Source organism: Colossoma macropomum, unplaced genomic scaffold (genome assembly GCF_904425465.1).
Source record: "Colossoma macropomum unplaced genomic scaffold, Colossoma_macropomum, whole genome shotgun sequence".
NCBI lineage: Eukaryota > Metazoa > Chordata > Actinopteri > Characiformes > Serrasalmidae > Colossoma > Colossoma macropomum.
The window spans coordinates 24,927,690-25,071,868 of record NW_023494802.1 but is presented as its reverse complement, the minus strand read 5'-3'; the positions used below and the strand labels follow the sequence as shown (position 1 = coordinate 25,071,868).

Genomic DNA, 144,179 nt, shown 5'->3' with positions numbered 1-144,179 from the left:
CTTAAAATGCTAATGTTAGCACTTGAAAGATTTAAGGTGGAACTGAAAATTCAGCCTACTGGTTCCTGTGTTGAGAGATGTGAAAGTGTGCTAAAAGTCGGGTGGTGGTGGGGGGTGTCCAGTAAAAAGCCTGAGGGTCTGACAGGTCACATGACCCCATTAAAACAGCCTTTTCTAGGCAGGGATGAACACCCGCTGCTCCCAACACAGCCTCCTGAGCGGGACAAAACAGCTTTTGTGCTTAAACCTTCCACAGTGAAGTGAGAAACTGCTCCTTATTTAAACCCACCAGCTCAACCTCCTGGTAGGAGTTCAGCCTGGAGGTGTCAATTAGCTCAGCACTGTCTTCTGACAATGAAGTGGACGATGGGTGATGAATTGCACATTTTTCACAGATAACTTAGTCTTAGTTAACTTAGTCTGATCTCCATTTCAGAGCATTAGGCTTCTTTAAACTCAAGACTCAGAGATGACACTTAGAAAATTGTTATTTTGCTGTAATATTTAAATGTAGAAGTTACATCCAAGAATACGCTATATTTACACTATACTAACATTAGACTAGCATATACGAGAGATGTTACAGGTTGAGATTGAGCCTCTGAGGTGTGAGTCCAAGTCGAGTCTCTGAGGTGCGAGTTTGAGTCGAGACGAATCAAGTCTCTGAAGTGTGAGTCTGAGTGGAGTCTCGAATCTCTGAGGTACGAGTCAGAGTCAAGTCTCAAGCCTCTGAGGTGGAAGTCCGAGTCGAGTCTCTAAGGTGTGAATCTGAGTTGAGTCTCTGGGGTGCAAGTCTGAGTCGAGTCTTGAGTCTCTGAGGTGTGAGTCTGAATCTAGTCTCTGAGGTGTGAGTCTGAGTTAAGTCTCAAGTCTCTGAGGTGTGAGTCTGAGTTGAGTCTCTAAGGTGTGAGTCTGAGCTGAGTCTGAGGTGTGAGTCTGAGTCGAGTCCCGAGTCCCTATGGTGTGAGTCTGAGTTGAGTCTCTGGGGTGTGAGCCTGAGTCAAGTCATGAGCCTCTGAGGTGCGAGTCTGAGTCGAGTCTCAAGTGTCTGAGGTGTGATTCTGAGTCAATTCTCTGAGGTGTCAGTCTTTGAGGTGTCAAGTCTCAATCCTCTGAGGTCTCAGTCAAGTCTCGAATCTCTGAGGTGCGAGTCTGAGTCGAGTCTTAAGTCTCTAAAGTGAGAGTCTGAGTTGAGTCTTGAGTCTCTGAGATGTGAGTCTGAGTCGAATCTCTGAAGTGTGAGTCCAAGTTGAGTCTTGAGTCTCTGAGATGTGAGTCTGAGTCAAGTCTCTGAGGTGCAAGTCTGAGTCGAGTCTCTAAAGTGCAAGCCTGAGTTGAGTCTGTGAGTCGAGTCTCTAGTCCCTGAGGCACGAGTCTGAATTAACAATTAAGAAATGAATTACAAAAATGTAAAGGATGCTTTCTTAATCGTACACACAACAATAACTTTTCATCAAACTCCAATCTTAATAAAACATTATGTTTTACTTATAAACAAAAGTGTTAAAGTGTTACAATCCACATGATTTCTCCACTTCCACTTATGTTGGGTTATTATGACATGAAACTGCATATAAAACTCTCAATTCACAATCAAATGCTGCTTCTTTTGAAGCAGTTCAATTGTAGTTTAGGTGCTTTTTAATTATAATTAACCAGCATATTTTTCTCTGTCTGGTGGTTTTGATGTAGTTTAACTACACTTAATGACTACTGCAATGTTTAAGTATCAGCTAGCAGTGCTAACAGGTTACAATTACAAAACCATCTAGCATAAAATGTTATTTCACACCTGAACTATTTTGTTCTGCTCTGAATTCAATTGCTGTAAATTCAGGTGCAGTATTGTGCTCTTCTGCCTCGGCACGTTTCAGAATGGGATTTGTCCTGCTATCATGCTGGATAAGGATCTAAAAGTGGATCTCTTGCAGAGCGTAATAGACCGTGTTCAGTCTTATCTACGCTGATGAATAATTGATCAGAACCCGTGTTACACAGCAGACGCCGTACAGTCTTTAGATCGAGGATAAGAGACGCGCTCTTAGCCCACTTTACTAACTAACTCTAAACATGAAGGTCAGAGGGTGAGCCTGCTTGTCTAGACTCAAATTCAAATGTGTGATAGTATCTATTTTAAGCTAATGCTAATGCATGGGTTTCATCAGTTTAGCTGAAGCATTTAGATTAAAACCACAAAAAAGTCACAGTTATGGTGTATATATAATAGGGATGCACAAAAATTTTCAGCCACCAATAAAATCCAGGTAGAAAGTGGTCAAAACTTTTATTTACAGAACTTGGAAAAAATTTACAAACTTTACATTTTTTTACAAAAATAACAAATATTATATAGACCTACAAAGAAGTGTCAGAATCTGACACTTTACAAATAATTTTAACGCTAATGAAAATGAGTAATTGATTAAAAAATGTGAAAATATCAGCCACGTGTAACTTTTTCACAGATTCTATGATGAACATTATACCCAAGATTTATATATCTCTGTTCATGTGGAGCATCAAGACATCCAAGAACTCTGGACTGCTATCACCTGAAAACATTATTTAATACACAGAATTCAGCAAAACAACATGTCCCTGCATGCTGACACCATCTTTACACTCACTCTATGAACTGATTTTTTACAAACCACAAAAAGCAAAGAATCACTAACAATAATGGAATCCACTGGAAATCAGTAATGGATGACCATGGATTCTCTGTTGTCAAGGATGCTGGATTTCATGACATATTTTGTAGCTACATACTGCAGTCATCTACCTATGTTTATTTTATGTAAACGTTTTGGTTTCAGCCTGAATTTTGTTTTCATTTTCAAGCCAGTAATTTTATTTCGGGAAATTATTAACAAATGTGTATATATATATATATATATATATATATATATATATATATATATATATATATATGAGACAAGTGGAGAAATTGTGTGGAATTTGCAGATTCTAGAAAAAGAGACAAACTAAAATGGAGAAAGGGAGAGAGAGAGAAAAGATTGAGAAAGAGAAAGAAAGATAGAAAAACAACAGAACAGAAAAAGAAAGATGGAAAGACAGAAAGAGAGACAATTACTCCTGAAAGGTTATGGGAAATGACCTGCCCGTGTGGGCGGAGTCTGACCTATTTTGCATAAATAGAAACCATCATTGTATTCTGTTGTCATGGCGAATCCAGCTCTGAGCTGTGTTTATTTATTTATGTATTTATTTATTTATTTATAGACTCGGGTCTAATTTTATTTCTGCTAAACTCACCACGCATTCCTTCCAGCGCTGGAGTTAATGTCACTGAATGAAAATGTAACAGACTGGCATTATTTGTGACAGAACGACACACCAGCCCTTATTTAGTGTAATGAAAGGACGCGGGGGTGATTAAGAGTGAAGCTGAGGGAGTGAACCGCTGCTTTATTTCTATCGATTACACCGTCTCAGATGTAATTAAACACAAACACTGATCAGTAACATTTGGTCTCGACTCTCACTGCATTTATTACTTCATCAGTGGCCACAACTGCCTCTACGTCAATTTATCTTCATCTCCACTCACTGTGTAGTAGTCTTTTGTCTTGCTTAAAGCAGCCATACCTTTGTGTGCTTTGCATAATCATGTTCTTACACTTAATAGTAGCCTAATATCTCTCAGCTAATGAGTTGCAGCATAAATGCTCCTATACACTAGAATAGGAGATAATAGTCCATATATAACCTTAATAAACATGCTTATACACTAAAATAGGAGATAATAGTCCATATATAACCTTAATAAACACGCTTATACACTAAAATAGGAGATAATAGTATATATATATATAACCTTAATAAACCCTCTTATACACTAGAATAGGAGGTGATAGTCCATGTATACCTCAATAAACACTCCTATACACTAAAATAGGAGATATTACTCCATAAATAACCTCAATAAACACTCATATATACTAGAATAAGAGATTTTAGTCCATAACTCAACCTCAATATGCTCCCATATGCTAGAACAGGAGATATTGATACCACAAATGATTTCAATTAATGCCCCTATACTCTAGAATAGGAGATATTGGTCCATAAACAACCTCAATAACTGCTCCCGTACACTAGGAGATATTCGTCCCTAAACAACCTCAAAAAACATTACCATATGCTAGAATAGGAGATATTAGCACATAAATGGCCTCAATGAATGCCCCTATGCACTAGAATAGGAGATATTATTCCATGAACAGCCTCAATAAACATTCCTATACACTAGGAGATATTAGCCCACAAATGATTTTTATAAACATTTCTCCACACTAGAGTAGGAAATATTAACTCATAAACACCCTCAATAAACACTCTTATGCACTAAAATATGTGATATTAGTGAATAAATGAATTCAGTAAATGCTCCTACACATTACAGTAGGAGATATGAGTCCATAAATAGTTTTAATAAATGCTCCTTTACACTAGAATACAAGATATAAGTCTATAAATGACTTAAATAAAGACTTCTCCACACTAGAGTAGAAAACATTAGTCTGTAATGACCTTAATAAACACCAGCATATGCTAGAATAGCAGATATTAGTCCATAAACAACCTCAATAACTAGTGTATAGGAGAGTTTGCTGAGGTGAATTATAGACTAATATCTCCTATTCTAAGATAGTAACATTAATAGAGCACAAAGGGGTTAAACAACCTTATAACAAGATCAGAATTAGATCTTAATTACAGATTAGAGCTTAATATAAGTTCTACCAGTCCATTAAAATACTGCTGGATGTTGCAGTCTTTCAGTGTAGATTCGTGCTCTGCCTAATATTAGATGCCCATCTGTAACAGAGCTATCAGCAACAGTCTGAGAAGAGTTTAAGTAGCTGCAGTGCTCAGCAGCCTTAGAACTGTAATGTTAGAACTGTAACAGTGAGTGGGATTAAAGGGAAATTGCAGTGTTTCTCTCTTTCTGCACTGCTCCTGCAGTGGTGATGGGGGGCGAGGGGGGGTCATCTCGCACTGCTGCTGCAGTCCTCAGGGGAGGGCCAATGGAGAAACCGCTCAAGCCGTAAATGAACTGAGCAGAAGAGCTTGTCAAACTGAGCTATACTACTGCAACACATGCACACGGCACCGTGACATTTCTCCACACTGCTGTTAAATGGCCAGAACGCACTGGAGCGTTTAGCAGCACTGTGTTATCTCTCTTTGAGTTAAAGGAGTAGTTCAGTGCTTAAAAAAAAACATTAACATTTTACTAAAAAACATTTTTATTCTAATGATTCTGATGAGGTTTTGTTGTTTCAAAGCTTTTTCAAGTTTTACACCAGAATTTTTTCAGAGTTGTACACAAAAAACTGTAGTGTATGTTGAGTTTTGTGTCAGTTTTGTGCAAATTATAAGCAAACTTAAACTCTCTGTTGTGTATTTGCACTTAAAAATGCTGACTTCAGATAGTCTGTGCATATTTAGTGCAAAACATATTTCAGTTTATCTTTTCATTTATTTAATCCCTTAAATAAAATTTCAGCCTTTACATATATTACATAGTAAAGCGTATTATTCAGTAACTGCAGGAACTTCAATGCAAACTGACTGAGCTATTCTTAGGTTATAGAAGTGTAAGAATAGTTTATTACTCTGGGCCTGCCGGTGCAGTGTTAAGTAAAGGGATTAAGTAAAGAAAAAATATTGGTCTGATAAAATTAAAGGTCAATTTAGTCATATGTACATTTACAGTAAATTACTGTTTATAGAGCAATACCTTTACAGCTGTTGTGTAGAAATACAAGAGATTAGAGTATTTTAATTACAGATTATTACTGTAAGTCTAGAGCAGAACAACAGCTACATCACAGTAATGTTGTGCAGGTGAGTGTGGAGTCACAGTATACAGCTGATATTTTACTGTTATTTACTGTCATTTTGCATTTTATTATTTTTATTGCAATCTCGTGGCTTACTGTATATCACAAGATAAAAATAAAACAAGATATAAATAAATCTTCAAACAAGTTCAGTCAAGCCAGAGTACAGCACGGTTATAGAAGTTTGGTGGATATAAAAACTGCCCAAAATGTGTTTTGGTCCACATGACTTTTGTTTACATGTCTTGGTTTGTTGTCAAATATCTCAGTATGAATGCTAAGCAAATCAGAACTGAGAACTGAACTACAGATACAAACGTACCCCCCATGCATTTCACCAGAATTCTCCTCTTTTGAAGTAAACTGTGTGGTAGAGTTCTGCGTGGGACTGTTTTTTCAGCTCCCGCAAGATTTCATGCCATTCCCACTTGCAGCCGAGACATTTTGTCCCGCTCCCGCCCACTCAGTTCCGTCAAGTCAAACTGACATCCAAAATTTGACATCACAAATACATCATCCTCTGCTGAAATAACATGGCAGTAAACACAAAGCAGGAATTAAACCACAGAGCGGTTATTTTTGTTTTTTTGCTGGGCAGCTGAGGCCATTGGACTGAAGGCTCTGCTGTCTCTGTGAGGTACGAGAATCTGCATGTTGTACAGATGATTGGCTGCTTTACAACTCTTTAAAATGACTTCATTTATTTTAATAGTTTTACTGTTATCATTTTGTATAGTTTATATTTTCGATTTAGTGATTGCTCTACTTTATTTAGGCTGGTTACGCGCCCACTTCCATGCACAACACTGAAAATTAGTCCCACACAGCAAGATATTGCAGTGGGTCTCGTAGGAATCCCGTAGCAGTGCAGACGTGTAGGGTAGTGCTTATGTAAGAAGTACCCCAGGCAATCATGAGGCTTATGTGGCTTGTCCCGCCCACACAGCCTTAACAAAACTACTTTCCCCTGTAGCCTGCCAGTGTTCGGGTTAGAGAAACATACAGAGTGAAAGCTAACCACCAAGTGAAAGCTAGCCTGGTTCTGTTCTGTTACACTGTAAAAAATGGCTCATCAGATTAACCTAAAAATTACTTCATGTAGTAACAAGTAAATTAACTAGTTTTGTTCAACCTAAATAAATACTTTGAACAATTCTATTCAATCAAAGTCATTTTTGGAGTTGAATAAAACTAGTTCAATTACTTGTTACCACATGAAGTAATTTTTTAAGTAGATCTGACGAGGCACTTTTTACAGTGTATGTTCAATTTTGCTTGGGAGTGTTGAACTGAGGGCTGTCAATCAAGCATGCTTATTAGAATATTAGACTACGCCCACATAGTTATCAGATAGGTCTAATAAGCATTAAAAACATAACACTCAATTTTACCATAAAAATGTATTTAATATTGTACTCTGTGTTCCCAGAGATTTTGGCAACTGGACACAGTTTGAGGTTCAATTTAGGGATGCAGTTAGCAGTATGCTAATTGTAAGGTATAAACTTAAATTACTTGTCAGCAACATTAGCTTTGTAGCACTAGTGCTACAAAGCTTTAATATAGTATAAAGACAACATATCAAATTAAAAATAGTATAAAATAGTATAAAGACAACATATCAAATGTTGAAACTGAGAAATTTTATATTTTATTAAAAAATATATGCCCAATTTGAATTTGATGCCAACAACACGTTCCAGAAAAGTTGGGACGGGGCAACAAAAGGCTGGTAAAGTTGTGCAATGCTAAAAAAACACCTGGTGGTTAATTGGCAACAGGTCAGTAACATGACTGGGTATAAAAAGAACATCTCAGAGAGGCTGAGTCTTTCAGAAGTAAAGATGAGGAGGGGTTCACCACTCTGTGAAGTGCAATAGTTCAAGAATAAAGCTTCTCAACGTAAAACAGCAAATAACTTTTGCTTTTCATCATCTATGGTACATAAAATCCTTAAAGGATTCAGAGAATCTGAAGAAATCTCTGTATGCAAGGGACAAGGCCAAAAACCAATATATGCTGGCTGTGATCTTTGGGCCCTCAGTGGGCACTGCATTAAAAACAGACACAATTCTGTAGTATAAATCACTGCATGGGCTCAGAAACACTTCTGAAAAACACTGTCTGTGAACACAGTTCGTCGCTGCATCCACAAATGCAAGTTAAAACTCTAAAATGCAAAGACGAAATCATATATAAACAGGATCTAGAAATGCTGCCACCTTCTCTGGGGCCAAGCTCATTTAAAACAGACTGAGGGGAAGTGAGAAAGTGTCCTGTAGTCTGACGATGTTTGAAATTTTTTTTTGGAAATGTCCTCTGGGCTAAAGACCACTCAGCTTATTATCAGTGCACAGTATTCATGATGGTATAGGGGTGCATTAGTGCACATGGCATGGGTGATCACTTCACATCTGTGAAGGCACCATTAATGCTGAATGAAATATACAGGGAAGGCCTTGCTTATTTCATCAAGACAATGCCAAACCACATTCTGCATGTATTACAACAGCATTGCTCCATATTAAAAGAGTCCAGGTACTAAACTGACCTGCCTGCAGTCCAGACTGTCACACACTGATAAAATGTGGTGCATTATAAAATGAAAAATACGACAAAGGAGACCTTGAACTGTTGAGCAGCTGAAATCCTATATCAAACAAGAATGGGAAACATTTCACTTTCAGAACTACAGCAGTTGGTCTCCTCAGTTCCCAAACACTTACAGAGTGTTGTTAAAAGAAGAGGTGATGAAACACTTTTTTGGAACATGTTGTTGGCATCAAATTCAAAATCAGCATACATTTTTCAAAAAACAATAAAATTTCTAAGTTTCAACATTTGATATATTGTCTTTCTAGAATTTTCCAAAAATATGGTTTACATGATTTGCACATCATTGCATCCTATTTTTATTTACATTCTGCATAGCGTCCCTTTTTTGTAAATGGGGTTGTAAAACTAAAGAAGCAAACTTCAGACACCAAACATGTCTTGGCTGATTTTTGCCAAAAAGTCCTTTAAAACATCCTTTAAACATCCATGCTGAGATGCTTGAGGATGGTGTGTGTTTTAGTTCAGCCAGAGAGGAGTGAGGCTTAGCATTAGTGTCTCTAGAGAAGCAGCTCATGTTGAGCTCACCACTACAGCGCTCTGCAACAGCTCCTTTTGAACCCAAAGCCCTCTGCCTCCAGCACTTTACTGAAAATCGGCTGCGATTTGGACTAGTGACCACCTGGAGCGATGACTCCTACAATCTCACCCACATTATCATCACTGGATCATATCCAAAGTTAAATATATATATATATATATATATATATGTCTGTAATATTCAACAGGCCTGTGTACACACTGAAGGAACTGTTGAAGTTATATACAGTTATATACATATATATGTCATAATAATTTAATGCATCTCTAACAAATGTAAACATGGCAATTTTCTGTCACATTTTAGCACAAAACATCTATTTAACATATTGGAAAACAAATAAAACATAACATAATAAATGTGCTATAGCATTTACAGTTTTATTTTCTGTCCAGTATGTTAAATTCAGCAAATGAGCATTAATTGTGCAGTAAATGTGCAGAAGTATGTTCTCTGTAGAGGATGTGTTAACCTATTCAAATCAACAACAACATGGAATTTAACCGAGGTGCCCAAACGTTTGCTTATGACTCGACTAGCGATGCACAGAAATGTCAGCTATTTTTGACCATTTTTTAGGATCTAGAGCACACTATATGGTGTATGAATGAATATAGCACATATGGTGTACTGTATGAATACAGTGGATTGTATATAGTGTACAAACATAGGACATAGTATGAAATATATAGAGAGTATAAATATAGTACATACAGCAGTATAGACATAATACATAATATTTAACATGTAAATAGAGACATAGGGAATGTTTTGTCTTAAATAACACCACAGGAGAATCATTAAAGGGTCCATATCATAGAAAACTGAATTAATTAAGTAATAAAGTAGTTTGATGTAGCTGTTAAAGATATCAAAATGACCATTCACCCTCTGGTCCATACAGTCCATATATGGAATCTAAGCTGCAAAAACAGCCTGTTTGGAAGTCACTGGTTTTGTGTCACCGCATATATGGCCTACAGCAGTTCACCCCCACCCACTCACACTGAAGTTATAAGGAGTGTTTCAGCCTGCTGCTTTCTGAATGAGGCGCAGCCAATCAGAACAGAGCTCTTTTGCATATTCTAGTCTTAAAGCCACAGTGTGTTTAATTGTAAGGAATAGAAAGAGGTCATGTAGACATAAATTTTGACAGTTTTTGGTTCATAAAAGTACACAGACATTACAAGTGGACCAAAAATAAACGAGAGAAATGTAGGATTTGGCCCTTTAAATCCAGCAGTATAATGTGTTATTTAGTTATGCAGGTCTACAGTACAGCCGTGTATGTGAATGCAATATGCATGCACACCCTCTCCGCTTTCCCTCTTCAACAATAGGGGTCGATAACATGTTATAGGATCCAGCCTAGACAGATACCACCCCCCCACCCCCTGCACCCCCCACAGAGATTCAGAGTGAGCAGCCTGGGGGCAGACGCTGTGTGAGTGATTCAGTCTGTCTGAGACAGTAAAGCTGACTTCCTGTACTGTCTATACTGCAGCTAATGTATAGAGAGCACAGACACAATTAGACGCACTTTATTTTAATGAATTAATCTTGGTGGGTGCTCACATGCACAACCTGTAACACACTGAACAGACCACACAACAACACACACTGTTAGCAGGGATTTAACTAAGGCACAAAAAAAATAAAATTAAAGAATAAGAAAGAATAATGTGAATGGAGCTAAAGACTAAGGTATTTATATGCACTCTACTCAACAATCTGATGGAAAATCTCAGTTTACATTCACACTACAAGTAATCCGATCCAAAATTACAAGCATACGTAGAGAACTGCTTAGTGTAGACGTTACCATGACAACCAGCATCACGTGAGTCCAGTCAGAATGAGATGAGCAGCAGTAAGCAGTGCTTGTGTTTTTAATTGCTTTAAAATGATATCAGACTCAGTAAAATCTACTTCACATGTTCTTATTAAAGAAGGGTGAGAGGAAGACGTCATGATCTGAAACACATAAGCTGGACATCCGTCTTTTAAAGATCAAAGCATAAACTTTGTCTACTCTGCAGACCAGTTTCTTCTCCCGCCATGTTGAACGTTATAAACTTTCATTATGACGCGACACACATGCAGAACATGCTTAAACTTTCCGTTTGGGAATGTAATCAGATACAGGCCTTTACATGGCTATTATTCTTCTAATTAACAGATTATTTACAGGATCACCCACCTCGTTCAATCAGATAGAAATTGTATTCGGAATAGCCTCAATCAGACTAGTGTATTCTGATTGAGGTGTACACATGGGCGTTTTCAATTCCGATTGAGCTTTAATCAGAATATTAACAGATTATTAAGATGCATATAAATGTGGCTAATGTTGAAAACATACATATTTCGCACCAGAGTGTAACTGCTGCACCATTTAAGGTGGAATGGAACAATGATCTGAAGCACACAAGCAAGTCCACCTCTGACTGGCTCAAAAGAAACAAAATGAAGGTTTTGGAGTGGCCGAGTCAGAATCCTGACTTGAATCCAATTGAGATGCTGTGACAAGACCTTAAACAGGCAGTTGATACTTGAAAACTCTCCAGTGTAGCCGAATTGCAACAATTTATTGCAAGTTGGTGCAAATGTTTGACAACCAGTTATTGGGTTTAGGGGGGCAGTTACTTCTTCACATGGGTGATACAGGTTTTGAATGAATCGTTATCATCAATAAATGTGATGATCATTTAAAATCTGCATTTTGTGTATATATATATATATATATATATATATATATATATATATATATATATATATATATACAACAACAAATGATATGGTCCCTTTAATTTTTACAGTGGTAGAGGCCGTGCTGGAGTTGGTAAACACATTTCTGCTTCACATTCTGGAGAAAATATCACGAAGCCATTACTGTAAATCGTGCATTTGACAAGCTGTCACATATTCTGGGAAAACAGCAGTTGCTTCATGACATTTTTGTGGTCATCTAGTGTTTTTCAGTGAGTGCTGTTAAGTTTTAGGCTGAGGAGAAGCTCCTCCGCCATCCCGAAATAGACTCCAGCCTGAGTGAGGGAGTGAGAGAGAGAGTGTCTTTCATGTGTGTTATCAGGGGTCCTCCACATCTCACCACTGAAACCTGACTGGGAACTGATGAAAAGCTTCAAACGGCCAGACTGAAGCCCAACACTGCTTAACGTCAGTTTTCAGAAAGCCGGAAGACGGAGGGATGATGATGATGAAATGACGCAGGATGAAAAATATGCTCGGTCGCACCATCATGAGCCATTAACCACATTTCACAGCACAGAACAGCCTTTATTCAGCATTAAATGCACTAAATCAGAGCCGCTCACGTGGAATTGCGCTCTAAATTATGAGGATGCATGTGTGTACAGTTGAAGATATTAAAGCGATAGTTCAGCACAAAATCAAATTTATACAAATCTCACATTTACCGCAAATGTAGTCGATCAGCTGACACGTGTTTGGTGTCTGAAGTTTGCTTCTTTAGTTTTAGCACTGGAGCTACAAAGCTAAGTAATAGAAGCTTATGTACACCATTTAGCATTATGCTAAGTCATCACCTTTGGTTTGATGACGGCTGATACTGTTTTTAGCTTTATGCTAATGTACTTTAATCCATGTTTATATATAACAGTGTGTCAAACAGTGTCAGAAACCACATAATCAAGACAATTCATGATTAGGGCCCAGATCATAAAAAACTGAATTTTCCTGACTTTTTCAATAAAAGTGCAAGGTACATGCTTAAAAAAGAGGGTTCTTCAAGGGTTCTTTAGTAAAGACAATGGTTTTATATAGAACCATGAACACTCAAGGACCTGTTTGCAGAAGTAAATGGTTCTCTGCCTGGTGAAAGGGTTCTATATAGCACCAAAAAGGGTTTGGCTATTGTTGTGATGTCAAGCTTATAATAATAGTGGAACCTTTTTTTGGTGCTATATAGAACCATTTTCAAACAGGTATGTAACCATATACAACACATTCTCCATTAGTCTGCAAAACCAGTTCACCATGTAAAGAACCCTTTAAGCATGCACATGGTTCTTTTAGTGTTCACGGTTCTATATAGAACCACTGTTTTTACTAAAGAACCCTTGAAGAACCATCATCATCATCCTAATGCAAAAGTTGTTAAAACAGTCCGTACAGCCCATAGATGAAGCCTACGCTGCAAAATCAGCCTTTTGAAAAAAAAAATAGTTTTTGTGATGTCACAAAAACAAACTAATTTAAACACTGCCTATTCAGCCTAGAGTTTAGCCCCACCCATTCACACTGAAGTGCTGAACAAGGCTGAACACATGGCAGCCAATCAGAACAGCTTGTTTAATTCTGAAAGATAAAGAGAGATTTTTGTTGCATAACAAAACATTGTTGTGACCGGACCATAAAAAATATACAGTTAGCATCATGCTAATTGGTGGGGCATACGCTTCCATTGATTGTTAACTACATTAGCCTTGTAGCTCCAGTGCTAAAACTAAAAAAGCAAACTTTAGACACCAAACACTGTCTGATTTGGACTAAATTTGGGGAGTGAAACAAAAGGAACATGATTTTTCGTCAGCCTATCGCTTTAAAGATGTTAAAATAAAGAGCTCTTGGTAACACTATATTTGAAGGCTACCTACATGAGGACATCATAACACATGTATAAGCATAAAATAATGTATTTACAAAGCAATACTTGAATATTTATGAACATCTTATGCCAGTAATTGCAAAATACCGTGAGCTGAAGTAAATGACACTGTATTAACACAAGTGTTTTGTACTTTAACTCATGTAAAACTACATAGAACTGATATACATTTCTTGGGAATAATGCTTTATAAAAGTGTTATAAGTGGAACAAACATACATCACCTGAGTTTAAGGTTCCTAATGTCAATGCAGTGTATTTTAGTTCATAGAACACCTTATGTCACTGTGCAGTTACTAGCATAAGCTGTGCATGAATGCTCAAATATTGGTTCATAAATATCTTATTAAGTGCTTATGCATGTGTTATGTAGTCCCTGTAACACTTCAAATAAAGTGATACTCAGCTGTTTAGTAAGACAGGAATCACGCTTCACTCTTAAACTCAGACAGTGACCGTGACTTTGTCCAGCCCAGCTTATTGTTTCAAGTCGTCCAGGCTGTTTTTGACAGGACTTCCTGCTGGAACATCCTCACAGCCTCGGCGAGAAGAAGCTGGAGGAAGATTTCAGCTCGTTTCCATGTCTAAAGACATTCACTGCCACTTCCTGTTTACTGGACTAAACCTGCTGCTCCTTCCTGACCAAAGAGGAAGACCAGAAGTAAGAAACAAAAAGGTCAAAGGCTGCACAGCGAGTGAAGGAGTGAATGATGAGTGGAGTTCTTCTGAAGTTGTTAGGAAGTGATATTTTACTGTGTCGTGGTAAACGTAAATGACCTTGTTTGTTACTTGTTTGTTTTGTGAGAGTGAAAATCTACTCCAGCTGCACTGTGTAATAACAAAACAAACCGCATCCAGCTCTTCTTTAAGCGGCGCTGACTTGTCGATATGGTCACGATTAGGACACAGTTTAACTCACTGTGAGTTATAAAAATGAACAAAACTTCACAAGTGCAGCTGAACACAACATCTCTATTGAAGATACACTGCATGGCCAAAACGTTTGTGGACCTGCCTGCTAATTACTGAGCTCAGGTGTTTCAGCCACACTTATTGTTAACAGGTGTACATAATTAAGCACATAGCCTTGCAGTCTCCATAGACAAACACTGGCAGTAGAATGGGTCGTACTTATGAGCTCAGTGACATTAACCTTCTGAGGTCATGAGTTCATTCTCATGATTTGTGCATATCTTCTTAAATGCTCCTTTAAAGGCTCTTCATATAACATGATACTCATATGTTTCATATCAAAATGCTCCGTTATCTTCATCACTACTTTCCAAAACCGCTGCAGCAGCTTCAGCAGCTGTAAACTCTCTGCATGCCATTTCACATGTGTCTCCTATGTGGACTGAATGAAGAATGAAGGGTTTCTGGTGTGATGGGTCCTTAGTGATCTCCTGAGTGTCCATTGGTCAGTTTAACACAGAATGTAAACGAACACACGAATCCACCAGTTCCACACGGTGGGAGGCAGATGACATGTATTTCAACCCCTCTTCACAGCTTCATAACTCCAGATGTGAGTCATGTATGACATGTAAGATCTGCATTTGCACTATTATTATTATTAAATTATTATTTAATAGTGATCCACTAAACATATTTTTATTTGTTCTATTTCCGGTTTTTTAAACCCATTTTGAAATACAAGACTTCAATGATCGTTCACTCTTCAGTCCATACAGTCAATATATATGCAAACTAAGCTGTTAAATGGTCAGTGTTTTTGTGATATCAATGTATTTAAATATAACCGCCTATTCAGCCCAGACTGATTTTTGAATGAGGCACAGCCAATCAGAACAGAGCTCATTTACATACATCAGTTTAAAAGCCTGGTTATTTCTGAGGGATAAAGAGAGGCTGGAAAATGCTCATGTACAAATGAATTATAACTGTTTTTGGTACATAAACCCACGTAAATATTATAAAGAAAAGATTATATAAGAAAATATTACCATGTTGTGAGATGTGAGCCATTTAACCATATGCTTGTAATGTTGCTCTGTTATGTACAGTATTAGGAGTGAGCTGCCTATAATGCATCAGGTATGGTAGATTTTTTGTATATGACAATAAACGTGAACTTGAACTCGCTGTCTGTTGCCATGGCAGAAGCAGATGAACAAGTGCTGCACTTAATTGACTCGATTCAAACCTGTACATCATTTCAACGTGAATTAAATGTATTACATCAATGCAGCCTCTCATTTTACTTACATTTGGCAGTAACTCTGATGATGTGCTATACTGTATTCATGTGGAAATGATGCACACATGTGAATCAAGTCAGTTGTGGTTTATATGCATGTCCAAATGTCTGCAGACTCCCGTGTTTCTTCTGAAATTAAGGTGTTAATAGTGAGTTTGTGCTGCAGTAACAGCCTCTACTCTTCTGGGAGGGCTTTGAGGTGTTGGAACATTCCTGTGAGAATTTGGTTGAGCATTAGTGAGGTCAGGAACTGATGTTGGATGGTCAGTTCTGGATCACTCCAACTCTTCCCAAAAGTATTGGATGGGGCTCCATTACTCCAGAGAACACAGTTCCACTGCTCCACAGCCCAATGGCCTCCCCCTCAAGCCCACGCTTAGCATTGGGCATGGTGACTTTAGGCACATGCGAGGCTGCTCCAGAGCGTCCCATTCTATCAGTCAGTGCTTTTCTATGGAGATAATACCAGCTTAAAGCAGCTGAATTCACTCTTTTGTGTTTATAGTATATGAGTGCAGTGTAACCAGCTCTGTTTGATATTCGTTCAGTGCCAATATCCTCAAAACCGCATACTACAGGAGTTACTAATACGTGAATGAATATTTGTTTTTCATTTATGACTCCACCTGTGTAAAGTCAAAGCTCCCAACACAGAGACAAATTCTGCCAGCGTCTCTTGAACTCCTGTTAATGCAAATACAGGATGCAAATGTCGTTTTACTCACAGGTGGAACTTTCAGTATGAACAGGCCAGACTTTCATAAGCTTCTAAAAAGCTGCTTAAGCTGAAAACATGAGCTGAGAATGTTCAATAATTGACCAACAGCGCCTTTCGACAATGACGGAAAAAAACGCAGAGAATATTGCAGCCTTGTGTGTTTTAAATATACGATGATGTTGACAATAAACAATCATCGACTAATGTTTCCGTTAACTTTTTTTTAAAGTGACGTCCAATCTAGAGCGGGTTCACGACTGAACCTGTGGAGGGCAGCGGGTCACTTATAGTGTTGCATCGTTGTGAGCAGATAGCGAAAGAAAAAGTACAATTTTCACTTTTTATCCAGCTGGATGTACTCGCTGCTGGGTTACGCTGCTGCCGCTAAAACAATAACAATGATCTCTGAGTAAAAGAATAAGGGCTTTTGCAGATTGCTGAAGCATTCAAGCTTGAGTAAAAACAACCTTAACTCATTTTCAATGGCTTCTCAACTGACAAGGAAGAGGAAAAATGTGGGTTTGTGTAATTTGGAGATGTCATCTGAAGGGCAAGAACGTTTGTGTCAGCATTTCACTAACTAAGGCAGTTTGTGCTTTAACCCTCTGAGGTGTAATGGCATTTTGTCGATTTGTGCACATCTACATGATACTCATATGTTTCATATCAAAATGCTCCTTTATCTTCATCACTATTTTCCAAAACTGCTGCAGCAACTTCAGCAGCTGTAAACTCTCTGCACACCATTTCACATGAGTCTCCGATGTGGACTGAATGAAGAATGAAGGGTTTCTGGTGTGATGATCAGTCCTTAGTGATTTCCTGAGTGTCCATTGGTCAGAATGTAGACAGAAACACAAATCCGTCAGTTCCACAAGGTGAGAGGCAGATGACGTGTATCTCAGCCCCTCTTCATAGCCTCATAACTCCGGATGTGAGTCATGTATGATCTCGTGATAAGATGGAATGAAAAGCATGACTCTACAGACTCAGGAAATGTTTGAACAGCATGTCTGTGCTGGATTATCACAAAGATACAGAAACAGATATAGAGACATCAAATTTGATGCACAGGTGAGTTTGTAGATCCCAGAGGATTAATAGGGAGTTGGTTTCACCTTTGCTGCAGTCTTTTCACTTTGTACTTATAAAGATGAACAAAAAAGTATGTATTTATAAGCACAAACAAAGACGAGTTTAAAAACAGAAAAGTAAAGAAGTCACAAATTAATGCCATTAGTACTGTGTTACAAAGCCACTGGCAATTACAGCTTTGAGACGTCTGTGTTAAGAAGTAATTTGACATGAGTTTTGTGGATTTCAGAGGGTTAAAGTTCCCAGCTGCTTTCAAAGGAACAGTTTCATTCCCCCTTGTGGAAGACATCTACAGTGGTGTTATAGACCATGATGATGCACTACAGCCTCCTGCTAGTGTGGGTACGTGTTTACTTAACAACTTGTTCATTGTTAGCGAGTTGTTTCAACATCTGCAGATAATGTGGCTAATCTAGCTTATTGGTTATAATTATTTTCACATACAATGGCCGTGTAGGAATCTTACCACAAAGCATTTGTATCCTCTATTTAGTTTGGACTTCCATCTTGTTGTGTGTTTGGTCCTCCAACAATTCTGGACATGAATTTCAATCTGGGCAACTAAGATAAACTGATGCACCTTTCCATGATGAGCTAAATTGATACGAATGCCAGTATTTCTGAGGTTAATCATCGTCCGCAAGGCAATAGCCAAATTTTGTTTACCCCCCATTTACATGCTTCCATTTTATGTGAAAAGGGTGTGTTGTGGCTAAAAGTTAAAAACAGAGTTAAGTCTGGGTGTATTTTCTTAAAATAATGGATTAAGTCGTCACATAACACACTCAGGAACTCCCCCTGAGGCTGTCAGTTATAAGTGAGTAGTCAGAATGAGCTAACGTCTCTACAGCTGTTACATTACTAACGTTATTCCCTGCACACTTAAAAAGATGGTTCTTCAAGGGATGTTTAGAAAAGGGAATAGTTAAATAATATTTAGAACCGTGATTTCTATATTGGAACCAGTCCTACGTTTTTGTTTGCAAGGTGAAATTGTTCTTTAGCTTGACGGAGAATGTGTTGTACATGGTTCTATACAGAACCTTTTTTGAATATGGTTCTCTAGGACCAAATATATAGGACCAAAAGGGGTTCTTCTATTGTTCCAAGTGTTACATCACTCTTAAAAAGTATAGCTCTTCAAGGATTCTTGGTTCTACTTAGAACCATGAGTTCTATATAGAACCATTTGCATGTTTAAAGGGTTCTTGATTCTTGATGGTGAAATGATTCTTCTAACTGATGTAGAATCTGTTGTACATGGTTCTAGGATTCTTCTATTATATACAAGCTTGACATTGTAACAATAGCAGAACTGTTTTTGGTGCTATACAGAATCATTTTCAAAAGGCTTCTATATAGAACCATATACAGCACATTCTCCATCAATCTGAAGAACCACTTCACCGTGCAGAACCATTAAAGAACCATTTAAGCATGCAAATGGCTCTATTTAGAACTCATGGTTCTAAATACAACAACTGCCTTTCCTAAAGAAAGTATGAAATAAGCCTGGGAATTTCAGGGTTAAATAACTTTATATTTGAGTTATAGATGCTTTCTAATTGTCAGGGACAGGAGGTGCTCTAGTTTTACAGGTTCTGCTTAATCTTAAATTAGTTAGATTCACTTGAATCCAACACTTACCCCTGTGTGGTGTACTGGCATCAATTAAAACACTCAACTATTTTAAATGGATTGTTTCATACAGTAATGAACTAACAGTTTAGATAAGAGTCACAGATTTCTGAGAACTTAAATGGCTTCATGCATCTTTGCCATTGAGTTCAAAACTGTTTGAGCGCCGATATTAAAATCTGATAACATTTATAGCTGGTAAATATGAACACAAAACACCATCATGGTCAAAAAAAAACAAAACATGTAAAATGAACCCAAACTCAACATTTTAGCACGATGAATATGTTATGACTTTGGACATTATATATCTCTACTCTTTACTATGCACTGCCACTTGTTTATACACCCATGCATATATAATTATTAACATATGTTATAGTTTACAGTGTTTAGTCACTCGGTTCTTTCACTGAACATGATATGCACCACTGCACTGTCACCTACATAATATTTATGCAATTTTACTTACTTATTCTCGTACTGTACATCATGTTTTATGGTTGTTTTAGTGTATTTTATTATATATCTTTACTTCTTCTTCTAATTATGCATCTGTATAATAGCTACTTTTGCTCTTGTTTTGCTCTTTACTGTAATTTGTACTGCTGTAATAGATGATTTTCCCTCTGGGATTAATAAACTGATCTATCTATCTATCTATTTACCTATCTATCTAAATATCTAAATATCTATGACTCACAAATGACATCATGTGAAGAGAATTTATGAATAATTAGAAAAACAAGAATTAATTAACATAAACCAACAAAACTGTTAAGAATCCCAGGATGCACTTTGGGGCTCTTCTGTAGGACTCCAAATTAACTCATCTTAACTAGATTTATGTCTGTAACTAAGATATTATACAAGAAATAAGCTTTACCTTAGTAAGTTTAACAGACGAGTAACTAAACAAAAACAAACAAAAGTTAGAGCAACTGTTATGTTTTACAGTGCACCCAATAATCAACTCAGAAAATATATGCCTTAGAAGACAATTAAACTCATTAATTGTATTATTTTATGTCGTTAGTTTGACTTACTTGCCTACATTAGACCCTAAAGAGAGATTTAGTTTCCATTAAGACAGCAGAGCACACAGTTACAGCTGTATGAGCGGACAAAATAAGCTTCGTCACACTGCGTTTATTAGTATGAACTTGGCTGGAATGTGAATTATGGATCTATAACAAAATAAAGAGTAAAGTTATGAACATTTTACTGTTCTGCTAAAGCAAATGAGGTGAGGGGCCTGTGCTTTTACTGTCTTTTTTTTTGAGGGAAGTTTGACTAAAGATGACAAACTGCATCATAGCAAGAACAGTATATCACAGCTGCTGATTGGACTGTTCAGTTTGGACTGTTATTGAATATGGGCAATTCCAGTAAATTACACATGAAATTCAGCGACAAAACAGCACCTCATGATGCATAAAATCTGACAACTAATCAAATCTATTACTAAAAAATGCAGGTTTGTGATCAATTACTGTTATTTTGTGCATGCGTATGCATACAACGATAAATAAGTTCCATTTCGTGCAAACATACTGTTGAATATGAGTGAAAATATGTACTAAATTATGTAATAAATGCAGAAACCACATACGCATGTGCATTAAGTGCAGCACTTAGTTATATTTCGGGCATATAAAATGATGTAAAAGAGCCTTTTTATGCATAAACGCATAAAAATATAGCTGAATATGGGCCTAAATATGTGCTCAATGACCATGCCATGCAAAATTAAACATTGCAATCCTTCATTAAGTAAGTAACATGAGTCAAAAAGGTAACTAGGTACAATACAATGTAAAATACTACATTTATATTATCCATTAAGTGTAAATCACTTACAAACCCACCTAATCCAGCATGCCAGTGTATGGCAGACCATTGACCTGTATAGCTACATGGCTAAGAATGGATTTCCAAGCCAAAAATTCTCTTTTTTCCCCCAGAAATAAACGTTTAGCTCAGCATCAGCCCTGAGAGGCAGTGCATACATGTATATATGTATGTATGTATATATGCATTCAGTTTGCATGTAGTGACTGAGGCTCGAGCGCTACCTGCACATGGATGTCATTCAGCAGGAGCTGTATAATGCGAGAGTGTTGAGTAAAAGCTCCAGACAATAGGAGGACTTCATTGGCTCTCCTGCAGCTCCATGCATTTGTGGGCTACCACATGCACTGTACTGAGTTTATTCGGATTGAAGTCTTTTATTGGTGAATAAAAGGTGAATAATGAAGGTTCCTACCTTTCAGAAGGGTGTGAGAGCTGGATTTAGCCTGGAAGCTGCTCGATTTGCTGCCCGCATCCTCCCTTCGCTTGGCGTTCAATAGGAGAAGCTGGAGCTCACCACGCCTTCGCCCGGTTTTTTCACACACCCGTTTTCCGGTAAGCCACGCCCACCATTGCTAGGATTGGCTAGTTTTTCATGCTCACAGGCGGTACGTGCTATGATTAGTGTGGGCTGCTAGCCAATCCCAGTGCAGCAGGAGGGAGGATACCGGCCAATCAAAGAGAGCGAGGGCGGGGTTTAGTGGAAAACGGGTGGGCAGTAAAATAGCGTGTTTCAGTGGTTACAAAGAGAGTCTGCAGTGCTGTTAGAGCTTTAATCACAGCAAATTAGAGCTCTTAGATCAAAATGAAGTTTGAAGAGTCTTGAAATGATGTTATTATTATATTTTATTATAATGATGGCAATGGGAATGATTACAATAATAATAATGATTAAAATAGTCATGATTGTTATTATGAAAATGATAATTTTGATGTTAACACTGATGATGATGATGGATTATGATGGTAAATATAATTATAATGTTCATAATGATTATATTATAGGATGATATTGTAATAATGTTGCTAACAGTTTTGTAATAATAATAATAATAATAATAATATGGTTTTAGCTGTTTATTTATTTATTTTAAAAATGCATGTCTAAGTCTTTTTTTCAGGGAGCTGCCCTGTTTGTGCTCCTGACTATAATTACACATACAGCTCATCAACAGCCTACTGCTAGAGAGAGAGAGAGAGAGAGAGAGAGAGATCCTATCATAGTGAATTAATCTCAGTGACAGTGATTCAGTGAAGCTGGCCGTACCGTGTGAAAAGCTGCAGCCTTTGGGTGAATTTTAAAGGGAATCAGGAAAAACATCGATATTAAATTAAAATGTGTAAATGGGGTTTTTAATAAAATACTGTGAGCTCATTACCGTCACTGTTTCACCTGAGTAATGATACACCTCAGGTAGCTCATGGCACGTTACATCACTGAATTACTCTGATAACATATATAGCATTCTACTGAACTGGTTCAGAGTCAGAGCTGAAACACATTTAGGATTTTTAACTGATCTTGGACTTTAGACTAAAATCCTTTGGCTTTTAGTGACTTTATACCTTAATTATGTTTATTTTATCAACACGAATCATTAAACATTCCATTTTAGCACTGACAAAACAATTATAACACTACCCAAACTTTACCAAATGTTTCAGTAGTGACTGTTTCGGTAGTATTTTAGCTCATTTTGAACTCGAAAACGGAGCCAGTACATGACTAACACAGCTTTGAACAGCTGTTCACACATAAAATCATCATATTTTTCATTAAAACACTAAAAGGTTGAAAATGTGTTCGGTAGAGACAATTCTTAATGTCTCACACTGATTCTTAGACTTTTAGACATTTACTCTTAGACACTCTGACTCTTAGACATTTACTTCAAAACAATGGGATCCAACAGGGACGTAGCCTCACTTCCTGCTCTAAAATGCAGGGGCGTGGCTAAATAAGGCCCTGCCTACAGACGAAAACTCTGTGTTTCCGTAGTGACATGAACATTTTTAAATGCATCCATCCATCCACCATCTAAACCGCTTATCCTTCTGGGTCGCGGTGGGGTGCTGGAGCCTATCCCAGCTGTCGTTGGGCGGAAGGCAGGATACACCCTGGACAGGTCGCCAGTCCATCGCAGGGCAGACAGACGGACATACACAATCACACACTCACTCACACCTAGGGGCAATTTATCATGTCCAGTTAGCTTAACTGCTATGTTTTTGGACTGTGGGAGGAAACCGGAGTACCCGGAGGAAACCCACGCAGACACGGGGAGGACATGCAAACTCCACACAGAAATGACCCGGGTCGCCCGGCCGGGAATCGAACCCAGGCCATTCTCGCCAAATAGATCAGAACATAATCCTTCTAAATAACTATTTTTTATTATTGTGTTTTTTTTACTGTGGGAGTGCAGTTTGAACTATTTCAGTAAAATGAAATGCATAGAGCGTCTTTATAGGCCCCATTTATAGTTTTTAATAGACTGTTTATTGCTTAGTTTCAGCTGAACTCCCAAAAATATCCTCTCGCCGAGGGCGAGCAGTGTTGCATCATCATGTGAGAGAGTGATAAAGCCTCCTGAACAAAAGCTGTGTTTGTTAGAGTCCTCAGCTCTTTACTCGGGGGATCCCCCCATCCTCCCCCTTTCTCCATCACCTGGCATGAATGAGTAGCTCATTAACCTCCAGCAGCCATCTGTCTGCTGAGTTAAGCTCCGCCCCCTCCGCTGGGCTCCACTTCAGTGGATTTAAACTCTGCTCAGTGAGTAACGTGAAGATGCCAGTCCGGGTGTGTGTGCCAGTCGCGCTGAGGAGCACCATCTGGGCCGAACGTCAGCGACTGTCTGAACCTGAGGTGTGAGCCAAGCCGTCTGATGGAGAACCGAGGCGTTCCCTCACTGCCCCGCGTCGGTTAATGATGATATAATCAGATACAGCACGCCTCGGGTAGTTGTGATTGGATTTGTTTGAATCTTTCTTTGATTGAATCAAACTCTGGCTGTGAATGTGTTTTTTGCTTGCTCATTATCAGGCCTTCGAGGAAATGAATCAGGTGAATCGCTGGACTGTGAGTTGTTCAGGCTGGTCAAAGCTGGAAGGGAAGAAATGGAAATGAGAGGATAAATACTTTTGTCATCATACAGATGTTTTAAGAAGTGAACAGAACAGCAAAAACAGCTGCAGAATCAGAGTCAGTGTCAGAGTCTAAATGAAAATCAAAATCACAGTCAGAGTCAGCATCAAATAAGAATCAATATCAGAATTAGTTTTAGAATCAAAATGAGAATGAGAATCAGTATCCGAATCAAAAAGAGAATCAGAATCAGTATCAGAATCAAAATGAGAATTAGAATCAGACTCAGAATCGAAATGAGAAAAAGAATCAGAATCAGTTTAGAATCAAAATGAGAAAATGAATCAGTCAGAATCAAAAAGATAATAAGAATCAGTTTTAGAATCAGAATGAGATTCAGAATTAGTTCCACAATCAAAATGAGAATCAAAATGAAAATCAGTATCAGATGATTCTGACTCTCATGTAAAAATTAGAGTCAGAATCAGAATCAGTATTAGAATCAGAACCACAATCTGATTGGTTATTAGAATCAGATCCAATATTATAATCAGAATTAGAATTATTCAGTATCAGATTCAAAATAAATGTAAGAATTAGAATCAGATTCACAGTCGGAATAGGAATCAAAATGAAAATTAAAATCAGCGTCAGTATTAGAGTAATAATCAGAATCAGAATCAATATCAGATACAGAATTGTGATCAGAATCAGAAACAGTGTCAGATTCAGAATCAGGACCAGAATTAACATCTTTATCAGTATTACATTCAGCATTTGTTTTAGAATCAGATCCATTATTAGGATCAGAATCATTGTCAGATTCAGAATCAGAACCAGATTCAGAATCAGAACCAGAATCAGCATCAGTGCCAGTATCAGAGTCAGCATTTATATCTGAATCAGATTTGTTATTAGAATCAGATCCGTTATCATTAGGATCAGAATCAGTGTCAGATTCAGAATCAGGACCAGAAATAGCATCTGTCTCAGTATCAGAGTCAGCATTTGTATTATGATACAGCTACAAAGTTAATCATAATCCTGTATGTAAACTACAATTTGCGACAGTGTGGTTTAGGCAAAATATGACTGTAACAGGTGCAAATATGTAAGGATTCTGAGAATAAATTAATGGATCATGCAGCTATGTTACATCAGAACACCAAAAATGTGCAAAATATGATTATATAATTAATGTAAATGTGTATAACCTCTGATCCTAATCCTGATTGGGATTTGACTGAAGTTTCGAATGATGTTGGTGACCTTCACTGATAGAGGGATAAATGAAAGACAGTGAAAGGACCAGTCTGGGTGGTGGATGCCCTCCAACCTGATTTGTCCTTCATTTGGATGTTTTATCTGATCAGTATTCAGGCCTGGATGGCGTCCAGACAGGCGTTCACACCCAGGTCACTTTACCTTTCATATCTACGGCCTGCTGGAGAAAACCGCACGTCCATTTAATCACATCTTTCAGTCTTATTAGCTCAAATCCACTGGATAGAAGATCTCAGATCATCTTTCTCTGTAATTATTCTCTGTATCAGATCACCCAGGCAACCTTATCCGCTTCTGAATGATAAATGCAACTCTTCCTGTTTCTCAGGCCCACACTGCTGTTTTTATTTTTCATTTCACAGCAGCTTTCGTCCATTTGATCACACAGAAGCTTGTTCTTCAAAGCGTGCTGCTGATGGCCTCCACATTAATGACATATTTAGTACATATGACTCTGAAAACGGGGTTCAAACTAACTGATGACTTTATACAGATCTAACAGGTGCAAACACTGTTCAATAATTATACTTTAATTCACAATAATCAGGATGTGAATGGAATAATGAACAATTTGAGTGCATTTTTGCCACCATGGAACAGTAAATGCTGAACTTATTGGGGTACTGAGTAATATAATGTACATATAACCACTGCATTACATGTACATTCTGATTAATGAACAGTACAGTGCTGTACTTATTTAGTTTAAGTGAAAATGGCCATAAAAGAGCCCATATGGTGCAGTTTTGGTGTACTTTATTATTTTCCCCTGATTGGTTGAATGGGTGAGGCTAAACTGCTGTAGGATGAATGGGCAGAGTTCAACTGCTGTAGACTGAATTGGTGGGGCTAAACTGCTATAGGCGGAATGGGTGGAGCTAAACTGCTGTAGGCTGAATGGGCAGGTATATGAAGGGTTGGTTTGTGTGACATCACAAAAACAATTAATTCAAAACAGGCTGAACTTGCATTGTAGTTTCCACATAGGGGCAGCATGTTTTTTGAGATGGGCCCTTTATGTAGAAGATATTCTTTTTTCCATTCCCTTTTTATCACACAAATCCTCAACAGCTCAATCTAATTACAGCTGTTTGAGTGTTCAGTGTGTCACTGTGTACCTTTATTACAGCTTCCATTCTTTTCAGGAGACTCACGTTCAGTTTCTCAAAGAAATCTGCAGACACACCTCCAAAGTTCAGTCTTAGAAGTTGGTTGATCATTTTCTGAAGTAATCAAACACATTCAGTGATGTTGAGGTCTGGACTCTGGAAATTACTGTAAATAGTAAAAGTAAATCTCTCGTTCTCTGTCCCCCCCCCCCACACTCCTCAGTCTGGTGTGAAGGTCTGCAGTGTTCTGTGATCTGTATGTGAGAATGTCAGGACAATTATCAGTTCACTGAAAAAAACATAAAACATTCACTCATCGACATGCACTGTATTTCACAAATTATTAAAAAAAATAAATGTGAAGAAAGTGGTATCTGGAAAAACTTATTTACGTATGTATTTTTGGTGATGCTGTTTGACTGTAAAGTGCAAACCTGATTGTATAATATGTATCATTATTACTAGTTATATTATTATTATTTATTCCTTTTTTTTAATTTAAAGCACAAATTATGCACAAACCACTTAAATACACACTGTAATTTATTTAAATAGTATTTATTTAATATGGCTTATTATTTACTTTCACTGTATACAGTTAATTCTTATTTATTGTATTTGTCTTAGCATTTGTAATTAATATGATTGCATTATTCATTTTTTTTCTTTCTGCCATTAAAATAACATGCTTGCACTGAGCTGGGGCTCCTAAATGTTCAGAAACTGTTTATATATTTGTATGTAAATGTGCTTATACTAAAAACAGGGCTTTTGCACACGTGCTCCTCAGACTAATAATTCAGGATCAGCAGATGAAGATAAACCTGCTAAGCTTGTAACAAGCAAATATTTATCAGGATCTTTCACATCCTCAAGGCGGAGACCAGCGCGCGTCTGTGCATTGATTTATACTGACACCTAGTGGCCGCTACGCGTCAACACTTAGAAACAGAACACGGACAAAACTGAAGGAAAAAGTGTAATACCTGAATAAACAGACTTACGGAGCCTGTAAGGTGTCAGGGTGATTATTTTTAAAAAGGCCACGAATTAATATACTGAGGCCACGAGTATAAATATTAATTTGTGGCCTCAATAAATTAATTTGTGGCATCAATGTAGTAATTCGTGGCCTCAATGTATTAATGTGTGGCCTCAATATAATAAATTGTGACCTCAATTTAGTAGCACATGGCCTTAATATATGAATATCTGGCCTCAATATAAAAATGTGTGGCCTCAATAAAACAGTTTGTGGACTTGTGTGGCCACAACATAGTAACTTGTGGCCTCAAAATATTAAATTGTGGCCTCAGTACATGAATTTGTGGCCTCAATAATGTGTGGCCTCAATAAAGTAACTAGTGGCCTTAATATAGTAATTTGTGCCCTCAGTCTATTAATTTATGGCCTCAGTAAAGTGACTCATGGCCTCAATATATTACTTTGTGACCTCAGTAACTTAGTTTATGGCCCCAAAAAAGTAATGTATGGCCTCAATATATATATTATAGAAAAAATATGTAATTTGTGGCCATGCTTTATTAAAAAATGAGCAGCATGTTACTTTAGGGACTCCATACAAACCAGTACCCACAAAAAACTATTCTGTTTTTAAACACGTTTAAACACGTTAAAATTTAAAAAGCTTCTTTAAAACTCCGCAGATTAATATTTTAACCCAAACACGAAACAAACGCTCAGTTTATGTGCAGTCTGTAAATGTGCAAATGGAGGCAGGCTGAATTCCCCTCTCTTGCGACGGCCAATAAAAAAAGATGCTGACACCGTCAGATACAACAACCCAGCCGGCGGTACATAATGGGAGTTGTAGTTTTTGAACGCGTGCGCCTCAGTCCGCTGCCGTTTCCGCTCGAGCCTCGGAGAACTACAGATGTGTGAACAGTGTGAGTGGAGCTCAGAGAGGAGTGGAGGGCTGACATCACAGCGGCTGGCACTCCGAGAGTCTGAGAGCAGGAGTTTAAATTGCCGTCTGGTCGCTTTTTATCGCGGTAAAAACAGCTGCGGGTGAAACATGCAGTCCGAATCTGGGATTGTGCCGGATTTTGAAGTTGGTGAGGACTTTCAGGAGGAGCCAAAGACCTACTACGAGCTGAAGAGCCAGCCTCTGAAATGCAGGTCAGTGAATCCCTCCTGATTCTTCTCCACTCTGTTTGACAGCAGACGCAGATCAGCGGTTCTGGACAGAATAGCGGAAAATCGCGATACCTCCGGTTCGGTACTAATCGGCGAGTTTCGCGATACTTGTGATGCCATTGCTGTCCTGCTTCTCCCATAGACAAATCTGATATATGGCCATGTATACACATATATCATAAAGGCTCAGGCATACATCAATTAATAAATAATAATAATAATTATAATAATAATACATGAAACATAGCGGTTTTCAAGAACCCAAAAGCGCTTCCAGTTGTACACAGACCACCAGAAGACAAACAGGAAAACATATAAGTAGACAACAGAGAAGAAGACAGGGTGAAGTTATAGTATATGTACAAATATGCCTTGTATGTAGATGCATGTATCACATAGTGGTCTTAAATGCAAAATATATTGATCATATGATATGATCAGTATATTTGATCCATATTTCTGATACATGGTTGAGTACATCCCAAATTGTTACTATGTTATCTGTTTGTTTTTAAATGTAAAGTGATTTTAATGTGTAAGGGAACAATATTTTCATTTACTTTATCTTTTAAAGCATGTTTTTAGAGTTTAGTTAAGTAGCTGTTGTAGTATTTTTCAGTTCATTAGGAAGTATGTGGAAGAAATAAGGAAGATGCTTCAAAAACCTTATATTGTATATAACAAAATAATTCTAAAACTTAAAACATTATAATATATTATAAAAACAATAATTATTATCATAATAATAATAATACATTTTATTATTTGTGTCAGTCATGATATTGGCAAAAAATATATAATGGCTTTGCCTCCAAAAAAAAAAAACAAAAACAAAATTATGCACATGCCAGTCAAACACACACTATTATTTATTTTAATATGTACTTTGTTATGTAATTTGCTTTATTATTAAGTTTTTTTGTACGTAGAGCGAGTAGTACTTTAAAGATTATATTTACACTGTATATAGTTTATTACTAACTCTTAAAACAGTGTTCTTTAATAAAGACAATAGTTCTATATAGAACCATGAACACTTAATGAACCATTTGTATGCTTAAATGGTCTTTGCTTGGTGAAATTGTTCTTCAGATTAAGGGAGAATGTGTTATTTATGGTTCTATATAGCACCTTTTTGAAAATGGTTCTATCTAGCACCAAAAAGGGTTTTGCTATTGTGATGCAACAGCAGAACCCTTTTTTTGGTGCTATACAGAACAATATACAACACATTCTCCATCAATCTGAAGAACCATTTAACATGAAGAGAACCATTTCAGTGTGCACATTGTTTTTTGTGTTTATGTTTCTATATAGAACTATTTTCTTTACTAAAGAACCCTTGAAGAACCTTATTTTTTAGAGTGTAGCTTTATTGTGTTTTCCTTGCCATTTCTAATTAAAATGACTGAGGTGCTCATTCTTCTTTATTATCTTTGGTAATATAAGTTATATAACGCCTGAGGGGGTGTCACCATGTCAATATTTAATATTTGCTCATATGTAGACTGTAAAAAGTTCTTTTTAAACATCTAATGTACAAACCAGCCAGGTGGAACGGCCTTGCCTGAGTCTTGCTTACGTGGAAAGTTTTATTGTTTTCAATTTTATGTTTATTATGATTGTTTACTAAGCCACCTTCATATACACACACATATAACGTTTGAAAACAGTGATGTAAATAAAAATAAAGTTTAAACCGGCCTGTTTTTGGACTGAACTGTTAATAATGCACACATCAAATTACAAAAGAAGCAAGAAAAATGTGTTTTCCATGATATAAGTCCTTTAAGTTGCCTGAATAAAAAAAGTTTTACATTTCATTTTCAAAAAACAGCACTCAGGACTAATAGCTGAGTCACTATGAAAAGACAAAGTGAAGGTTTTGTAAAGTGAAAATGTTTATTAGATGTAAATAAAATGCCAGAAAATCCCTGAAATCCCTTTAGGGCCTGCACATGTGTACTAATGTCACGGATGGTTAAAAACCGAGAACAGTCATGACTGAGAAAAGCATTAGTTCTGTTTTTCAGTTCCTCAATTTTGGAAAATAGTGTCGGCTTGCAGTGATAAACAGGAGTTAGATTGGACTTTGTGGCACATTCATGGCACGTGTGCTGGCATGACACACAAGGAATTAGTCTGGGCTTGTTTTGGTCTTGACCTTGACCTTTACTGGCCCCTGCCCACTCTCAGTGTCCATAATGAACCCCTTAAAGTCTCCTTAACTTCTACTTCACACCTACATTCTTGACTTTGTCACTTATGCCAGCATTTTATTTGTTAAGTCAATGTTATAAGAATCCAAATGGAAAACAGTTTGAAGGGGGCTTCCACTAAATTTTTTTAAATTTCAGCAAAAGTTCAATATTTTTTGTATAATTCAGTGATTGAGATGTAAACAGAGTGATTCAGAGTGTTTTGGTGTGAAATGGTTCATTGTAGAGACTAAGATTTCTTTACAGTGGTGGTTGTGGTGGCAGTATTTGTAATGTTATTACTTATAGTTTTTATGAGTAACAATGATGACGGGTCAAATAGAGATAAAAATCCAAAAATGTAGGGACTATTTTGCAAATGTTATGGCGACAATTACAGTATTTCCTCCTGCTGTGCAGTCAGCTAGAATCTAGGTTACCTTCAAGTATATATATATATATATATATATATATATACATATATATATATATATATATATATATATATATATATACACACACACTTAAAGGTAACTTATATATTTGTTACATATAGTTATATATAATTTTCACACAGAAGTTTTCCTGTATTTAGGTGTGTTAAATTATTTTCACTTAGAAAATCAGCAATTTGACCAGGGGTGTTCAAACTTTTGTGTATGACTATATACTACAGAAAGAGGCTGGTTTTATGTATGTATATATATATATATACACACATATACATGTGGTCTCACACTTTTGGACCCCACTGTATATACATATACTATCCAGCAAGTAAATTCCTTTCATTTAAGCTTGGTATGTTTTCTTTGTGAGGCAGGGCACTAATTTTACTATAAATATCAGACTTTATAGTCACCTATAAATTGATTAGGTAAGATACAGTTCAGTATCTGCAGGCACTGAGTATCAGGTTAGCCCTATCGGATAGGAAAGTGGTATCAGTTCACATTTGTGTCATATCTCCCAATTGTCCTCGGTCCAGAATGAATAACATGTCCTTGACCCCAGCATTAGCTAAACGTAGCAACACTACAGATGTTTACTCTGTTTGTTTCACTGACCACAACACTGGGCTCTGCCTGGCTATGCTGGATTATATGACAGACTGCACACTGTTTAGCTAACAGTTAGCCTGCCAGTGCATTAGACACGCGGCTGCTGTTTGGGTTTTTGGTAAACTGACTGGAACTGATTTCTGCCTTTTCTTTTCCTGTACAGTCCTGCTTCATAACCCAATTCATAATTCTAAACTAATTTCTTCATTACTGAGATTTCATTACATCGTTACTAATTCTGGGCGCTGCTGAATGATATTTTTGTGTGCTGCGTGGTTTTGAATCGCTGCCATGAATTCTGAGGCGGAAAATATGTAACTGGAAGCTAAAAGAAGAAAATAAACTGTGTACTTTCAGTTTCGCATTGGTGACTTGGAAGGCCACTGATAAACACTGACCTCACTGTCATGTTCATGAAACCAGTTTGAGACTTTTGCTTTGTGACATGGTGTATTATCATGCTGGAAGTAGTCACTAGAAAATGGTAAATTGTGGCCATGAAGGGATGAACATGGTCAGCAACAATCCTCAAATAGGCTGTGGCTTTCAAGCGATGACTGGTATTAAAACATTCCCCACCCCATTACACCACCTTCACTAGCCTGGACTGCTGACACAAGGCAGGCCGGGTCCATGGGTTCGAGGGATGCAATGGTGCACAGCAATGTTGTCAAACTGTTCGGTACCCCCACTATGGTTCAATATGTGCATGTGAACTGTGGTATTATGAAATGCCTATGATACTATGATAACAAGGCATTTCTGTCCACAGAACTGTAGGACTGTCCTGAATATCCCGACTGAGAAAATCATTCAGAGAATCTGGGTCCGACGTCTGTGTTGAAAGCACATCTGCAGCTTTATTTGAAATCCGAATCTCAAGGCTAGTTGCTGTCCTTGCAGTGTTCTGCGGCACTCACAGCGTGACTTCACTCCCTCTATCAGGCCTGCTAGCTGTTCTTAGTGGGCTAGGGGGTAACAGAGTTGACCAGCGCTTTACAGAGGTGGTCTAACTTGAGGTATGAAGGGCTGTTTGCAAGAAAAAAAGAAGAAAAAAGAAAAAAACTCTGAACTGATCTGAACTGAACTAAAATTTGCTGCTGCTTGGAATTAGTTCAGTTTTTTAAATAGAAAAAATGTTTACTTTGTACTGTTTTAGGTTCATTTCTACAAGGACTACAAGGACTTTTATTTTTTATGAATCACCTCAAGAACCCCAAACCTTACAGTGGTTTGCAGTTTGCCTTTATTTATCACCCACATTTAGCCAAAAAAAACCCAACATACTAAATCCCCAAATTAAAAAAACGAAAATCTACAAAACAAACGAATATCTGAATAGTCAAATATTTGGGTCCAGCCCAGCAGAACTGCCGTTCACTAGATGTTTTTTTTTTAATTGCTTCATTCTGAGTAACTCTAGAGATGCTGTGTATGAAAATCCCAGCAGATCATCAGTTATAGAAACACTCAAACCAGCCCGTCCGGCACCAACAATCACACCACGCTCAAATTCACAGAGATCACATTTTACTCCATTCTGATGGTTGATGTGAACATTACCTGCAGCTGCTGCCTGAATCTGCATGATTGTATACATTGCACTGCTGCCAAACGATTGGCTGATTAGAAAAACGCATGAATGCAGGTGTTCCTAATAAAGTGCCTAGTGAGTGTATACACTAATTGTGCAAGCACAGTCAGGTTCACTGCTATGTTTTTTTGCAGTTCGAAAAGTTTCAGTCTTATAAATAAACATGTAATGTGTCTGCTCCTCTCGTAGCCTGGTTTACAGGAGTAGAGAGAAGTGGCGCGTTGCTGGCAGACGTTAGCTGAGCTTTATTTAGCGTAGCCGGTCAGGGAGCTGTAGACACTACGAGGTGTAAATGAAGACTGTTGAGAAAGTTTAGAGCAGAAGCCTGAACTTCAGAGATGGAGAAAGAGCATGTTTGGGTTTGGTTGTGTGTGAAATAAATACATACTGCTCTTCAGAAGTTTTTTATCTTTACATTTTCTTTTTAATAATATCTATAATATTTATATAAAATATAATATTTCACTGTTGCTTGTCAGTGTGAAAGGCCTGTTTCATGATTGTGGTGCCTTTTAGCCCCTGTAATCCTTAGAAAATGACTTTTATTATTTCTATAATCATTTTTAAGCATTAGATTCAATGTGCTTTTAATCATGTAAGCAATGTACATATCTGAGGTTAAGTTGAAGCATGAAATTAGCAAATGCAAATAATAGTAATAATATTAATGAACTTATATAGTTTATATAGCACCTGCCGTACATAAAAATGCAGAAAATAAATAAAACATCAAAACCATGTAAATAAAACAATAAGGGCAAAAATGAAAACAAGTGCTTGTTTAATGAAAATTGTAATAATAACTAAATAAATAGAAATATAAACAGTTTAATATTTAAAATATGAAGAAAATAGCATAAAATAAACACAGAATGAGAATAACAACAACAACAGAAGGTCATGCTAACAATTTCCTTAAACTATATAATTAGTCATTTACCTAAGGCCTATAATTTGGACTTTTAAAGTGACCTCAAAATATCAAACTATAACTAAAAATAAAGAAAAACCAGTGAGAGAATAAGAGTATTTTCACCTCTCATGACCTTCAGGAAATTTGGGTGAAGCTAATTTGCTTTTTCAGTTGTTCACAAGATCTATACAGTGTTTTTTTAATATGTTCAGTTATTGATTGAGGCGTCCCCAAACTCTTGACAGGCAGTGTCCACTGAACTTCCTACAGTGTACATTGAACATCAGTACACACTAAACTAAAAGATAAGGTCTTCAAGCGTTCTTTAGCAAAGGGAGTGGTTCTATTTAGAACCATGAGTTCTGTATAGAACCATTTGCATGCTTAAATGGTTCTGTGCATGTAAATGGGTCATCAGATTCTGTATAGAAGGCTTTTGAAAAGCATTCTATATAGCACCAAACAGGGTTATTATATTGTGAAGGACTGCCTGGCTTGTAAAAATAGCAGAACCCTTTTTGGTGCTATTTAGAACTATAAGAACTGTAAACAACACATTCTCCATCAGTCTGAAGAACAGTTGTACCATGGGAAGATGGTATAAGCATAAAATGGCTCCATATAGAGCACATGCTTATAAATAGAGCCATTCCCTTGACTAAAGAATGCTTGAAGAACCATCTTTTTTGAGTGTAGAGTAAGCTTGTACTCAGCCGACACTATGACAGTCAGAGCCTGGTGAGCAATATTACATCACGTGTCCAACTTTGAGTTACAGTTCTGCATTTTTTGTTATCATTATTATTATTATTATTATTATTATTATTATGTGAATTAGATAAATAGGGTGAATATCAGTAATCAATGTGAACTTAGCCCCGATTAAAGTAAAGTAAGAGTTTTGCTGTAAGGGAGGAGCTCAGGTGTGGTCTTTCTCTTCATGTATTGCCTAATAGAGTTTAGAGAATTAAAGCGTCGTACTAAATTTTCTGAGTTGAGTAATTGAAATTTGCTTAATATATTAATATTCATAAAAGAGCTGGTCTTTAAAACTATTTTGTTGCTGGCCTGAAGTGCCAAACAAAGCCTCTGCTGAAATTAATTTAATGCACCAGTTACACACGTGGAGACATTGAACATGCAGTTTACTTTATATAATATGTACTACTCTATACACTATACACTATGCTCTGTGTAATGTGTAATACTTTATATACTACACTGCATACTCTCCTAAATACTATACGCTAGTCTCAATATAATATAATGTATACTACTCTATATACTATACACTATACTGTTTATACTAAACTACATATGACTGTGTATAATATACACCATACACTATATAAAATAATATGTACTATTTTACATACTTTATCCTATATTGGATATAATATAATGTATACTACTTCGTATACTTCACAATATATATATACAATATGCTGTATACTACTCTATATACTATACAACACACTATCTAAAATATAATGTATACTACTTTAAGTACTTTACATTATTCTGTAAATAAAATGTATACTACTCTATATACTATACACTATATTGTATATAATATAATGTGTCTACTCTATATACTTTACACTGTATATATTAAACTACATACTACTCTCTACTCCATATACTGCACACAGTAGTTTATATTGTACTATTTACTTGTGCAGTATAAAAAGAGGGAGCTTGTTATGTCAGTTCTGAAAAATAAATAAAAAGTAAAACAAAGAAGCCTTGAAAACTGCATCAAATGTGATTTACTTTCGCCAAATCCTTCCACCAAAAAGTAGTACCCTTTTGGGTTATGGTAAACTGTGTCAATCAGCTTGAGCTCAGCTTTTTTCTGTATTTTCTAGATGAAGCTGAATGTACCGAGCAGTTTTTAACCAATCAGATTGCGGTGTTGTAATTAACTATTCTATAGTTATTCTGTACTCTATTTACTATACGCTGGTCATATACACTCTACACACTGAGCTCTGTATACTACATTATACACTTTACTTTATATACTATATTATACGCTGCTGTACATGCTACACACAGTACTCTGTGGGTGAAAGGTTCAAAATCTCCCTCTTGTACAGTATTCAGGAAATACGCTGGAGAGCCAAGAGCTCAGGTCTTGCAGTTGATTGCAGCACTGTGGTCAAAGGCAAAAGCAAAACCGAGATTATGACACAATACTTCATCATTTTTGACGATAATATGTTACAAACGTCATTGTTATGTCAAACTAATGCCAGTGGCATTTTAATTCTTCATGGAAAATTCCACAGAGCAGTGAGCTGTCTGTTAAATGAGCTGATGCAATAATTTCTAGATATTTTCTCCTTATATTTTTCAGGAGTCAGGATATTACACTACCCAGCCACTTTATCAGAAACCCCTCCCTTGTAACTCCACCTTGCCGGTGTACAGTTAGAGACTGTAGATCATCTGCTGATACACAGTTAGTTAAAGCACAAGATGGGTGTTTCTATTAAAGTGGCCAGTTAGTTGAAGCACAAGATGGGTGTTTCTATTAAAGTGGCCAGTGAGTGGAAGTACAAGGTAGGTGTTTCTAATGAAGTGGCCAGATAGTGGAAGTATAAGGTACATGTTTCTATTAAAGTGGCCAGTGAGTGGAAGGGCAAGGTGGGTGTTTCTATTGAAGTGGCCAGTGGGTGGAAGCACAAGGTGGGTGTTTCTAATAATGTGGAGTGTTGTTTGTGGGTGTGCTACTTTTTGGCAGAGTTACCAGAGTGATCTGGACACTGCCTGAGAGTGAAGGGCAGCCACAGGTGTTTGTACTGGCTTATGCAACCGAAGTCCAGCATCCTCTGCTGTGCCATACAACACTGTTTACACCCGTGATTATCATGCCTCTGTTTTCTCATCTGTTTCATTCACTGCCTGCAGTTCATTTACCTCCCTGTAGACTCAGCATATAGAAAACAAAGTGTCCATTTTCATGTCCTCTGGTTGCACTGACATTAAGGAAATCTCTGACCTCACAGTGATTCAGTTCATTTACGATTCTGTGGGAAATGCAACCTGAAATGTGAGACCACCATAATATGTGTGTGTGTGTGTGTGTGTGTGTGTGTGTGTGTGTGTGTGTGTGTGTGTGTGTCTATACACTTATATTGGAATTGTGGACTAATGCTGAGACCTGATATTTTTCATGTACATTTCTGCCAATTCTGATATTGGGACAAGATCCACTGTGCACTAAAATTTGCCGAAAGAAGTCATATTAATGTCCTCTAGAGAGGATGTGTAACTTTTTTTTACATAGAAAATAAACAAAACATAGAATTCCACTCGGAGGTGTTCGGATATTTCCAAACGACTGTACGTGTATCCATGAGATGCTGCATTTTTGTGTTGTAGTCAGTTGAAAATCAGAAAGGATGCAAAATTGTGAATTCTGTGAAACTGACGAGTCTGAGGGATACAACACTGCACTACTGAGTATTATATAACACGATAAATAACGTATTAAAGGTTAGCTTAGGCTGAAGAACCTCTTTAATTGACATAATATGGAGTGTACATAAATATCAATACACTTGAGTATCACAATATTATGTTTTGCTTTAGCCACTGGACTCCTCTCCAATGTTAACAAGTAGCGTTAAGTAAAGTTAGTGTTTTTCCTTTGCTCAGATTTTATGCATATCTTCACTGTCCAAAGAAATATCTCCATTTTTGTTGATTTTTTGTTTTATTGCATCATTTAAACACATTGGCTGTCCTTTACGCTGTGTAAAAAATTTCATGATGAATGGACCAATAGTAATGCTCTAAAATTACTTGGAATAAAATATCTTCACATTGACTTGCATTAAAAGTAAAATGTTTTTGGTCTCTCCTGTAAAATTACTATTTTGAAGATACTTGTTTTTCTTTGGACAGCAACGATATGGTGGTGTGGTTTTTATACCATGACAATTTTCCTAAAATTAATGTGAAAATCTCAGTATATCGCCTGCTTACAGTATCACAATATATAGCAATATATTGAATCGTAACCCCTGTATCATGATATGTATTGTATCGCCAGGTTTGCCAATGCACAGCCCTAAACATACTAGACTTGGTCTGTACTGAGTCCTAGTCTGGGTGAATAGGTTAAAATCCTGCTCCTGTTCTCACTGCTCTAATCCAACGCGCTAAGATCATTTCTCATCGTTCCAAGTACAACAGAGAGCAGTGCATGCTGGGTACTGGTTTTCAGTAATCGCTTAGTAATCAGTAATCAGCGATGAGGTGTTGCAGTCATGAACTTTCTGCTCGTTAGGAAGACTGTGGTGAACAGGGTGATTTGTGCAAGCGACTCTGGCGTGGGGGGTGGTGGGGGTTGTATTTTTAGGCTTCCATCAGCATGTCTACTGAGTCACATTTCACTGTTCCTGTTTCCTTAAAGCAATAGTTCAGTTACAAAATCACTGATCAACTGTTCCCAACTTTAAATGATAGCGAGTTGTCACCAATATGAGCTGGGCAATATGACAGGCATGATCAATTCATAACGGTATTCTTTCCTGAGCTTTATCAGTATCTCTGCAACACTGAACAACTGCATGGACCATACAAAAGACAAACTTAGAGAACCTTTAAACAACAACAAACAGCGTAAGGCAACTGCAAAATATGTACAGTAACAAAGTAGCTGATTGGATGGCAGCCTGTCGTGACATCACCTTATTTTATTTATTTATTTATTTTTACCCCCATTCCTTCTTAAAAAGACTATCTTAACCAATATTCTTTTAAAAAATTGTTGTAGTCATAGTTTTCAGCCCTTTTAAAATGTGGCACTACATTTAAAGTGCTACAATTTCAGCGTTAGAAAGTAGAAACTAGAAAATGCTGGAAATCTTCTGGTGTGTTTACTGTGTTCACTTAGCCAGTATAGTTTATGACCAAAAAATGGCCAAGTTGAGGAAAATAAAGTGGAGGAAAAACAGTAAGGTGGAGTACAGTCAAGTAAAATAATGTGGAGAAGTAAAGTGGAGCAAAGTGAAGGAAAGTAAAGTAAAGTGGAGGAGAGTAAAGCAGAGGAAAGTAGAGTAGAGGAAAGTAAAGTAGAGCAAAGTAAAGTGGAGGAAAGTAAAGTAGAACAGAGGAAAGTAAAGTGGAGGAAAGAACAGAAACGTAGATCAAAGTGGAGGAAAATAAAGTGGAGAAAAGTGGAGGAAAGTAAAGTAGAGGAAAGTTGAGGAAAGTAAAGTGAAGGAAAGTAAAGTACAGTAAAGTAAAGTGGAGGAAAGTAAAGTACAGTGAAGTAAAGTAGAGGAAAGTAAAGTACAGTAAGGTAAAGTAAATGAAAGTAAAGTACAGTAAAGTGGATGAAAGTAAAGTACAGTAAGCTAGAGTAAAGTAGAGGAAAGTAAAGTTAAGTGGAGGAAAGTAAAAAAGAGTAAAGTGGGGGAAAGTAAAGTATGTCATTGATTGATTGATTGATCGATTGATTGATTGATCGATTGATTGGTTGATTGATTGATTGATTCATTCATTCATTCATTCATTCATTCATTCATTCATTCATTGTTTTCCAAAATGGTAACTTTACAGGACAAGAAAAAAATTCTTAACTTTAAACATAACAGGATTTTTTCGAAGCATCATGAAACGGAGAAAAAGGAGATGGAAAGTGTTTGAGTGACTGATTTTATATATAATAGCTACTGAAGGTGTGTGAGATTCACAGTTGAACATGTTCCTTATTGTCTCTGAAAGTGTTTGTGGTGTTTGGACACCATCAGTGTTCATAGGGCTCATTATTCCAGACTGTTATTTTCTTCTGTTAGATATGAGTCTTTGAAGAAAGAAAATAAAGTGATGTTTTAGTGACGCATTCTCACCGCGGCTGAATTTAGCGCTGTTATCTCACTCTGATCCACCTTTTCTTCTGCAAATGTACTAAAAAAGAAGTGCTGTAACTCGGAGGGAAAAAAGAGAAAAGCGAGTGACGTGCTTTCACACCCGAGCGTCTCTCCCAGCTGCCTCATTCAGAGAGATTCAGAGGGTTTGGTTTGTTCACAGCTGATAAGAACAGAGAGAGAGAGAGAGAGAGAGAGAGAGAGGAGGGAAAGAAAAGAGGCTGAGTCACAGCAGCATCACTCACGCCTTTAAAACGGCAATGTGGACTTGAACTTTAACACGTTACAGCAAATGACAAACGTGACGAGGTAAGAGTGTCTTCTGTTGTAGAACATGTTCTTATCCAGCTTTATTTGTATTTTTAACATATTAATCAGTCTAGTGTGTTGTAATTTAGTCTATTAAAGTACAGAAATACACTGACAATGCAGAGATATAATAAAAAAACTTAATAACATTGATAAAATGTCTTGTATTTCTCTATTTTCACTGTATTATCAATGTATTACTGGTTTGTCACTGCAGGATTATTAGAAATAGGTTGAAGTACAACACAAAAATGCATTTTGAGTGACATTTCTACTCTTTCTGTATTTTCAGTGTATGTTTATGCTGTATGTTTTCTAATTGCTGCTGTTATATGACTATATAATACTATTTTGCTTTTTTGTGTACTAATGCAGCACAAGGCAGAAACACATTGAAATAATAATAATAATAATACAAACATTTACTGTAACAGTGCTAATTTATTGTGCCTCTGTATTTCATCTATTTTCAGTGTATTATTGTGTTGTAATTTAGGCTAATTATTCTGTATCACTGTATTACAACACATAAATACATTCAATATGTAAGCACATTAAAAAAGGCGGTTCTTCAAGGGTTTTTTAGTAAAGGAAACCATGAATTCAATATAAAACAATTTCATTCTCCTTTACACAGAGAAAATGTTCTTCAGACTGACAGAGAATGTGTTGTTTATTGTTCTATGTGGAATTGTTTGGAAAATGGTTCTATGTAGCATCAAAAAGTGTTCTACTGTTAAAAGCATGATATTGTGATAATAGCAGGACTCTTTTTGGTGCTATACAGAACTATATACAGCACATTTTCCATCAATCTGATAAACCATTTCACCGTGCAGTGATCCATCTAAGCATGAAGTGGTTCTATATAGAATTCATGGTTCTAAATAGAACCATTGCTTTTACTAAAGAACCCTTGTAGAACCGTTGTACTTTTTGTTGTACTTTTAGTAAGTTGTTTTAAGCAGTTTTAAGTTGTGCTTCTAAATTTCTAGAATTTTATTTTATATCTCTATATTTTCATTATATTCATGTGCTTTTTAGCCATTATATGCTAACTGCAACATCACTGTTGGGGTAATATAATTCCTTGTATCTCTGTGCTGTCTGTTTATTACTGTGTATTGTATTGAGTGCTGAAATTTCGTGTCTTCCGCTGGTAATAATGCTCAGTATGTTAAGTATCTTTTGGCTGATCTAGACTGAGGATAATGTGTGGTCAGTTTAACATGCATTTGATTCATATCTGAATTGGATTATTGCTGTGAACCGGTGGAAATGGTCCAAACTTTACAGCGGCATGTGATAAAATAGGCTGCGCTATAGCAGTGTGGTCATTTTAGTGGCTTTTCTTATTTTGTCCAGTCCTGAAAAACAGTTCTAAAGGGAGTTCTGTCACAGCACACAGGCCAAGGGCAAATGAATAAAACCTAATTATAGAAATAGGAGACGACAAGTTCAAATTGAATGAGTAGCTCCTTCCCAGCCTCGCTGTACATACAATAACAAAGCACACTCACTGTTAGATTATTAGGACTCGACTCAGTAAAACTAGCCAATATTAAAGCTTTAGCATGGCTACAAATCAGATTTACATAGTTCCCCCCTTTTTTGCTCCATATGTTGTCTAGCAGCCAAGTCGTGTTTGGTGTCTGATGTTTGCTTCTTTAGCCTCAGTACTGGAGCTACGTGCGAATATAGCTAACAAGTAATAGAAGCTTATACTCCAGCAATTAATGGAAACACTTGCCTCAAGCTGTGTGGAGGTGTTCAGTATCTCTAATAGACTTGATTATGTGGTTTCTGACATTGTATGGCTCACCGTTATCTGTAAGCATGGACTACAGTATGTTAGCGTAAAGCTAAAAACAGTAGCAGTAGCGATGCTATTTTATTCTGATACTTTATGAATCTGCTTGTGTACAGATAGTATCACTGAGCTGTATAACGCAGTTAATCTAACAAAAAAGTCACATAAATTTCACGTGAAAAAAACATGGTTTCTGCACATTCACTTTAAACGTTATCACATGTAAAGAAAAAGTGTTCATGTGAGAAACAAGTTCAAATGTGAAAGAACATGATTACTTGTAACATGATACATGTGATGCTAATATAAGCTTTGATTACTGGCGACCTGTCCAGGTTGTTTCCTGCCTTCTGCCCAATGACCGCTGGGATAGGCTCCAGCTCCCCCACGACCCAGAGGGATAAGCGGCTTAGGAAATATGTGTGTGTACTTGTTAGCTAGCCTTGTAGCTTTGACGCTAAAAATGTGATCTCATGAAAACTAGTTCATGTGAAAAAGCATGTGATTATTTGTAAATGCATGTGATTTTTAAATGAAACTGCCATGATGTGAACAAGACAAATGTTGAGACAAAAGGCTACGCTAACCTGGTAGCTAACGTTAGCATATGTGTTTAGTGATTCTCTCTGCCCAATGAGGAGTCTGGCCTTGGAACCTTGACGGAGGTGATACCCAAAAATAGTACCAGGTACCAGATTTGGCCAAAACCAAAAAAGGCAGGTCGAGTGGAGTCAAACCATACCATGGAGTGGAAAAACGCCTTAATTGCTAATTTATTGTGTACAGTTTAAAATAAGCTCACTTGCTGAAACAAACACTTGAGTAAGTGCTTTTATTATCGATTGCAGAGTTTCTTCACTGTTCTTACTTGTCTAACACAGGGACAGGCCACTGCATAATGCGTTACCATGGAGACTGGGTGGGTGGGGCCTGTGGCACTGAGGTTTTCCATTGGTTGAATGGGCTGTGGGCTGGGCTTGGTGTGCGTTTCACGTCACGTTGATTCGTGCACATGCTTTAAAACATTATAAAACTGCTATATGCGAATTTCTCTGTAAAAACAATTGCCTAGGTTTCAAAATCTGAGCCGGAATGCCATTCCTTCATGACAAGAACACCTGGAAATGTCACTTGAACATGACATTTCCATCCCTGAATATACCTGAATAGAGGTAGAAGTATTAACATTCAAAAATGACTAAATTACTAAAAATAAAAGTACAGAATTGTACTAAAGTAAATGGAACTGAGTAAATGTGTTCACGTGGAGCGCTCGGCCGCTGTTTTGGGTGAACAGTGGCGAGTTTGGTTTGTTTTGTTTGTGTAAACTCTGGATCTCGTTGAGCTTCACTAATCTGCTGGTTTCTCTCAGGAGATATGATCTCAGCCTTGCCAAATGAGCGAGTGAGCTGTAGTGGTGAAAAGGTGAGAGAGGATCAGAGCGCTGTTCATCCTCTACAGTAATTAACACCACTGTTTACACAGAGAGAGAGAGAGAGAGAGAGAGAGGTTGAAGGAGGAGAGCTAGGGAACGACAGAGAGAGTAGAGAGTGTGAGAGATAGAAGGAGAGAGAGAGAAAGGACAGGGACAGATAGAAAGAGGAGAGAGAGAAAGAAAGAGAAGAATGAGAGAAAGAAGGAGAGAAAAAAGGAGGAGAGTGAGTGGGTGAAAAAAGAGAGTGCTAGAAAGAGGTGAGAGAGATAAAGAAAGAAGGAAGAGAGTGAGGATAGAGATAAGAGGTGAGAGAAGAGGGAAGAGAATCTAGAGAGCGACAAAAAGTGAGAGATAGTAAGGAGAGAAACAAAGAAGAGAGAGTGAGAGTGGTAGAAAGAGAAAAGAGAGGCAGTGAGAAAGAGAGTAGAGAGGGACAGAGATAGAGAAGGGAATGAGTGGGTGAGAGAGAGAGAGAGGGGGTAGAAAGAGATGAGAGAGAGAGAGAAAAGAGAGAGGGAGAGAGTATAGAGAATGCACACAGGGCTGAATTAGGCAGATTTCCAGCAAACAACACTCTTAAAAAGATGGTTCTTCAAGTTCTATATAGAACCATGAACACTCAAAGAACCCTTCTTTAGATTAATGGAGAATGTCCTGTAGATGGATCTATATAGAATGATTTTTAAAATGGTTCTATATAGCACCAGAAAAATATCTATTATTGTTACGATGTCAAGTCTGTGACAGTAGAAGAACCTTTTCAAAAAGGTTCTATATTTTCCATCAATCTGAAGAACGCTTTCATGATGTACAGAAACCTTTAATCATGCAAAGGGTTCTTTGAGTATTTTTTTTCTTACCAAAGAACCCTTGAAGAACCATCTTTTTTTTAGAGTGAAGCAGAGTGTTCCATTCTGGAGGCGGCTGCCCATAGTCACAGCCTTAAAAGGTTCCTCTCTTTTTGGGTAGCATTTTAACCAAAATAGAACCTGAGCAGGCATCACATTCAAGACACTCTCAGAATTAAGGTAGTAAACTGTCATTGTCATCACTCTTGTCACTGGGGTGGAACCCTCAAGGGTACTTCTCAGTACTTTAGTCAGGGAACATAATTGTACCATAATCCACTGAAATTATTTTTTCTAAGTTGTATTGACTCCACAGACCCCGTGTCATCTCCAAGATTTTATTGTATTGTTCTGTTTTAAAACATTAGGTTATGAAAAGGTACAAATACGTACTTTTCTCCTGGAAAAACTTATTTAAAGGGGAATTCCACTGACTTTTTGAAACTTTGACATAATTAAATGGTTTAGATGTAAATAGAGTCATTCAGAGTGGTTTGGTGTGAAATGCTCTGTTCTAGAGAAACTTACCGAGTCAGAATTGTTCACAGTGGTGGTGATAGGAACCAGACGTCCACCTCTAAAAGCTCCCTCACAGAAAGTTATTATACGAAGTGGTCATGAATACACTGCCTGTTATCTGATACGTTGTTTTATGATAGTTTTGTGAAAAAGTCTTGGCTTAAAATGTATTTGAATCAATTTATTTTAGTCCAGTCATAGTGGAGGGGTACATGCAGGGCATTGTGAGGCAAAATAGTCCCCAAAGAAAACATATTTTTTTCAGATTTCTGACCATTTTCCCATCATAAACATTCCATATAAAACTCAGAAGACAACTGTAGGTTCACTGGTGGTTTTGGATAGTAAATAAAATGTTGGTATTTGCATTTTAGACATGGTGACCCCTGGTTCCTATCACCACCACTGTAGCATTTCAAACGAAACCACTCTGAATGACTTTGTTAACATCTCTACAATCGAATATGCAGACAGTTTTTTTTTTTAATGGTGGAATTCCCTTTTAAGGTACGGAGTTGGGTCTTAAAGCCACTGTTATACCTGTGAGGGAACATTTACATTGTTTGTACCTTGATGAATGAAAATGTACCTACACACAACATTTATTTCTAACAGTGTTAAGAACCATCACAAGTTTTGCTGCGCTGTACTTTTATCTGTTTACTCTTGGTCACTCATTAGCTGTAAAGGTGGATTACAAAGAATATCGGTTAAGCTGTTAATATGCATTTTAATGCTCATCTAATTTATGAGCTCCTAGTCTGAAATTAAGCCTTCTACTGATCTGTGATAAGCACAGCAATACAAAACAAGCAGAGCAGCATTTTATTTATTATTTTTATTTATTTATTAAAAAAAACATTTTATTTCAGAATGTCTACATTATCCAATTAATTACCTTTGACTCATCAGTCCACAGAATATTATCCCAAAAGTCTTGGGGGTCATGTAGATGTTTTTATCCCATGCAAAATGAGCCTTTGTGTTCTTTTTGGTCAGCAGTGGTCTTTCGTATTGTGAAATCATGTACATTGACCTTAACTGAGGCAGATGAGGCCTGCAGTTCTTTAGATGTTCATTTGCGTTCTTTTGTGACTTCCTGGAAGAGTCGTCTATGCGCTGTGGGTGAAATTTTGGTAGGCTGGCCACTCCTTGGAAGGGTCACCACTGATCCAAGTTTTCTCTATTTGTGGATAACGGATCTCACTGGTTTGCTGGAGTCCCAGAGCCTCGGCAATGACTTCATAACCCTTTCCATACTAGAAGATTTCAATTACTTTGTTTCGCATCTGTATTTGAATCTCTTTAGAACGTGGCATCATGTGCTGCTTTTTGGGACCTTATATCCTGCTTCACATTGCCAGACAGGGTCTATCTAAGTGATGTTTAGATTCAGCAGGTCTGGCAGTGATCATGTCTGATTGTGGCAGTGAAATTCAACCCAGTAGTCAACTGAATTTGGTGAACTGGTTGATTTAGTAGCTAAGGGGGCAATTACTTTTTCACATAGGGCCAAGTAGGTTTGAACAGAATTTTTCCTTCAATAATTAACTTTTTTCTCTCTTGTTATATTCCACCTGCATTAAATAGATTCTGTCTTATTCTTTTTTTTACTTTTATATATTTATAGTTAGATAGATAGATAGATAGATAGATAGATAGATAGATCGTTGAACTTGAGAGGAGAGAGAGAGAGAGAGAAGTGCTCATCCTCCTCTGAGCTCCTGTAGTGACGTGGCTCTCTGAGAGGTGAGTTTGAAGGTGAGTGTGAAGGCTGGTGGGAAACAGCGCCCTCTAGTGTTGCTGCCTCATCTCTCCTCATAATACCCACACATGAAGTCTGCGTATCTTTACACAGGGACTAAACTACATTAGCATAACTAATAACAGCAACAGCGTCTTAAAGCCTGAATTTACTTTGTGTTTATATATAACAGCAAGATATTTGTCAAGTCAAAGTCAAAGTGAACTGTATTGACATTCAGACTTTAACATCATTTATGTATATTTTGCAGTGGATCTTTAGGTTTCCCAGCACACGCAAGTTCCTGATTCCATTATTTATATATATTTAAGCATTTTGTGGTTGTGTTTGTTTTAGCAGTGCATCATTTCTTAGTTGCTAATACAGCTTTTATTTACATTCAGCACTTACAGCCTGGATTTTCTCTCTGCAGGTTCAGTAATATGAAGTTTTGTTTCCTTTAACTCTTTAAACTGCAGCCGTATTATTCCATTATATTTAAATTTACTATTTAGTAATTATTATGAATTACACAGCATCTACCATGAATTTAATATGTAAGACGGTGAAGTTTATATTTGTTTTATTAGCTATAATACAGTTTGAGATGTATTACTTACAGTAGTTAATAAGTTATATTACAGTTTATATTAGTTATATTAGCTATAGTGCAGTTTGAGTTGTATTACATAAACTAATACATCTCAAATTACTTTAAGAAATAGTTGTAGTTTAGATTAGTTAAATTAGCTGTAGTACAGTTTGTAATAGTTATAATAATAGTTTAGATGAGTTATTGATTATATTACTCAGGGTTTCTCAGCCAATGGGCTCTTGTGGTCCTCGGGCTTTTACTTAGGAGCAGGTCGTCCTTAGTGAGCCAGTGAAGGATATTCTCATAAATATTCGTGAAAATAATTCACTTAATAATATTATGAACCTAATTTGCTCATATTTCATGTTCAAGGTTACACACGTTACACACGTTAAATGAACACGTATGTACCTTACTTTCATTTGCTTCTAAATCTCAGAATTAAGAGTTGAATTAAGACTAATTGCTTGGTCAGTATTGTGTTATCAGTAACATATATATTTAATTATAATGTATTATTATTATGATTATTATTCCCACAGGGCCTCATGTGTTCTAGTGATAAATAGGTGGGTTGAGAACATATAGTTTACATTAGTTATATTAAAATTTATTTTAGGTTTATTATGTTAGCTATATTAAAGTTTACATAAGGTGTTTCATATTAGCCGCATTACAGTTTATATCAGATATACCAAATAAATTAAATTAGAATTTATCTTGAGAATATTATGTACTGTGTTATGTATGGACTATTCTACCAAATTAGCTCAAACTGCACTCAAACAGCAAACAAAGCAAGTGTTCAGATCTTGGATATTTACAAGAAATATTTTCTGATCTGTGTAAACTCATTAATACATTAATAGAGATATACACAATATATATACATATATATACACAGTCATCATCATCTTTCTATTGGGAGTGTCTGTCCCAAACCCTAACCCCCAAATTTACACTTGGGAAATAAATACTTACATATTTTTGTATTTTTTCAATATTTTTCTTCTGAAAATGTAAGTAAATGAAAATTTGAAAGATTTAGTGTTTACGTGAGTTTAATTGTCACTACCAAAACACAATGAGTTTTTGTCTGTAGGCGGAGCTAATTTTTGCCTTGCCCCTGCATTTTAGAGCGGGAAGTGAGGCTGCATCCCTGTCTCTCATGGCCACGTGGTGAGCAGTTAGATCTTATTGTTTTGAAGTAAATGTGTCCCAAAGTCTGAAAATCAGTGTAAAACATCACGAATTGTCACTCCTGAAACACAGATTTTCTTTTTTTAATGTGTTTTAAATAAAACATGATGATTTTATCTGTGTACAGCTGTTCAAAGATGTGTTAGTCATGTACTGGCTGCATTTTTCAAAACAAGCTAAAATTGTCTCTACTGAAACAGACACTAATGAAACATTTGGTAAAGTGTCTGTAGTGTTTTGGTAGAGACAAAATGAAATGTTCTATCATTAGTTTTAATAAAATAAACATAATTAAGGTATAGGGTCACTCAAAGCTAAAGGATTTAGTCCAAAGTCCAAGATCAGTTAAAAGTCCCAAATGTGGTTCAGGGTTGCTGAATAAGTGTATTGATTAGTTACAGGTAATGATTAGTTACAGTGTCACTGCTGTGTTATTAGTTGTATCTGTTTCAGGGTGAGCTTGACTTTTCTTTGACCTGTCTGAAAAGGCGAGCAAAGCTGATCTCAGATCAGTAGCAGAAGCAGCAAGCCGGTCAGTAACCCGGCCTCCGTCTGATCCGGCCCACTCTGGATGCTCCTGATTGGCTGATGGGTGAGGGGGCGTGTCCGTGCAGGACTGTGCAGCTATTGTTTTTTCATGTCACACTCACAGAAGTGGAAAATTCCCCTCAGCAGAGCTCACAGTCCTTCACTCTGCTCAGAGCTCACAGAGGTGGAGCCCATTCATTCAGCAGACATGCTGTGGAGCTCAGGGTTAAACTAATTTGCCCAGTTTCCACCTCCTCATCCTAACTGGTCAAGTAGCCGGGACATGTTTGGTTCTAAAGTTTGCATCTTTGGTTTTAGTACTGCAGTTCTGAGGCTAATGTTGCTAATGAGTAATGAAAGACTATGTACACCAATTAGCATGGTGCCAACTAGGGCTGTACGATACTGACGAAAATGTTCAAATATCACAATGATGATATGAGAAGCTATAAATTATTGTATATTAAATACAAAATTATAAAAGCTCTGTTCACTATTATGTAAAATAAAAAAGGAATGAAATACAGCTGCTTGCATCAGAATTGTGAGCACATTTTTTGTGCACTGATAAGCTGAGAAAGTCAGCCTTACCTCAAAAGCTTAAGCTGTGTAGTTATTAAAGGAAACCCTGACTGTTAAGACTGCCTTAAAACAGTGTACATGTCTAGAGTTATTCAAGTCAAGTCAAAGTTTATTTATATAGCGCTTTTTACAACAGGTGTTGTCACAAAACAGCTTTACAGAAAAATCCGGGTCCAAGCCCCCATGAGCAAGCCAATGGCGACAGTGGCAAGGAAAAACTTCCTAAGAGCAAGAGGAAGAAACCTTGAGAGGAACCAAGACTCAAACGGGGAACCCATCCTCCTCTGGTCGACACCGGATGGCAAACACCATTAGTATAAAATATTAGAAGACAAAATGGGGAAAAACAGGTGAAGCAATGGTTAATTAGATAGTTTGAGTTTATGCAACAGCAGCAGCATCATCAAGAGGGTCAGTTCATGAGGGTGAGGTTTTCACAGCGTTATACAGCGTAAAGCTCAATTGTGCTCAAAACGGTCCAGAAGGCTGAAACGGTCCAGAAGGCTGGCAAGCAGTGGGCACCTGATCAAGGCAGAAGAAGCAACAGCATCAGACACACAGGATGGGGAGTTGTTCAACTCGGCAAAGAGAAGGAAAACACAGAGAGTTAGTTCTGTAAAAAGTGACTGATCACAGATTACAGTGTTAACAGAACAGCAGAGACTCCGGCAGGTCTAGTTATTACAGCCTAACTAAAAGGGAGAAACCGAAAAGGTAACAGAGCCATGAGGCTCCCTGAGATGTCAGCGCCCCTCCACAACAAACCTGAGTGAACGTGTGAGAGCAGCGGGACGACAGCACCAACACTCCCTGTTACCATAATACTCTATGACCATGAACCCCCAGATCTGCACCCTTTATATGACAGGGAAAACTAATTACCAAAGGCTCAACTAAACAAGTAAGTTTTTAGCCTAGACTTAAAGACTGAGGCTGTGTCTGAGTCCCGAACACTGACTGGAAGATTATTCCAAAGCTGGGGGGCTTTGTATGAGAGGGCTCTCCCCCCTGATGTAACTTTATTAATTCTACATACTAATAGTAAGCCAGCACCTTGTGATCTAAGTAGATGTAATGGTTCACTCAGATACTGAGGGGCGAGTCCGTTTAGAGCTTTATATGTCAATAAAAGAATTTGATATGGTCAAACTTTCTGGTTCTTGTGAGAACTCTGGCTGCAGCATTCTGGACTAACTGAAGCTTGTTAAGGCTTTTGCTGGAACATCCAGACAGCAGGGCATTACTGTAATCTAGCCTTGAGGTAATAAATGTATGAACTAGCTTTCCTGCATCCTGTAGAGACAATGCTTTTCTTAATTTAGCAATATTGCGGAGATGCAGGAAGACTATTCTAGTAATATTCGTTATACGTGTGTGTGTATTAAAATTAATGTATTAAAATATGATAACCAAACGTATTTTAAATATTTTGTTTATTATTAAGAAAACATGACAAATTGGCTAAATTCCTCTACTAGTAGGCCACCATTGTCACGTTGTGATGATGTCATATGGTTGCAGTGGAGTCAGTCCTACTGAAAAAAGCCAATCAGAAAACTTCTTTCTGAGTGATGTCACATTCATGTCACAAATAATACATTTAGCTCGCTGTTCCTCACTCACTGAGTGAGACATAGAGCAAACATTTGATGTGGCAACAAAATTGGCAGCCTACTAGTAAAATGATTTTGTCTGTTTGTAATAATAAATAAAGTATTTTGGTTGGTTTGTACAGTATATGTGAGTGGTATTAGAGATGTACACTATATTGGGACATATATGTCTTAACAGCCATTACTGTCTCACACACTTAACGCACATTACTGGACTGAGGATAATATAGGTGTTTGTGCTTGGTTGTTTAACCTAATGGTTAAGTCACTTGTCCCCTGTGTGGGAGATCAGGGTTCATTTCCTGTGCAGAGAGGAACTTATTAGGGCTCTAAAGGTTTGTGTTAGTAAAGTAAGTGTGTATGAGGTAATGTGGTCTGTTCTGTTGCTGCTCTAGACATTTATTGCAGAAACTCACCACAACGATAAAAATACGATTTATTGTACAGCCCTACATTCTTAAAAAAGACTGTTCTTCACATCATGATTAAAGGGTTCTTTGCATCATAAAAGTGTTCTTCAGACTGATGCAGACTGTGTTGTATATGGTTCTATATAGAACCTTTTTTGAAAAAAAGGGGGTTCTATACAGCACCAAATAAGATTTTTCTATTATAACAAGCTTGATGTCATAACAATAGAAGAACGCTTTGTGTGCTATATAGAACCCTTTTCAAAAAAGGTTCTATATAGAACCATATACAACATCCTCCCCATCAGAAAGGTTCTTTCATTGTTCATGGTTCTATATAGAATCATTATCTTTACTAAAGAACCCTTGAAGAACCATGTATTGTGTGTAATGTTTAGTCGACATGATGTCTTTTCATACCGAGTCAGTTTTCACAGATGAAATATGCAGAAGTGATTTGTAACACACAGAAACACTCACATCAAGTCCAATGTTTTTTTTTTTTTAACTAAACAAATACTTGTACTATTAAACAAACTCCTTGAATCTTTCTGGCTCTGAATGTGGGAGAAATTGATTATTTGAGATGTAACAGTGACAAAGTTATCATTTTTCTTTTAGCAAGTACAGTATGAGCAACCATGAGCTTTGATGTGTCATGTAGCACTGGTGTACATTTTCAAAACTTGACCTGATATTTTGGTGTATGTGTTTGATTTTTTTCTGTGTTTTGTTTGAAAATAGAAATATTTGTTGAAATTTTCCCAGGTTTTTTCCCCAGTTAGTATTGTTGAGATCATCACAACCAGCTTGATTCGCTCCATTGTACAGAAACTTACTGAGTCAGCACTGTTCACAGTGGTGATGATAGGAACCAGACGTCGACCTTTAAAAGCTTCCTACAGAAAGTTATTACGTGAAATGGTTATGGATACACGGCCTGATGTCTGAGACTGATTGATTTATGATTTTCATGGTTTTCATTAGATTTTGGCCTTAAAATCCATTCATGGTGGAGGGATACATAATATACAGGGTGTTGTCCCCAAAGAAAACTTATTATTTCAGGTTTTTCACTACTTTCCTATCATCAACATATATTCCATATTCCATATACAACTGAGAAGACACGTGTAGGTTCATTGGTGGTTTTGGATATTAATTATAATGTCTATATTTGTATTGTAGTCATGGCGACTCCTGGTTCCTATCACTACCACGGTAAAGAAATCTGAACTGTTTCACACCAAACCACTCTGAATCACCCTGCTTACATCTCACACATTGAATTTAAAAGAAACACTGAATTCATTTTTAAGTGTAGAAGATGGAGTAACTACAGATCTGGGATAAAGTTCCTTTTCATAAGGAGGTTGTGCTTGACCCCACATTTCAGTAGTTCTGACGTCCATCAGTAACGCTGCTGATGATTCAGAGGCGCCAGTTGTCAGCTTTTTAAAATGAGGAAGATGGCAATGTTATAACTGCCTTTACAAACTGGTGGAGTCATTTTGATGCAGCTTTAGATTCTTCCTAGAGGTGGACAAGTACATTCTCTGGCCACTTTATTAGAAACACCCACCTTGTGGTTTCACTCACTGGCCACTTTATTAGAAACACCCACCTTATGCTTATACTCTGTGGCCACTATATTAAAAACACCCATCTTGTGGTTTCACTCATTGGCCACTTTATTAGAAATATGTACTTTGTACTTCCACTAACTGGCCACTTTATTAGAAACACCCACCTTGTTGTTTCACTGACTGGCCACTTTATAAGAAACACCTACCTCGTACTTCCACTAGTCAGTGCTATTGTCTATTGTGTATTACCTTCTGACCTCATTTTTATGATGATTATGGTCTGGCGTGTAAATCAGTGTAATAGTAGTTGCTATAGCAGTGAGCCGCCGTTACTCTATCTCAGTACTGAGTGCAGCTCCAGTAGAGCTGCACTGATGCAGGCCGACTCCTCAGTATTTTAGACTGTAGTGGAGTTTAGTGCGGCATGCTGTAGACAGTGCGATGGTATTAGAAATGGCAGTGAGCTGGGAGAATGTGTAAACCCTCAGTGCTCAGAGGCTGCAGCCCTGTTAGCCTGTACTAGCCAGGCTAATTAGTGCGATTACTGCACAGCTGGATTGGCCGTCCATCCGGTGGGGGCTTCATCAAAAGGATCAGCGGTTTGGATAATGCTGAAGCACCACAGCTCCTCCGCCGGTGTTTGTCTGGACTCAGAAACTCACTAATTCAGCTGAAAGCGTGTAGAAGACACTGCACAGATTCCTGCTAGGGGTGTGAAAATTCATTATGAAGCATTGGTTTGAAGGTGGTGATGCTATTGCTTCAATTTTAATGTTTTGGAATTGATTAAAATCGATGAAGTAATGTGTGTGTGTGTGTGTGTGTGTGTGTGTGTGTGTGTGTGTGTGTGAATAAATATGTATCTAAGCACAGTCAATATGAATGTAAATATCTCCATAGACAAACACTAGCAGTAGAATGGGTTGTACTGATGAGCACAGTGACTTTAAACATGGCACTGTCATGGGATGCCACCTCTGCCACAATCCTGTTCAAATTCTGTCCTGCTAGATCTGCCCTATCAACTGTAAGTGCTATGTCTAGGAGCAAAAACAGCTCAGCCACAAAGGAGTAGACCACACAAACTCATAGAGTGGGGCTGAATATTGTTTGTAGCATGTAAAAATGGCCTATCCTCTGCTGCATTACTCACTACAAAGTTCCATTCTGCGCCGGGAAGCAACATCAGTTCAAGTGTTTCTAATAAAATGGCCAGGTAGTGGAAGTACAAGGTAGGTGTTTCTAATAAAGTGGCCAGTGAGTGAAAGTACAAGATAAGCGTTTCTAATAAAGTTGCCAGTTCGGAAGCACAAGGTGGGTGTTTCTAATAAAATGGCCAATTAAGAAGCACAAGGTAGGTGTTTCTAATAAAGTGGGCCGTTAGTAGAAGCATAAGGTGGGTGTTTATAATAAAGTGGCCTGTTAGGGAGCACAAGGTAGGTGTTTCTAATAAAGTGGCCAGTGGGTAGAAGCACATGGTAGAGTGTTTCTAATAAAGTAGACATGAAGTTTAGCTTTCCCAATAGTTTCTTTTGTTTATTTTTTTGTCATTCAATATTGTAATACTTTCTTAGAATCATTTTACCTTTATTTGTGTAAAATCACTGGACTCAGCTGTACTTACTGTACTGAGCTTGAGGGTCTGAGTTTCCTCTAAACTCTGCTGCAGCTCAGTGTGGCCCTGATCATTAGCCTCTAATTAGAGCTCCAGCTCGACATAATTCAATTATCCAGCTAACACACAGAGAACTTACTCTCTCTCTTTCTCTCTCTCTCTCTCTCTCAGCAGTAACCCCTCTGATCAGCATGGCTCCTGTAGGCCTCCTCTGGGTTCGAGGACGTTGCTGAGGCAGCAGCTGATGCGGGAGCAGTTGGAGGAGGAGGAGCGAAGGGAGGAGCAACAGCGCCGCCGCCAGGCCCCGCCTTACACAAACCAAACGACCACCCACAGCCCCGCCATCAACGTCAACACGCACTCCGCCATGCCCGCCGCCACGCATGTGCCCATGGAGGTGCTGAGGGTAAGAGTCGGCTTCCTTTATTACAACACATCGGCCCTCTTTCATCACAGTCGCGTATACAGGAGTGCAGTTTTACCGTCTTTTAATGATGTACAGACTGGTCTGAGTCTGATTCAAGAAACTTTTGTACGATGTGGAAACAAATGGAGATTTGAGCACAACCAGCTTTAGTTCGTTTAATCAAGCGCCAGCCCTCATTTACATATCATATACGTAAAGCATGCCCTAGTTAATGAGGATGTTTCTGTATGGAGCCAGTGACTCGTGTGCCAATGGCTGTGCTGGTAGGCGGAGTTTGAAGTGTACTGCTCCCCCTACTGACCAGACTTTATAGTGTTAAAATTACGACCACTGAAGAAAATAAAATTGTAGTAAACAAAACATCTTAGTTTTTAAGACGTTAAAATGATGTGATTTAGTGTAAAATATCATAATTAAACACTATTTTGTTGCAGTTTGTGACACTAGCTATGCTTTGTATTGTTTATTTTGTGGGCAGTGTAAAATGTCTTTAAATGGAATGTGGAATAGTTTTAGCATTTGTTAATATCAGTGTGCGTATATGATAATTACATCCACTTTTCTACTGCATGCGTTATTAATATTATTGTTCTTTCCTGTTTTTCATTCTTATTATATTATTATAGGTGGTATTCATAAAAGTCTTGGTCATTTAACTGCAAATCAAGCATTTTTTTCAGGTTGTTAAACGGTTATGCTCAAATTTACTCATACTTGAGTTTGTTCAGATATACCAAAGATGAAACTATCAATAAATATCAATAAATCTCTTTGAGAAAACCTTCTTTAGTTTTAATGTAAGTTGATGTAAAGAGATTTTAGTGGTTTTGTAGCATTTCTGTTGGTCCAGTCATCATAAACTTTTTACTTTTTTTAAAAATGGAGATACTTGGGTAAGTCAACACATTTACATGCATACATATATCAATATTGCCTACAGCAGTTTAGCTCCGCCCACTCGCGCTGTATTTAAGGTTTAATCAGAACAGCTCATTTACATATATCAGTCTTAAAGACACATTAACAAAAACAGCCTGTTTAATACTGACAGATAAAAAAGGCTGAAAAAAATGATCATGTAGAAGTGAATTATGACTGAGGAGAAAAAAAAATGAGAGAGAGAAAAAAAGAGAGGAGAGAGATTGAAGGAGAGAGAAAATAGAGAGAGGGAGAGAGAGGGAGAAGGAGACAAAGAGAGAGAGAGGAAAAAGAGAAAGAATAAAGATAGAGAATAAAGAGAGAAGGGGAGAGAGAAGAGAGAGAGAGCAAGAGAAAGAGAAAGGGAGAAAATAGAAAGAGAGAGGGAGAAGAGAAATAGAGAAGGACAATGCAGAGAGGAGAAACAGGGAGAGAAGAAAGAGGAGAGAAAGAGAAAATAGAGAGAAAAAAGAGAGGAACAAGAATAAGGGAGAAAACGGAGTGAGGTGAGAAATAGATGAGAAAAAGGAGAAAGAGAGAGGGAGAGAAGAAGGAGGAAAGAGGAGAAAGAGAAAATAGAGAGAACAAAGAGGAGAGAGAGAAAATAAAGAGAAAAAAGAGAAGAGAGAGAGAAAATAGAGAGAGAGAGAAAAAGGAGTGAGAGAGAAAGAGAAAATATAGAGAAAGAAGAGATAGAATAAAGAGAGAGGGAAGAGAGAGAACAAAATGGAACAAGAGGGAGAGGGAGAGAGAAGAAAGAGAGAGAGAGAGAGAAAATAGAGAGAAAGAGAAGAGAGAATTAAAAAGAGAAGAGAAAGAACAAAGAGAGGGAATAAAAAGAAAGAGAAAATAAAGCGAGAGAGAGAGAAAGAGAATAAAGAGAGAGAGAGAAAGAAAATAGAGAAAGAAAGAGAAGAGAGAATAAAAACAGAGATAGAATAAAAAGAGAGAGAAACAGAGAGGGAGAGAGAAGAAAGAGAGAGAGAGAAAATAAAGAGAGAGAAAATAAAGCAAGAGAGAATAAAGAGAGAGAGAGAGAGAAAGAATAAAGAGAGACAGAGAAGGAGAGAGAGAAAGAATAAAGAGAGAGAGATAGAGCGAGAGAGAGAGAGAGGTGGGCTGGAGAGAGTGAAGTGTGTTAAACGAGTGTTGGGGGGGGATTATGTTTGCTGAGAGAATTTCTCTTTAAATCATGCTGTGTTTCCAGCCTCGTGGATTTATCCGTATTTAATCCTATTTGCTCAACGTTCCCATCTCGGAGCTTTGATTCCTCGTTAGTGCGGAGCTGCAGACACTGTTTCTGATTTTCTGTCCTGTTCAGACTGTGATAATTACTACAGCATCCACTCAACAGGCTGGAATATTGCAAACGGATCACGCAGCCCGGTAAGAAAGAGCCTCGTTGGGGGTCAGTTTGATTATTTAGAAGTTTACTGACGGGAACTGAGGGCCATGTTGCAGTTGCCTTCATGTGAATATTGAGCAGTATTTTCATTTTTGCAGTTATTTAGTATTAATTTGCTCACATGCTGTGGTTACGTTTATATTTTCAGTACGACTGCAGCTGCTTTAATCACCCAACTTGCTTATGGGACATAATATTATATTTTGCTTTTATTTTAGGCATCTAACTCAAACTCAACAAGATTTTACATTTAATAATGATACATTTAATCACGTTTGATAATAATCAGATTTAATCACAAAAAGAGGTTTCCTGTTGTTATTATAACACACTTTGCATGAAGCAATGAACTGCAAATCAACTGGAAAACCAAATAACTAAAATTGGAGCTTATGATTTTGCCAAAATAATATGTATTTTTAAAATTATTATTAAGCAGTTATAAATGACAGAGAAATTTAGAAAGAGGGCTAGAATGAATAATAAGTGACTTGGTGAGAAAATGATCTTTAATGTCTCATTGTTTCAGTACTGAAGTCACAAAAACTGACATTGTAAACTTATTTTAGTCCTTTTGATCACTTTATTATTTCATTAACATTATTTTCTCAGCCTTCTTTTTTTAAGTACGCTTGAAATGTTTAATATCTGCTGTACTACACGCATGCACGTGCACCTGTCACGGTAAAGTTTTAATCACATTGCATGCAGTCCTCTTTTATTAAATGTAAATTTAATTAAGTTTTTCAGATTTATATGTTGTGGTTATGGTTTAATGGATGTCATTCAGTTGATTTAAGAAGTTTATAGGTATCTGAGAGGAAATATGGGAATGACTTAATTGGTAAGTTGTTGTATTTGGTGAATTTGGAAATCTGTACTTTTGAAAACTGCATTAGGGAAATTTGGAAATGTCTTTAGGAAATGTGTTATTGAGTGGAATTTGGGATTTTAGATTTGAGAATTCTGATGTTGAGTGAAATTTGGAAATTTGTATTGGAGAAATTTGATATTAAGTGAAATTTTAAGTTTAATATTTTTAAAATTATTTATTGATGACATTTGCAATTTTAATATTTAAAATTTACATTTGAAATCTGCAGTTGTTTACTATGTGAAATTTGGTAATTTGTATTTGAGAAATCTGATATTGATTGAAATTTAGAATTTTATATTTCTAAAATATGTATTTCTAATATTTGGGAATTTATTTCTGAATAAAACTTGGTAATTTTATATAGTTGAAATTTGTATTGAGGAATTTGTTATTTGTCGTTGAATGAAATTTGGAATTTTGTAGTGTGAAAAATAGAAAACTTGAATTTGTATAATCTGGTAAATTTTTCGCTGCAGATATGGTTTTAGTCGTGTCTCATAGTGACTGTATGATTGAAGTTCTGACCAGCGCAGTGTAGTATTTATGTTCAGTCAGTCGTTACTCATGCCCAGCTGATGATGGTGCGGTCATTCAGCCACTGGACACCTGTCAGCACTGACCGGTCAACCGCACGATAGCCAAATCCTAAAATTCACACTTTTGGCTTTGGTTTCACTCCTTCACTTCTGTGTTGATCTTCAGTCCGTACTGTACGCACAGAAATGAACAGAGCGAATGTCTTATTTATGTTGTGCACAGTTGAAAACTCCTTAAATGACCAGAACCCACCTTAACTTTTGTTATACCCTTCAATAACTTAACACTTAAATTTAAATCAGTTTGCATTGCAGTGCATGCAGTCATGGAATAACAAGCATTAGGATGTAATATGTCTGGGATTTTATGTTAAATCTGTTATTTTTGAAATTGGATATTAATGAAGCAGGATTGATTTCTTTTTGCTTGCAGTCTTTTGTGTAATCTGCTCATTATGTTAGTTTCTTATTTTGGAAATGTGTGAAAACTGCTGAAATAACTCGACTTTGCCACTTTGTAGGTTAAACAGGCAAAGGTATGTAAATGCATTGTTTTTTGTGACATCATAGAACCAACAAATTCAAAATGGACTTTTTTTTTACAGTTTAGTTTCCATATAGGGGCTGTATGGACTGATACATTCTGAAAACTTTAAGTGTTCACATACTACATCAAACTCTTTTATTTAAAAAAAAACTTGGTTTTCACTGATATGAGTTCCTTAAATAAGGAGGAGGTTTCTCTAAGTATAAAGTATGAAGGGTGGTTGATATGGTAACCATATAACATCACAATACTTGACATGATACACCACATTTCATGATATTTATTTTCTCTGGTATCTAACAAGTTACAGAGATGAAGCCACATTTAAAAAGAACCATTAAAAACCATTAATACAATGTTTTTTAATTTACATTTTACTCACTGTGGTGCACTAAATCCACCTAAACAGGACTAATTACACTCTCTTAACAATATGCAGTTGTTCTTTAAGCACTGACCACAACTGTGATACACTTAGAAAAACATATTATAACAGATATCACAATAATGATAAATATCCTCACATTACCCACCTCTCCTATATATATATATATTACCAAATATATTGTAAATATTGTTTTTTTCGTCCTGTTATATTAAAGGGCCTATATCCTGGAAAACTTAATTTCATCACTTTTTGTTTTAAATAAAGGAGTCTGATGTAGTATGAAAACATAAAATATAAAAATTTACCAGCCTATAAAGTCCATAAATAGAAACTAAGCTGCAAAAACAGCCTGTTTTGTGATTTCATGACAGCCAACACATGTGCACATATTGACCTATTTAGCTTTCATCAGTTTAGCTCCGCCCAGTTACACAGGGGCAACCAGTCAGAACCGAGCTCATTTACATTCAAACCCACCTGAGAGTCTGAACATGAGCTTCACTCAAGGAGATCAGAATAAAAACACTGAGCTTTTAGTACAGACGCTCAACATGATCAACTCCACACATTCACTTCAGTCTGAACAGAGAGACAGAAAAAGAGCAGAATTTAGAATATTTTTTCTCCATTTTAATTTGTCATAACTTTTCTTTCTTTCTAAACCTGAAAGATTCTAAAACTTTCTCTTTATTTCCAGGTTTAAATGAAAAAAATACCAGATTTTAAATGTGGTCTCAGACTTTTAGGTTCTGTAAATATAACTAAATACAACCCCATTTCCAAACAAGTTGGGATGCTGTGCAAAATGTGAATAAAAACAAAATACAATGATGTGCAGATCATTTAAACTCTATATTTCATTGAAAATAGTACAAAGACAACATATCGAATGCTAAAACTGAGAAATGTTATTGTTTATTAAAAAATATTTGCCCATTTTGAATTTGATGCCAACAACACGTTCCAAAAAAGTTGGGATGGGGTCACCAAAAGGCCGGTAAAATTGTATAATGCTAAAAAAACACCTGATGATTGATTGGAAACAGGTCAGTAACATGATTGGGTATAAAAGAGCATCCCAGAAAGGCTGAGTCTTTCAGAAGTAAAGATGAGGATGGGTTCACCACTCTGTGAAAGACTGCACAAGCAAATAGTGCAACAATTCAAGAACAACATTTTTAAACGTAAAACGGCAAAGAACTTTTGCTTTTTATCATCTACGGTACAAAGTAACCTTAAAAGATAAAAGAAATCTCTGGATTTAAGGGACAAGGCTTCAAGTGGCACTGCATTAAAAACAGACATGATTCTTTAGTGGAAATCACTGCATCAGAAACACTTCTGAAAAACACTGTCTGTGAAAACAGTTTGTCGCTGCATCCACAAATACAAGTCAAAACTCTAAAACGCAAAGAAGAAACCATATATAAACAGGATCCAGAAATGCTGCCACTTTCTCTGGGCCCAAGCTCATTTGAAATGGACTGAGGGAAAGTGAAAAAGTGTTCTGTGATCCGACAAATCAACATTTGAAATTCTTTTTGGAAATCATGGACACTGTGTCCTCTGGACTAAAGACCACACAGTTCTAAAGCCAGTATTCATGATGGTATAGGGGTGCAATAGTGCACATGGTATGGGTGACGTGCACATCTGTGAAGGCACCATTAATGCTGAACAAAATATACATGATTTGGCAACATATGCTGCCATCCAGATGATGTCTTTTTCAAAGAAGGCCTTGATTATTTCAGCAAGACAATGCCACATTCTGCATGTATTAGAGCAGCACTGCTCCGTATTAAAGAGTCCGGGTGCTAAACTGGCCTGTCTGCAGTCCAGACCTGTCACCCATTGACAACATTTGAAGAGTTATGAAATGAAAAATATGACGAATAAGCCCCCAAAGTGTTGAGCAGCTGAAATCCTATATCAAACAAGAATGGGAAAACATTTCAGTTTCAAAACTACAGTAACTGGTCTCCTCAGTTCAGACACTTACAGAGTGTTGTTAAAAGAAGAGGTGATGAAACACAATGGTAAACATGCCCCCATCCTAAATTTTTGGAAGGTGTTGTTGGCATCAAAATGTGCATACATTTTTCAAAAAACAATCAAATGTTCTTAGTTTCAACATTTATATGTTGTCTTTGTAGTATTTTTCTTCAAAAATATGATTTACATGATTTGCACATTATTGCATTCTGTTTTTATTTACGTTCTGCACAGCATCCCAACTTTTTTTTGGAAATGGGGTTGTACAGCTAAATATATTGTAAACATTGTTTTAATCAGCCAGTGATATTAAAGAGTATTGTGGAAAACTGAATTTCCTTGCTTTTTTAAATGTGGAGAAAAATATTGGGACACACTTCTTAATCACTGAATTCAGATATTTCATTCAGTCTCATTGCCTCGGGTGTATAAAATCAAGCACCTAGCCATGCAGTCTTTACACACATTTGTAAAAGAATGGGTCGTTCTAAAGAGCTCACTGAACTGGAGCATGGTACTGTAAGAGGATGCCACCTCTGCAAGTCAGTTCGCAAAATTTCCTCCCTCTATTTTCCATATTATATGATCAACTAAGAGTGGTCTTATTGGAAAGTGGGAGCATTTAGGAACCACAGTAACTCAGCCACGAAGTGTCAGACCATGTAGTTACAGAGCGGGTTGCTGAGTGTTGAGGTGCATAGCGCATAAAAGTCACCATCGCTTTGCTGACCAATAACTGCAGAGTTCAAACCTCCTCTGGCATCAACATCAGCACAAAAACTGAGCGCCGAGAGCTTCATGGCATGGGTTTCTATGGCTGAGCAGCTGCATGCAAGCCTTACATCACCAAGCACAATACCAAGAGTTGGATGGAGTGGTGTAAAGCTGCCACCACTGGACTCGAGCAGTGGAAACGTGTTCTGTGGAGTGATGAATCACCCATCTCTATCTGACAGTCTGATGGACGAGTCTGTGTTTGGTGAATGCCAGGAGAACATTACCTGCCTGACTGCTTTGTGCCAACTGTAAAGTGGAGGAGGGATAATGCTGGACAAAATTCCCTACAGACACTCTCTAAAATCTTGTAGAAAGCTTCTCAGAAGAGTGGAAGCTGTTATAGTTGCAAAGGGGGACCAACTCCATGTCAATGCCTATGGATTTAGAATGGGATTCATAAAAGCTCATGTAGGTGTAATGTGTAGGTGTCCCAATACTTTTGTGCATGTATTGTATTTATATACAGCCTGTTTTATTGTAAGGGATGAAGAGAGGTTGTAAAATGATCATGTAGAAATTAATTATGACTGTTTTTGGTAGATAAAACCACACAAATGTTATAAGTGGACCTCAGAGAGGAAAAATAAAATAAAAAACTGTAGCATATGGGCCCTTTAAACTTAAAAATGTTACACATGAAGAAGTTAGAGGGGAACTCCACCGATTTTCCAAAATTCCCTCATAATTCAGAGGGTTATGTAAACAGGGTGATTCAGAATGGTTTGGTGTGAAATCGTTCAGATTTCTTTACAGTGGTGGTGATATGAATCAGGAGTCACCATGACTACAACACTAAAATATAGACATTTTATTTACTATCCAAAACCACCAATGAACCTACACGTGTCTTCTGAGTTTTCTATGGAATATTGATGATGGTAAAATAGTGGAAAATCTGAAATAATCAGGCATATTCATCAGGCAGTGTATTCATAACCATTTCATGTAAAAACTTTCAGTGAGGAAGCTTTTAGAGGTGGACGTCTGGTTCCTATCACCACCACTGAGAACAATTCTGACTCGTTAAGTTTCTCTAGAACAGAGCATTTCACACCAAACCACTATGAATGACTCTGTTTACATCTTATGCAGAAATTTTGAGAAATCAGTGGAAGTCCCCTTTAAAAGGGGGTGAAATAAGTAAATTAGTCAGACCACTGCAGGCTAATATCTGTACAGTCGCTGCTTTGAAGCGTTTTATAGTTGCGCTGCGTTATGACTTTGTGAAATGTCAGTCATGAAAAATCGAATATGACAAGCTTGAGAAATTCCTCTTACACAACAGCAGATGAAGGAGTTTTTTTCTTCCTGAAGAGACGAGTAAAAAGCTCCAGCGATTAGCTTAGCGTACCCCTCCCCTCACAGCCAGGCTAAATTAGCTCTGGGGTACCAGCCAGAGCCGCTGGACCTTAAAAGTGAAAACATTAAGCTCAGATGGGTTCGGCTGAAGGCCGATTGGCCCCTTAATTAGCCAAGTGACCTTTGATCCGTCCAAGAATAAGCACTGGATCGGTTTAAGCGCTGAGACAAAGGCAAGAACAGTCTTAGCGCACACACCCTGGGCTAATTCAGTGAAGAATGCCCGTAATTAGCCGCGCCGCTTTCATTCCACGGCGTATTTAGCGTTGGAAAAGGAAACACACTGCTTTGAAATGAGTGGAGGAATCATATCCTACCAGACTGACACTATTACAGGCTCTAATGAGGGGTTCCAACAAATTACTGCTAACATACTGTAGCGTCGGCGCAGAAGAATTGCAGAAACAATTGTGCAAATGGGGGCAAATGCTCTTTTATTTAGCAGGCATTTCAACAGCAACCCTCTCAGGACACAATTCAGAAGCACCTACATTAACAACAAGAGCAACAGCTACAACAACAACAACAGCAATGTATTTGGGGCATGCAGAGTCCTGGCCTGTCCATTGTCCCAGCTAGCGCAAGTGCTGCAGGGTGCCTGCTGGGGAGGCACACTCTCTCAAGGCCGTGTCCTTGGCGTGTCCTTTCCCCACTTCACTCTTGGCTGGCTGGACCTGTACCCCCTTCCTCTGGGCTATGTCTTCTTTGCCGTCCACTTTTGAGTTTGTTGATGTGCTGCTTGATTTTTTCAAACTCAGCGACAGCATCCCATTTCTGACACCAGTGTACTGTTGGAGCAGAAGAAAAACCAGAGAACCATGCATGCAAGGGCAAATGCCCTTTTATCAAACAGGCACTTCAACAAAGAGTCTTTACAAAGACTTAAAAATGCCCAACCCAGCGCTACCCCAACATGAAACACAGGAAGGAGGTAACAAGGGGGGGACCTGACACACAAGGTGTGTCATAGGACATAATTCAATAAGCATACACCTACACTAACAACAACACCAGTGACTGCAACAACAACAACAATGGCAATTGCTACAACAGATTTCCTTTTTATGCGTGAGTGTGGTGTGCATGTTAGAGCTACTGCATGGCTACACTCTTCAGATCCCCACACAGCACTGAGCCTGCGGACTTGAAGCATGACTACAGGGAAAACAAATTCTGAAGAAAGGATGAATATCGAGCCAGGCTACTGCTGAGTGATATCAATAAAAGTCCATATCACAATATTTCCAAATATATTACAGATGATATTTTAGTTAGCATTAATAAATGTTAAAGAACACATATTTGTAATAAAATAAAATATTAGCATTAGTAAAGTTAATGAGTTAGCGTTAGTATCTTAGCATTCATAAAGGTAATGACGAAGTGGCTTTATAGAACCATTCATTTTCCATTAATAAGTTAGCATTAATAAGTTAGCATTAAAAAACTTAATGAACCCATGCATTAATAAAAGTAATATGGGAGTGTTAATAAAGCTAATGAGTTAGCATTAATGAAGGTAATATGTTAACATTTATAGGGTTAAGAAGTTAGGATTAATAAAGCTAATGAGTTAGCATTAATAAATAATGACAGCATTAATAAAGGTAATAATCTAGCATTATGTTAATTAGCATTATGTTTGAAATTACCTTTTTGGTTTGTATCTTTTTGCACTTTGTTTGGTTGTGAACATTTTTTAGCTGGAAACTATAGAACCCTGTCCACCCACTAAACCTATGAGCTGAATCAGGTGTGTTTGAGCAGGAAAATCACCAAACTGTTCTGGACTGAAGTTCTTCAGGAGAGAAAAAAGGTAAAAGGGTTCACTGATCTTTTGAAGATCCAGATAACGTTCTCGTTCTTTCAATGCGAGCTGTGGATACACAGCTTATCATAGCTTAATTAGCTTACATTTCTCTTTGGGGGAGGCGAGGAACATTAACAGAACTCAGCTCAAGAACACAGAGCAGAAGAAAAGAAATCTTTGTTTGTTGGCTTTTGAGTCCTGGAGAAGTTTGCAGTTGTGAGGGATATTCCTGACGATTTTTCTGGTGAGGAACCTTCTGTTCCCCGTGGCTGTAGAACACTGAGCTGCTTTGTGGAGAAAGCTGGAGGATTTCTTGTTCCTTTCTTCTGAACTGATTCCCTTTAAGTGGAGCTTGTATCTGTCTGGGGTGTCACTGATGTTCTTAGCCAACGGGTTTTAGTGTTGCATTGCTAGCAGCACAAATCACAGACCGTGAGCGTGTACCCCAACTCTGATCCTCCCATGTGGCTGATCTGATGTCTGTTCCACACATTATGCATCTGGTAATTCAGCTGTGTGTGTGTATCACAGAATAACAGTTTCTAACTTCATAATCTTATCATTAACTCCAGATAAGAAAACAGTATTACACAAACATCCTAACTAGACTAAATCTCATAAATACTGTTCTAACTTCAGGATAAACCCCAACAGTGTCCTAACTTCTGTTTAAGTGTCCGTTTCTATAGTTTTTAGGCAGCTGTGTCAGGCAGCATAGTTCACTACTAGCATAATGACGCTACATTTATTTATACTGTAAAACGCTGCTTTCACTGTGAGATGTTTTTCTTTTCAAACTCCGCATTTTAAAAATCTCAGACTCTGCAGACACGATCTCCACCGTCCCTCTTACTACCTTTGTGTGTTAATGTTGATTATGAAATATTACAGTGATGGTGGTGAGTAACGAGGAGACAGAGCTGAACGTGTGTCTATTAGGAGGAATAATGTTAACATGCTCAGCTAAAGCGTTTGGGAAATGGAGACTGAAACTGGGGAGCGGCGATGCTCTGATTAACAGCAGGGGGAGCTCTCACATTATTTACAACTTACAGTTTATCACACTTTAGATTTGTTTAACCTTTTTTACATCAGTAACAGCAGCTGTCTGGCTAACTAGATTAGTTTGATGACGTGTTTACATTTCAGTTGTGTGTTTATGGTCAGTTGCTAGGAAACAGACATGACAGCTGATTGTCGACTTTGATCGAGTAAGTTAAGATTCCCTAACTGGGGATAAGATGCTGTAAGATTCCGAAATTAAGATCAGATTTGCTTCCGTAATACAGACCTCTGCAAAATGAATGGTCTACAGTCGCTGTCTGTTTACTCTTTAATATTTCCCTGAAAAACCAAATACACAGCTTTTTAAATGCTGGTTTCTCGCTGACCGACACAACAGCAGCCTCAGTTTAGCTGTTTGTGCAGCTGCTGAGTCTTACTGAGCTGGAGCTGTGGGTGTTTAGCTTCATGCTCGGAGTTTAAACCAGGCTGATGATCAGAGCTGTGAGGAAAATCAGAGTGTACAGCGTTTAGAGTTTTTAGCTTAAGTCATGTTTTGGTCTTTTTGTGTTTTCTATGTGGTTTCTGATGGTGTCCCTAAAACTTACACCTGTTCAGGGGGGTGTAAATGTTTAGTAGCTACTGTGTTCAACGTTAAAAGTAGTTTTTGGTGCAACTTATTTCAATACTGTAATACATAAACCTGAATTTAGTAAACACTTACGTTACAACTAGCCTACGTTTGAACTTACACACAGCTGGTGCAACCGGCCATGATGGTTTGAGATGATCACAATTATTTAATCTGACTTGTGTTTCTTATAGCTTATGTGACAATTAGTCATCAGTTAAATATTTATGATTGTGACAGAAAAAGTCTGTGTGGTTGGAGGTGTTGGTCTGTACCAAATCTAGAAGTTATATTTGTGGCCTGATTATGTGTTATTGCTTATATATTATATGGCTTCCACTGTGCATAGTACAGACTTAACTTGCATTTGTGGATGTGTTTTCTATAGCGATGGACATTTATTAACCCCTTAAAATCTCAGTTTTTTCACATACTAAGGCTTAATTTTCAGTAACTACAGGGATGTCAATGCAAACTTGCTGAGGTATTCTTACACTGTAAAAAGTGGCTCGTCAGATCTACCTAAAAAATTTATTTCATGTGGTAACAAGTAAATTAACTAGTTTTATTCAACCTAAATAAATACTTTGAATGAATGATTCTTTCAATCAAATACATTTTTTAAGTATATTATTATGTAAAAAATAAAAATAAAAAGTAAAACTAGTTCAATTGTTTGTTACCACATGAAGTAATTTTTTTAAGTGGATCTGATGACCCACTTTTTACAGTGTAGGTTATAGAAGTTTGTAATAGAACTTGCACTGGATTCCCTGAATCTTTTGGTGTTATTACACTGTAAAAAGTGGTTCGTCAGTTTAAACTAGAGAAATGACTTCATGTAGTAACAAGCAATTGAACTAGTTTTATTCAACTCAAAAAACTACATTGATTGAAAGAATCGTTCATTCAAAGTATTTATTTAGGTTGAATAAAACTTTTTAACAACAAGTTATTTCACTTGTTACCACATGAAGTAATTTTTTAGGTTGAACTGACGAGCCATTTTTTACAGTGTATATACACTCATAAACACTCAAAGAACCCTTTGCATGATTAAAGGATTCTTTGCATCATGAAAGGGTTCTTTGGATTGATGGAAAATGTTCATGAATATGCTTTAGATGGTTCTATATAGAACCTTTTTGAAAAGGGTTCTATATAGCACTCAAAAGGGGTCTTCTATTGTTACAAGCTTGACATCGCAACAATGGAAGAACCTTTTGGGTGCTATATAGAACCCTTTTCAAAAAGGTTCTTTATAGAACCATCTACAGCATATTTTCCATCAATCTGAAATACCAATTGATGATGCAAAGAACCTGTACACTGTAAAAAGTGGCTCGTCAGATCTGCTTAAAAAAATTACCTAATGTGGTAACAAGCAAATCAACTAGTTTTATTCAACCTAAATAAATACTTTGATGGAACGATTCTTTCAATCAAAGTATATTTTTGAGTTGAATAAAACTAGTTGAATTGCTTGTTACCACATGAAGTGATTTTTTTAAGTAGATCTGATGAGCCACTTTTTACAGTGTAGTCTTGCAAGTGGTTCTTTGAGTGTCCATGGTTAGATATAGAACCATTTAATTTACTAAAGAACCCTTGAAGAACCTTTTTAGAAGTGTACCCAAGCATGATTGGAATGTGTTGCAACTTCAGAATGAGTGTAAATTTTACACTCAAAACATTAAAACAGTGATGTTGATGAGATAAAACACTACATATCTTGTATTTGAACTGTTTTTGTTGAAATACAGGTCAGAGTGGATTAATAAATCACTGCTTTCTGTTTTTATCTGCATTTTGCCTGCTGTCCCAACTTCTTTTGAAGCTGGGTTTGTACCTTGAAAAGTGGCAGGTCAAATGCCCACTGGCCCCTGTGGTTCCATGCGTTCTTCATTTGTACACAAGCTGCATTCCAAAGCCTAGGCTGCAGCCGAGGTAGGTAGGACTGTCCTATGAAGACTCCTCTTTAGTAGCCTATTTGTCACACAAATGGAACAGTTTTAACGAGGCTGCCTGGTGACATCATCAGAAAGGTCCTGCCTCTTGCAATTGGGGCACATAACTTGTAGGGGAACTGGTGAGAGAAAATGGAGCCTACTGCATGGAGTTTGTTGCTTTTTCATTTCTTCACGGAAATGGAGGAGATGTTATGTTGTACAATAAACTACACATAAATACTTTGTCATAAAATACGATATATGGACGAATGCATTAATTAATGAATCACTTTACACTTTATAAAGTAATGAAGATGAAATCAAGGACATGAAAAGACGTGAACTCTGCTCCAATGGCTTTGTTCTCTGCCATTGTCATCGTGCTGTTCTTTTTTTCCTTTGCATCGTTTGTGTGCAGAGAACTGTGGGTAACTGAAGGCCAGGAATGATGTATCTGTTGCATCCTCAAAATCACTAGGCTGCATTTCTAGGCTGTATATGAAGTGTACTTCACTTTGGAAGGGCCTTCTATGATGTAGTGGCCAAGAAATGCAGCATACCTCTGCTACAGCCTAGACTTTGGAACGCAGCTACTGTTTAGTGTTTTTGGCCCTCAACCCACTACAGAACTTGTGCTTTGGCCCCCCAAAAGGCAAAAAGTTTGGGCACTGCTAATCAAGACACAACACAAAGCTTGGAGAACACTTGGATGAAATTGACAAGAATAAAAGTGTAGATGTTGTTGAGCTACAATTAAGGGGAAGTTTGAACACTCCACTTGCACTCAGGTCCACACTTATGTGGCCTGCCAAAAACCCTGAGTCTCAATCCGCTTGCACATAAACCCGGTTCAGTTCACTGCTGGTGGAAACACATTTTTACATTGATCCGCACAAAATGAGGGAGTTCACAAAAGCGCATACTTTCTTCCTTTTGTAGCCTTAGTTTTAGCATTCAACTCCTCACTGATGCTCATATTGTTCTTGCAGTGTGAGCTGCTGCTAATAACAGCGAACTAGCTATAAAATGCAAAACTAAAATGAGGAACACGCTAACACGAGGGACTGCAGGTTCTAAAGTGGACAGTTGTACAATTTTTTCACGGTTTCATTACAACTTTTGTGTGGTTGAAATGGACTATCTAAAATTTTTCAGACCCTAATTCTCAGGTTTTCATTATCCGCACTTAATAAAAGAAAAATAACATTTTATTCAAAACAGTTCTGAAGTCTTGTGGGCTGCTGTGCTTTCACATTATAAACAGGTGAGCCTTGAGGTGGAAAAGGCTGAGAACCCCTGATGATGAAGTTGATCAACTGGTGGCTCAGAAACTCTAAAACAGTCAGACTGTGTACTGTCTACAGGATAATGTTAGCTTTTTACGAGGGTCTGCACGAGTGTGTTGGCTTTGTTGCATCTAGGTGAAATTTTTACAGCTCACTGATCTAACTGAGTCTGAAGTTGAGGAGTTCTATTTTAAACGCTGTTTATTCTCTCGTGCCAGCCCTACGTAATAGACCTGTTCCACGTTCACTGTGTCGTCACATCTGGCTGTAAATAATAGCGTTATCACACCTGCACCGTTCAACAGTGCGTCGCTGAAATTTAGTCTCCCTAAAAATTCTTCGGTAATAGGAGACCTGTTGGCATGTCTGATAATTCCTCCAATATGGACAGAAAGGCTAGCTGTGGCTAAAGTATGTCGCGCAAAACTTAAAAACATCTGAACACTGTGACACTGCGCGTCTGCTGCTGTGGACTCCTGTGTCCGAAAGCGCATCTCTGTGTCAAAGCAGCTGTGTTCAGACAGTGGAACGTCGCAAAAAATCTGTGTCTGGACAAGTTTTGCAAAGTGGAGAAGGAGTGGAGCGGATCTTTATGTTTAACACCACGTTGCACCTCCCTAAACAGATCTGCACTCATTGTGCTTCCTTTTGGAGGAGAAAAAGTCCACCAGGTTTATATTAATTCTTCCTACTCAGCCCATGTAAACATTAGCAACATTAGCGAGTGCCCTGAACACAACACAGTGTTATATTTCTACATTACAGTAGACTAATCACTGAGCTACAGTGATGAGTTTGTTTTTCAAGGTTTTTAATCAAACCTCTGTAACGACAATCTGCAGGATCGTAAATACGCCAGCAAATAAATATTTCTCTCCACTCTCCACTTCGGTTTTACTCTTTTTTGATTGGTTACCTCGTTAAAAGTGACACATGACGAGTGGAGCTTTTCACCTGAAGTTGAACATTTTTAAACTTGTTAGAGTGAAAACTCAGGTGAGGCTGTTTGGTTGAATTATTGGTGCATTTAGGAACACAGCAATGATTTTGGGCAGTATCAGCCATTGTTTACAGTGCGACCGGAAGCCAACACTACTGTTCACTCTTCTGCATTAACAAACACGGAAGTGTGAAAATGGTCCATTACTCTGATCTTAAAATAGCCCACTGCTAGTAAAATGGCTGTAGTATCTGTTTGTAGATGATGCTGACTTGTAAATATTATTTTCAAATTCACTGAAGTAGATTTCAATATGAAGTAGCATATTTGATCAGTCAGGGACGCAAATGATTTCAGATCTTTGGTTCACGTGCATCATTCTCATCATTTAGCTACATTCATAACTTTCATTATAAGCTGTTGACAAGTTCTAAAGTTTCAAAACTCCAGGTGCTTTTTTTGATTTGTAATTTAAAATCTATTTCAAATCTGTTTCAAATTCTCTAACCATAATAATTTAAAATTAGTTTAGATATTGCTCTGCTTTGGTGCAGGCATTTAGTTTATTTATTTATTCATTTTTATTTTAAACTGATTCGTATTTAGCAAATGTGGATGCTGCAGATTTATTTCTGTTATATTTTAATATATGAAGCCCGAACAAAAAAATCTATTAAAAATTTTATTCTCAGTTCATCATAATATATTGAATCAGTTCAGTCACCACAATGTTGACTCTAACAGGCTAAGTTTACTTTTTAAAAAAAGTAAATGAACCTGTTCATTTCAACTCAAGTCTACAAATGTAATGAATTTTCAGTGGCTGTGTTTATATGCAATTGAAATCTGATTAAATATATTCTGATTATAGATTAAGACTGAGGTGTTTGTATCTCACTCTACTCAACAATCTGATGAAAATCTCTGTTTCCATGCACACTCTACATGCGTAGAGAACCACTTAGTGTAGACGTTACCATGACAATGAGCATCACCTGAGTCCAGTCAGAGTGAGACGAGCAGCAGTGAGCAGCGTTTGTGTTTTTAATTACTTTAAAATGATGTCAGACTCAGGAAAACGTGCTTCACATGTACTTATTAAAGAAGGCCGAGAGGAAGACATCGTGTTCTGAGACACATACGCTGGACGCCCGTCTCATCGCCGTCTTTTAAATCTCAAAGCATAAACTTTGTCGCCTCTGCAGACCAGTTAAATATGCTGTGATGCAAATGCACAGAATGTACTTAAACTCTCTGAATGGCAATGTGATCAGATACAGGCATTAACACAGCTATTATTCTTTTATTTAACTGATTATTTACAGGGTCTCCCACCTCATTCAATCAGATAGAAATTGTATTACGATTGAGGTGTTTACATGGACATATTTTATTCAGAATGGCTAGTAGTCTGATTATTAGGCTGCATGTAAACGTGGCTGTTCATTTGGAAGTTGAAAATGTAAAATTTCTAAGTAATATTTGCCTTTTTCTTGAACTTTAGTTTGATTTCCTCTGAAAACTTTAAGTAAAATTTAATTTTGTTAAAAATTAAGTAAACTTGCTTAAAACTCTGTAGTGTATTATTACCATTCACACTGCATAATCAGAAATGGAATTTTATTTCATTTATTTTCTTTCAGTTAGTTTTAAGTTAGTTTAGAACTTTGTTCTCAGAAAAAGCTAATATTTGCATGAAATCAGTAAATAAACAATAATTCATCAAGCAAGTCAGGACTTGTCAGAAATAAAATGGCAAATTCTGTTCATAGAGTCGTATACAAAAGTTTGTGCACCCCTGGTCAAATTCCACATTATTGTTGATTTTCTAAGTGTAAATAAGTGAAAACATCCTCTTTAGAGAGCACACTTCTGCACATTTTAATACACAATTACTGTTAATTTACTGAATTTAACATATTGGGGGAAAAAATAAAAGACAAATTGTGGCATGTGCAAAAGTCATGTTACATATTATAACAAACTGGACATAAAAAATGTATAAATGTGCCTTAACTTTTGCACAAGCTACATTATGTTTTATTTTTCCAATATGTTAAATTGAGTGAATAAACAGTAATTTTGCATTAATATTGGCAGAAAAATTGCATATTTAGGTTTGCTGGAGGTTGTAGAGGACGTGTTAACTTATTTTAACTTATACATGGAATCTGACCAGGAGTACACAAACTTCTGCTCTTGACCGTACAGTTCTGTGTATGTGTTTTGGTATCTCCATTCATCTTCTCATGTAGCGATGCTAATCCTAATTTTACACCAAGTCCTGACCTCCATGAGCACAACCTCTCCACTGTGAATGGCATGGAACTGCAGATTAGCTGGCGAGCTCAGAGGAGGTGTGCGTGTAGAGATGGGGGTGGTCCGACTGCAAAAAAGATCTCATTGTATTAACCTGATTCTGACGTCAAACAGCCTCTACAAAGGCATAAATACACCACAAGTGCTAAAAATGTTTTGTTGTGACTTGTGCTAATAGCTCTACATGCGTGACAGATTGGCTTCTCGCTGTTTATAAAGTCAGTCAGTCAGTCAGTCCGGCTCTGTGTAGCTGTGTTTTGGTTAGCAGCTCTCAGAGCTGCATCAGTTCTCATTGGCTGCTGTTTGGAAAGAGTTTAGTACAAATAACTAGCAAAATTTTGAAATATGCTGGAAATGATTGAGTATCGTCATCATTACCAGGTGAGTTTTTGCTAACATAAAAAAAAATATTGTTTCACCTTCAGTAAGATTTAATATGGTTGAAAATGGTTCACTGTGGTGGAATATGGTTCAGTATGGTTAAATATGAGTCAGTATGGATGAATATTGTTCAGTCCAGTGGAATATGGTTCAGTATGGATGAAAATGGTTCTGTATGGTTGAATATGGTTCAGTATTTTTGAATATAGTTTAGTATGGCTGACTGTAGCTCAGTATGGATGAATATGGTACAGTGTGATTGAATATGTTTCAGTATAGATAAATATGGTTCAGTATGGTTGAATATGGTTCATTATGGTGAAATATTGTTCAGTATGACTGGATATGGTTTAGTATTGTTAAATATAGCCTAGTATAGCTGAATATGGCTCAGTGTGGTTGAATATGGTACAGTGTAATTGAATATGTTTCGGTATAGATGCATATGTTGTAAACTGATTTGAGATGTGGTGACTTTGAAAGCCATATAATATGATTTATTATATTAAATCATTATTTTCATTATTTTCAAACTCATTAAAGCATTCAGTGTCCACTCATTGTAGAAAATTGTTTAAGCAAAACAAAAAAACTTTTACTTGAACCTTATTAATAAATTAAAATGCATGTATTGGGTTGCAAGCTGTGACCTCATCATCTCAGCTTGTTTCGATGAGATGTAACTAATAGCAAAATCTCTCTCTTTCTCTTTGTCTTTCTCTTTCTCTCTCTTTCTAGGTAAAAACCCATCTAGAGAACCCGACAAAGTATCATATCCAGCAGGCTCAGAGGCAGCAGGTGAAGGCGTATCTGTCCACCACGCTGGGCGGAGGAGTGGGGTCACAGGCGGTCAGCTTGCCGTGCCCCAGCCAGGCCCCTGACCACGGGGGAATGCCTCCGGGGCCGGGCAGCAGCGCCCCCAACAGCCCGATGGCCTTACTGACCCTCAACTCCAATTGCGAGAAAGAGGTACTCACTTTCAGGCTTTCAGCTTAAACTTCAACACAACCAGCTCCACTAAACAGCTTTTTTTAAAAGTCTAAAAGAATGAAAGTACAATTCATTACATTTGGTTATTCCACTAGTTAGCAAGATTAGCAGCTGCTACGTGTGCAGTTCTGTGCAAAAGTCTCAGAAAGGCTAGAAAATGGTTTAAACTGGCTAGTTTATCTGGACAGTAAATGTTTTGCCAATAAAAGAAGTTCAGAAGAATACAAACAGGACTGGGTCCTCTCTGCCTCAGTACAGCTACAGCCATGGATTTATTAAATTCTACCAGATTAACCTGATTTATTCTTCATGAAGTATAATTTAACTGATTTAACAAAGGTAACTTAATGAAAATGTAACTACTTTAACTTTATTTAGCATTGAATAATTTATCTTAATGAAGAATTGGTTAAACTGATTTAACCTAACGATATCTTTAACTTTGTGTAGGAATAATTAACCAGATTTAACTTTATTCATCATTGATTAACCTGATGTACAATAATGCAGGACTGATTATTCTAATTTAACTTGGCACAGTGGGTAGCGCTGTTGCCTCACAGCGAGAATGGCCTGGGTTCGATTCCCGGCCGGGCGACCGGGGTCATTTCTGTGTGGAGTTTGCCTGTTCTCCCCGTGTCTGCGTGGGTTTCCTCCGGGTACTCCGGTTTCCTCCCACAGTCCAAAAACATGCAGTTAAGCTAATTGGACTTGCTAAAATTGCCCCTAGGTGTGAGTGAGTGTGTGAATGTATATGTCTGTCTGTCTGCCCTGCGATGGACTGGCGACCTGTCCAGGGTGTATCCTGCCTTCCGCCCAATGACAGCTGGGATAGGCTCCAGCACCCCACCGCGACCCAAAAGGATAAGCGGTTTAGATGATGGATGTATATATGATTAAACTGTTTAGCTCTATGAAAGATTGAATAACCTGATTTAAGCTAATGAAAGATTGATTAACCTAATTTAACTTCATGAAGAATTTATTAAACAGATTGACTTAATGAAGGATTGATTAACTAGATTTAACTTAATAAAGCATTGATCAAAATTATTTAACGATTATTAAAACATTTTAACATAATGAAAGTTTGATTAACAGTTTTAACTTAGAACAGGATTGATAAACCTTATTAAACGTAATGAAGGATTGACTGAATTAATTTAACTTTATGAAGAATTGACTAAACTGATTTAATGAAGGATTGATTAAACTGATTTAATGAAGGATTGATTAAACTGATTTAATGAAGGTTTGATTAAACTGATTTAATGTAAAGAAGGAGAATAAACTGATTTATCTTAATGAGGCATTAATTAAATAGTTTTTCCTAATGAAAGATTGATTGAATTGTTTTAACCTAATGAAGAATTGATTAGGTAAACTAGATATTGGGGGGTTAATATAAAGACTAGTACTAGACTTCCTCAACAAAAGCTTTAGAAATTGAAAAGATTGGTATTTAATCTAATGATGGTGTTTTTTCAAACAAATAAACACCTGTTGACCAGATAAACACCTCTACGTATCATTTTCTCCAGCAGCTTTTGATCAGAATTGCACCATATTTTTCTGGATATATATGCATTTATTTACATATCTTACCTTTATAGTAGTTTAGTGTCTTGGTATAACTTTTTCCAGCAAGTTCTTCCGATCTGTCTTTCTGTAATAATTTTTACTTTTGGTTCCCAAAGGAACCTCCACTATGTAAAATTAGAGAGTGTCAGGTGAAGAGATAATTAATAACGGTGGCTAACAAAGCAGAGCAAAAACTGGCACACAGCTGCTAAACAGCTGTCATGCTGATATTAGCACATTTCAAACAAACAAGCAACTTTATTTTAGTATAAATAATGTTTTTGGTGTTATCATGACCTCATGACATTATCATTGATTGGCTGTTTCTCAAACAAAGAGAAAAAAGTGAATAAGAGTGGACTAAGAACTGACCCCTGTAGAACACCACCTGTACTTTCTTGTAGGTTTTAAGTGAATGTTGCATGCAGGTGCAAAAAAGATTTATTTTGTTAAAGAATTGAACTGGAATTATTGTTACACATTATTGAACACATATTAAATGTTATTTCTTGTAAGTTCCAAGCAACTAAAGTTAAGTGATATGTTTTAAATATAAAGTTTTCGTTTCTCCTCCATCGCTGAAAAGTAGGGGAATGTGGAGGAGTCTGGTGTGTTAGGAGCTGAGGTGAGCTATTTGTATCACCAAAACTTTGCAGCTTATTAGGGAAGATAGACTGGCACTTTCACGAAAACTGCAGATCTCACTTTAGCTCGTCTGCTATCGTAGTGCTCGAGCGACTCTTTTGCGTCACTGATCAGAGGCAGAGAGAGATAGAAGTATTAAAATGGGTGTTAATGAAATGTGTATATATAGTTTATATTTGTAAATAACTGCATATTTATCTCTTAAACCAAAAATTTCTTTCTACTTAAAGTGTGCATGAGTTGCCAGCAGTTTATTCACACACTTTTTTGTGATCTATCTTAGATCTTTAAAATGAGGATACTTTTCCTCAATTCTCTATTTTTATATAGTTCCTAAACTCCTCAAAGGAATGCAAATTAAATTAAATGTGTTAAATTAGATTAATTAAAAACTCAAGTTGTTTATTTTTTTCTGACTTTATATTCTTTAATTTACTTGTGCAGTTGTTGTTATCGCTATTCCTCTGATAGATGTATGTTTTTTCTAGATGGATGAAGTCATTGATGACATCATTAGTTTGGAATCGAGCTACAGTGAAGACATGCTTGGACTGTCTTTAGATCCTGGACTCCAAATGACCAACACGGTACATCTCTTCACTTCTTCTTCTCCTCCTGACCACTTTGTTCTCATTCTGGTACACTAACTGACATAAAGTGGGAGTTTTATATATTTTGCTGATAATGTAATGTGTTGCTCTTGAATAGATCTCAATTTATTATAGATTATATTGTTTTTTATTTGATTTTTCTTCCAGAAGTAACTGGAGTTAGTAATACCTAATATAAATGTATTAATGCTACAAGTATTTCTACAGAATTAAGAACGAGTTAACCATTTTAACTTAATTAAGGAATAAATAACTTAATGAATGACATTAAACTCATTCAACTTAATGAAGGATTGCTTAAACTGATTTAACTTAATGAAAAAGATTAAGCTGGTTTAACTTTAACAAGGACTGATTTCACTGTCTTAATGAAGAAACTGATGTTTACCTTAATGTAGGATTAATTAAACTGATTTAACTTCATGAAGGATTGATTAAGCTGATTTAACCTTATAAAGGATTGATTAACCTGATTTGACTTAATGAAGGATTGATTTAACTGATTTAATTTAACAAGGATTGATGAAACTATCTTGATGAAGGATGATTAAACTGATTTACAGTAATATAGGATTAATTAACTTCATGAAGGATTGATTTAATTAACTTCATGAAGGATTGATTTAACTGACTTAATTTAATGAAGGATTACTAAACTGATTTAACTTAATGAAGGAAATTAAACTGGTTTAACTTAATGAAGGTTGATTAAACTGATTTAACTTAAAGATGATTTGATTAAACTGTATTTAAACTTTATTTAAACTGAAATATAGATTGTTTAACCTAAATTAAACAAGAATTCATTAAACTGTTTAACCTTAATGAAGGATTGATTTAACTGACTTACTTTAATGAAAGATGATTAAACTGATTTAACTTAATGAAAAATTAATTAAAGTGATTTAACTTAATGAAGGAAATTAAACTGATTTAAGTCAATGAAGGATTGATTAAACTGTCTGAACGAGATTAAACTGGTTTAACTTAACAAGAATTGATTAAACTGTCTTAATGAAGGATTGATTAACCTGATTTAATTTAATTAAGGACATTAGACTGATTTAACTTAAAGAAGGATTGATTAAACTGATTTAACATAATGAGGGATGGATTAACCTGATTTAACGGAATGAAGGATTGATAAACTGTCTTGATGAAGGCATGATTAAATAGACTTAATGAAGGATTGATTAAACTGTCCTTAATAAAGGATTGATTAAGCTGCCTTAATAAGGGACTGGCTAAACTGCCTTAATGAAGTATGGCTAAATTGTCTTAATGAAGGATTGATTAGATAAACTGTGTATGAAGTGATAATTGTAAATACTTTAAGAAATAGTACATCAGGACAATTACTGTAGTTTACTATAGGATACTGTACAAGTGTTATAGATTACTGTAAAACAGAACTACTAATATAATGTCACTGCTAATGTAACTATGTCATTTCAGCTTGCGAACAGCGACACAAGCTGTTCATAGACAGCATGCATAAAGCCATGTGGACATGTAAGCTATCTTGTAGTTATTTTGTAAGATTCTTTATCCTTTGGATAATGACAAAACAGCACAGTGATCTGAAAAACCAGTCCAGATAAAAGAGAAGTTTATCTGAACATTCTGAACGACATCGTCCCTTTTTTTTAAAGCGTGTAAACTCATATAGCGTCACCAATTAGCGGAGAAGTGTGAGGGACGATTTCTCGCCCCCATCAACACTAAAAGCCGTCAGAGCTGCTGTTCTCTGTCTCGCACAAATCTCCCAGCGGCTCCACTCGTCCAGCTGTCAGCAGTGCTTACACCAACCAGCTGCTTCCAGCACTGAGCCTGAACTTCACTCTGATCAACATTCATCCAGCCGCCAAGGACGTCTCACACAAACCCAGCACTGTGATTCAGACACAGCAGGGACGGTCGGCCATTGTGTGTTCAATCCGATACTGAATAATACAGCTGTTAGCAGCTGTGCAGAAATCAATAGCAACACAGATACCTTTAAAAGTGTTCTTATGAAAGGGGCAAATTTGTTATTTCTAGATTTAAAATTGGTGATGTAGACTTCAAAAACTTTTACTGGTACCTTAATTGCTCAAATCTTACAAGAAGTGAAAAAAAAGCTGAAAGGTTTGCATAAAAAATGTCAAATACAATGTTTTTACTAATCCAGATTGAATTGTTGTTGAACTGTTTTCATTGAAAGCTTTTTTTGTCCAATTATTTAAAAATAAAAATTACAGTTACATAAAAATAAATATACAATTTTTCATTTAAAGTTTGTGTCTCCTAAGCCTGTGTGAGTGCTGGGTTTTGATCAGATAATAATAAAAAATGTCTGATTATTTTGTCCGTTTAGATGCCAGTTTCTGCAAACCTGCTGGATATGTACAGTAATCAGGGAATGGTGCCCCCTGGCCTGTCCATCAGCAGCTCCTGCCCTGCCAACCTGCCCAACATCAAAAGGGAATTTTCTGGTATGTATCATGCTTATATAAGAATAATATGATTCTAAAACATTCAGTGTTACTTTAAATTGCTCAGAAGCAGAATGAAAAATGAGTCTGTTAATCTCAACAGATCCAATATTTTAACGTTTTTATCCCTCCGTTCCAACCTCAACATAACATCAGAACAAAATGAGAGATCGGTCAATCCTGCTGCTTTTACAGTCTGAACTTTTGACCATATTAATAGAATACAGTATGTACACACAGTACATACAGCAAAACTGATTATAATCTCTAAATTGCTTTAAAGGGCCCATAAAATACATATTATTCAATTTTATTGTTCCCCCTGAAGTCCATATATAACATTTATGACATTTTATTTACCAAAAACAGTCATAATTTATTCCTGCGTGATCATTCCTGCTTTTCCAGCCTTTTTTTTATATCCCTTACAGTTAAACAGGCTGTTTTGTTACTGTTTTGTTACTGTGCCTTTAAGACTGATGCGCTGTTCTGATTGGCTGCCCTGCATTTTGCAGTCTAGGCTGAAACAGTCCTTATAACTTTGACATAAATTGGAGGAGCTAAACTGCTCTAGGTGGATATATGTAAATGTGATAGTTTGCATGACATCACAAAAACAATTAATTAATAGCTTAGTTTTAATATATGGACTGAGAAGTGGATGGTATGTTCAGAAACTTTAACAATGTTTACATACTATATCAAACTCTAATTGAAAAAAATCTGTTTTCCATGATATGGGCCCTTTACACACCTAAATGATGAAATTTAAAAAAAAAATGCCAAAATTGGAGTCTGACACCGCACTTGCAAGGGGAATAATCTAAAATTACATAATTCAAAAATAAAGATGATATGTTATGACTGTTTAGACCTACATTGTAATGTAAGTTTTAAAATAATGGTTCTCTTTACAGCAGAATACAACACAAACTCATATCCTATATGACACATATGCTGCAGAACACAGCATGTATATTTAGTTATATCTTCTGTTTAAACTCCAGACAGGCCTTTTGAGTCTGAACTGAACTGTTTTGTACTCTAACTGAAGTTTTACGCTTTCTAAGTAAACAGTAACTTTGCTGGATTCATATTAAAGGGGAATCCCACCAATACTTCAAAATTTTCTGCATGATTTAATTGCTTAGATGTAAACAGAGTCATTTACAGTGGATTGGTGTAAAATGCTCCATTCTAGAGAAACGTAGAGAAAGTCAGAATTGTTCACAGTGGTGGTGATAGGAACCAGACATCCACCTCTAAAAGCTCCCTTACAGAAAGTTATTATGTGAAATAATAGTATTATTATATAACAAGCTTTATTTGTATAGCACCTTTCATGCATATAATGCAGCCCAAATGTTTTAAAAAATGATCATAATAAAAGTAATCATACAACATAAGTGCAGCAAGTATTCAGTGGAATAACATATAATAAGAAACATAAAACAATAGAAACAACACAAATAATTGAATATAAGAAGTCAGAAATATTGATAAAATATTTATTAAAATAGTAATATAATAAAATAAAATGTTTATTTCAGTAAATTATGTTCAAACTGACAGATAAAATGCCCTTTTGTGTTAAAAACGTCATGTAAAGCTAGTGTATGTTTACATATTTGACAAGCAGATGTATAAAATTATGATGATGTGCCGTATAGTTACGCCGTCTCCAGCCATGATGCACATGATGGAGAAGCCAGGATCCTGTGGAAAGTTTGAGAACTATCAAAGGCCTGAAGGGTTTCCTGTAGGTACGTGGGACGCTTTATTCCAGTATTTTAGGGTAAAACCGATAATACTGTCCACAGTTACTGAACAACTAATATACACAGTGTGCATCTATGTTACATACACATATATAAGGTGAGTCATGATGTTGCTAGATGTATATTTTTTTAAAGAATTGTGTCATTTCTGCTTCTGCTGTGGATTCCCCATATACAGAACACTGGTAAAAATCCTATTCAACCTAATGAAAAACTGTAGAACAGACCCAGTTTATATCACAATACCTATATTTAGAGTCAGTTATTCATTCAACCTAATGAGAAAATGTAAAACAGACTCAGTTTGTATCACAATACCTACATTTAGAGTCAGTTATTCATTCAACCTAATGAGAAACTGTAGAACAGACTCAGTTTGTTTCACCCTACTCTGCTTTTTTTTAGAAGCAGAGGTTCGTGCTCTTGCAAAAGAAAGGCAAAAAAAGGACAACCATAACCTAAGTGAGTGTTCTTCTACATTCTTTTATATGTTATCATAAGTGGGACCTTAAAAAAAAGGTTTAGAAGAAGTTTCCATTATTGGTTCTGTTTAATTGGATGTAGTGTGGTACAGTGTGTGAAACGTTGAGTAGAAAGACCTTTTGTACATTTTGGAGTTACTGGCGCACAAAATATTATCGTCCCACTCCAAGAATTATATCACGTATTATGTGTTATTATGATTATCATGTATTATGTATTATCAGAGCATACAGCCTTAAAAAATGGTCCTTGGCTTGAATGTGTGGAGTCAGAAGTGGTTCTGGTAATCTTTTGCTTGAATCCTGCTACTTATAGTGTCAATATATACATTGCCCCTAAACCTAATGTGACAGTCTTGGCAGTAACTGCAATCAAATGATTGCGATAACTTGCCATGAGTCGTTTACATCACTGTGGAGGAATTTTGGTCCACTCTTCCTTGCAGAATTGTTTTAATTTGGCTGTATTGGAGGGTTTTGGGGGCCTTGAGATGGCATTCAAGTCAGGACTTTGACTCAGCCACTCCAAAATCTTAATTTTGTTTCTTTTGAGCTGTTCAGAGGTGGACTTTGGATCATTGTCCTGCTGCATAACCCATCTGTGCTTGAGCTTTAGGTCACAAACTGACAGACGGACATTCTCCTTCAGGATTTTCTGATAGAGAGCAGAATTCATGGTTCCATCAGTTATGATAAGTCATCCAGGTCCTGCAGAAGTAAAGCAGCCCCAGACCATCACACTACCACCACCATGTTTTACTGTTGGTATGATGTTCTTAGGGTGGAATGCAGTGTTAGCTTTGCACCAGATGTAACGGGACCTTTGTTTTTTCCAAAAAGTTCCACCTTTGACCCACAGAATATTATTTCAAAAGTCTTGGGGGTCATGTAGATGTTTTTTGGCAAACATGAGACGAGCCTTAGTGTTCTTTTTGGTCAGCAGTGGTTTGTGCCTTGCAGCTCTCCCATGGATGCCATTTTTGTCCAGTGTCTTTCTTATTGTGGTATCGTGTACATTAACCTTAATTGAGGCAAGTGAAGCCTGCAGTTCTGTAGATGTTCGTCTGGGTTCTTTTGTGACCTCCTGGATGAGTTGTTGATGTGCTCCTGGTGAAATTTTGGTAGGCTGGCCACTCCTGGGAAGGTTCACCACTGTTCCAAGTTTTCTCCATTTGTGGATAATGGCTCTGATTGTGGTTTGCTGGAGTCCCAGAGCCTCAGCAATGGCTTTCTAATACTTTCCGGACCGGTAGATTTCAGTGATTTTGTTTCATATCTGTATTTGTATCTCTTTAGAACGTGGCATCATGTGCTGCTATTTGAGAACTTCTGGCTGCGTCACATTGCCAGACAGGTTCTATTTAAGTGATGTTTAGATTCAACAGGTCAGCAGTAATCATGCCTGGGTGTGGCAGTGAACCTGAACCCAGTAGCCAATTGAATTTAGTTAACTGGTTGATTTAGTAGCTAAGGGGGCAGTTTGTTTTTCACACAGGGCCAGGAACAGCATTTTTCCTTCAATAAATGAAATTATCGTTAAAAAACAGTGCATTGTGTTTACTTGGGTTATCTCTGTCTATAGAACACTTTGTATGATTAAAGAGTTCTTTGCATCCTGAAAGCGTTTTCTTCAGATTGATGAAAGATGTGTTGTGCGGTTTTACATAGCACCAAAATGGGTTCTTCTATTGTTACAAGACAACATAACCCTTTTTTGGTGCTATATAGAACCATTTTCAAAAAGGTTCTATATAGAAGCATCTACAGCAAATTCACCATCAATTTAAAGAAGAACTATTTAATGATGTAAAGAATCCTTTAATCATGCAAAGGGTTCTTTGAGTGTTCATGATTCTATGCAACTGTGGGGAGTCTGTTAGAGTTGATTTTGGTGGGCCTTTAATATTAAGACTATAGTGATAAAGGTCCTTAGAGGTGGGTGACACTGCAAAAATGTAATATTACAATACTTTAAGATGTTTTCACAATCCATGATATTTCACGATTTTTTCTGGCATTTGATAAGTTGTAAAAGAAGAACAGTGCTGCAAAATTACTATCAAAAACTATGAATATAATGATTTGCATTCAACATTTAACACTGAGAATCCAGTGAAACAGGACTAATGATACTCTCCTTGTAATTAGACATGCAGTTTGAATTGTTCTTTCAGTAGTGACAATATCCACGATTCTCAGAAAAACATATTGTAATGTAATTTATCATGCTAACGATAAATATTGTCATGTTGCCAAGCTCTAGAGTCTGTGTTAACCTGTGTGTTCTGTTCCTCCTTCAGTCGAGAGAAGACGGCGCTTCAACATCAACGACCGTATCAAAGAGCTGGGCACGCTCATCCCCAAATCAAATGACCCGTAAGTTGAGAGTGCTCAGAGCGCTGAGTGTGAACTGATCCTGAATGGAGCCTTTTCATTAAAACACTGATAATCAGAGCGCTATCAGCTCTGCTGCGGTCAGCTGAGCGGCCTGTAACGTGTCTGTGTTCCTCAGGGACATGCGCTGGAATAAGGGCACTATTCTCAAAGCCTCTGTGGACTACATCAGGAAACTTCAGAGGGACCAGCAGCACGCCAAAGACCTGGAGAACCGGCAGAAGAAACTGGAGCACGCCAACCGCCACCTAATGCTCAGGATACAGGTATCAATAATAATAATGATAATAATAATAATAATAATAATAATAATAACAGTTTTAACCATCATTGGGCCGAAGGAGTTTTTAAAAAGTTAAATAAAAAATAAATCATAAAAATAAACAAAGAGCTAAATTTGTGTATTTCCTCTTCCCTCCCATTGCTAATGCTAACTGCTAACACAGGAGTTGGAGATGCAGGCTCGCGCTCATGGGCTGGCCGTGGCCTCAGCCGCACTCTGCTCTCCGGATCTTACTGCCAGGCCCATCAAACAGGAGCCCATGCTGGGGAATTGCACACAGGATATGTACCCCCACCAGAACCCCCACCAGCCCGGCCCAGACGTCACCCGCTCCGCCACTCTGAACCTCAACGACGGCACCATCAGCTTCAGCGACGGCCACGCCCCCACCTCTTCTGACCCCGAGGCCTACGGGGTCATCGCCAAGGCGACTGGCACCAAGCTGGACGACATCCTGATGGACGCTGAGACGCTGTCGCCTGTAGCGACCAGTGACCCGCTGCTCTCCTCCATCTCCCCTGGAGCGTCCAAGGACAGCAGCCGCAAGAGCAGCGTCAGCATGGATGAGTCCGAGCACTGCTGTTAGCGCCTCCTGACCGCCACCAAAAGCACCAAGAGACACTCACCTGCTTATCAAGAGTCCTGTTAAGCCCTTTTCTACGTTTACACTCCCTTTATTGTATTGTTATATCTTAACACAGTCTCAGTTTATTTTTTTTACCCCCTTTTTCCGTCGTTAAACTGAATCTGGCTGCGCAAACTCTGAATCAAGGTCAGTACTGTTTAAGTAGCGCTCTGTAATTAATGAATTAGACTCCTGATGATTTGAAAGACGTGTGAGTGAATAATAATGATGATTAATGAGATTTCCCTCTGGCTTATAAAGGACTGTACCAGCTGGCAAAGTGTAGGGGTGGGCGATATGACCAAAATGTAGCATCACAATGCCTTTTTCACAGTACACAGTCTGCACAATATTCACAACACAATTCACCATATTTAGTTTTTCTCAGGTTGGATAAGTTAGAGCATGCAAAAAAGAACCAGTAGAGCCACATTTAAAAAATACCCCTAAAAAAACATTATCCCAGCGATTTTTAAGCAACAGTGTACATACTCCACTGCACTAAATCCAATTGAATCGTGTATATATATATATATATAATATATATATATATATTTATTTATATATATTAATATATATAGATATATATATATATATATATATATCCATTATTCGATTCAATGTGTTACAGCAGTGTCTCAATTCAATACAGCAAAAATAAAGTGCCTGAAAATGCGCCTTATGTTAATGTTACTGTATTAATATTCCTGTTTTTCAGCAATATAAAAGTGCAATATTAGAATCAAAAGTTGTGCTTTATATTATGATAATTTCTGCTAATTAACTAGTGTCAGATTTAGTGCACACTATTGCCTACAACTGTGTGTGTGTGTCTGTGTGTATACACACACACATATATATCGCTCAAACACACACACACACACACCTGTATTCTTCTGCAAACTACTTGCAGTTACATATTTTCACCAGATGACTTTTTATGCTCTGAAACATGCAGGGGGTTGTTGCAGAGAACTTGTAGAGGGGAGATTTACCACTCTGCAATGTCTTCTGGGTTTTTCAAACGCTAGAGGGCGCTCATCAACAAGTCCAAAATGAAAGGGTTAATGTGGAGCATTTGAGCAAAATCATAGTTTATAAATGCTGAACACAGAATAGCATAAAACCTTATAACACTGCTGTTATATTTTTAAGAGCTTTTAAACTCGAGTTATAGGAGCGTAAAACGGCACGTCATGCATGTCCATGATGTCTGTAAGTGTGGACAGCCAATGAGTTGCTCCGCTTGCCAACCAATCAGCACTCAGTAGCAATAATGCTAGCACTGTACTGCCCAAAACCAGTTTGCTGTAGAAACAAGGAAATATATAGGTAGAATTTCTTTGCCTTTTCAGTAAAATACATCATTCTACTTTCTAACATTAAAGAAACGTTCTGGGCAAGTGATTAGAAACTATTTTAACTTTTCGTTTTTAGCCGCTGAGTGCTATTTACTCCCATTCATTGAGGACTTGCTCGCGGGCCCCCTCTGCTGTTTAGCAGTCCTGTTTTTGATATAACAGGGGAAATAGGAAGAAGCCAGGCTCCTCATAAACCGACTCTGGTTGTTGCCCTTTAAATACTGAAAATACTGACAATATCAACGATATACGATATAAAGAGCATCATGATGCACTTTATCGTGATAACTATAACGCATCATCATATCACCCACCTCTAAGGAATAGCATCCCTGTTTTAAACTCTGAAGTTTTACTTTAGTTATTTATCGTCCAGTCTCAAACCAGCAGTGTACAAAAGTGAGAGTACCGTGTTGGAGTGGATGTTGTGGTTCTATGCAGTGCCTTTATCATTTGAAACTTTTCAACTCTGTGGTTTAGAAGATGTCCAGAGGCGCTCTGCTGCATTTAATACTCTGCAGCATCATATGACTTTAATGTTAGATGTGCATTAGAAAAGTACGGCCTTCTTGCTGTAAGGATGACGTTAATAATAGTAATTATAATAATAATGGCTTGACTATAATATTTTTGCTTTACTATTATTATTGTTATTATACAAGTAAGTGTTTTTCCCAAAAAGTCCAGCCGAAGCTGGACTTTCTTGCCGTTGCATATTTTCCCTGTCATATCCGTATGGAAAGTTATGAATTATCAGAAGGTACTTAAGTCTCAGGCAGGCTGAGCGGCCGCAGCTCCTTCTGTAGGACGTCTGATAAAATCACAATTCTGCATATGGTCAGATGGACACCCTTTTGAAACTCTTTTTTGTATCGTGATGTGAATATTTTAAGTATTTTAGCAGAAATGATCCATCCAGCAGTGAGTGTTTCATGACTTTCTGGAAAATATCGCCCGTTTATTTTTAATATCTAAGAAAAATATCACATATGAGCACCTCTAGTACAGCAATGCTAATCCCGGTTCATCCATACACTCTTAGAAATAAAGGAGCCTGTGAACTCGCCTGAATCTTTTTTAAGGTTTGAAGAGCCTCCACATAGTGTGAAGGTTCTAGGAAAAAACGCTTGTTATGTATGTGAAGGTTCTTTAAGCCTTTGAAAGGTTCTTCACACATCTTGAACAGAACTAAAAGTTGTTGTTCTATGTTAGCGCCTTTATTTTTAAGAGTGTGGTGTAAAAATGCTAATAGCATTTATTTTCTTCTTTTATTTATTTGCTAAAATGTTCTATTTACTTATAACTTTTTTTTCTATTTACTTTTACTTTTCTTCCATTTAGTTTTAAAAGATGCTGAGCAAAATGAAGGCTGATGTGGGATCTGTTGTTTTTTATTACTCTGTCAAAAACACTGGATGTCCAATCTTCAAAAAAATCTAGAAAAGAAAGAACAAATTCAGCTTTTTTCTGTATTCTAACACTTGATTAAGTGTGTGTGTGGGGTGGGGGGAGGGGGGGAGGTTACATGCTTATTGTGCTATGTGACTGTTGTAATATGACTCTATGACGTATAACTTATAAGCTGTATTGTTACTGTATATTTACACTGTTTGTTAATGTACGACTGTAGCAGAAGTGCTCTGACCTACTTTAGGTTTAAAGCCTTTAATAACCTTTTACCTTGTGCCACTATGTTGACCACATGAGCCTGGCTATGAAACGTCTCAGCGTGTGGAACTATGCAAACAGTTACTTTATGAGTCGATGCTCAGTAGCCAACCTGTGTACACTGAAAAGAAGTGCTGCACTGAATTTACTCCATTCATTATTTATTAGTCATATACATACTTAAAATGCTTGTAGTTACATATTTCCACCAGAGAGGGCCACCAAATCCCCAAAACCAGGGTGCATTCATTCTACTGTATCTAATAATCTGCAGCATTGTATAACTTTTAAATGTGCATTAGAAAAGTATGGCTTTCTTGTAAGATGACAATAATAATAATGGTAATAATAATAATAATAATAATAGAATTGGCTTTGTCACATTTACATCTTTATTTATTATGTATGGTGAATGCGTCTTTTTCTTCTTCTATATTATTATTATTATAATTATTATTATTATTATAAAAGTGTTAAGTGCAGATTAAAGAAGTCCTGATGTAGCCACAGTTATATATTTATAGTTATAGTTTTCCACCAGAGGGGGCTCCAAATCACTAAACCTACACTATATGTCCATGAATTCAGCTTTAAGGTCACTCATTGCTGACACAGCTCGTATAACCTTCATAGAAAAGCACTGACCAATAGCATGAGACGCTTGGTCACCATGCCCAATGCCAAGCGTAGGCTAGAGGTGTATAAAGCCCCCCAGCATTGGGCTGAGGAGCAGTGGAACTGTTCTCTGGAGTGATGGAGCTCCATCCAATACCTTTGGGATGAGTTGAAGTGAACCAGAACTGACCGTCCAACATCGGTACTTGACCTCACTAATGCTCTATCAAATCCTCACAGCAATGTTCCAACATGTAGAAGCCTTCTCAGAAGAGTAGAGGCTGTTACTGCAGCACAAACTCACTATTAACACCCTTCATTTCTGGAGTTTACAGACTTTTTTGGATAGACACTTTCTATATTTAAAGTATTGTAAATGAAATTTGTGCACATTTGAGTGCAGTAATTCAGTGCAGCACTTTCTCAGTGCACTTCTGAAGAACGAAGCATCGTCTTGCACACAGCAATCGAAACGGAGGCCAGAGTTAAACCACAAAGCTGTGCCTTAAACTGTAATCCTACTTACGGAATGTTTTCTCTGACCTTTATGGGAGTTTTTTGTGGATGTACAGTGCTTATCTGAAGTTTGGGGACACCTTGCATTATTTTGCAGTTTTCCAAATAATATTATCACAGTTTTTTTTTTTAAATCTTCCTGAATTTGATGAGCAGGTCTTAGTTTTCTTTCCCAAACTGCTATTAAAGAGTCCATATCATACATTTTTTCATTTAATTGTATGTACACAAGATGGTTCTTCAGGGGTTCTTTAGTAAAGAAATGGTTCTCTATAGAACCATGAACACTCAAAGAACTCTTTGCATGCTTAAATGGTTCTTTGCATCATGAAAGCATTCTTCAGATTGATGGAGAATGTTTTATACATAGCTCTATATAGCACCTTTTTGAAAAGTTTTTTGAGCGTTCATAATTCTATACAGAACCATTTTCTTTATTAAAGAACCCTTGAAAAATCTTTTTTAAGTGTGTACAGTCATACAAAATAAATTTTTACATGACCCTTAGATCCCTTAGAAATAAACAGGCTGTTTTTGTTGCTGTGCCTTTAAGACGTATGCAAATGAGCTCTGTTCTCATTGGCTGCGCTCCTTGGTTGAAACACTCCTTATAACTTCAGCGTGAACTGCTGTAGGCCGAATAGGCAGGCATATAGATATATAGATATGTATGAATGCTTTGGGTTTTGTGACATCACAAAAACTGCAGATTCAATATGGCTTGTTGTAGCATTTTAGACTGTTGCTTTTTTAAACTTTAGCAATGTTTACATACTACATAAAATTTTCTAAAGGGCAGGGCAAAGACAGTTTATCAATGATATGGGCCCTTTAATACAGTCTCTTACAGCAATACGAGAAAGCAGTTTGCATTAAAACTATTTTAAAACGTCACAAGTCCCCAAACTTTCCAGCGTCCAGACATAGGAGACTCCAGTTACTTTATAACTAGTCCTGCCGGAAGGAAAATACTACTGAATGTTTTTTTTCAGAATGTAACCTAATACAGTGTTGACTGCCAGAATGTGTTGCCAAAACTAAAGTAGTGTCTGAATATGCAATTAAAATACTGAGTGTCCTCTTGTGGATCGTTAGCCGAGTCAGTCATCGTAATTTTTAGTAATTTTTAGCATTAATTTCAGGATCGTGGCAATCAGGTTTCATGCAGAGAGACTGTGTGACACCCATGTGTGATTGCATGTGTGATAAAGCAGCTGCTTTATTTTCTTTACTGAAAAGCGAAAAGTGAAAAAAGTCACCCAAAAAGGATCCAAAGAGTACATTTCCATCAGAGGGCTGTCCCTGATTGGTCCAAAAGCTATCCCCAATAGGTCAGAATGTCCCTGATTGGTTTGGAGACTGTTCCTGATCGGTCAGGAGGTCCCTGATTGGCACAAAATCTGTCCCCAATTGGTCAGAAGGTCTCCGATTGGTCAGAATGTCCCTGATTGGTTAGAAGACTGTTCCTGATTGGTCATAAGGTCCCTGATTGGTCCAACATCTGTCCCCACCAATTGGTCAGAAGGTCCCTGATTGGTCAGAGGGCTGTCCCTGATTGGTCAGAAGGCCCCTGATCGATCAAGAATCTGTCCCTGATTGGTCAGAAGGTCCCTGATTGGTCAGAAGGCTGTCTCTGATTGGTCAGAAGGCCCCTGATCGATCAAGAATCTGTCCCTGATTGGTCAGAAGGTCCCTGATTGGTCTGAAGGCTGTCCCTGATTGGTCAGAAGGCCCCTAATCGATCAAGAATCTGTCCCTGATTGGTCAGAAGGTCCCTGATTGGTCAGAAGGCTGTCCCTAATTGGTAAGAGGCTTAGATCAAACTAAAAAAGTAAGCTTAAAGTTAGCTGGCTAAACAGGGAATCCTGCTTCATGAGACAGACCCCTGTTCAGTGTCTGACGTTTGCTTCTATACTTTTAACACTGGAGCTATGAGGCTAATGTAGCTAATAAGTAATGGAAGCTAACTGCATGTAAATAATCAAAAAAACTGGTGTCGCTAAGTCATTTACAAACAAAACTCTTCCAGGTGGCTGCTACTGCTGTGCTAATGTTCTTTAGTCCATGTTTATAGATAACAGTGTGTCATACTAGCTCATGTTACTTGCTAATGTTTTCTCACCAGGCTAGTTGGTGGCTCGCATTACTTGTTACTTACATTAGCCTCAGACCTCCAGTGCTAAAACTATAGAAGCAAACTTCAGACACCGGACAGAAGTCTGTCTCATGAAGCAGGATTTCCTGTTTAGCCAGCTAACTTTAAAACACCAAACATGTCTTGGCTGACTGATTACATTTGAGCTAAGGGTGGCGAATTTGTTTTGAGGACTTTTTTTGCCAAATTATCGCTTTATTGTGGTGAGATTACTAGTTAAAGCTTAGAGAAGCACAGAGCTGAAAAATATGCTTAAAGGTAAAATAGTACAGAAACTGGTTAAACATATTCATTTGGCCTTAAAATTTGTATATTAGGGCCCATATCTGGATTTTATACAAGGTCGACTTATTTTTGTGGTTTTATTTGTAAAAATCTTGTTACTGTGCCTTTGAGACTGATATATGTAAATAAGCTCAGTTCTGATTGGCTATGTCTCTTTCAAAAAGCAGCCCGGGCTGAAACACTCCTTATAACTTCAGTGTGAATGGGTGGGGTTAAACTGCTGTGGGCTAAATGGTTGGATATACGTAAATGTGTTGTTTTTCTGTGACATCACAATTCAAAACAGGCTGTATTTGCAGCTTATCTTCCACATACAGACTTTATGGACTGAGGAGTGAACGGTATGATCTGAAACTTCTGTGTTTACATACTACATCAAGCGCTTTCGTTATAAAAAAGGAAAGAAAAAAACTCCATGATATGGGCCCTTTAAACATACAAATAAACTAAAATTTACACTGAACAAATAGTTTTCTCTTTGTCCTGGTATATTAGTGAAACCTTACTAACTGTAATTTATAATGAGGCCTGTTCATAGTGATTTTTGGTTGAATTTCCTTGAAAGAGGTATGCTTGCCCTTCGCTTTTTGAAATTGCATTTACGAAATGCATCTGAAAATTGTATTTTGCCTTTTTAACATTATAAAGCCAGCCTGCGATTTACATATCTAACGAATCAGACTCTGGGATTCAGACAAAAAAGGCCACTATAACGTGGTGAATAGTGCCACGGGTGGAGCTTTGTAAGCGTTTGGTTTAATGATTGATAAGTGCATTTGGTTTTCAGTGTGTTCATTAGCGATGGGTTTTAAACATGTTTCAAACATTAAAGTCTTGAATGGTTTTCACACTGTGTGCAAAGGTTATTTTTGTTGATTAAAATGTTTAGGTGGCTCAGTTTCAAATATTTTATAATATTATTGTGTTGGTGTGTAAATGGTATGTGTGATATACAGATTTTTCTTTTGAGTCATTAGTAGAAACCTAAAAAATGTAAAGTCTGATTCAATTTGCTGAATTGCTTCTTCTTTCAAACTGTCTCTTTTAATGATTCAAACTTACAAATGATTCGCTGATTCGCAAGGCAAATTTATTCTTCTTCATATACACTGAATTATGGCCCAAAGAAGTTGTTCCCAAGGAGGAATTCCAAAATGTTCTCCATTATTAAGTGGTTATGATGTAAACAGAGTCATTCAGAGTGGTTTGGTGTGAAATGCTCTGTTCTAGAGAAACTTGCCGAGACAGAATTGTTCACAGTGGTGGTGATAGGAACCAGACGTCCACCTCTAAAATCTCCCTCACAGTTATTACATGAAATGGTGATGAATGCACTGCCTGATGTCTGAGATTTTGGCCTTAAAATCCATTCACAGTGGAGTGATATATAATATGCAGGATGTTGTGAGGTAAAATAGTCCCAAAGAAAACTTATTATTTCAGATTTGTCCACTATTTTCCCATCAACAACATTCCATACAAAACTCAGAACGTGTAGGTTCACTGGTGGTTTTGGATATTAAATAAAATGTCTAGATTTGTGTTGTAGTCATGGTGACCCCTGGTTGCTATCACCACCACTGTATAGAAATCTGAACCATTTCACACCAAGCCACTCTGAATCACCCTGTTTACACCTCACACACTGAATTATGCAGAAACAAACAAACAAATGAAAAAAAAACTGTGGAAATCTGCATTAATACATTACATTGTGGTATTCTGTTACAGTTTTATTTGGTTCACACAGATACTACAGAAAGTTTACTGGCGTGATTCTTTCAAACAGTGAGTTTTTAGTGAATCAAATGTCAGTTGTTTCACTGATTCACAAGTCAAGTTTAATTGTATTTATCTCCTTCATATAAAAGGATGCTGTTCCTCATACACAATTGTGGTGTTTATGTTGTGATGTCCTGGAAGTTCACATTGCCTAGATTCTCCAAAATCATTCGATTCAGTTGAATTTGTGAATCATTTTGTTTTCATCATTTTTAGTTTATTAAAAGATTCAGTTCAAATGAACCAGATCCGTTCATATGTTGTAAATCTTTACTGTTTTGGATCATGTAGCTCCTTTATTATAGACTAAAAGAGCATTTTAATAAGCTAAATGTAGCATAAACTAATTAATGCATCTATTTATTTATTTATTTTTCAAGTTTCAGGCAGTGGTCTTAATGTCCAGTGCCAAGCTCTTCACACCATTTCTTGAACGCTTGGCACAAGGTGGTGCTATCCGTGTCATTGAAGATTTCTGAAACACAGGACATATTATGGTGATTATGATATACATTACTATCTAATACAGCGCAAATTCAAATATTAATAGTCTCATCAGAGCAGCGTCAATTTATATTACATTAACCTGCAAAAGAATTTATGTTGTCTCACCATCGTCTTCCACCAAATGTGTGTGGTCATTGTTTTGTTTTGTTGAAAACTTTTTTGGTCAATGCACAATTCCGTATGTCTTATTTCATAGTTTTCTTGCCTTCATGAAAATGATAGTGGAAAAAGTAAAAACAAAGAAAACCCTTCAAAATCACTTTAACACCATCAAAATAACTTTAACAGAATCATAATTAGAAAAAACATCAGAATCACTTTATGAGTCACTTTATCAGAATGAGAATCACAATCAGAATCACTTTATCAGAATGAGAATTACAATCAGAATCACTTGATCAAAATCAGAATCACTTTCTGAGAATGAGTCACTTTATCAGAATCACAATCAGAATCACTTTATCAGAATCACAATCAAAATCACTTTATCAGAATCAGAATCGCTTTATCAGAATAAGAATCACAATCAGAATCCCTTGATCAAAATCAGAATCACTTGATCAGAATGAGAATCACCATCAGAATCACTTGATCAAAATCAGAATCACCTTATCAGAACCACTTTTTTAATAAGAATGAGAATAACTCAAGAATCAAAATTAGATTTACTTTGTCAGAATCAGAATACCTTTATAAATATTCAAATCAGAACCACTTTATCAGAATCAGAGTCATGTTTATAATAATCAGACTCAGACTCACTTTATCAGAATCACTTTTTCAGAATGAGAATCACAATCAGAAACAGTTATGATGTGAGGAAAACTCTGCGCAGAGTTAGCCCACGAAAGGCTGCTGGACCAGACAACATTCCTGGCAGAGTGCTCAGGGAATGTGCAGACCAGCTAGCGGGAGTTCATATTCCAGTGTCTTGCCTCAAAGACTATCGTCCCGTTGCACTCACACCCATTATCATGAAGTGCTTCGAGAGGCTCGTAATGAGGCACATCAAGACCCAGCTGCCTCCTTCACTGGACCCTCTGCAATTTGCATATCGCTCTAACCTCTCTACAGATGACGCCATAGCCACCACTCTTCATCTGGCCCTCACTCATCTTGAGAAAAAGGACACTTATGTTAGAGTGCTGTTCATAGACTTCAGCATTTAACACCATCATCCCTCAGCATCTCATTGGAAAGCTGAGCCTGCTGGGCCTGAACATTTCCCTCTGCAATTGGATCCTGGACTTTCTTACTGAGGGAACATCAGGAGCATCATCTCTAACACCATCACACTGAGCACTGGAGACCCCCGGGGCAGTGTGCTCAGACCACTGCTGTTCACTTTGCTTACTCACGACTGTGTAATGTCAACAACCTACATCTGAATGTGGACAAAACAAAGGAGATGGTTGTTGACTTCAGGAGAGCACAGAGTGACCACTCTCCGCTCACCATCAACAACTCCTCTGTGGAGATCGTTGCAAGCACCAAGTTCCTTGGTGTTCACCTAGCGGAGAACGTCACCTGGACCCTGAACATCACCTGGACCCTGAACACCAGCTTCATAACCAAGAAAGCCCAGCAGCATCTCTATTTCCTGAGGAAGTTAAGGAAAGCTCATCTCCCACCCACCATCCTTGCCACCTTCTACAGAGGCACTACAGAGACCATCCTGAGGAGCTGAATTACTGTCTGGTTTGGGAATTGCACTGCCTCCGACCGCAAGACCCCCCAGTGAATAGTGAGGACAGCTGAAAAGATCATCGGGGTCTCTCTCCCCTCCATCACGGACATTTACACCACACGCTGCATCTGAAAATCCAGTAGAATTGGGTTCACACGAACCTCACACAATCTGTTCTCTCTTCTGCCATCTGGAAGAAGGTACCGCAGCATTCGGGCCCTCACATCTAGAATGTGTAACAGTTTCTTTCCACAAGCCATCAGATTCCTCAACTCCTACGGACCCACACACACATATACACTAACTCACTCCCCACTTCTTGCAGTTCCAAATTATGGAACACTATATAGATATAGTTACTGCATTTCACTGAAACACTTCACTTGATATGACTGTAGATCTGAATACTTGGATTTTTGCACATTTTATTTCCACAACAATATCTGACTTTGCACATTTTACTTCACTTTGACAATGTTAGCTGCTGGAATTACTGTATCAACCAAATACTGTATACTGTATATTGCTGCTCTAGTTGCTAGCTCAATGACTGCTATGCTCATATATGCTAGACTATCTGCTAAGCTACTAATATCTCATAGTATGTTACATCCTCCTTTGCACAACTCCACATACTCTCAGTACCGTGTACTGCCTGTGTTCTGTTTTGTATTTATTGTAAGTTTTTCATATTTGTTCATTGTACTGTATTGTCTCGCATTTGTGTTCCACCATGGTTCTGGAGGAATGTTGTTCGTTTCACTGTGTACTTGTATATAGCTGGAATGACAATAAAGCCTGACTTGACTTGACTTGACTTTATCAGAATCAGAATCACTCTGTGAGAATCAGAATCACTTCATCAGAATCACTCTGTGAGAATCGGAATCACTTCATCAGAATCACTTTATCAGAATCATAATTATGTACATAATAATCAGACTCAGAATCACTTTATCACAATCCGAATCACTTTATCAGAATCAGAATCATGACAGGTAGACTTGTATGTATGTGAATGATTTTCAGATTTTGTGGCTCGAGCTAATCAATCTTTGCTTCATATTTTTCTCTATTCATCTAAAATGTGGAAAATAAAAAGGTCCAAACTGGTGCATTTTCGACCCACCTGCTGTGCCTAGTCCTGTAGGCAGAGGCATCCTCATCTTCCCACCGGAGTGTTTGAGCCGTTCACTGAGAGATTTCTGCACCAGATCCAGAGAGCACTGCTGATGCCAGACAGGAAGCTCCAGATGTTTCATACAGGAAATTATGCGCTTCACTTCTTCTTCTGTTAAAAAGCCTCGCTCTTGAGCCACGTACAGCATAAAGGCCATGTCTATGTTCACTGCTTCTCCATGCAGCAGCTCAGGCAGCACCGTCTGCAGCACAGACACAAAAGCCTTATCAAAGCTGTGATGAGTCCCAAGTCTCTGAGGTTTCAGTCTTAATCGAGTCTCTAGAGTTAGAGTCTGAGTCGAGTCCCTGAGTTGCGAGTTCAAGCCAAGTATCGAGTCTCCGGGGTCTGAGTCCAAGTCAGCTCTTGAGTCAATGGGATGAAAGTCCGATTTAAGTGAGTCAAGTCTCAAAGCTCTGAGGTGTGAGTCTGAGTTAAGCCTTGAGTCTTTGTGATGCAAGTACGCAGTCTCTAATGCTAACCATACACTAGAAGCCTTTGAAAAGACTTTTGAAAGACTAAGGTCTGACACCCTCTCACATCTAAAGACAGTGTCACGTTTTTTAGTCACAGAATATGATTTTGCAAAGACTAGGAATCTTGCAACTAGATTTTTGAGATTATTCTCCATAATGCACCTGGTGGAAATTTACAAGCAGATAAACACTTTTCCTTCAACTCTGTAGGGGTACAGATGGGAAGATACGTTGGCTGGGTGTGTAAAGATCTGGGGCTCAGAGCAGTTCACTATAGAACTGTATACTCTGGCAGATCATCACCCCAGAATCTTTTAATTAACCTGAAAAATGTGCAGCTACTTTTTAAATTTGATATAAAGATTTACACATCGACACAACATGCAGTGATTCAGCATTGTCGATCGGGTGTCATGAACTAAACCATAAGAAACAAACAAACAAAATAAGAAACTAGTGTAACAGAAAACAGAAAAAAATAGAAAACAATTGATGATTCTTCAATAATGGTATTCTTAAAGTCCTCTGCACATTTCCTTACATGTTTCCGGCTCAGTGAACCTGAAATATTAAAACAGACAGTTTACATTTTAAGTTAATATGATTATTGTATTGAATTGCCATTTTTTACAGAGATTTGACTGACTTAAGACCACCATCTTGACCACCTTTACCAAACGATCGAGATGACGCATGTGTAAGGCCGGCATAAGGTGCGAGTCTGAACTGAGTATTGAGTCTTTGAGATTATAAGTCGAGCCTTGAGTCTCTGAGGTGTGAGTTTGAGTCTCAAGTGTCTGAGGTGCTAGACTGAGTAGAGTCTCGAGTCTTTGAGATGTGAGTCTGAGTCGAGTCTTAAGTGTCTAATGTGTGAATCTGAGTCAAGTCTCGGGTCTCTGTGGTGCAAGTCTGAGTAAAGTCTCTAATCTACGAGATTTGAGTCTGAGTTAAGTCTTGAGTCTCTGAGGTGTGAGTCCCAGTCGAGTCTCAAGTCTCTGAGGTGTGAGTCTGAGTGGAGTCTCGAGTCTCTGAGGTTCGAGTCTGAGTTGAGTCTTGAGGCTCTGTGGTGCGAGATTGAGTTGAGTCTTGAGTGTCTGTGGTGTGAGTCTAAGATGAGTTTCGAGTCTCTGAGGTTTTTTTGTAACAGAAAAAAATGTAGTCTGAAGGACAGACCTGAAGCGCTACATGCAGTAAAGGTGCTGTATAAAGACGATAAAATCTGTTTAGAATTTGTCTTGGCTGTGATGTCACAACTATGAACACATTTACACATGACTGCACATTCAGCCAAGTACATAAGGGTAAGAGGGGGAAACAGAGTAAATCTGATCTTTTTTTGCCAAATTACCTCTTTAAGCATTAGCCTTTATAAAAACATAGATTTCATCAGGTGGGTTTAACCTAACCTGACATCTTTACACAACTTAAACACATTCTTCTCACCATTTCCAGCTCAGGGCTGATCAAATGGCCAAAGTCCACCAGACGGTCCAGGTCGTCCTCCCACAGGTTTGGGGCCAGTTCCTCCAGCATGGTCACTATAGCAACCTTGGTGGCCAACGAGGCGGCATCTGTGTAGCCACGCCCTTCAGTGACACTGGAAGACTGGAAGGCGAAGTCCAGTAAACTCCGCCCCTCCATCTCCAGAAGCTCAAACAGACCCTTATGTTTCATCAGAGCCATCTAGAACACAGAGAGGACTTATTTGTAGAACTTATTAATAAAGGCAATGCACTCATATCCTGAAGTCTGTAAACTCTTAACTGCACAAATGTGGGTCTACAAATCAATTCTTATTTAACAGCAACTACTATAACTATATTAATGTAGATATAGAATTATATCTATTTTAGCAAATATAAACTGCACCAAATGACTCTAACTCCAAAGGTCTGTAAGTGGGTCATATGTGAGACAGTTTTAATTTAAATACAGAACAATTCATAGCAGATAGTGAATAATAATAATAATAATAATAACAACAACAACAACAACAATAATAATAATAATACTACTACTAATAATAATAACAATAATAATAATAATTCTTTAGTGATATAACATTTTAGGTTTTAGCAACAAAAGTTCAAAGTGCTCTACACAGGAATATCAGTAAAACAATGGAAAGCTAAAATATTGTGGTCTAATAACAACCCAATATCAAACAATAGGAGAAAATGAGGCTCAATAACTCATTAAAGTTACTATTTCTTAGTAGATACTGAAAAATACAAAGTAGATACTGAATAAATTATAGTAGATGCAGAATAATTTCTAGTACATACTAAATAATTTATAGTGCATACTGAATAATTTATAGTGCATACTGGATAATTCACTGCAGATGCAAAAACTGAACTGTACATACCAAATAATAAGTAGTTACTGAATAATTCATAATATGTACTGAATAATTAATTGTAGATTCTGATTAATGCAAAGAAACCACTGAATACTTTATAGTAGGTACTGAACAATTCATAGTAAACAGTGAATAATTCATAGTAGATATTGAATAATTCATAATGGATATAGAATAATTCATAGTAGATACTGAATAATTTATAGTGGTTATTGAATAATTCATAGTAGTTACTGAATAAATCATAGTAGATACTAAATAATTCTTAGTAGATACTGAAAAATTCATATTAGATACTGAATAATTCATAGTAAGTATTGAATAATTCATAGTAGGCACTGAAGAATTCTTAGTAGGTACTGAATAATTTATAGTAGATGCTGAATAATTCATAGTGGTTGCTGAATAATTCATAGTAGATGCTGAATACTTTATAGTGAGTACTGAAAGACTGATGGTAAATGTTTAACTGTATATGTAATTAATTGAGTAAATATGTAATTAATTGCATCATTACATAACTGTTATTTGTTAACCGCAATTATGTCAATTAAATGTAAAACAATATTTAAAATTATAACTAAATATCTAAGGTTTTAGGAACTAACCGTTTTTGTGGTCCAGTCCATGCAGTGGTACCTTTAACATTTCGGCCATTCCGTTTGAAATATGTCGGCGTGGAACGGTCCTTAAGAAGCTCCTGTCCAAGAACGCAGCTGTAGGTGGCGTATAAGAGCCTAGCTTATTTTTACAGCTGCAGAAGTTGACCCCAGTCTTGGCCCCAACGCTGGCATCAATGTATGACAGTAGTGTGGTGGGGACGCGGATGTAGGGGGTCCTCCTGCGGTACAGTGAGGCGGCCAGTCCAACGATGTCCAAACACACACCTCCACCAATCGCAATGATCGGCTCTGAGCGCCTGTCAATGCCAAACCTGTGACAGGATAATAAAACAGTAGTCATGCAAATATGAATCTACAGGCAACACTTCAGCTTACAGCAGTTTAGCCCCACCCATTCAGCCTGCAGCATCTTAGCTCCACCTGTTTCACAGTTCCAAAGGATCTACATATTCACAAGAAGTAGCTGAATTTTGTTTTTCCCCCCAGTCCTTACGATTTCAGTCTTTTCTGCAGACTACTTTTTGAATGATGCACAATACAGGGCAGCCAGTCAAAACTGAAGCAATTTGCATATATCGGTGTTACTGGAACAGTAAAAGGTCTCTTTTATCTTAGGGGATAAAAAGAGGTTGGAAAATGGTCATGTAAAAATGAATTTACTTGGCTCATCAAAGCCAACTTGTTTTTCATTTTATTGTTTTGCACCTATTTTCATAGGTTGCAGTTTTTAAGCTAGGACACAAACATACATATTAACAACCATCTAGGATTCTTTTGCAATGGTCTAGCAACAACCTAGCAACCACTTGGGATAAAACAGCAATACCTTAACAACCACCTGGGATTTAATAACAACATAGAGTTTGTTCACAAACTTTCTTCATCTAGTTTTGACTGCTTTTGAAACATAAAGCCACACAAACATTGTAAGCGTTCTTCAAGAAAAAAGAAAAAAAAAGGAAAAAAGGTTCAGTGTGTTACCTGTGGACTTCCTCCAGGATTTTGGTGACAAGCATCATATTCTTGTTCTCCTCTGTGGTGGGCAGAGGGAGGATTTTATACACAACTTTCCATGATTCAAAGTACTGAACCACCTGGGCTCCATAGAGGTCATTAACGGTTTCATCAATGACCACAAACCTCCTCAGTAGATTGGTACTTCGCTTAAGGGCTTGGACTTCTTCAGGGTCAGCTATGTGCCCGAAGAGTAAAGTGTCGTTATTTGCATCCAGAAGGTTCTCACACTCCACAATTCTGTAGGTGAAGACGACCGGACTGACCACTGTCCAGGTAACACAATGTCCAGTAGAGGATTCATAGCTAAGGGTCCAAAACAAAGTTGAATGCCAATCATATTAGGCCTCAAAAGTTGTAAGCCAATCATATCAAACTTTGTTAGTTGTAAGCCAATCATATCAGACCTTGTTAGTTGTAAGCCAATCATATCAGACCTTGTAAGTTGTAAGTAAATCATATCAGACCTCCTAAATTGTCAGCTAATCATATAACATCTCGTAAGTTGTAAGCCAATCATATCAGACCACGTGAGTTGTAAGCCAATCATGTCAGACCTCGTAAGTTGTAAGCCAATCATATCAGACCTTGAAGGATGTAAGCCAATCATATCAGACATTGTAAGTTGCAAGCCAATCATATCAGACCTTGAAAGTTGTAAGCCAATCATATCAGACTTTGTAAGTTGTAAGCCAATAATATCAGACCTCGTAAGATGTAAGCCAATCATATCAGACCTCCTAAGTTGTAGGCCAATCATATTAGACCTTGAAAGTTGTAAGCCAATCATATTAGACCAAGTAAGTTGTAAGCCAATCATGTCAGACCTCGTAAAGTGTCAGCCAATCATATAAGATCTCGTAAGTTGTAAGCCAATTATATCAGACCTCGTAGGTTTAGACAAGTCATGTCGGACCTTGTAAGTTGCAAGCCAATCATACCGGACCTCGAAAGTTGTAAGCCAATCATACCGGACCTCGAAAGTTGTAAGGCAATCACATCAGACCTCGTAAGTTGTAAGCCAATCATATCAGACCACTTAAGAAGTAAGCCAATCATATCAGACCAAGTAAGTTGTAAGCCAATCATATCAGATCTTGTGAAATGTAAGCCAATCATATCAGACCTTGTAAGTTGTAAGCCAATCATGTCAGACCTTGTAAGTTGTAAGCCATTCATATTAGCCCGTGTAAGTTGTAAGCCAATCATATCAGATCTTGTAAACTGTAAGCCAATTATATCAGACCTTGTAAGTTGTAAGCCAATCATTTCAGACCTTAGAAGTTGTAAGCCAATTATATCAGACCTTGTAAGATGTAAGCCAGTCATATCAGACCTCGTAAGTTGTAAGCCAATCATATCAGACCTCGTAAGTTGTAAGCCAATCATATCAGACTCTTTTAATTTGTAATCATATTAGACCTTGTAGGTTGTAAGCCAATTGTATCAGACCTCATAAGTTGTAAGCCAATCATATCTGCTAATCACTCTGCAAGGTAACACCATTCAGCAACCTCTGAAGTTGTGACAGGATTTTAACTAAAATCTTATTTATTTTCCTAAAATATAGATTAGGCCTCATTTAAAATATACCAGAATTTAATGATAAGTAAATGTAAAACAAATATATAAAGAGTCGCTCTGTAAAAATCCAAAAGGCCGGATTTATTTAATTTCCAGTCAAAACAGTGATTAAGTATAAGTTATTAATATTTTTGTGTCAAAAAAAGGAGAAAGCTTACATTTAACAAAAAATGACACAGAAGCCTCAATCTAATGCCAGCTGTGTGCTCAGTGTGTCTCTCTTTACCTGTATTACAGCTTTCATTCTTTACAGGAGACTCACTTTCAGTTTCTTAAAGCAATCTGCAGACTTTTGCACAGAACTGCACGTGAATAAATGTCTTATATCACAAGATTTCAGAATAAATTCTTGACATCTCATATTTGCTTTACATTTTCAGGAAGTAAAGAAATTGGCCAGTAGGTAGAGTGCAAAATTTTAGGCATGTGGCTTCTTTAGTTTTTAAGATACAAGGCTTCAGAAAGTGGGCATGATCAAAGTGATCATTTTTTTACTACAAATGCCTGATGCATGAACTTTTCAGGGACTATTCCTTGGTCTAAGATGTGTTAATAGTAGTAGTAGTAATAATAATAATAATAATAATAATAATAATAAGGATAAAGACTGATTGACTGCTGGAAAGCCATAAAAATATAGTTTTTGTGCTTTGGACCAACTGGCTCTCAAGATCTCCACTGAGACCTTTAAAATTTTGGTATTTATTTTACAGAGTACTCTTTAGACGTGTCTTTTAGTAATAAATGTATTTTGCATGATAAATGCCACCTGTTCAACATCACTTCACACCTGTGTTTCAAATCTGTATTAGGCAGCAGCTACAATAAAATCTTTACCTTCAGACAGAACACAATTTAATTAGCAAATGTGGTGTCTTGATTCAAACTAGTTATGAAAACGCCAAATTTCCTTCATTTACAAAAGACTCATTACATACTGTACAATCACAGAACTACAAGGTTATTATTATTATTATTATTATTATTATTATTACTGTTGCAAAGTTAATAGAAGTGGTGAGATCTGAGACTTGGTGTATTTCAAGCTTGTTTAAAACTCCTCTATAAAAAAAACATGTACACATGTGTGAGTGCTGACTGTAAGGTCAGATCTTTAAATAGAAAAGAATTTCAGCTACACATACATACACATACACATATAGACACACATACACATATACATACATCTCTACTGCTACTACCTACAGGAGATGACTATTACACTTGAAAAACAGACTACAGTTTATTGTATTATAATAACAATAATAAAAATAATAATACCTTTATAAATTCTTTTTAATTTTTTTTTTTGTTTTTTGGTCATTGAGAAAATAGATTTGTAAAATTAGAACTTAACAAAAGTTGAAATCAAAAATTGATTTTATATGCTGCAGCAAAAAAGAAATCAGTGGAAAAACAATGCTGTACACCGTTATTTAGTACTAATTTAGTTTTTATACTAATACTTATGTAGTAGGAATACTATTATTTGCAGCACTAGATGCCAAAAAAATAATTATAAATAAGTGGGTTTTCTCACATTTTGGCATCTGACCGGTGTCCCTCTCCATGTCCTTGTTCACAGTGTCCAATCTGTCGACTCCATGTGTCTTTAACTTTGATTAAACAGTATTCAGTAGCGTTTGAGTTACTGATGGTAAGTTTGGGCTCCTCTGTGAAGGACATGATCCTCCAGAGTTCAGGCAGAAATATTAACACCCCTTACAGTATACTGTACTCTTCAGCACAGGGTGGGGTGGGAAGGCTCTAGGGGCTTTAACAGGGGCGCCCCCAACAGGCCATGGTCCCCTGTTGGCCCCATAACAGCATTTTATTACACAAGACTGAATATTCTTCACTGCCAGATCTTTTTCTTTTGTGCTATTTGGACTCAGGTCTGCCCTGTGCCAAAAAAAAATCTACTCTGTCCAGTGTCCAGGACAGCTGAGAAGATCATCAAGTGTCTTTACACCTTCTAACACAAAAGCTACAAGCCACCAGCACCATGGACGACCCCTCCCACCCCTCTTCACCCGCCTGCTACCTAGCAGAAGGTACCGGAGCACCTGTTCCACCACCTCCAGACCCTGCAACAGCTTCTCCTCCAAAACGGTCACATTATTGAACACACTGTTTGCACTAGTTCCTTCATCACTAACATGCTGCTTGATGTCAAACCATGCATATAAATGCAAGTGTGTATATACACTCACTGAGCACTTTATTAGGAACACTATGTTCTGCACTCACTGTCCATCTTATCAGCTCCAGTGACCATATAGTTTCACTTTGTAGTTCTACAGTTACAGACTGTAGTCCATCTGTTTCTCTCCATACTTGTATGTTACCCTGTTCTTCAATGGTCAGGACTGCAACAGTGTTTTAGGGCCACTGTAAAAAATATAAAAAATAGTAGACTTCGAGAATAAAGTCAACGTTTTGCGATAAAAAGTCCTACTATATGATAATTTCAAATTTTAAAAAGTATCAAATATGTTTGATAATATCGGAGGGCCTCTGATCACTTCAGAGTTCGATGGGAGGGCAAAAGATTAGCTCGTTTCTTTTTTCACGCTACCAGATCATCCGCGCCATCAGTCGCTTGCGATCAAGCTCCTGGCTTGGAAAATCGCTTTAGATTGTGAAAATTTGTCGCAAGGGGCAAATAGGGATTAAAATCTGGCAAAAATCGTGTAGTGTAGGCCCATCCTTAGACACTCCTACCTTGTTGGTCCACCTCGTAGATGTAAAGTCAGACATGATAGCTCATCTGCTGCTGCACAGTTTGTGTTGGTCATCCTCTAGTCCTTCATCAGTGGTCACAGGACACTGTTGGCTGGATGTTTTTGTTTGGTGGACTATTCTCAGTCCAGCAGTGACAAAAACTTCAAAACTTTAAAAACTTCAACTCTAGTGTAACTTGAAGGGCAGGGCAAAGACGGTTTTCAATGATACGGCCCCTTTAATACAGTCTCTTACAGCAATACGAGAAAGCAGTTTGCATTAAAACCATTTTAAAACGTCACAAGTCCCCAAACTTTCTAGCGTCCACACGGAAGAGACTCCAGTTACCTTATAACTAGTCCTGCCAGAAGGAAAATACTACTGAATGTTTATTTCTGAATGTAACCTAATACAGTGTTGACTGCCAGAATGCTTTTCCAAAACTAGTGTCTGAATATGCAATTAAAATACTGAGTGTCCTCACGTGGATCTTTTAGTAATTTTTAGCAATAATTTCAGCATCGTAGCAATCAGGTTTCGTGCAGAGAGACCGTGTGACACCCATGTGTGATTGCATGTACTTAAAATGGGACTTTAGCCAAACATCACTGTAGCATAACCTGGTAATTCCCTTTTAAATGACTTCTAACTCTGCTTTTCTGAGCATGCAGCAGTGCGGAAACGATTTAAAGTGACCGATTACCCAGCCCAACCCGTCCACTGTTCCCAATTGATCAGAAGGTTGTTCCTGATTGGTCAGAAGGTCCCTGAGTGGTCAGAAGGCTGTTCCTAATTGGTCCAAGGGCTGGTCCTGCTTGATCAGAAGGCTATTCCTGATTGGTTAGTAGGCTGTCCCTGATTGGTCAGAAGGTCCCTGATTGGTCAGAAGAACCAAACCCTGATTGGTCAGAGGGCTTTCACCCATTGAGCAGAGGGCTGTCACAGATTAATTAGAAGGCTGTCCCTGATTGGTCAGAAGGTCCCTAACTGGTCAGAAGACTGTCCCTGATTGGTAAGAAGAACTCTGAGTGGTCAGATGGCTATCCCTAAATGGTCAGAAGGTCTCTAGTTCCTCACAAGGCTGTTCCTGGTTTTTCTAATATTTTAAAATATTGCTATGTTGGTGTGTAAATTATATGTGTGATAAGATTTTTCTTTTGAGCCATTAGTAGAAACCTAATAAATGTGAAGTCTGATTCAATTTGCTAAATTGATTCTTTCAAACTGTCTCTTTCAAACTTACAAATTATTCACTGATGCACAAGGCTAATTTATTGTCTTTCATATACACTGAATTACAGCTCAAAGATGTTGTTTCTAAGGCAGGACAAGTTTATTTCTATTGCACCTTTCATATACAGTGGTCATTCAAAGTGCTTTACAAAAGATGAAATAAACAGGTAATTAAAATTACAATTTAAAAAAATTAACAAGTTAAAGGACTCTAGAAATTCGAAATACACATGTAGGTTCAGTGGTGGTTTTGGATAGTAAATAAAATGTATATATTTGTGTTGTAGTCATGGCAACCCCTGGTTCCTATCACCATCACTGTCAAGAAATCTGAACCATTTCACACCAAACCGCTCTGAATCAAATGTCAATTGATTCGTTGATTCTTAAGTCAAGTTTAAATGTGTTTATCTCCATTATATTAAAGGACTTTCAATTCAAGTGGTTCCTCATACACTAGTGTGGTGTTTACGTTGTGATGTTCTAGGACTCCACATTGCTTAGACTCTTCAAAAACATTTGATTCAGTTGAACTTGTGAATCATTTTGACTTGTTTATTGAAAGTTTGCATGTTGTACATGGTTAGTGTGTTGGATCTTGTAACTCTTGTATTATATTTATGGACTAAGAGAGCATTTTAACAAGTTAAGCATAGTAAAATGCATTAATGCCTCTGGTCTAAGTTTAGAGATGTTCTATGTTGAGTCTACGTATTTATTTATTTAGTTTCAAGTAGTTGTTTTCATTTCCAGTGCCAAGTTCTTCACACCATTTCTTGAATGCTTGACATAGGGTGGCATTATCCGTGTCATTGAAGATTTCTGAAACAGAAGATGTATTATAGTGATTATAATATACATTACTAGTGGAAGAAAGTAAAAACAAAGAAAACCCTGCAGAATCATTCTAACACAATCACAATATCTTTATCACAAACATAACTAGAATAAGTATCAGAAAAAGAAACATTTTCAGAATCAAAATCACTTCATCAGAATCAAAATCACTTCATCAGAATCAGAATCACTTTATGAGAACTACAATCACTATCAGAAGCAGAATCACTATCAGATCACTTTTCGAGCATTAGAGCAGTATCACTATCCGATTTAGAACAAGTATCAATGTAACAGAATCAGAATTAGTTTATCAGATTCAGAATCACGTCATCTGAGTCACCATCACAATAACCATCAGAATCAGAATCGTTATCAGAATTACATTAGATTCAGAACAAGAAAAAATTATCAGAATCAGAATAATTTGATTAAATTCACAATCACTTTATCAGACCGGAATCAATTAATCACACTCAGAATCACTTTATCAGATTGGAATAAGTTTATCAGAATCAGAATCACTATCAGAATGAAAATCACTTCATCTAAAATCAGAATTGCTTTATCAGAATCAGTATCATGTTATATGCCAGGTAGACTTGTATGTATGTGGATGATTTTCAGGTTTTGTGGCTCAAGATAATTAATGTTTGCTTTATACTTTCATGCTTTCATGCTTCATACGCTTCATACAGAGACATCCTCATCTTCCCACCGGAGAGTTGGAGCCGTTTACTGAGAGATTTCTGCACCAGATCCAGAGAGCACTGCTGATGCCAGACAGGAAGCTCCAGACATTTCATACAGGAAATGATGCGCTTCACTTCTTCTTCTGTTAAAAAGCCTCACTCTTGAGCCACGTACAGCATAAAGGCCATGTCTGTGTTCACTGCTTCTCCATGCAGCAGCTCGGGCAGCACCGTTTGCAGCACAGACACAAAAGCCTCGTTAAAGGTGTGAGCTGACTCAAGTCTCGAGTCTCTGACGTGTGAGTCTTAACTGAGTCTTTGATGTGTGAGTCTTAATCAAGTCTCAATTCTCTGGCATACAAGTTGAAGTCTGATTCTGAGTCAAGCCTCAAGTCTGTGAGGGGCGAGTCTAAGTCAAGTCTTGAGTCTTGAGTCTTGAGTGGTGCGAGTACGCATTGAGACTCTGAGCTGTCTTGAGTCTCGGGTGTGAGTCTGAATTGAGTCTCGAGTCTCTGAGGTATGAGTCTGAGTCGGGTCTCGAGTCTTTAGTGAGTCTTTTGTGATGAATTTTAGTTTGATGAACACATTTACATATGACTGCACATTCAGCCGACTACATTAGGGGTAAGGGGGAAATGGTATAAAAGTTTTAAATGCCTTTATGTTCGAATGTTTTTTGCCAAATTAGCACTTTAAGCATTAGCCTTTATATAAACATAAATTCAGGTGGGTTTAACCTAACCTGACATCTTTACATGACTTAAATACATCCTTCTTACCATTTCCAGCACATGGCTGATTACATGACCGAATTCTGTTATGCAGTCCAGGTCATCATCCCACAGGTTTGGGGCCAGTTCTTCCAGCATGGTCACTATGGCAGTCCTGGTGGCCAACGAGGCGGCGTCTGTGCAGCCATGTCCATCAATGACATCAGATCACTGAAAGGAGAAGTCCAGTAGACTCCGCCCCTCCATCTCCAGAAGCTCAAACAGACCCTTATGTTTTGTCAGAGCCATCTAGAACACAGAGAGCACTGATAGGTTATACCACAGTACATTTAATATCTACTTTCTATGTATTATTTAATAATATAGGCAATGCACTCATATCCTGAAGTCCTTCAACTCTTGAGTGCACGAATGTGGGTCTACACTTCAATTCTTATATAACAGCCACTGTATAGTTATATAAATGTAACTAATTTAACTAATATAAACTGCACAATAACTATAACTTTTATACATTTGATTTAGCCTAGCTGTCTATATGTGGGTTAATTGTGTGAAAGTTTCAAATTAGATACCGAACAATTCATAGTAAGTCGTAGATGATAATAATAATAATAATAATCATAATAATAATAATAATTATAATAATAAAATAAAGCTTTATTATTATTATTATTTATATTATTATTATCATCATTATAATACTTTTGGTTTCAGCAACAAAAGTTCTAAGTGCTCTACTCAGGAACATCAGTAAAACACTAGAAAAATAAAATACCATTGTCTACTAACAACCCAAATACAGACAACTGATAGTAATCCAATGACGTCACAATTGCGCTGCCAAGAACGTGACTGTAGGGGGCGTATAAGAGCCCAGCTTATTTTTACAGCTGCAGAAGTTGACCCCAGTCCTGGCCGCTATGCTGGCATCGATGTAGGACAGCAGATTGGTGGGGACGCGGATGTACGGGGGTCCTCCTGCGGTACAGTGAGACGGCCAATCCGACAATGTCCAAACACACACCTCCACCAATCACAATGATCGGCTCTGAGCGCCTGTCAATACCAAACCTATGATATGATAATAAAGAATACATACATTAAAAAAAATGTCATATAAATTTGAATTTATAGGCATGTATAAAAATATTTCAGACGTATATAAAAGCTTAACTGAAGCACAACATAACTGACAAACTAGAATTAACATAAGATACATAAATTATAAATATACTAAGAATGTTTAAAGGGCTTGTATCATGGAAAATATTACACCTGTAATACCGTCCATATATGGAGACTAAGCTGTAAAATCAATTTGTTTTAAATACAACATGGTTGTGACATCACACAATTACATAATACTACCCATTCAGCCTACACCTTATATAGACTACATTAATTTAGCCCCAGTTCAACATCTTTTCAGCCTACAGCAGTTTAGTGCCGCCCATTGGACCCATGTCAGTTTAGCCCCGCCCATTCGGCCTATGGCAGTTTAGCTCCACCCACTCAACCTGCCCCAGTTTAGAGCCACCCATTCAGCCTACAGCAGTTTAGCCCCACCCATTCAGCCAATGGCAACCACCTGGGATAACACAGCAACACCTTAGCAACCACCTGGTGGCTGATTTCATAGCAACATCTAGTTTGTTCACAAACTTGTTATGACTGCTTATGAAACATAAAGCCACATAAACATCATAAGTGTTCTTCAAGAAAAAAAGAAAGGAAAAAAGGTTCAGTGTGTTACCTGTGGACTTCCTCCAGGGATTTTGTTGACGAGCGGCATATTCTTGTTCTCCTCCATGGTGGGCAGAGGGAGGATTTTATACACCACTTTCCACGATTCAAGGTACTGAACCACCTGGGCTCCATAGAGGTCATTAATGGTTTTATCAATGACCACAAACCTCCTCAGTGGTGTGGTGATTCGCTTGGGAGCTTGGACCTCTTCAGGGTCAGCAATGTGTCCAAACAGTAAAGTGTCATTATTCACATCCAGAAGGTTCTCACACTCCACAATTCTGTAGGTGAAGACAACCGGACTGACCACTGTCCAGGTAAAACAACGCCCAGTAGAGGATTCATAGCTAAAGGTACAAAACATAGCACATATTTTTATTCAGATTTAATAGAAATATCACAAGACTAAAGTTGAATAAATGTAATAATAATAATAATAATATATAATAGTAATCATAATAATATAACTAGATAAAATTCTGCAACAAATTCATGCACATAATACTACTCCTACTATCATTATTATTTTAATATTATTATTGTCATTCTCAAATTTTACTTAAGACAAAATTTAAGACTTACTTTTTAAAGCCTTTATAGACCCTTAAAGTTGTGCGTCATTCTATAGTCCACCTTAATCCGTTCCACCTTAAATAGTGTGTCTGGATGTAATAGGGCATCTAAATGTAAGTGGAATGGAAAAAAAGAATAAGAAGTTAACTTCAGCTTAATCTAATCTCTATCAACTGTACAAGTTACAATCAGCAAACCGGGGCTGTACATCTTAAGGTGGGGCCTCTGGTTTAGCCCCTAATTACTACATATACACACCTGGCTGTATTGTTTAAAGTTTGTCTGAGTTCCCGCCATTTTTTAAATCTCGCGCTGCTGTAAGGCGTATCGTAGCAATGCTGTCAGCGCTTCTCATTGGTCAAGAGTCTGTTTGGGTTCTGGAACCTGACAGACAGGTTGAGGGAGAGCAGAGCTTCGTTCTGTCTTACACAAACCGCCTTGTTTTAACAGCCTAACTTGTATTATTTATCTCCCATAGATTTGCACTTTACAATTCAGGGAAATTCCAATTCCATATTTTACAGTACGGTTAGTAAAACCTAACTGGAGATAACATGCTGTAAAATACGATACAATTCCTAAATTTACATAAGATTTGCTTCTGTAATACTAATCTGGTATATTAAGTCAAAAATATAGAAGTTTCTGTAATGATTTAAGGCGCATTATTTTGTATTATTATTATTATTATTATTATTATTAGTAACAGCAACAGCAAAGAAAGAAACAATGGAAAAAACAATTCTGCACACCAATATGTAGGTCCAATACCAATTTAGTATTTATACTAGTACTTATGTAGTAGGAATAGTAGGAGCACTAGTGTTCTGTTTAAATGATGCCAGCTTAAAAATAATTCTGAATAAGTGGTTTACTCACATTTTGGCGTCTGATCGGTGTCCCTCCCCACGTCCGTGTTCACAGTGTTCAATCTGTCGACTCCATGTGTCTTTAACTTTGATTAAACAGTATTTAATTCAGTGGCGTTAACTGTTAAGAGATGTCTGAGCTAAAGCTTACTAGTTATTAAAAGAGAATTCACGCAAAATTTAATCATTAAAACGTGAACATTATTCTGAGTGGTTTGATGTGCAATGCTCAAGAGAAACACAGTAGTGGTTTCAGGAACTAGAAATCTGAGGAGTTTGAATGTTTAATGAATTGTTTATGATATGCTGTCTGTGCTGTTGTAAGACATTGTTTTACTGTAGTTTTGAGAAGATTTTGGCCTTAAACACGGTTGGTATAGAGTAGTGGGTAACACCTCAACCTTCTATGCTGTAGACTGGGGTTCAATCCCAAGCCTGGGCAAGTAACCTACACTATAGCAATATAAGTCCTTGGGCAAGACTCCTAATGCTACCTTCAGACACCTGTGTAAAATGATCAAAGTTTAAGTTGCTCTGGATGAGAGCAAATGCCATAAATAAAATGAAACAGTACCAATAACCAGTTTTTAATAACAACTATTTTAAAATAATCAACGTTATATGTAGGTTCACAGGTGGTTTTAGATGGTGAATAAAACACTGTGCCCCCTGGTTCCTATCACCGCCACTGTAAAGAAATGTGTCAGTATGTTTCTCTACAGTGCACTCATATCTCTTGAACTTTCAACGAGAGATACGAGTGACTCATTAGCTAATTAATATTACTCTTTCCAGAACATACTAGTGCTTGCAGTAATTTCAATTCCTATGAAAGGTTTCAATGAAAATATCCTATTATTACTGCAGAGGAAATATTGGTGGTGGTGGGGAGTCAGGCCATGATTCCATCAGTTTTTGGCAGAGGTGTAGACTTGAGTCATATAACTGAGACTCGTGTCTGACTTGAGTTATGAATTTGATGACTTGAAACTCGACAAAATCGAGAAATACATGTGAGCAAATAGTAAAACTCATTAATATTTATTAAGCTCCGCACAGAATGCCGTCTGATTGGCTGAGCAAATCGTGCCTCTGCTGAGGCAGAATCAATACAGGCTACTAAGCAATATTGCTGAGGTAACTATGTGACCATTGTGATAACACTACTTGGCCCTTTCCGTGGTTTGCTAGCGCCAAGCTAAAGGCAGCGCACATTCATTTTTTACGGTGGGTTTAACATTAAGCAGTTCTACCTTAAACACTAACAACTGGAGCTTGTGAAAACATGCATGTGTGCTCTTTTCTTTACATGCTGTTTTTTCCTACTGTGAATCCTTTAGTAAATATCATCTGTGAAATGTATTCCTTCATAATGCAAGTGTTAGCTAAAACATTAACTGGGTGTTTAGTCTGTGCTAAGGCTTACTAGTTAAGTATTACTCGGGACTGTAAGCCACATTGTTTTAGTACATTGAATCATTGCTACTTGTTTTTTGGTTAAATAGTTCATTTCTCTGCTTAACATTTTAAATAAGCAAAGACAAGTACATTTCAGTGAACTTGGCACTAGGGGAGCACAGGGAACAACCTAACGCGAGGCACAATTTAACATGTACTTTTTATGTTATAGAAGATCAAGCAGCATGAGCTTCTGGCCACATTAGCACATTTCCTAGCCACGGCCTCCCACCAAAATTCAGAGTAATTCATCAGTGTTTTAAAGAGATCTAAGCCAAAGAATGTTTTCAGGGCATGTAAATCACATGTAACTGTAAATCACGAAATTCAGCTTTATATCACTTTAATCATCGTCTTGTTTCCTACAAACGCAGCACCGTTTTGAAGCAGCTGACAAGCTCACGGCAAGTGCAGCTGGGCTTAAGTACAGCCTCTGCACTGTGGGGTTAGTTCTTACATGGTGATACAGCTAAGACACCTCTAGTAAACAAAGACAAGTAAAATATGTTTTGTCTTTTTCTTCCATATGTTTACACAGTTTAAAATGAAAAAGAAAAAACATCTGAAAACAGAGATTTTCTTCTACTATATTAGTGTCTTTCAGACATTAGTGTTTTGGTTTTAAATATCAATGAAATTGACATTAACAGTTGGTAAAGCTGCGGTTATACAGAAACGATGTTCCATATTTTACTGATGCGTGATGTTTTTATTTGCTGTCCTTCACTGGACAAAAAATAAATCTGTCATTGTTTGACACACAGTCTCATGTGTTCATACATATTTTGTTGTATGCATGTGTATCAGTTGATCTGTCTGTCTTTTTTATAGATGACAATATATGCAGTGTGGATGAAAAATATATTTGTTTCTTAGAAAACAAAATGATATTGTATTAAGTTTGTCTGCCCTAATTTTATTAGACTTTTCTAGCAGTTGTTAAACTGACCCTCTGTCTGTTACAGTGAACCAACCCATGGGCTAAACTGTAACACTGCACTTCCCCTTATTTTCTGTGGAATTGTACATAATCGGTAGGAGCTAGAAACAGCTAGAAAAAGTTCAAGTGTTGGATTGTAGCAGAGATGTTTATATTGCTTATATAAAAATATGATTATTCCAACTTAAATTTTTTAAAATCTTTTTGCAAAAACCAAAACGTGTTAGGTTGCGCCCGACTCTCCCCTGCATGCTGCTCTTTGTAGGGAGAAGGGAGCCTTGAGATTCTGCCTGCAACAGTGTCACCTGACCCAAATACTGCACGCTGATTGGCTGAACGGATTTACTGGGTTCTGCTGGAGAACAGTGCTGGCGTTTGAGCGCTTCTGCTGTAAAACATGAACTTGCAATGGCTTGACAATGAACAATAATGGCTTTTGTGACTGAACGTGTTTAGGGTTCAGAATGTGCTGTGTGTTAGAATAACTCACCACACACTGTAAAATGGCTCATCGGTTCAACTTAAAAAAAATGTTATTCAACCTAAATAAAAACTTTGACTGAACGATTCTTTCAATCAACGTAATTGTTTTAGTTGAATAAAACAAGATCAATTACTTGTTACTACTCATATAAACATTATAGAGCGCTTTGTAAATGAAATAATAGAAGCCATATTGCCCCTTACACTTCCTGTAGTGTATTACAGTCCGTCAGAATGACTGTGTGTGTGTGTGTGTGTGGATCATATGAACATTATAGAGAGCTTTTGTTTTTAAGTAAATGAGACATCAATCACTGCAGTAAATGCATCCCAATTACATGCCAATGCATCGATCTCAACAGTTTTCTTCTTATTCTGCACTGGAATATTGCAGTTTGCATCACCTTGTGACCAAAGTTGGAAAACAAAGCAAGCTAGCTAACTCGGAAGCCATAAATGGTAAAATGCAAAAGAAAAAGTGTTTATATCATCTAATTCAAACTCCAAACTGACTGCGTACCATGCTGCTGCCTTCTGTGTTCATTTATAGTCAGTTTAGAGAGTGTTGAAATTAGTGCTTTCCAATTTTTTCCTTTTCCAATTTTCAGTGCTGCTATAGGAAACTCCACCCACTAGAGCTCATGTTTTCAAGTGCCCCTTGAAAGTTCCTAATTTGGAGGCTGTAAGTACTCAAAGTAAGCTCACTTGTGTTCAAATGACTTGGTTGAAAACACTAGAAATAGTGTTCATTTTTTTTGTTTGTTTACTTTGCATTAATGTAACAAAATACAGAGCAGGACGAGCAGTGTTTTATCCAGTTAAAAGCACCGGACAGCATCTCCACATGCATCTCCAAACTAGTGACTTTTTATTTAAAGGGGTTTTATTCCAAGTCATTCTGGAGCATTTCTATTGGTCCATTCATCATGCAGCTGTTTGATGACCTGGAAAAATAAAAATACATGTTGCTGTTGTTTTCTTTTTTTTTGGACAATGAAGATTGCAGTGCTCATGTGTGGCTGCTAACACCCTAAACACTAAAAAACAACAACACACCTAGTTCACAATACAGCTATCAATGATTGCTATTACTTTTTTGCTGATATAACCAACTCAGAAACCCGGGCTCATCGATAGGTCCGACTTTCCCCGGTAGTATTTACGACGTTGTAGTGGCGTTCATGTGCACCCATCTCCAGAATACAACCTTTCCAACACGACTCGAAGGCAGCAGAAGCTCTTGTGCTGTTGGTTGATCATGCATATGGGTTTTCGCCATCCTTCAAACTTACTGTTCACTTATGGCGCTGCTCAGAATGGCCGAGCATTGTGTTAGCGGTAGCACACCTCTGATATCTCCATTGCGAGCTCCAGAAACTCGCTGGTCTCCTGGCAGGCATTCAGGAGCCCACAGTCCAGCTCCAGTTTACAGGTACAGCAGTCTTTGCCCTGGTTCTGCTCACTGGATGCTTTGTAGTGTTTGTAGGATGGGCAGCAGCGGCCCAGCGCTCGTTCACACGCGTCCGGCAGTATGGTCATCATGTCGGAGAAGCGGCAGTACAGGCAGGCCAGCAGCATGGAAGCACAATCCTCTGAGAGACAGAAAACAACACAAATGCACAAATCAACACAGGGGCAGTTTATAAAGTTCTGACAAAGTCCCGCCTCTCTTGGGCCTCTTTAATGCTGCAGGGCCGGACGGTTCTGAGTACAGAGGGTAACTGCTCCAGTGACATTTACTCGGTTTGACATGGAACGCTTACAAACTGTCAGTGTGGTTTTCTCGACACAGTTAGGCACCTGTGTTCAGGGCCACAGAACCGCTCAGGGAACTGATGTAATGGTTCTTGCGTCTGTAGTGCGCCACCTCATCTTGCCAAAACCGAAAGGTTGTTAAGGTGGATACAGCCATTTTATGTGTTCTTGTGATCATTAAAATGCTGATTTTAATTATTTTATTATTTAATTAAAGTTATTTATTATTAAGTTAAAGTACAGATCCCTGCACGTTTCACAGAAGTAAAAAAGGTAATTTATTCTATCTAATCTATAGTGTGTTCTATGTTTGTCATTATTGTGCCACCTTATCTCACCAAAACCGAGACAAAATCAGTATGTTCAGTTTGCTCACATAGACACAAAAATAAATGATGTAACTGATGACACAGATGATGTATTTTCTTATTTCTTTAAAAGTATTGGCCCAAATATGACCAACCAAAATACATTTTGGTTGCTAGACAGAATTTGCAGACTCCAACCAATCATTATATGCTTTATGACTTTGGGTATTTCCACAATAACTACTGAAACACAAAAAGTGTGTAAGTACTGCACTCTTACATTACTGGTTAGATTCCATGTAACTGATTCTACCATCCCTCAAACTTAAATTTGTTTTATAGATCTGCTTGGAGTGGCTATTAACACTGACAAGGCATGTTTGGTGTCTGAAATTTGCATCTTTAGTTTTAGCACTGGAGGTACGAGGCTAATGTAGCTCATGAGTAATGGAAGCAGTTAGCATGGCCATCACACACTCTCCTCAAACTGTGTGGGGCTGTTGATGACTTGATAATGTGGTTTCTGACTGTTTTCAATAAACATAGCCTAAGGCATGGACAGAATTTAGTCTTCAGAATGGCCCCTACTGTTTTTAGCTTTATGCTAATGTACTTTAGTCCATGTTTATAGATAACAGTGAGCCACACACTGTCAGAAACCACATAATCAAGTCTGGTAGAGATCCTGAAAAACACCACACAGTTTGAGGTGGGTGGAATGATTCAGGGATGCAGTTAGCAGCACACTAATTGTTGACCATAGACTTCCATTACTTGTTAGCTACATTAGCCTTGTAGCTCCAGTGCTAAAACTAAAGAAGCAAACTTCAGACACATCAGCTGAGTAAATGTTATTTTTGCTGAACTATCACTATTTAATGAACAGCTATTTTTATACAGATAACAGGTCAATAAGGTCAGGAGCTCTTTCCTGTATTTAGGGTGTGAGATGAGGCTGGGAAATGTGCCAGTTTATGCTGAGTTCTGCTCCACTGTCATTATCATTAACATTTCACATGTATAATTTAGCTCATTACCTCATACATCCATATACAGAGTTAAGTGGACTCATAACCTCTTTAACAGCAAACCTTTACACTGTAAATGGCAGCAATCAATCTTTCAACACAGACAGAAAATTTATACGTAGCCCAACAGCAACGTTGCTAGATTGTTGCTAGAGTTGTCAAAATCATGCTTAAACCACTCAAAAAATACATGAATGCCCAAAAAAACTACATTCCAAGGCATTTTAACCATAATACTTCGCAAAGTATATAGCAATAAACATACAATGTAAAATCAATGAATAGAAGAGCATGAATAAGAGAAATTCAATAAAGAAACTCCAACTTTAATACACATGAATTTAAAAAATTGGAATTTTACAAAAATCATCTTAGTTGAGAGGAAAAAGTATTGCCCGCACACTGCCAAAAATAAGACAAGTCTAGCAAAAAAAGTATTTTTAATGCATTAAATACAGTAAAACCAAACCATTCATCCAGAAGAGCATGCGAGACATTGATGTTGGACGAGAGGGTCTGGCTCACAATCTCTGTTCTAGTTCATCCCAAAGGTGTTGGATGGGGTTGAGTTTAGGGCTGTGTGAGGGCCAGTCAAGTTCTTCCACACCAAACTCACCCAGCTGTGCCATTATGGATCTTGCTTTGTGCACTGGGGCAGTCATGCTGGAACAGAAAACGTTCTTCCCCAAACTGTTCCCACAAAGTTAGAAGGATACAACTGTCCAAAATGTCTTGGTCTGCTGAAGCATTAATATTCCCATTCACTGCAACTAAGGGGCCTAGACCAACCCCTGAAAAAGAGCCCCATAGCATTATCCCTCCTCCACTAACTTTACAGTTGGCACAATGCAGTAAGGCAGGTAACATTCTCGTGGCATTCACCAAACGCAGACTCATCCATCAGACTGGCAGATAGAAAAGCGTGATTCATCACTCCACAGAATCCAGAGGTGGCAGCTTTACACCACTCCATCCAACGCTTGGCATTGTGCATTTTGATCTTAGGCCTGTGTGTAGCTGCTCGGCCATGGAAACCCATTTTGTGAAGCTCCTAATGTGCAGTTCTTTTGCTGATGTTGCTTCCAGAGGCAATTTGGAACTCTTTAGTGAGTGATTCAACAGAGGATATGCACTTGCGTTTCAGCACTCAGCTCATTTTCTTTCCCTTAAAAAAATGATTTTAGAAAAGGTTCAAATGCTTCAGTAAAACTGTCAACAAGTGGCCACACTTTGGTAAACAGTAAGATGCGCACTTACCGCAGAGAGTAAAACGGACAGGAAAGCCTCAGGGGTGTGTAATTATATTAAATCTATTAACAGAGCTGTTTTGAGAGGAGTGAAAGCTCTGTACTGGACTTGATTTGGTTAAAGAAGCCCCAAAAATGTTAAATTCATCAAAGTATTTTTAATTAAAAGTGTAGTTTCAGTAACTGAGCTCAACTTCGCTTTTTAAAAAGCACATTTTGTACCTTAAATGTATTGCAATGAAGCTTTGCAAAGTATAAAGCAGTTAATATACAACGTAAAATCAAGGAAAAGAAGAATCTAATACAATACAAGAAATTTAATAATATCTATAAATCCAAATTTAATATACGTGAATTGAAAAATTTGGAATTTTAAAAATCATTTTAGAAAATGTGCATATGCTTCAGTAAAACAGCCTACAAGTGGCTACATTTTGGTGAAGAGTAAGCTGTGCACTTACCACACCGTGTAAAATGGAGAGGAAGCACCAGGGGTGTGTAATTATATTAAATCTATTAAAAGAGCTGTTCTGAGAGAAGGTGAAAGCTCTGTACTGGACTTTAATGCATGAATGGAGGAGAGACTGCACATTAACTCAATGAAACACGATTCCCCTGGTCTGTCCACTCAAGAGGTGGAGAAACAGAGTGGTCAGGACAAAAATGAACTATGAGATGATCACTCAGCTAACATGCCATCAGCAGATCGAGGACACCTTGACGTCTTCTGAATTGTTCCAAGTAATATTTGAGGTTTCAGTTTAAGTAAGAAAGAGTCCCTACAAATGTTTAGTTTATGATCAGTCAGTCCTTCAACACTCAGCATCATGATCGTTATCTTCTTGGTATGAAGAGCAGATTTTGTTTAAATAACGGTTTGACCCTTTTCTATTCCAAACTGTTGTTAGAAGCTCATATTGAAACTCTTTTGGGACACCCTTGAAAAAAAAAAGATTCTTCAAAGGTTCTTTAGTAAAGATAATAGTTCTGTATACAACCATGAACTCTCAAAGAACCCTTTGCATGAATAAATGGTTCTCTGCATCGTGAAATGGCTCTTCAGCTTGATGGAGAATGTGATGTAGATGGTTCTATACAGAACCATTTTCAAAAGGAGTTCTATATAGCACTAAAATGGTTCTGTTACTGTTATGATGTCAAGCTAGTCACAGTAGAAGAAACCTTTTTGTAAACAGTTCTACATAGTTCTATACAGAACCATATAAAACACATTCTCCATCAGTCTGAAGAAAACTATCATGATGAAAAGAACCCTTTAATCTTGCAAAGGGTTTTTGAGTGTTCATGGTTCTATACAGAACCATTTTCTTTACTAAAGAACCCTTGAAGAAACATCATTTTTAAGTGTGATGTGCTGTAGATGGTTCTATACATAGCCTTTCTGAAAAAGGTTCTAAATTGCACCAAAAAGCATTCTTCTCGTGACAAGCTTGTCATCGTGACAATAACAGAACAATTTTGGGTGCTATATAGAACCCTTTTAAAAAGGTTCTCTATAGAACCATTTAACACATTCTCCATCAATCTGAAGAATCATTTTACCATGCAAAGAACCTTTTAATCATGCAAAGAGTTCTTTGAGTGTTCATGGTTATATATTGGACCATTTTCTTTACTGAAGAACCATCTTTTACTTAGACACAAATGTAGATGGACTATATGTTTAGACTCTGCATTTTTCCACACTTGTTTCAGTGAAGAATGAGTCAGAACTAATTCTGTAATATAAAGTATAATTAAATAATATAAAATATAAGAGGTTTTGAAACTGTTCAGTTCACGGAAGAGTTAAGCTTTACCTCCAGCGTCCGGCTGATGGGAGTCAAACGAGGTGAAGGTGCTGCTGTCCACACTGGGCTTCTCTCGAGAACAGAGTGAAGCGCTGGATCCAGCCCATTCACTCCCACCCATAGACACCGGAGAACGAGGTTCTAGATCCAGATCTTTCTCTGAGATGGTGCTTAGTCTCCTCACCCCACTGACCACAGCCTGGCTCATACTGACTTACTCTACAGCACTGAATCTCTGAATAATGATAATGATAATAATGAAAATAATAAACTTTTTGAAATATTAACAATAATGTAGTGATAATAAACACTTTAAACTGTAAAATAATAAAATATAACTACTTCATTGAATACCTGCCACAGTCTACAAAGTCATCAAACAAAGCAAAGGCCCTAAAACAACATGAGAAAGTACAACAAACAATAAAAAGAAAGAATAAACAGAAAAGCATCCTCCTGTTGATGAGTGCATCTGAGCTGAGGCTCAAGGAGAGAATGAAACAGAACTGCAGGATAAGATGCACTTCTCGCTGAGCTCCGCCTCTCAGAGGAGCACATGCAACACATTCCTCAGCGCAGGAGCCGATATTCACAAAACCACACGTCTAGAGAGTTTGTGTATAATAAAGAGAGCAATAAACACCTAAAATCAATGAAATAATACAGTGCCTGTCAAATGTTTAAGCATGTATATCTTTCCAAAATCTGTTAATTAAGGATCATGTTTTCTTTGTTGGTTTTTAATAAATTACCATATTAAAGCCTAGAGGCCGTTGGGGTCCGAGTCGAGTCCAAGTCTCTGAGCCAGTCTGGGTCTCGAGTCTCTGAGGTGTGAGTTCGAGTTTTGAGTCTCTGAGGTGCGAGTCTGACTCTCAGGTCTCTGAGGGGCAAGTCCAAGTCAAATCTTGAGTCTCTGAGCTGTAATTCAGAGGCAAATCTTGAGTCTCTGAGGTGTGAGACAGAGTCGAATCTCTGAGGTGCGAATCCGAGTCGAGTCTCGAGTCTGTTAGGTGCAAGCCCGACTCTGAGGTGCGAGTCCAAGTCTCGAGCCTCTTAGGTGCGAGTCTGACTCTCAAGTCTCTAAGGTGCGAGTCCAAGTTGAGTCTTGAGTCTCACTCTTGAGTCTTGAGTCACTGAGGTGCAAGTCAGAATCAGATCCAAGTCGCTGACTCAATTCTCCAGCTATGGTTGTTAATATTCACATTCAGTAAATATCTGTTTATTTATTATTATTGAATTGAAAGTAACAGCTTTCACAAAAAATAAATTAATAGTGTCACCAAACTTTTGATGGCCATCTTTTGTATGTGAGTTTCATCTCCACAGTCAAAAGACATGCAGAGACTAAATAACCTGATATGATATAGAGGTGAGTCAGTGCCTGCAGTTTGAGTCAGTAACTGTGCAGGTTTATATGTTACAGTTTAATTATTAAAGATGCCATTAGCAGACAGCACGTGAGTGTAAAGTGGGACCCCAGAGGGCAGTGAATGAACGAGCTGGACTGTAATGGACTTCACAGGCAGCTTTTACAGTCTGCTGTCTCCTTTAATAAGAGTTTCCTGCCTTGAACAGGAGAGAAACATCACTGTATTTCAGCTGACTGATCTCTGCTTTCACAGCTTAACAAAACAAAACCAAAAAAACAATATTTAAGGCTGTAAAGCTCTGACACCTCAGAATGATTCAAGAAATGATTCATGATGAAATCTCAAATTTCATCATGAATCAGTTCGACTGAAAATACACCGAATACATGAATTACACTGTAGTCAAATGTAAACTGTAAAAAAACAAAAAAACAAAAAAAAAAAAAACACAAAGGTTTACTTTTTTTGGTAATTTTTCCACTTCAGAGTTGCACACTTGCTTTATGTAGCACCAAAAAAGTTTGTCTACTGTTACAAGCTTGACATCGTCACAACAGCAGAACCTTTTTCGGTGCTTTATAGAACCCTTTTCAAAGGTTCTATATAGAACCACATACTATACATTCTCCATCAATCTGAAGAACCATTTCACCACGCAAAGAACATTTAAACATGGAAAGCGTTCTTCTCGCGTCTCTGAGCTGCAAATCTGAGTCGAGTCTCGACTCTCTGACGCGAGTCCAAGTCGAGTCTCAAGTCTCTCAGGTGCTAGTCAGAGTCGAGTCTCGAGTCTCTGAGGCACGAGTCTGTTCTCAGGTGCAAGTCTGAGTCGAGTCTTGAGTCTCAGAGGTGCGAGTCAGAGCTGAGCCTCAAGTCTCTGAGACTTCTGAGGAGCTGTTTCACCATTTCACCAAAGAACAATTTAAGCATGCAAAGGGTTCTTTGAGTGTTTGTGGTTCTACACAGAACCATTTTCTTTACTAAAGAACCCTTAATCAACCATATTTCAGACTGTAGCACTTTTCTCGGTTCCAAAAGATCAGGTAAATATCGTGACGTATCGTGCATCCTGAAAATTTCTTGAAGTATCGCAGTATTTTATTTCTGCCAGATCGCCCACCCTAATTAGTGTCAGAGTAAATAAACACTTATTGACCAGATAAAAAACTTTAAGGCTAATTTTCTCAGGTGATGAAAACTTTTGCACAATCCTGTATATTTTCCACTTCCATGTCATCAACTGCTGCAGGTGAGGATTAACCCGACTGAACTGCTCCTTCCTGTTTGCAATTTAAGTGTTAATTAAAAACAAACAAACAAACAAACACAAAGCAACTTGATTTGAGTCAAAAATGAATCATAAATACAGAGTTAAATTAAATCTTTATTGCTCTTTTCTATACGTTCAAGCTTATTTTTTTACATTAAATTTCAAGCAAGTGAAAAAAAATAGACATCAAAATAATACCATTAATAATCTTCTGAAAATGTTCAGATAAAAAAAAAAAGCCATAAACAGAAAATCATCTCGAGAAAAAAATGCCCTTTTAAACACGCCGTTCAGCAGTAAATATCAGACCAGTGCCAGCTCGAGAGGAGTTACTGTACAGCAAAATAAACACAACTTCAAAATGTCTTACAGGTTTTTTTGGCACAAACTCCATTGCATAGATGGGAACTTTTCTTTTAATTAATCAGTGGCTTTCTCTTGGTGCAAGTCAGACAGCAGGGCTAGTTATAGTAGTAGTTATAGTAGAAGTTTTAGTTTTTTTTTGTGAAGTTTTTTGATTTCATTTAGTTTTAAGTGTGTATCAGTAGTTTCAGTTTAGTTTCTATTTTCTGAAAAGTAACCGTTTTAGTTTACTTTTTAATTTCTGAACAGTTAAAATTTTGGTTTTGTTTTTCGTTCAGTTTCAGTTTTAGTTAGTGTTCAGTGTTATGAGGAACGCTGCGATAGCCAGTATTTGATTAGAGTAAATAAATAAAGAATAAATGATCACAATAGCAGAATGAGATGAGCTCAGCTCAGCTCAGCTACAGCTTTCCTTGAAGACCAAACACACGAACACACAATCACAAAAACACACTTCTAAACTCTCATTTACTGAAAACACTAAAACTAAAGCTTTATTCTCAGTAACGTCTCAGTGAACATTAGTTTTGATTTAGTTGAAGTTTTTGAAAACTTTCACTTTTATTTTTATTAAAGTTAATGAGCAGATTTTTGTGATAGTTTCAGTGAACTATAATAACCCTGCAAGAAAGGAGTGTCTGTAAAAGTTCATTCAAAACTATCCAAAATATCTGTTCAAATAAATACATGAGGACTTTATCCAGAAGAAAAAAAATTCAATAGGGATGCACGACGATAACAGAATATCAGTCTTGGCTAAAGATAGATATTAGTCATCAGACCAACTGACATTTGATGACGTATTTATTATGTGACGCTGAGTTACTGCACTAAAATATATGCATTTCATTTATTTTACATTTTTAACACTTTTATTTCACTGTTATGCTAATAAAAATAGATTTAGTCCAAATTTTGGCATTGTATACATGTTTTTGTATCGGCAGATGTGCACCTGAAAATATCGACCCACAGTTTCCGTATCAGTGCATCCCTGAAAAAAACAAAATGTGTAACAAGTAAAAATGTAAACAGTAACACACGGAATGATATCAGAACAGCTCAGTGAACAGGATGACCTGATTACACTGAAAGCACAAACAAAAAATTTCTACATCACTTCCCAATTACTGGAATATATTACAAAACGTAGTACAATTACTGTACGTTTTTTTTTAATTAAAAAACGCAAGTAAATTAGCTGCTTTACCGTTTTAAGTTCATTGAACCTCAAACAGTAAGCTAATGATATCTTATATGTGTGTTTATACTTGTACAATTATTATTATATAATTATAATTAGTCATATGTTGACTTAATATTTCAAGCTTATTAATTTAAGGCAGGCTTACTTATTTAATGACCTAAAACAAAAATTTTTACAGGTAATTTGATTCAGCAGTAAGCACGTTGATGTAATATATTTTATTCCTGTGGAAATGATGTACGTGTTTGAATCAGGTGAACTCAAAGCTGTACTTCATCGTGTGTTACGATGCCTAGTTCATCCGACTTTACGAAGAAAATAGAACAAAACTGGAAAAAAAGAAAAAATTAGCTTTTGTTACCTGCATCAAAATTACATAAGTAGCAATCAGCAACAATACAGTCCAGTCAACTAAGGAAAAATGAATTAGTTCCACTTAAGGTGCACAGTTACTGTAAAGCATGTCCCTTTACCTTCCACTCCCTCTAGTAAAAATTCAATAACACACACTAAAGCTAACAAGCTAAACGCCCTGTTTGAACAATGAGCTTCTCAAATGAAAGTGACCTTGAGGTGGAAACATACAGTTTGTTGTTCAGCAGAAACTCCACTAACTGTTTAGCAGTAACAAACAAGAATCTCCTCCAATCAAAAAAGAAATTTTAGCATTTAGCATCTTAGCTGTGCCCACAACAGAGTTATACAATCATTTATTGCTGAAAACACCCGCAGAGTCCTTCAGTATTGTGTTAAAGCAGAACTTTTTAGCAAAAAAGTTTCAAATTTCCCATTAACCCAAATATAGTCAATCAGCCAAGACACTGTTTTAGCAGAGAACGGTCAGTCAGACACTAGAGGACGCTTCTGAGCGAGTCCAGAATAGGTTCCTATGGAGCTTTCCTGTAAAATCATAGTTTGTAAGTGCTTAATAATGTTTAATCATTGACTTTAAATGCTCACTAACCAATAGCAGCAGTAATGTTAACCAATCAGCACTCAGTAGCAGTAATGTTAACCAATCAGAACTCAGTAACAGTAATGTTAACCAATCAGAACTCAGTAGCAGTAATGCCAAACAATCAGCTCTCAGTAACAGTAATCCTTACTAATCAGCACTCTGTAGCAGTAATGTTAATCAATCAACACTCAGTAGCAGTAATGCTAACCAATCAGCACTCAGGAGCAGTAATGTTAGCGTCCTGATGCCCAAAACCTGTTTGTTGTATAGGTTTGTAGAAGCTGCAAGTTTTCTTGGATATTTGAAAGTAATATATCCTTCTACTTTCCAAAATTACAGGAAGTTCGTGCATAAATGCTTAGAAACAAGTTTCCTTTTTCGTTGTAAGCCGTTTAGCTCCATTCATCCCCATTCACCGAGAACTTGCGGGCGCCCTCTAGTGTCTGCAGTCATTTTTTGGTATAAAGGGAGACATAACAAGCAGCAAAGCTCCCCTTAAACTAGCTCTGGTTTAGCATTGGAGCTACAAGTCTAATTCATATAAGTATTGGAATTAGTATGGTGCTAACTGCATGCTTAAAACATCAACCAGTTGCCTCAAACTGGGTGGAGTTGTTCAGTAATCTTTAATAGACTTGCTCTGGGTTCTGACACTGTATGACAGTGGCCTCTTTTCCACTGCAGAGCAAATTAGTTCTCAGGGCCGTACTGTGCTGTTCCACACTGGTATGAACTTTTGAGACCGGTTATGGTTCGTTTTTCCATCTGCTTTACTGCTGAATCAAGAACAGAAGGAAAAACTACACACAAGTGTGGCTCTGTTAACTAAGAGAGAGCAGCCTGCTAGCACTAGCCAAGAAACCAGCTTAGAACCATTTCATACTTAAATGGCTTTTTGCATTATTTAATTGTTAATACAGACACCAGTTGTTCAACTTCTCTCCTTCAGATTTGAGTCATATGCGTCGTGCGTTTTAGCCAGAGTAGAACCTGTTCTGTGGTGATGAGCTTTTAGCATGCTAAGCTAATGCTAACAGCTCCTATCTCCTCTCATATTAGACTGATGCACTGACATTCATAGAATGTCAAAGAGAAAATGGTGCACTGCTTTCATTTATCTGGCGACCACATAAGCATAATAAACAACCGAAAATTCTGCGGCCCTGAGAACAGTTAGCTGACCATGTCGAGGAAACCATGTTGAGTGCAAGTCATACGCCTACCATGTGGAACCATATCCATGTAAAATAAATAATAAAAAAAAAGCCACCGGAACAAGCTAGAACTGTTCCACACTACAGTGGAAAAGAGGCTAAAAACATGGACTTAAGTACATTAGCGTGGCTAAACATAGTAGTTTTTGATGTTTTTATAGATGGCAGTGGCGAGTGGGTCATATGACAATATTGTTATTGTGATAAATTACATCATAATAAGTACAATGTAGGTATGATCAGAGCATAATTAGTCCAGTTTGACTGGATTTAGTGCATCACAGTGGGTGAAACTGTGAATAAAAAAAAATATTTATGGTTTTCATTGTATTTTTTTTATTTTTTAAATGTGGCACTAATCATTCATTTTTGCCAGTTCTCATTTATCAAACCTGAGAAATACTAAATATTGTGATAAATACTGTGTATAATTAACATGTCATGATGTTTTTTTGTTGTTTTGCACCACCCCATATAACAGTATATCATGCATTCAATACTCATTAGCTACATTAGTGGCCAGTCTTGGCTGAGTGATTATAATTGCGATGGGTATTTTTTTTCCAAACTATTTCTTTAAGATTTCAAGTTGTGCATCATTTCTCCAGAGGTCCACTGAAGGCTGACTGCTTTACCTCAGCAGTTCTTTAGTCTGGAGGGGGGGTTGGTGTAAGGTGGAGTTGGCGCCACAGTCGATGTATCGATACGCTTCCAGTGTGTTCTGGGCACGCCGCATCATGTAGGATGTTTTCACTGAGGTCCTGTAGAATGTGGCAGATATGTTTAGAGACAGGACAGTTCACCACAAACTATTCATTTACTTGAATTTGTTTGGACCTGGAGACTCTCCGGGGAACAACGGGCCTCATTCACCAGTATCTTCCTAAGTTTTTTTTTAAACGTGTTGTTGAGAAAGGTCCAAAGAAAAAAAAATCGACATCAGGTTCATGACGTGTTCTTAGAGCGCAGAACTGTTTGCACTTTGTGCTCTTGAGTGTGTGTACATTCTGTTCTTAGCTAAAAACAAATCCAAATAAGAAAACACTGGAGAATGTCAGAAAGCTGTGTAAGTGGGTTTTAAAAAGAAATGTCTTCTTAAGAATGGTTGGTGAATGAGGCCCGTCTGACCCACGGGCACCTACAACAGCTGCGAAAGAGGCCGGGAAGGCGGTGCCCAAGCCTTCAAGGGCTGTTCTATACAGAACCATAAACACTTAGAAAACCCTTGGCATGATTAAATGTTGTGAAATGGTTCTACAGATTTATGGAGAACGTGTTATATAGGGTTCTATATAGCAACTTTTTGAAAAGTGTTCAATATAGCACCAAAAAGCGTTCTTCTATCGTTACGATGTCAAGCTTGTAATAATAGAAAACCTTTTTAGTGCTATGTAGAACCATGTACAGCACATTCTCCATCAATCTGAAAAACCACTTCACAGTGCAAAGAACCATTTAATCATATAGAGGGTTCTTTGAGTGTTCATGGTTTTATATAGAATCATTTTCTTTCCTAAATAATCCTTGAAGAGCCATTTTAAGTGTGTAATAAAAACAGCAAATTAAGTTGAAGTTGGCTTCTAATTCAAATTTTCTGTTTCACCTTAAACGATGCAGCAGGTACATTCAGTGCCTTAAATGTAGAATGAATTTCAAAAAAAGAAGCTGGTGAAAAAGGAGCAAACATCATGTCACACAGAGACATGTAGACATCCGATTTAACTCAATGATATAATTATTAATAGGCAGTTCAGCAGAGCTCTAATCAGCCACTGGAGCTGCTGGACTGTTGAACGTGTCTCACTGCCTGATTTAAACTAAGTATGGATCAGTTATGTCTTTCTCTTACATATTTACATATATATAAAATGATACACACACATACACATACACACATATACATACACATACATACATACATACATACATACATACACATGGCCCAAAATGACTTGGAAATAAGTCTGGTTCCATTGACTTACATTAAACCTTTTGGAAAATGGTTCTACATAAGATCAAAAAGGGTTCTGCTATTGTGACGATGCCAGCACGTTCTTCATCATTAAAGCATGCAAATGGTTCTTTGAGTGTTCATGGTTTTATACAGAACCATTTGCTTCTGTAAAGGACCCTTGAATAACTATCTTTTTAAGAGTGTATGTCAAACTCTTATTTCAAAACAGTGAGGAAATTCAGTTTTCCATGACAGGGGCTCTTTAAGGGCTTGGTCAATGAAGAAAAAATGTGAATGCTGAATAAACAGAATAATAAACTTTAATATATATTGTGCTCAGACTTTTCTGTATGCTGCTGTACATTTCAGATCAGAAATCAGTTTGCTTACTTTGGGCAGTAGTTGTGCTAATATGATTTATTCCTGTGGAAATGATGAACACATTAACAAAGCACTTTTCAGTGCACTAATTGAGGAGATCGTAAAAAACGTTGATCAGAGTTTTCTTCATGTTACTCAAAAGTGTTTTGAAGTATTGTGAAATTCAGTTGCACAGCAAGAGGAAACCAGAGCGGCGACAGAGGAAGAGAAAACCAACATGAGAGGCGAAACGAGACACTTACTGCATGAAAACTACGATGTTGTGAACCTTGATGCTTGCCATGGTGCAAAACGCACTGTATAAAAAACACAAGTGCAAAGAATGAGAAGAAATTACACACATCACAGCAGACACCTAATACTGAGGGTGAGAGAGTGGACTATAGAGGAGCTTACAGGCAACTAAATGGTAAAAATAAGAGAATAAAGCGAATTTTCATGTCTGTATGATGCAATAACAATTCATTCCTCTCTGTTTGTCTCCTACACCAGACCTCTGACATCAGTGACAGCAGAGTTAAACCAGCACTTACTACACATACGACAGACTCCCACTGATCTCCACACCGACTGTAAAATTCATCTGCAGAGAGAGAGAGAGAGAGAGAGAGAAAGAGAGAGAGAGAGAGAGAGAGAGAGAGAGAGAGAGAGAGAGAGAGAGAAAGAAAGAAAGAAAGAAAGAAAAGATAAAGAGGGGAAGAGAGAGACAAATAAAGAGAAAAGGGGAGAGAAAGAAAAGAGAAAGGGGGAGATAAAGAAAGATAAAGAAATGAAAGAAAGAAAGAAAGAAAGAAAGAAAGAAAGAAAGAGGAAGAAAGAAAAATGAAACAGGGGAGCGAGAAGAAAGAGAGAGAGAGCGAAAGAAAGAAAGAAAGAAAGAAAAGATAAAGAGGGGAAGAGAGAGAGAAAGAAAAGAGAAAGGGGAGATAAAGAAAGACAGAAATGAAAGGGAGAAAGAAAGAAAGAAAGAGAGAAAGAAAGAAAAGAGAAATAAGGAAGCCAGGAGAGAGAGAGAGAGGGACAAAAAGAGAGAAAGAAAAGGGAAAGTGGAGTAAGAGAGAGGAGAGACAGACGAGAAAGAGGCGAGAGAAAACGAGAGAGAGAGAGAGAGAGAGAGAGAGAGAGAGAGAGAGGTAAAAGGGGGAGAGCAATAGGAAAAAGAGAAAGTGAGAGAGAGAAAGAGAGAAAGAAAAGAGAAAGGGTGTGAAAGAGAGAAGGAAAAAAGAAAGGAGGACAGAGAGACAGACAGAGAGAGAAAGAGGGAGAAAGAAAAAAGAGAAGAGGGGAGAGAGACAGAGAGAGAGAGAAAGGGAGAAACAAAACAGAGAAAAGAGAAGGAAAGTAGGGGTATAGAGAGACAGAGAGAGAAAGAAAAGAGAAAACAGAAGAGAGAAAGAGAAACAGAGGGAAAAATGATTATTGAACAACTCACAGTTAGCTGTGAGCGTGTGATGATTCAGGAACTCAGTTAGCGCTGTGCTAATTGGTGGCAATAAGCTTCCATTCATTGTTAGCTTTTTTGGTCAGTGTTCTTCTGAATAGTGGCTGTTGAGCAGCGCTGCCAGTACCTGTTTCTGGCTGAGGGGCTGGATGGTGATGATGTTGTCCAGCTGCTCGGTGCCAATCACGGTCTTCATGTAGAGCACCTGACCATACACGCTGTCCACCAGCACGGTGAAGAAGTTGGTGTTGCGGAAGTTCAGAGAACTCTGAGGATGCAGGAACACAATCATTAGGACAGCTAAGGAGCAGAACATAAAACAGTTCCTAAAAACAACCAGGAATGAAGTACACTATTACAGTTGCACCGATACCGATACTGTATTGCTATTGCCGCTAATACTGGCACTTAACCGCAGTATCGGTGATGGGGATATTAATACCTATGACTGGTGTCCATGAAGCAGTTTCTGGTGTGTGCATGCACGCCAGTACACAGAACTTAACAACACTTTGGCGGTGTGGGAGCGACATGCAGCAGTAAAAATGCTATCAGATGAACACACTAACGAAGCCGCTTATCTGAATGACAGAGCTGCTTCTTTCAGCAATCACTCGTCTGCCGCTGTATGGTCACTTACAGTCCAAGTAAATTTTACTGACAGAGCAGAAGGAACCGCTGGACTCTTGGTGTAATGATAGCATTTAGCCTTGATTTAGCCTTTAGCATAGCAGCTTGCTAGCTGGGCCAGTTTTTAGTCACAGACTGTGATTCTGCAGACTGTGGATCTGCAACTAGATTTTTGAGATTATTTCCCATCATGCACCTGGTGGAAATTTACAAGAAGAGAAACCCTGGTCCTTCTCCACTCTGTATTGGTACAGATGGGAAGATTGGCTGAGCATGTAAAGATCTGGGGCTCAGCTCAGTTCACTGTAGAACTGTACATTCTGGCAGATCATCGCCCAGAATTTTTGTTAATTAACCTGTAAAATGTGCAGTTACTTTTTAATTTAATATACAGATTTACACATCAACAACACATGCAGCAATTCAGCTTTGCTGATTGGGTGTTATGAACTAAACCATCAAAAATAAACAAACAAAATAAGAAACCACTTTAACAGAAAGCAAAAAATGGAAAAACATTGATGCATGTTTCCTTACATTACTGTTATACACTCAGTGAAGAATTATCATGCAATCATCAGATTAATCTGCTTATGGGGGTCCGAAGCTCAAGTGACAATACAAAATGTTCTTCTGACTGTCGCGTGCAATTACACATTTCCACCAGAGAAGTCTCCAAATCCCCAAATCTTACAGAGTGCTGCTTTAAAAAGTGGAGCTGTATGAATCTCACGACTTATAAGCTAGTTCAGTTAGATAAGGTTAGTATCAGAACTCTGTACAGATCGTGCGCTAAGGTAGCTTACAGTCATGTTGATGAGGACTCGGCTTTTCTCTTGGTCAAAGACAACAATAACTGAGCGGATCCCTCCATCCTCCACCAGCACGGGCCGCGGGAACATGAAGAACGCCACCAAGCAGGAGACCAGCAAACACACAATCACTGACAGACCCACATACAGCTTCCTGTGAACAACAATAACAAAAAAAAGTTAGAGTCAACATTCAACCACAAAAATGACCTGAATTCAGCCATATAAATGCACTGAATTAAGATTGCCACACAAAGGAACGCAGAAATTCCTAAAAACATCCTTTAAATTCCACCCTGAGGCACATCATGACAATTATTCAGTTGACAACTATAATAAAATCTGTAAATTTCAGAGTTGAATCTATACATTTTATCACCAATTCTATACATACTTCCCTCACTTCTATCCATCCATCCATTCATTCATCTATGCAACTATGGTGACTTTATAATAGAAGAAAAATATGCCCTTAATTTTAATATGCAATAAAGGGCCCATATCTTACATTTTTCTATTATTATTTCTTTTTCCCCCTGAGGTTCACTTATAATGATTGCATGGTTTTATGTGCCAAAATGAACAGTTATTCATTTTTATATTGCCATTTTCAACCTCTTTATCTTTAAAAATTAAACAGGTGGATTCTGTTACTGCCCCTTTAAAACTCACACATGTAAACAAGCTCTGTTCTGACTGGCTAGGCTTCATTCTTCATTCAAAAAGAGATCAAGGCTGAATAGGTGTCCATGATATGGGCCCTTTCACATAAAGAGATTTTATTCCAAGCCATTTCTATCTGTCAAGTCATCACAATGGAAATAGCAGCTAGTGTTTTGTTAGTGTTTGTTTTGTCACTAATCAGTTGTGCACTCACGTCCTCTGAGGCTGCAGTCTCTGATCGCTATAGGGAATCAATGCCACCAACTCATTCACCTGACCTGAGAAAAACAATGGAGGGGTCAGAGGACAACCTGTACACTGACTACATGGTCAAGATCAACAGTACTGATCAGTCCACAGGATAGCAGAGGACATTCACATGTTCTTTATTCAAGGTAGGTGTTCTAATAAAGTGGCCAGTGAGCGGAAACACAAGGCGGATGTTTGTAGTAAAGCGGCCCGTGAGCGGAGGCACAAGCTGGGTGTTTCTAGTAAAGTGGCCAGTGAGCGGAAGCACAAGCTGGGTGTTTCTAATAAAGTGGCCACTGAGTGTATGTATCTCACCTGATGGTATGCGGCCAGAACCCTGGCAAGTAGGACAAGTTATACTATCACGTCCAGTGAACTCTACGTAAGGAAACTGGGCGATGTCCTCCTGTCTGTCCAAACCGCCCAGGGAGTCATCATCATCATCATGCACCAGTTCATCGCTCTGTGTTGTAACGCTGTGATGCGAGATAGACAGGAGCGACCTGCAGCTCTGGGACAGGTGTGCGCCCATGAGCCAACAAATGCATGCAACTTCCACTTAGACGTCTGCGGCTAGAATAAATGAATAAATAAATTAACTTTTAGGACCTCACAATTCAAAGAAAACACAATTTTCCTGATAATACTGCTATGCTCTGATTGCTGACTGCAGTAAACCATGCATTCATGTTAGTAATTGCTTAACATGATGTGACATGACTTATGATTTAAGTAGGTTAGATAACAATAACTCGATTTAATATAACGTCTTTTCACTTATTTAACCACAAGTGAACCTACACGTGTCTTCTGAGTTTTTGATATGGAATTTTGATGATAAAACAGTGTGAAACCTGAAATAATAAGTTTCCTTTTGCGTCTTTTTTGCCTCACAACACCTTGCATAATATGTATCCCTCCACCGTGAATGGATTTTAAAGCTAAATTTTTTTCAAAACTATCATAAAACAATGTCTCAGTCATCAGGCAGTGTATTCATAACCATTTCATTTAATAACTTTCTGTGAGGGAGCTTTTAGAGGTGGACGTCTGGTTCCTATTACCACCACTGTGAACAATTCTGACTCGATAAGTTTCTCTAGAACGGAACATTTCACACCAGACCACTCTGAATGATTGTTTACAACTTAAAGGTGTAACTATGCAGAATTTTTTTTAAAAAACCGGTGGAGTTTCCCTTTAATATCTGCTGACTCCTTTACATTTTACACGGCAAAGTAACGCAAACTGCATATATGACGCGGCGTAACGTTACATCCACTGACTTACTTTAATAACCCCGAAGTGGATAAAACGAACCAGTTTTCTTACCAGATTCACTTTAAATGTAGGTTCAACAGATTTTGTAGACTTTGTCGTTCTCCGTTCTCGCCGGTGCGTTGTTTTGGTTCTGCGGCGTGTTTCTTCTCTGCTAGTTAAAGCAGCGGCGCCACCGCCCCTGTACTGACGCCTGTGGACAGCAGCGGTACTACAGTCCACAGTACACCCTTGTAAAACATGGTTCTTCAAGCGTTCTTTAGTAAGGGTACTGGTTCTACTTAGAACCATGAGCTCTATAAAGAACCATTTCATGCTGGAACTGTTCTTCAGATTGGTATAGAATGTGTTGTATATGGGTGTATATATCAAGTTTGTCACAGTAGCAGAACATTTTTGTGCTTTGTGCTATATAGAACCTTTTTCAGAAGCACAACACATTCTCCATTAACCTGAAGAACGATTTATATATATATATATATATATATATATATATATATATATATATATATATATATATATATATATAAAGAACCACCTTTTTAAGAGTGTATATAAAGCTGGTTCTTAAATGGTTCTTTGCATGGTGAAATGGTTCTTCTGACCGGTCATTTTAGCACATTTTTAACTGCAACCAGTCACTTTGAGATGAGCTGAATTGCCAAAGCATGTTGGCTTCATTTCGATTCTGTTCATGTAAAGTAAATTAAGGGGAATCTGTGCAATAAAGACTTTATTTTTTCTTTGTACAGGATGAGTCAGCTTCATAAGATATGTACACTGTGCACATTTATTTAAGGGTATTGTGTCAAGTTGACTGTGTCAACTGAATTTTCTGCTAATCTGAAGCAGCCACAGCATCTAAAATTAGGCCTGATTATTAATGAAAGTATGTGCCGCCTCACAAACACAGCAATACAACAGCAAATATTTATTTAGCAGCAAAACAGATTCTACCATTATTATGAAAAAGTATCAGTATTACTATTAGTATGTGTATCAGTATTAGTATTAAATATTCATATTGAAGTTTCGTTCCTGCTCTCTCTCTTAGGTGTTCCTCAGGAAACCCCCACCGGAGCTGAATCTCACTGCAATTAAAAAAATATTTTAAAATGTTTAATAAAACACACATCCTTATACACCAAACCAAGTGTGTATGTTTGTACGGACCGTGCGAGTTGGTCTGCTCTGTGTCAGAGTCCTCCAAATAAAAGAGAGAAAAAAAAACAATCAGTTCCTCGAGCAGCAGCACACATTTATACGGATACAGCACTTTATTTATTTATTTTGCTGATGTTTTTCACTGCTGTGGTGAGAATCTGTGCCTATTCTTCATAATACAAAATACATAAAGTCAACAGCAGGGGGCGCTGCAACCCTGGACGTTTTCAGACACTAAGCATCGCATGGACCGGGCTGAAGATTCTCCACAAGGGGGCGCTATGAACACTGAAATAACTTCATATTAATGACACAATGTCACTGAATAGGCTACATTTTGAACATAACCCTAACTCTAATGATGTTGATAGTTAATCTAGCGTGTAAGGCCTTCAGTGAAGCTCCTGAAGTCCTAACCGATGGGAGAGCTCGATTGTCTATCTACCTAGATACCACAGAGAGAACAATCCTGATTGGGCAATTTTCCACTCCCCTTTGTGACCCCTTTGTTTCCAGCCAAAACTTAAAAATAAAACATAAAACAAGTTAACTCTGCAGACAGAGTTGTTGGGTTGTTTTGATTAAGTAAAGATAATTCAATAAAATACAGTTAACTTACCAAATTAAACTTAATTTTTTTGGCAGAAAAAGATTTTTTTAAATTTAGAAAAAAGTTTAAACTTTGTTTGCCATGCCCTTGCACTTTAGAGCAGGAAGTGAGGCTGCATCCCTGTCCCTCATGGCTACATAGTGAGCAGGTCCCATTGTTTTAAAGTAAATGTGTCCCAAAGTCTGAAAATCAGTGTGGAACATTAAAATTGTCATTGTTTCGATAGTTTAATACTTTGTTTTGGTGTTTTAATGAAAAATATGATGATTTTAGGTGTGTACAGCTGTTCAAAGCTGTGTTTGCTGGTCATGTACTGGCAGTATTTTTAAATTTCTGCCCAAAATGCACTAAAATTGTCACTACTGAAACAGTCACTATTGAAACATTTGGTAAAGTTTAGTAGTATTATGATTGTTTTGGCAGTAACACAGTGGAACGTTTTTTAATTTTTAATTATAAGCTTTAAGGATGTGTATGTGATACACTTACGTCTCCATGTTTGTCCTGCAGTTTCCTCTTCAGTTCAGTGTTTTCTCTCTGCAGGACATTATTCTGTGCAGAAATTAAGCAAACTCATAATTTACACCGTTTATTCACTCACTCACGGCTCCAGTGTTAAAGACGAAGATTAAAGGGGACCTATTAAACTCATTTTCAGTGTTCATTATTTTATTTTTGGGCTCTACTAGAATAGATTTACGTACTTCAATGCTCCGAAAACACATTGTTTTTCTTGTTAAGCCCCACCTCCCGATGAGCCCAGTGTGCTTTCAATGGTCAGTGTAGCCCCTATTGTACACAACTTACGTCACATGGTGTCAGCTGGTATCAGATGTTGGTTTCAGTGCATTTTTATGGGTACGAGTAAATAACCATGGTATCAGCTCAATACCCGGAACCAGTATTAGTACTGATGCATCCAATTTGGATTAAAATTTTGAAAATGTGTCCCCAAACATATGACACCCTAATATAACTGAGTTTTTTTGTACACGAGTTAGCGTGCTGTATATTTTCTGACCTTGTGTCTGAGAGCCTCCACCACCAGATCCCGACTCCCTCTCAGATTCGTACTCTGCCGACTTGCACGAAACGCGTCTCCAATCACTGACACCATCAGGTGGGACTGAGGAGAGGAAAAGCGGAAAAGAAGAGAGCAGTTAGCATCTATCACCTTCTGCTACACAAAGACAGTCCACCAGTGCTGTTATGGTGAGAGAATAGTGAAAAGTCTAATTTACAGTAAGCTCTAAAGGCAGTGGCCGAAAATGCTTAAAGGATTCAAAATCCCACATTTTCCTTATCTTATTTATAATATTTGTGTTGCTTTATGTACCAAAAGTGATCATAATTCCTTTTTTCTAGACCATTTTCGATCGTTTCAACCATTTACACGCTTAAAACAAGGTTCTTAAAGGGTTCTTCAGTAAAGGGAATGGTTCTATTTTGTTTGCTATTTTGTTGCTGTGCCTTTAAGAGTGATACAGTCTTTGCAACAGTTTGTGCACCCCCATGTTTGTTGTTGATTTTCTAAGTGTGAAGAAGTTAACACGTCCTCTATGGAGAGCACACTACTTTTAATACATAGTTACTGTTTAATTACTGAGCTTAACACATTTGAGGAAAAACTAAAACATAAAATGTGGCTTGCAGAAAAGTTGAAGCACATTTTATTTTTGGTTCACACTTAATAACACTTATTATGGCTTCAGCACAAATGTAAATGTGCAGGTTTTTCATGACATCACAAATTCAAAACAGACATTATTCAGTTTACATTTCAAAAATGATGGTTCTTCAAGGGTTCTTTTGATAAGATAATGGTTCTATATAGAGCATGGTGAGTATGGGTGCTAGATATGCCAAATTCACTCCTACCAAATTCCACCTATACTAAGAGCGCAATGTGTAAGGGTGCCAGATACATGGAATTCACCCCTATGAAATAACACCTGTAGCCCCTCACAGCACAGTGGATATGAGTTCCAGATACACCAAAATCACCCTCCTACAAAAACCCTCTGAACCCAGAGTATGGTGAGCATTGGCGCTAGATAATCACATGCTTAAATGATTCTTTGTATGGTGAAATTGCTCTTCAGATTGATGAAAAATGTGTTGTATTTGTTTCTACATAGCACAAAATGTGCCGACCTTTATGACATTGCAAAAACAGTGCATTCAAAACTTAGTTTCCAGTTTAGTTTCCATATATACACTGTATGTACAGGGGCATGAACAATATGATTGAAACTTTAACAGTGTTTACATACTGTATCAGGCCATTTTATTAAAAAAAGTGAGGAAAACGTAATATTTCATGATACGGGCCCCTTGATTGAATGTTCTTTTTTACTGTATGTATGTATTATTGTGAAAGGTTTGCATTTACACTAGAAACAACATACTTTATACTCCTTATATTTTATTTAGACCCTCAGAGCACTTATTCCAAACCTCAAGGACCAGATGATCTCTCTATTCTTTTCTCTCCAGTCAGAGTTCTAATGAATTTGAATTTATTGCTTATATGAAAACATCCAACCAAATTCATATCAATGTAAAATAAACCCAACTGCTAACTTGTCTTTTCCACTAGTTTACCATCATCAACATTCCGTATAAAACTCAGAAGACTTGTATAGGTTCACTGGTGGTTTTGGATAGTAAATAAAATGTCTATATTTGTGTTGTAGTCATGGTGACCCCTGGTTACTATCACCACCACTGTAAAGAAACCTGAACCATTTCACACCAAACCACTCTGAATCACTCTGTTTACATCTCAAACACTCAATTACGGAGGTGTGTTTCAGTTCTGGTCAATAAGGGGCGCTGATGGACAATGCAGTACTCACAAACTTCCTGCTCTGGAAGATGTAGCAGTGGAAGGTGTCGACTGCCGGGTGTTTAGCGATGAAGCCGAAGAGTTTAGGCTGCGTCTGATGAACAGCACAGAACGAGACGGAGGAGAGAGAGCACGTATAGAGCATGAACTGAGAGAGAGAGAGAGAAAGAGAGAGAGAGAGAGAAAGAGAGAGAGAGAGAGAGAGAGAGAGAGAGAGAGAGAGAGAGAGAGGAGAAAAAGAGAGAAAGGGAGAGAAAAAGGGAGAAAATGAGATAAGGAGAACAAAGAGAAAGAGAAGAGAGAGGATAAAGTGAGATAGAGTGAGAAGAGAGAGAGAAACGACGGACAGGGGGAAAAAGGAGAGAGAGAAAAGAGATGGTAAAAGATGAGACAGAAAAGAGAGAAGTAGAGAAGAGAGAGAAAAAAGAGAGGGGGAAAGGGGGAGCAATGGAGAGGGAGATAAAAAAGAAAGAGAGAGGGAGAGGGTTGGAAAGTGAAGAAAGGGAACATGGAGAGGGAGATAAAAAGAGAGAAAGAGAGGGGGAGAGAGAAAGAGACAGAACAAGATGTATGTGTGAGAGAATAAGCAATGGGGAAAAAGAGAGAGCGATAGAAGGAAAAAGTGAAAGACAGATAATGAGAGAGGGAGTGAGAGAATGGGGAAAGAGAAAGACAGAGAGAGAAAGGAAAAAAGAGGGCAAAAAAGGGAGAAGGGGCGAGGGTAGGTGAGAAAGTGAGAGAGAGGTGTAGAGAAAGAGAAGAGAGAGAGAGAGAAAGAGGCAGAGTGAGGGAATGAGAGAAGAGAGATCATTATAACTTTAATAATTAGTGATTAAGCTATAATAATCCATGTTTACAGTAATTAATAATGGTTCCAGTCTGAGCTGCTGTTATATCAATATGTCTGACAGTGAATGAGCTTTGATCTTTGATCTGAATCAGTCTCTCTCTGCTGCGTCAACGCTGATCAGTCTGCTGCGGAGCTGATAACCAGCAGCTCCTCTCAGTCATTACCTTCGTTTTATGCTCGAGGATGTCGATGGCGCTCCTGGAGAGGAACAGGTGCACTTTGGTCTTCTTCTTCTTCACCTTCTCACTCACTGCTCTGTCGGGGTTCTAAGAGAGGGATGAAGGAGATGAGATTTTTAATTGTGGAAATACATCTAAAAATACATCTCAATATTTTTTGAAAAGTAGATTTTAAAGAAACCCATTTAAACTAGAAAAGTATGTTTCCTAAAGCTTTAGTAGTTGTCAGGCAGTTGCTAGGGTGTTGCTGAACAGTTAATATGGTATTTTAGGTGGTTGCTAAGATGTTCTTAAGATGTGCTGTGGTATCCCAGGTGGTTGCTAGGTGGTTGTTAAAATATTCCAAGTGTTTGCTAAGGTGTTCCTAGGTGGTTGCTATGGTATCCCAGATGGTTGCTAGGGTGTGGCTAGGCAGTTGCAATGGTATTCCTGGTGGTTGCTAGGGTGTTTCCAGGTGGTAGCTGTGGTATCCCAGATGGTTGCTAAGGTGTTGCTAGATGGTTTCTATGATACTCAAAGTGTTTGCTGAGGTGTTGCTAGGTGGTTGCTATGGTATCCCAGGTGGTTACTAGGGGGGTGATAGGTGGTTGCTGTGGTATTCCAGGTGGTTACTAGGGGAGGGTGCCAGGCAGTTGCTGTGGTATTCCAGGTGGTTTCTGGGGGGGAGGGGGTTGCCAGGCGGTTGCTATGGGGGGATCCTAAGTGGTTGCTAGGGCGTTGCTAGGTGGTTGTCAGGTGGTTGCTGTGGTAACCTGTGTGATTGCTAAGGTGTTGCTAGATGGTTTCTATGGTACCCCAGATGGTCACTAGGGGGGCGCCAGGCGTTTGCTATGGTATTCCAGGTGGTTGCTATGGTGTTTTCAGGTAGTTGCTGTTGGATTAAGGGTTCTGCTATTGTTACAAGTTTGACATCGTAACAATGGCAGCACCCTTTTTGATGCTAGGTAAAACCATTTTCAAAAAGGTTCTAGGCATAACCATGTACAATTTCACCATGCAAAGAACCATTTAAGCATGTAAATGGTTTTATGTACACTCTTTAAAAAGATGGTTCTTCAAGGGTTCTTTAGTAATGACAGTGGTTCAATTTATAACCATGAGTTCTATATAGAGCCATTTTAATTTTTTTGAATGGTTCTTCGCATGGTGAAAGGGTTCTTCAGTTTGATGGAGAATGTGTTGCGATGATATCAAGCTTGTAACAATAAATGAACCCATATGGAACAACACATTCTCAAACAGGTGCTATATAGAACCGTATACAACACATTCTCCATAAATCTGTAGAACCATTTCACCATGCAAAGAACTTTTAAAGCTTGCAAATTGTTCTACATGGAACTGATGGTTCTAAACAGAACCATTAACCTATTCTAAAGAACCCTTGCGTAGGTCAATAAATTTAAGTATTTAAGTAAATTTTTTACAGTGCATTGAAAGCAGTTCGAAAAAATGTGATCCTCCAGTATAAACACTGTGATTGCGAATTATTTTAAGTGTGTTGTTGTTGTGAAGAACCTGTAGAGCTGCTGCTGCCTCCATCAGGATCTCCATCCCGTCTGGACGGACCACCTCCACACGGTCCAGGAACTGAAGAGTAGACCCAACATCAGTGACCGTCAACCAAACACACATTTGTCATTTCACTGTCTGGCAATATTCACTGTATACTCTTAAAAAGATGGTTCTTTAAGTGCTCTTTAGTAAAGAAAATAGTTCTATACATGTCTATGGACACTCAAAGAACCCTTAACATGATTAAAGTGTTCTTTGCATCCTGAAAGAGCTCTTCAGACTGGCATTCTATAT

General features: G+C 37.5%; 5 protein-coding genes and 1 pseudogene across 7 annotated transcripts in view; 1 reads left to right on the top strand and 5 right to left on the bottom strand.

Annotated features, from left to right (window-relative positions):
• The window catches only part of frmd4bb (FERM domain containing 4Bb), a 72,484-nt gene extending 50,798 nt beyond the window's left edge, over window positions 1-21,686 (bottom strand). Inside the window, exon 1 of the mRNA XM_036591770.1 lies at window positions 21,608-21,686. The gene's annotated coding sequence lies outside the window, so the exon portion shown is untranslated. The remainder of the gene's footprint in view (window positions 1-21,607) is intronic.
• A 6,901-nt stretch (window positions 21,687-28,587) lies between these two features.
• mitfb (melanocyte inducing transcription factor b) lies at window positions 28,588-87,190 on the top strand. 2 transcript variants are annotated; one of them, XM_036591717.1, is made up of 10 exons: window positions 28,588-28,809; window positions 55,444-55,675; window positions 75,555-75,785; window positions 78,521-78,619; window positions 81,000-81,117; window positions 82,788-82,880; window positions 83,301-83,357; window positions 85,678-85,753; window positions 85,890-86,037; window positions 86,218-87,190. In XM_036591717.1, the coding sequence occupies exons 1-10, from the start codon at window positions 28,706-28,708 to the stop codon at window positions 86,638-86,640; spliced, it is 1,581 nt and encodes a 526-aa protein (XP_036447610.1). In that variant the 5' UTR covers window positions 28,588-28,705; the 3' UTR covers window positions 86,641-87,190. The 2 variants fall into 2 exon arrangements, with proteins under 2 accessions (XP_036447610.1, XP_036447609.1); XM_036591716.1 differs by having other exon boundaries at window positions 55,441-55,675.
• A 7,706-nt stretch (window positions 87,191-94,896) lies between these two features.
• LOC118822425 (2-epi-5-epi-valiolone synthase-like) lies at window positions 94,897-106,206 on the bottom strand. The gene is made up of 6 exons (XM_036591476.1): window positions 106,032-106,206; window positions 102,875-103,213; window positions 101,910-102,204; window positions 100,352-100,591; window positions 98,385-98,637; window positions 94,897-95,536 (listed from the first exon to the last, which is right to left on the bottom strand). The coding sequence occupies exons 1-6, from the start codon at window positions 106,175-106,177 to the stop codon at window positions 95,457-95,459; spliced, it is 1,353 nt and encodes a 450-aa protein (XP_036447369.1). The 5' UTR covers window positions 106,178-106,206; the 3' UTR covers window positions 94,897-95,456.
• Window positions 106,207-109,959: 3,753 nt separating this feature from the next.
• LOC118822376 lies at window positions 109,960-113,989 on the bottom strand (annotated as a pseudogene).
• An 11,676-nt stretch (window positions 113,990-125,665) lies between these two features.
• Window positions 125,666-137,026, bottom strand: tmem106c (transmembrane protein 106C). Its single transcript, XM_036591966.1, has 9 exons — window positions 136,774-137,026; window positions 135,757-136,014; window positions 135,407-135,470; window positions 134,524-134,683; window positions 133,215-133,355; window positions 132,180-132,229; window positions 131,889-131,942; window positions 129,947-130,072; window positions 125,666-126,926 (listed from the first exon to the last, which is right to left on the bottom strand). The coding sequence occupies exons 2-9, from the start codon at window positions 135,971-135,973 to the stop codon at window positions 126,836-126,838; spliced, it is 903 nt and encodes a 300-aa protein (XP_036447859.1). The 5' UTR covers window positions 135,974-136,014; window positions 136,774-137,026; the 3' UTR covers window positions 125,666-126,835.
• A 605-nt stretch (window positions 137,027-137,631) lies between these two features.
• The window catches only part of LOC118822471 (PTB domain-containing engulfment adapter protein 1-like), a 9,847-nt gene continuing 3,299 nt past the window's right edge, over window positions 137,632-144,179 (bottom strand). The window contains exons 3-9 of one of the 2 annotated variants that reach the window (XM_036591543.1): window positions 143,889-143,960; window positions 142,356-142,457; window positions 141,352-141,489; window positions 139,515-139,619; window positions 138,983-139,045; window positions 137,893-137,923; window positions 137,632-137,810 (exon numbers count right to left, since the gene is read on the bottom strand). In XM_036591543.1, coding sequence (XP_036447436.1) covers window positions 137,770-137,810; window positions 137,893-137,923; window positions 138,983-139,045; window positions 139,515-139,619; window positions 141,352-141,489; window positions 142,356-142,457; window positions 143,889-143,960 — 552 coding nt within the window. In that variant the 3' untranslated portion in view covers window positions 137,632-137,769. The remainder of the gene's footprint in view (window positions 137,811-137,892; window positions 137,924-138,982; window positions 139,046-139,514; window positions 139,620-141,351; window positions 141,490-142,355; window positions 142,458-143,888; window positions 143,961-144,179) is intronic. The other variant, XM_036591544.1, reaches the window with a different exon arrangement.

Coding starts and splice junctions, on each gene's coding strand:
- mitfb (XM_036591716.1), top strand. CDS start 28,706: ATGCAGTCCGAATCTGGGATTGTGCCGGATTTTGAAGTTGGTGAGGAC. Junction 28,810..55,440: donor AGCCAGCCTCTGAAATGCAG/GTCAGTGAATCC, acceptor TCTCTCTCTCAG/CAGTAACCCCTCTGATCAGC. Junction 86,038..86,217: donor ACCTAATGCTCAGGATACAG/GTATCAATAATA, acceptor CTGCTAACACAG/GAGTTGGAGATGCAGGCTCG.
- LOC118822425 (XM_036591476.1), bottom strand. CDS start 106,177: ATGTCCTTCACAGAGGAGCCCAAACTTACCATCAGTAACTCAAACGCT. Junction 103,214..106,031: donor CACCGGTCAGATGCCAAAAT/GTGAGAAAACCC, acceptor TTGGACCCTTAG/CTATGAATCCTCTACTGGAC. Junction 102,205..102,874: donor ATCCTGGAGGAAGTCCACAG/GTAACACACTGA, acceptor ATCCTGTCACAG/GTTTGGCATTGACAGGCGCT.
- tmem106c (XM_036591966.1), bottom strand. CDS start 135,973: ATGGGCGCACACCTGTCCCAGAGCTGCAGGTCGCTCCTGTCTATCTCG. Junction 134,684..135,406: donor AGACTGCAGCCTCAGAGGAC/GTGAGTGCACAA, acceptor TGTTGTTCACAG/GAAGCTGTATGTGGGTCTGT. Junction 131,943..132,179: donor GGGAGTCTGTCGTATGTGTA/GTAAGTGCTGGT, acceptor TTTTTTATACAG/TGCGTTTTGCACCATGGCAA.